We start from the raw sequence: 116,404 nt of genomic DNA, 5'->3' as shown, positions 1-116,404 counted from the left end.
TAGAAATGAAACATAGAAATGACGGCAGAAGAAGACCAACCGGTCCATCCAGTCTGCCCAGCAAGCCTTACACTTATTTTTCTCATACTTAACTGTTTCTCTTGGCTCTTAGTAACCTTATGTTCTAATTCCCTTTTCACCCCCACTATTAATGTAGAGAGCAGTGATGGAGCTGCTTCCAAGTGAAATATTAAGTTTGATTAGTTGGGTAAGCGGCAGCATAGCTCTCTGCCATGAAGCAGAGGGCAATGCTGGAAATGTGTGAAGTATCAGTTTTTCTTTTCCCCTGTCATTGAAGCAGGGAGTCATGCCGGACATGCACCGAAAGTGAAGCATGCCTTGAAAGTCACATTAACTATCATCAAATATTGAAAAGCCTAATAATTGGTAATACCTACCTATAGCCCATGAACCCATCCCTGTTTTTTTCTTTTTTTTTTTTTAATTGGGAGATGGATGCCCTTCATCCTTCTACTCTGTGAAGGTGGACACCTACCACTGGCCACTGGCATCCCGCTCCGTGAATGCCTCTGTGGCTACTGCCGCTCCATGCAGTGTTTTACTACCTGCTCTTTATATGCGTCCTCTAGAACTGATGGATCCCATCCCTGTTTTTTTTTTTCTTATTTATTTAATTGGGAGATGACAGCCCTCCATCCTTCCGCTCCGTGAAGGTGGACACCTACCACTGGCCACTGGCATCCCGCTCCGTGAATGCCTCTGTGGCTACTGCCGCTCCGTGCAGTATTTTACTACCTGCTCTTTATATGGACACCTACCACTGGCATCCCGCTCCGTGAATGCCTCTGTGGCTACTGCCGCTCCGTGCAGTATTTTACTACCTGCTCTTTATATGTGTCCTCTAGACCTGATGGATCCCATCCCTGTTTTGTTTTTTGTTTTTTTTTTTATTTAATTGGGAGATGACAACCCTACATCCTTCCGCTCCATGAAGGTGGACACCTACCACTGGCCACTGGCATCCCGCTCCGTGAATGCCTCTGTGGCTACTGCCGCTCCGTGCAGTATTTTACTATCTGCTCTTTATATGCGTCCTCTAGACCTGATGGATCCACAATGTTTATCCCATGCCCCTTTGAAGTGCTTCACAGTTTTGGACTTCACCACTTCCTCCGGAAGGGCATTCCAGGCATCCACCACTCTCTCCGTGGTTTTGTGAGGCGTGATTATGTTTCTGTTTTTCCATTGTTGCACTGCAGAATATAATCGCGCCTGTTGTGGTTACCAGAGCATGTTTGTGAGCGAGAGAGAACGAGTGAGCCAATGAACATATGTTTGAGCATGAGGACTGTTTAAGCCAGTGGGCCTGTGTGTGACTGTAAAAGAGAGCAATTGAGCCAGTGAGCATGTGTGTGAGCAAGAACGAGTCACTGAACATGTGTGTGAGCATGTATATGAGTCAACATGAAAGAGCCAGTGAGCATATATGTGAACAAGAGCGTGAGTGTGTGACACAGCGAGCATGTCTGTGAGAGAGAGAATGTGAGCCAGTGAGCATGTGCGAGAAAGCGCGTGTGGTCTAGGGAGCATATGTGTGAGAGAGAATATAAGGGAGTTTGTGTGAGAATGAACATGTGTGTTAGACAGAGAAGAAAGTTGTGCATATCTCTCACCCTTTACTAAACCATGACAATCTCAGGGTGACTGGAATCTAAAATTCCCAGGTACGGAGAGGAGGGGATTTATTTTAGCTTTAATTTTAACTATTTGATGTTTGTTTGCTGTGTCTGCTAGTTTGAAATATTTTATTGACGTTTGGGAAATTAAAAAAAAAAAAAGATGTGCTTGTAATCATTGGATGTTCTTTTCATCAGCTGTTTTGAAATATTGATTCTTTTTATGAGTTTGGTTTTACTATTACGATTGATGCTTTATATTTCTTGATGTTATTGTTTGATGTTTAGTGAGGAGTGATATTTGTTTTTCCACTCCATACAGAGTCTGGCTTGTTGCGGTTTCAAGTTCAGTTTTTGTCTGCATGTTTCTATTTATACTTTATCATCATTTTGTATTTGGTGAGGGTCTGTCTGTGTCCTACATGTGTGACTGAGGTGAGGTATTCTGCTAGCATGTAAGGAGTGACTGGGTGTGTGCAAATGGTTTTTTTTTGTGTGCGCAACAATTTTTAAGCGCCAACATGGTTGTTCCATTTCTGTATATAGCACAAAGTAAAACTGATGTGAGTGATCATGTAAAACCTGTGAGCAATGCTCTAAAATGTATGAGCAATCGCTCACACACTCAGCTTAGAGGGAACTATGGTGTGTAGTTTCTGTGCAGGGATCTATAATAGCCTGGCTCGTTCTGTTTTCCTAATAGCAGGTGTACTGGTCTTTTAGGGTCTCTTTGTAATATTTGCAGTGTTGTCTTTTCATAGGTTAGGGTTATTACTGTTTTGAGTGCTGGCAGTTAGTGCTGTTTTCATGTGGGTGGTTTACTATATTGTGATTCAGTTTACTCAGAGCTTTCTGGAGGCTGAGCCCACACCCCACACCCAACACCCGTTACAATAAGCTGTAATTACCATATGACTGCAGGTGGCTTTTTTGCAGAGTTTTCTGGTTGGTGTCATAGTAGTGCATTTAATAATATACATTTTGTACGTGATATTTTTACCTTAGAAGACTTTTACTTTGAATGTTCTTTTTCATGTAAAATGCGTTATAAATGAATCTTACACCAGCCCTGGCTCCACAAGAGAAAGCAGGATTTCTATCTGGAGCTGGGTAAGTGGCTCTCCCTCATCTCGGCCAGAGCTTAATTTTTTTTTCTTTTTTATAAGCCCAGGGAAAAGTGTGGATCACTTTTGGTCCCCTATCCTGTGGCAGACTCAAGCCGGGGGAACCATAAAAGCAGCAGGCTGTGTAGCCTGCAGTCCATGGGGGGGGTGGTGGGAGGGAGGCGGAGAAGTGGAGGCGAGCTGCAGGCACAGGAAAGGAGAGAGGGAGCCAAGAATAATTACCTGTGCCGTTTGGGGGAGGCTTCTGGCTGAGGTGACTGGACTGAGCTGTGAGAGGAGCAGTTAAGCTGTGGAACCAGCAAGGCTGAGAGTGGGACTGGGAAAGGGAGGAGGCTGCTGGCAGCAAGCAAGCACGTTACGCTCTGATGCGGTAGTGCTAGGGTGGGGGCAGGCAGTGTGTGAGCACATAAGCAGCAGTACAACAGTAGCATGTCAGAGTGTGGGTCTGTGTCACACAGAGAGCGACACATACCTGTGTCAGAGGGAGAGTGCGTGTGTGGGTGTCTCTCTCTGACGTACACATGTACACTATCGCTCTGTGTGTCCGTGAGAAAGTGTCTGAGAAAGAGGGTGTGTGTCAGTGTATATAAAGTTTCTGCAATCTATAAATCTGTTTGTGTCACTGAGCATGTGTGTGCGTCTGACACTGGCTGGCAGTGTAGCTGTCTCATTACTTTCACTAGTTCAAGAGCTGCTTGGGTGCCCAGACCAGGATATTTGTGTGTGTGTTAACTGATTTGAATGGATGGAACGGGGTCTACAACCTTTGTTTACTCTCTGCTGTTCTAGATTATGCTCGATTTCTTAGCTATTTAGGAAAAATGTGAAATTTATTTTAGAGATATTTAGGCTTAATTCTGCCAGATTCTAGAGCTGTTGACACACGTGCTGCAGAGCAAGTGCAGGAAGGAATCAGATAACCCCGTGCGCCGGTTTTGAAAAAAAAACAAAACAACCCTGGGGCTGATATTTTCCTGCAATCCGTCCCTGCCTCCTCCTCCCTCTTCAGGACACTCACTGCGTCCATAACCCACTGGCACTGCCCTTCTCTGAGAACAGCCCAGCCAGTTCACACACAGGCTTGACTAGCAGAACAGAGAACGTCCCGACTCCCAGCAGTGCAGCAAAAAAAAAAAAACAAAAACAAAAAAAAAACAAATTGCGGAGCATAAACCACAGCCCCCTCCTGCTGCTGTCAGTCTCTCAGAAGGGAATAATAAAGTTAATCCAGCTCCTGCTTTTTTTTTTTTTTATTTTGCTGGCTGTGATTTTTTCTTTCTCCTCCCAGCTGCCAGAGCTCGGCCCTAATGTTATCAAATTCTCTGGGGGTGGGGGAGAGAGGCGAGACTCAACCAGCAGAGCCTGTTCTGAGGAGTGGAGAGCTGTAGTAAGGGGGTAGAGGGTAGGACCAGCCAGCATGGCACTCTAGCCAGAGGAGGCTCTCACTGTCTTGTACGTTCCTGTCCCACTCTAGCCAGAAGAGGTCTAACTCGCTTGTACATTCCTGATCCACTCTAGCCAACTGAAGTCTCACTGGCTTGTACGTTCCTCCCCCACTCTAGCCAGCGGAAGTCTCACTCTCTTGTACATTCCTGATCCACTCTAGCCAACTGAAGTCTCACTGGCTTGTACGTTCCTCCCCCACTCTAGCCAGCGGAAGTCTCACTCTCTTGTACATTCCTGATCCACTCTAGCCAACTGAAGTCTCACTGGCTTGTACGTTCCTCCCCCACTCTAGCCAGCGGAAGTCTCACTCTCTTGTACATTCCTGATCCACTCTAGCCAACTGAAGTCTCACTGGCTTGTACGTTCCTGCCCCACTCTAGCCAGAGGAAGTCTCACTCTCTTGTACATTCCTGATCCTCTCTAGCCAACGGAGATCTCACTGTCTTGTGCGTTCCTGCCCCATTCTAGCCAGAAGAGGTCTCACTCGCTTGTTCATTCCTGACCCACTCTAGCCAACGGAGGTCTAACTCTCTTATACTTTCCTGTCCCTGTCTCTCTTTCTTACTTTCTAGCCCCACTCTAGCCAGAGGAGGTCTCATTCTCTTGCACTCTCTTGAGGCGCTCTGGCCAGAGGAGGTCTTACTTTCTGGTGCTTTTCTGTTTCCAGAAGTGCTCAGTAATTAGGGAGCCCGATGGAAGTTTTAGAGCTGGATGATATTGCTGGATTTTTGGTTAAATGAGCTCCCGGACTCATTCACAGCTCTAAAATCTCTATCGGGCTCACAAAGTTGCTAGATCTAGCTACAAAATATCTAAATGAGCAACTCTGGATAAGCATTGAGCCACCCAGCAGGTACCTGTCTCTGTATCTGGGAACACTCAGGATCTCAGGGAATTTACATCATTTGCAGGGTCTCCGGGGAAACACTAGAAATCTCAGGGTCTCTCTGTATACAGCTCATCCACGCCCCTTCCTCAATAAGCTTGCAGAAAACAGGAGAAGCTGGGTGAGTCTGAAGCAGATACTGCAAGCAACCTGTGAGCGGGGTTGCAAAACACACAAAACTGGAGTTGTGATTCCAGGACTTGGGGCTCACTCTGCTAAGGGTAGAGTGAGGATGCATAAGTCATGGAGCTGTAACTTATGGGGATGGGAACAAAGAGGAAGGGGAATATGCTGGGGTCATCTCTGAAGGGGGACCAGGTGATGGGCTGTTCAACTTGGAGAAGAGACCCCTGAGGTGGGATATGATAGAGGTCTTTAAAATCATGAGAGGTCTAGAACGGGTAGATGTGAATCGGTTATTTACTCTTTCGGATAATAGAAAGACTAGGGGGCATTCCATGAAGTTAGCGTGTGGCACATTTAAAACTAATCGGAGAAAGTTCTTTTTACTCAATGCACAATTAAACTCTGGAATTTGTTGCCAGAGGATGCGGTTAGTGCAGTTAGTATAGCTGTGTTTAAAAAAGGATTGGATAAGATCTTGGAGGAGAAGTCCCTTACCTGCTATTAATTAAGTTGACTTAGAGAATAGCCACTGCTATTACTAGCAATGGTAACATGGAATAGACTTAGTTTTTGGGTACTTGCCAGGTTCTTATGGCCTGGATTGGCCACTGTTGGAAACAGGATGCTGGGCTTGATGGACCCTTGGTCTGACCCAGTATGGCACGTTCTTAACTTTGTCAAATGTCTTTTGAAAATCCAAATACACTACATCTACTGGTGGGCATGATGGGATGGTCAATGGTCTCTGGGTCCCATACCTCCACCCAGCGGGTACCTGTCTCTGGCTTCTCTATCCCTGGCACTGAGCCACTCAGCGGGTACCTGTCTCTGGCTTCTCTATCCCTGGCACTGAGCCACTCAGCGGGTACCTGTCTCTGGCTTCTCTATCCCTGGCACTGAGCCACTCAGCAAATACTTGTCTCTGGGTCCCATACCTATCTGGCACTAAGCCACCTAGAAGGTACCTGTCTCTTGGTCCTGTTCGCCCCTGGCACTGAGCCACCCAGCAGGTACCTGTCTCTGGATCTCACAGTCCCTGGCATTGTGCCATCCAGCAGTTTCCTGACTCTAGACTTCCTCCGCTACCCTGAGTTTGATCTTATCTGAGAAGTTACCATGTGTACACGCCTTTCACTGCTGGTGCCCATAGGAAGAGCCCCTGGGGCTACCACCACTCTGTCTCTGTCCTGGGGATCTTTGGCACGGTTCTGTCACCCCGTGACCTTACTCTGTAATGCACATCTCATCCTGATGTCTGGCACAGCCTCAGTAGGTGGCACATTACCCGGGACAGGGATGTAAAGGTGAGAGGAACACCTGATGGACTTATAAATGCTTCTTTGTTATATTTGTGCTTAATAATAAGAAGTGCAGAAATATATTTCTAATGCTATTTACTCATCATTTCTATAGTACAGCTGGATGTACGCAGCACTGAACAGATACATAAGAGGCAATCCCTGCTCCGTGGAGTTTACAAGCTAGTGAGAGACACACAATAGTCAAATGATTTGTAATAATCACATAAGCATTAACGTAAAAATCCGTTCAATCTGAGAGGGTCATGGTCGGGAAGAGTCGGGTTTGCGCATTTAATAGCAATCCCCGAGGTGGATCTTTAAATTGGATTCAAAGACGGGCAGAGATGGCGCAAGCTGCAGCAATGCAGGAAGGTCGTTCCAGGCACAGGGTGCCCCCCCCCCCCCCCCCGACAGGAGGCAAAGGAGGAGAAGGGCTCAGACGGGAGCAGCTTGCCTGACAAACGGAGATCATGAGGAAGGAGGGGAGGGGGAGGGGAGGCAGAGGGAGCTGCGTTTGTGAGGAGTAACGGCAGCAGACAGGGAGCTAAGGTAGATCGGTGAGAAGGAGGGGTAACCTGGTGGGATAAACACTGGAGCGGAATTTCGTTCTGGTTGTATTTTATTTATTTTTAGATTTGTATGAAATACAGATCACATCGGTTTACATTGAAACAGAACATAAATTTTTGCCTAGAGGCATTACATAGAACAAGGTTAAGGAACTTGGAACAGGGTAAACTAGATCAAAATTAACATTGTAATGTAAACGTATTGGCTAACAAGTCTCATTTAGCAGAATAAACAAAAAGAAACATAAAAGGAAAACAGTAGATGTCACATGAGACCTGCAGCAAGAGATTGGATAGATTGTAGTAAGGAAAGAGGGCTAAGGGGCAGACCTGCCTCCTTTCCTTCAGTGGAGAGAGCAGGGACATAAGAAGGTCTCCGAAAGTGGCCACTCCGGGTGCCTAAGCAGCACATTCCTCGCACGGGTTAAGGGGAAGCTAAAAGGGAGATGCAATTCACACTGCAGCCACTGGATGGCAGCAAGGTTCTTCTACAGGCCCCGACGTCTTGTTTAACATAAATAAGTGCGCTCCACTGTCAGTCCCTTCCCCCACAATAATACACAGAGACGTTATATGGTATCAAATTTGGCCGCTGTTTATTATATACATATAACCCGAGCCTACAACTAACACATTTAACCTTAACATAATTGACCCTCTCCCCCTTTCTCCCTCTCCCCTTTTTCCTCCACCACCTTGTACCCCCAGTGGTGAAGATCGGCCCCTCCCCCACCCTGCCTACTCTGCCTCAAACCAGCGAGAGCAAACTCTAACCGGGAACAGAGGGAGCTGCGCTTGTGAGGAGTAACGGCAGCAGACAGGGAGCTAAGGTAGATCGGTGAAAAGGAGGGGTAACCTGGTGGGATAAACACTGGAGCGGAATTTCCTTCTGGTTGTAGTAAGGAAAGAGGGCTAAGGGGCACACCTGCCTCCTTTCCTTCAGTGGAGAGAGCAGGGGCATAAGAAGGTCTCCGAAAGTGGCCACTCCGGGTCACCTGGAAGTATCCAGCAGATGAGCTGAGCTGGGCCACTGCATCTATGAGCTTGTAGTAGTAACGTGGCTGGAGAAGGGCAGGTATTTCATGAAATGTGAAAAGGCTGTGCCTAAGCACATTCCTCGCATGGGTTAAGAAGCTAAAAGGGAGATGCACGTCACACTGCAGCCACTAGATGGCAGCAAGGTTCTTCTACAGGCCCCGACTTCTTGTTTAACATAAATAAGTGCGCTCCACTGTCAGTCCCTTCCCCCACAATAATACACAGAGACGTTATATGGTATCAAATTTGGCCGCTGTTTATTATATACATATAACCCGAGCCTACAACTAACACATTTAACCTTAACATAATTGACCCCCTCCCCCTTTCTCCCTCTCCCCTTTTTCCTCCACCACCTTGTACCCCCAGTGGTGAAGATCAGCCCCTCCCCCACCCTGCCTACTCCACCTCAAACCAGCGAGAGCAAGCTCTAACCGGGAACAGAGGGAGCTGCGCTTGTGAGGAGTAACGGCAGCAGACAGGGAGCTAAGGTAGATCGGTGAGAAGGAGGGGTAACCTGGTGGGATAAACACTGGAGCGGAATTTCCTTCTGGTTGTAGTAAGGAAAGAGGGCTAAGGGGCACACCTGCCTCCTTTCCTTCAGTGGAGAGAGCGGGGGCATAAGAAGGTCTCCGAAAGTGGGCACTCCGGGTCACCTGGAAGTATCCAGCAGATGAGCTGAGCTGGGCCACTGCATCTATGAGCTTGTAGTAGTAACGTGGCTGGAGAAGGGCAGGTATTTCATGAAATGTGAAAAGGCTGTGCCTAAGCACATTCCTCGCATGGGTTAAGAAGCTAAAAGTGAGATGCAATTCACACTGCAGCCATTAGATGGCAGCAACGTTCTAAAGGCACCAACTTCTTGTTTAACATAAATAAGTGTGCTGCACTGTCAGTCCCTTCCCCCACAGAGAAGTTATATGCTATCAAATTCGGCTGCTGTTTATTATATTCGTATAACCCGAGCCCTTACAACTAACACATTTAACCTTAACATAATTGACCCCTCCCCCTTTCTCCCCCTCCCCTTTTTCCTCCACCACCTTGTACCCCCAGTGGTGAAGATCAGCCCCTCCCCCACCCTGCCTACTCTGCCTCAAACCAGCAAGAGCAAACTCTAACCGGGAACTTTAGCCCCTCCGTTCGCCGGCCATCCTGTGTAGCAGCCCCCCCCCCCCAGCTACACGAGGCATTCCTCTCCCCCTCCCCCTCCCCAACCATCAACCCCACAGCATTCCAATATAACATGAGCTCGGGTTCACCGCCACTAACAAGCCGACCTATGTCAACTTGTTCCCCCACTGCGGCCTTCTACCACTTCAATATTTTCTTTTCCAACCCTTCTTGCAGGGAGTTATTAAATAAGTCCATTCCCACCTCGGAGAGATGGACCCCCCATCCCCGCCTCTCCTGCCCACGACCACTGATGCCTGACCCAGAATCCCCCTTCCCACCCCATCCACATCCCCAGCTGCCTGTTCAATTTCTTGACCCCGGACTGCCAAATTGTTTCGTCCTTGTTTTTGAGATGGACTGTAACGTCCGGCCACCCTGGCCATACTTGCGGCCATCTGATCATTATTTGAGAGAAGTCTTTTTTCATGCAGATGAGCAACTCCCTGCATGATTTGGCACCAATGTCTTTGCCCCCTAAGTGGATGAGCAAGATATGAGGAGGACCCCCACATGTCTATTCTCTCCTGCACGAAGGGTAGCAGATCATCCCAACCCATACCCTGTTTACTGAAGAACGACGGCCAACACCAACCCAACCGCTCAAGGTCTAGGAATTCCCCGGATGGGCGCTTCGGCGCTCTTCTCTGTGCCCGGTGAAGATACGAATGGCCCACCATCCAGGCACATCCTGACGTACGCAACAACCCCAGGTGCTCTGAAACGCACAAACAAGTGTTAGAAATCCGTCTGCCTCTCCCCCCTCCCTACCCTCTTGTCCCAACCCTCCCCCTCTTTAATAACACACGTATGTCCGGAATGCGTTGGACTTCCACCTTCCCGTGCGTTTTATCCTGGCCTCAGGCATGCCTGCCTCCGCTGCAGATGTCACCCCCCCCCCAATCCGAAACGAATGGGAACAGTAATTCCCCGCATTCTTGTCTTCGGCTGTAATAGCCATTTTAAAACCCTGCCAAAACAGAACCTAGTCAACGGCGAACCATCCTCGTGCACTAAAAAAGGGCTGGGGGCGGACATGAGACGGGGGGAGGGGAAGTGACAGGGCTGGGGGTGTACATGAGATGGGGTGAGGGGAAGTGACAGGGCTGGGGGTGTACATGAGACGGGGGGAGGGGAAGTGACAGGGCTGGGGGTGGACATGAGGTATTTGGGGAGTGGCACAGCTGAGGTGTTCATAGCATCCTTCCTTTTATCTCGTTGATAGCCCACAGCAGGAAGCACAGAAGATATTCAAAGCCAATCACCCCATAGACTCGGAGGTGACGAAAGCGAAGGTAGGGGCAGGGAGGTCACCCCCACACACTTCCCATCGACTTGCTTCCTGAGCCTCTTCATTCACTTTACCTCTCTAGCATGTTACATTTACCCAGTCAATATTGGGGTAATTGAAATCTCCCATTATTACTGCACTGCCAAATTGGTTAGCTTCCCTGATTTCTCTTAGCATTTTGTCTGTCTCATAATTTTGGCTAGGTGGATGGTAGTATACTCCTATCACTATACTCTTACCCAACACACACGGGATTTCTACCCATATAGATTCTACTGAGCATTTATTCTCTTGTATGATCTTTATCCTGTTGGACTCTATAGCCTCCCGGACATAAAGTGCCACATCCCCACCAAGTTGATCCTCCCTATCATTGCAATATAATTTGTACCCTGATATAGCACTGGCCCATTGGTTATCCTCCTTCCACCAAGTCTCTGTGATGCCAATTATGTCAATCTCATTATTTGCTGCTATACACTCTAAAACAAGAGAAGGACTCTTGGACAAAGACCGCATTTTATTTTATTTATTTAAAATCTTTTCTATACCATCGCTAAGTTATATACCATCGCAACGGTTTACATGTAGGCACATATTTAATGTAAGTAAAAGTGTACTATAGTACATTCTAACAGGTGCCGTCAAAGGTTTGGTTACAATATATCATTAGACAAAATAATTTTTAGAGAAGTGGGTCATGACCGAGTGTACTGAAGGTACTTTTACGGGTAAATTTATCATACATAGTGTTATCAATATGCTAGTTGTGATGTGAGGTTCATAGACTACTCTACTGTATTGTCATAAGTACTGTGTGTCGGTGTTTATCTGCTTATTCCTGAATAATTTCTATTCTCCTGTCGCCTTGTTAAATGCTTGTTTAAAAAGCCATGTTTTTATATTTTTCTTAAATGTCTTGAGATCACTTTGTAGCCTGATCTCTGGAGGCATTGTGTTCCAAATTGTGGGTCCTGCTAATGATAAGGCCCTTTCCCTCACTTGGGTTAGTCTTGCTGTTTTAACTGAAGGGATGGTTAGGAGTGCTTTATTTGCTGATCAAAGATTTCTGTGTGGGACGTGTACCCGTAATGCTGTGTTTAGCCAGTCTGATTTCTCATCATGAATTAGTTTATGGATGGTACATAGGGTTTTGTATTTAATTCTGTGTTCAATCGGTAACCAATGTAGTTCTGCTAGGGTTTCGGTTTTATGGTCCCTCCTTCTTTTTCCGGTTAGTATTCTAGCTGCTGTGTTCTGAAGTATTTGAAGTGGTCTTAACGTAGTATTTGGTAGTCCTACCATAGTTTCCTTCGGTGTTACAAGAAAACCCAACTGGCGCCTGACAGCTCCCCAGAAAGGATCTGCGGTCCACTGTCCAGAAGGACAGAATGAATCTGCAGAAGTGCACCTATCTTTGGCTGATAGGCACAATGGGCAGAGAAACCCAAGCAACGCTTGGAAAGAATAATCAGCAACAAAGGCAGGGTCTGTGACAGACCCTACGAGCCAAAGCACCAGACATAGCTGACCACGCAGGACAGCATCAAGAGATTCAGGGATTGCCTTTCATCCTCTGAAAGGGATTGCTAGCCAAACCCCTGAGCAAGGAGTTAAGTTAGGCCTGAAGCTCACCCACACTGCACCCTGTCAAGGGCAGGGCTATCCATCCTGTCTACAGGATAGTTCAGGTGAGCAGGAAGGCACTTTGGGCAACCCAGTGAAGTGAGAAAAGCTAAAAGCAGTAATAGCCAGAACTTGGCAAAAAGATAGGGGAAAAGTAGTGTATCTTTCCCTGCAGATATACACTAAGATATACCACAAATGCCCACGTTTTTCCTCCCTTCTCCTCAACCTTTCAACTGGAAGTCGGAAGGAGCGAAGAACACCAGGAGGCAGACTGCAGGGGTAAGAACAAGTCGCTAGGGTGTATATCTCAACCCCAAGTGAATAGCACACTGCCGATTCCAGTAGGGAGTTACCCCCTCTGCCTGCTTGGAACAGCTGAAACTGAGAGCGAATGCCCCAGGGAAGAAACGCAGAGACAGGAAGCTGGGGTGCCACACGTGCAAACCCCTGGAGAACAGGATTTCTTCACCGGCCTGGAAGCCATAAGGGTACCAGGGCAGGGGCAGTGAGACCTCAGAACAGACTGCCCACGGACCTGGCTTAGGTATTAATACCTCTGCCATGATTACATATACTTCCTCCAAGAAAGCACGCGGGCCAGTAAATGGAACAACCGTTGCATGAACCAGCACTTCCCTGTCCGCAGACAGGCTTGCAAGCCATTGCAACCAAACAGTAGCATCTCTGTTGCGGGGTTCCTCATCCCCAATTCCCTCAGGCATGGATAAGGTGATAGGTTGAAAGGCACACTTGCCAAGTAGATGGACTAAACCCTTCCTCACTGAGGTAAGGTGCTGCGTCAAGAATGACTGGCAATAGTGGTCCTCCACGAAAAATGCCCATTGAGCTCAGCAGGTATCAAAGGTGACTCCTGGATGGGAGAAACCCCTAATCTTTACCGGGGAGCTATCCCGAAGGGGAGACTCCTAGTATGATAGGAAGACCGAATCTGGAATGGCTCCCTCATGAACTAGACCTGCTGTGCCTTAGGATGACCTAAGGGGAGCGCTACTGTCCAACTGGCTCTCGGATTCTGCGAGGAACTGAGAGCAACTGCCAGTCAGAAGCAGTGGCATCCCTTCTCCAGGAGACGGAGAACACGGGCCACCCACTGTAGGGGTGGACAACCATGCATCCGGGGATGGGGAGGCACCCATAAGGGTCACTCTGGAAATCCAGTCGTATCTCCCCTTCCTGAAGGGACAGGAAAGCAACAGGAATCGGGGCCTCACGATCCCAAAAAAACTTTCAACTCTCCAGGTGAGAGTTGGGTTCCAGTCTCTGACCACTGAGGGTCATCAGCGATCAAACCTGCCACTTGCAGCCACCCTTAGACAGGGGTAGGCCACCACGGTGATCAACGCAGGGATAAGTGCAAGGTGATGCATATAGGGAAAAATAACCCATGCTATAGTTACACAATGTTGGGTTCCATATTAGGTGCTACAACCCAAGAAAGAGATCTAAGTGTCATAGTGGATAACACATTGAAATCGTCGGTGCAGTGTGCTGCAGCAGTCAAAAAAGCAAACAGAATGTTGGGAATTATTAGGAAGGGAATGGTTAATAAGACGGAAAATGTCATAATGCCTCTGTATCGCTCCATGGTGAGACCGCACCTTGAATACTGTGCACAATTCTGGTCACCGCATCTCAAAAAAGATATAATTGCGATGGAGAAGGTACAGAGAAGGGCAACCAAAATGGTAAGGGGATGGAACAGCTCCCCTATGAGGAAAGACTAAAGAGGTTAGGGCTGTTCAGCTTGGAGAAGAGTCGGCTGAGGGGAGGATATGATAGAGGTGTTTAAGATCATGAGAGGTCTAGAACGGGTAGATGTGAATCGGTTATTTACTCTTTCAGATAATAGAAAGACTAGGGGGCACTCCATGAAGTTAGCATGGGGCACATTTAAAACTAATCGGAGAAAGTTCTTTTTTACTCAACGCACAATTAAACTCTGGAATTTGTTGGCAGAGAATGTGGTTAGTGCAGTTAGTATAGCTGTGTTTAAAAAAGGATTGGATAAGTTCTTGGAGGAGAAGTCCATTACCTGCTATTAAGTTCACTTAGAGAATAGCCACTGCCATTAGCAATGGTTACATGGGATAGACTTAGTTTTTGGGTACTTGCCAGGTTCTTATGGCCTGGATTGGCCACTGTTGGAAACAGGATGCTGGGCTTGATGGTCCCTTGGTCTGACCCAGTATGGCACGTTCTTATGTTCTAATGGCCACTGCTGCCATCCCCCAATGCCTGCCGGTCAATCAAGGCTGCAGTTCAGTGATAGACCTGGAAGAGGCAAAGCCCCAGGGCTCCCCCACGAAGGGGATTCCTAGCATGAGAGTAGTCTGAATTTCTTACACTTGCATCTTCTTGCTGAATCTGCTGCTCGTGTTGGATTCTTTATGGTTGCTTTTTGTAATTCAGTGCAGGAACTGGAGGGCTGTAGATCGCAGGTTGTGCAGTGAACTCCACAGCCAGCAGGAGACTGTATTAGTGTTTGAGATGATTGAGTCAGTCTTCAGCTGTATATTCCGTTCCATCAACCTTTATGTGATCTCGGGTCACGTTTTGTGTATTCAGTTGTATTAGTTAGGCCTGGCTTTTGAGGCAACTTGTTGTTCAGACTTTTTTTGTGTATCCCATTCAGTGTCTTTGGATATACAGTTGTGCTCATAAGTTCACTTACCCCTAGCAGAATTTGTAAGATGTGTAGCATTTTAGGAAAACAGTTGTCTATTATTTTGAATGCGTTTCAAATTAAACTATTTTGTGCATCACAGAATCGCACGATCATTAAACAAACCATAGCACTAAAGGAAAGAATAAACTGGCCATGTGCAGAAGTTGCATACCCTTAGTTCTTACTATCGTGTCTTGCCCCTTTTTGCATCAAAGACGGCTTGCGGTCTTTTGTGATAGTTATGAATGAGGCTCTTTATTTTCTCACGGGGTAAAGCTGCCCTTTCCTCTTAGCAAAAAGCCTCCAGACCCTGTGAACTCTTTGGTTGTCTAGCATGCACTGCGTGTTTGAGTTCTCCCCAAAATGGGCTGCATGGTAGAGTTGCCAGGGAAAAAAAAAAAAGGCCAGTGCTGCCTCAACGCCATAAAACGGCCCGCTTACAATACGCCAAACAGCACCCAGAGAAGCCTCAACACTTCTGCGCCAGCTCACTGATGTTGAGGGCTGGGGCCTGCGATGGCCAGTCCAGAACCTTCGCCATCTTCTGCTGCAGCCGCTGCAGGGTCGACGTGACCCTTGTCCTGTTGGAAAGTCCAAGTGGGCCCCAGGCACAGCTTCCTGGCCGATGAATGCAAGTTCTCCTCCAATATTTTCCGATAAGATGCTGCAGTCATCCTGCTGTCAATGTTGACTAAATTCTTCGTGCCGCTGTAGCTCACCCCCTCCCAAACAGCAGCGATCCACCTGCATGCGTCATGGCAGGGATGGTGTTGACTCCTCTCCAAACATAGCGTGAATGATTGTAACCAGAAAGCTCAATTTTGGTCTGTTCATTCCAAATTATTTTGTTCCAGACGTTGTGAGGCTTCGCTAGGTGTATTGTAAGCAGGCCGTTTTGTGATGTTGGTGCAGCAATGGCTTTTTTTTCTGGCAACTCTACTATGCAGCCCATTTTTGTCCAAGTATCTCCTCATTGTGCAGGCTGAAACACCCACACCACTTTGTTTCAGAGCAGCCTGTGTTTCAATACAACTTGCTTGTGGGTTTTTCTTTGCATCCCAACAATTTTACTGGCAATTGTGTCCGAAATCTTTATTTATGTATTTATTTATTTAGCGTTTTTATTATACCGGCATTCATGACAGGTATCACATCGTGCCGGTTTACAATAAACAGGGTGTGAGCTATACAGAGAACTAAAACTCATAACACGTGCATGGTTAGAAAAATGCAGTTACATTAAAACAGGGAAGTGCAAAACTGGGAGTTAAGGGGAGAGAAGAAGAAGGAGATTAACTGAAAGCAAATTATTTACAATGATGCCAAGTTAATTACAGTGAAGTGGAGTATATGTAATGAAGGAGATTGTTAATAAGGAGTTTGTAATGTCTGATAGTAGATGGCTGGAAGGTAAGGATCAGTTGAGGTCTGGATAGGCTTTTTTGAAAAGCCATGTTTTCAGCCTTTTCCTGAACGATGGTAGGCAGGGTTCCTGTCGCAGGTCAGATGGGATGGAGTTCCATAGAGGAGGTCCTGCTGTTGAAAATGCTCTGTCTTTGCGTGATTTGTGTTGAAAGGTTTTGGCGTGAGGAACATGGAGTGCTTCTTTATAAGACTCTCTGATGGGTCTGGAGGAGGTATGCTTTTTGAAAGGAATTTGTAAGTTGAGTGGAGCGTGGTGATGGATGACTTTGTAAATGGTGGCGATGGACTTGTACATGATTCTGTAGTGTATTGGCAGCCAATGAAGTTCTTTGAGAATTGGGGATATTACCAAGCCAGACCAAATCTTTTTTTGGTCTGGCTTGGTAATAACTGAACCCATCATTTTCCACGTCTTGATCTGAGTTTGAACAGTACTGATCGACGTTTTCAAATCTTTGCAGATCCTTTTATATCCGTTCCCTGATTTATAAAGTTGAACTACTTTTGCTCACAGATCCTTTGACAGTTCTTTTGCTTTCCCCATGCTTCAGTAATCAGCAAAGTCAATGCAGCCCTGGATGAAATGCACAAGAGTTTCTCAAGAGCTAAGAAACTCATTGATTTACACAGACACTAATTACAATCAAACAAGGCACAGGTTTGGACACCTACCCTTCATTGCCATCTCAACATATGTGTGTCAACTTGAGTGTATATTATCAGCCCAAACATTCAAGGGTATGTATACTTTTAAACAGGATCATTTTATTATTTCCTTTATTGCTATGCTTTCTTGAATGATTGTGCTATTCTGTGATGCATGAAATCGTTTGTGTACAATTCTAGTCGCCGCATCTCAAAAAAGATATAATTGCGATGGAGAAGGTACAGAGGGCGACCAAAATGATAAGGGGAATGGAACAGCTCCCCTATGAGGAAAGGCTGAAGAGGTTAGGACTTTTCAGCTTGGAGAAGAGACGGCTGAGGGGGGATATGATAGAGGTGTTTAAAATAATGAGAGGTCTAGAACGGGTAGATGTGAATTGGTTATTTACTCTTTCAGATAATAGAAAGACTAGGGGGCACTCCATGAAGTTAGCATGTGGCACATTTAAAACTAATCGGAGAAAGTTCTTTTTCACTCAACGCCCAATTAAACTCTGGAATTTGTTGGCAGAGGATGTGGTTAGTGCAGGTAGTAAAGCTGTGTTTAAAAAAGGATTGGATAAGTTCTTGGAGGAGAAGTCCATTACCTGCTATTAATTAAGTTGACTTAGATAATAACCACTGCTATTAGTAGCAACCGTGACATGGAATAGACTTAGTGTTTGGGTACTTGCCAGGTTCTTATGGCCTGGATTGGCCTCTGTTGGAAACAGGATGCTGGGCTTGATGGACCCTTGGTCTGACCCAGTATGCACATCACATGGGTTTACAGAGAACTAATTATAAACAAAAAGGTATCAGAAAATAGAAGTTACACCTCAAAAAAAAAGTTTAATTTGAAACACATTCAAAACAACAGACGTGTTTTGTCTGATCACTCATGTTTTCTGAAAAGGTGACATATCTTACAAATTCTGCCAGGGGTATGTAAACGTATGAGCACAACTGTGTATTCCATTGACTGGTAATTTTGTCTGGCTTTTTGTCTTCAGCCGTCATGCAGGGCAGCCTGGATGGGCTGTGTTACTATATTTCTTCACAGTCTGAGTATGAAATATTCCTGCATCTTTATAATTAATATTTCAGCACCAAATATCACTCCTCCTCCTTCTCTTGCACACTCTTGGAGCTCTCTGGCCAGAGGAGGTCTCTCTCTCTCTGGTGCTTTTCTGCTTCCAGATGTGCTCAGTAATTAGGCAGCCTGATGCGAGTTGTAGGCGGGCTTGTCTCATTCCCAGCTCTAACATCTCCATCGGGCACACGCTCTCCTAACACACGCCCCGCTGCACCTCTCCGAGGCTCCTGATGTAGCATTTAAATGGACTGTGGTAAAGAGGCAGTAGGGGAAAATTGTGCGCTGCGAGTGCCCAGGAGAGGTCAGTGGGCTAGGAAACTGGCCACTCGATTTTACGAGCGCTCTTTGCCAAACCTGTGCACAGCCAGGGCTTAGGAAAATGGACGCTCGTTCATTGGAATTTACCCGTGCCGCGTGCTATTAGCTATGTGGGTTTTGGACGCACTAAGCCCCGTCTTTCATCAGGGGATGGTGACGCGTGGCCAAAACATGCGTGAGCCGCTGCACACAGTATCGCATCGCCAGATGTAGCTACACAATCTCTAAATGGGCACCAACACTCCCTCTTGTAGTCAAGGAAAGCCCTCCACCCCCTGAGCTGATAAGAGGCTCTGCTCTCCCCTCTGTCCCTGACTCTGCTGTAAAACAAATAGGAAGTTCTTTGGGCCACCAGTCTGCTGTTAGTGGGTGATCTGCTTTCCCCCCTTATACTGCTCTAACCCTGACTCTGCTGTAAAACAAAGGAAGTTCTGTACAATGAAAGGATTTGAACCCACAACCTCCTGATCTTACTTAAAGCCCTCTAGCCATTGGGCTACCAGTCTGCTGTTAGTGGGTGATCTGCTTTCCCCCCTTATACTGCTCTAACCCTGACTCTGCTGTAAAACAAAGGAAGTTCTGTACAATGAAAGGATTTGAACCCACAACCTCCTGATCTTACTTAAAGCCCTCTAGCCATTGGGCTACCAGTCTGCTGGTAATGAGGGATCTGCTTCCCCCCCTTATACTGCTCTAACCCTGACTCTGCTGTAAAAGAAGGAAGCTCTGTCCAATGAAAGGATGTGGAGCTCTTCTAAGGGGGCTGTGTGTGTTTTTTCAGTAACTTTATGGTGGGGAGGATAAAGCTGGCGGGCTTAGGATGGAGGATTTTGTAATTTGCTCTGTTCCATGGTTATGCCTCAGCATGTGCAGTGTTCATGAGTTGTGTTTTAATTTGCCTCTTGAGGTGCTCCTTTGCGCCTGGGGGACAGCATTGAACCCCCACACTTGCACCTAGTGCACTGCAGGGTCTCCTCCCCCAGCGCCACCCCTGCAGCTTTCTCTCCCCTGTCTGTAACGCAGAGAAACAACTACAATTAAAGGATGTGAATTCACGATCTCCTATACTCTCTCTCTCATAAACTGGAGGTTGGCTGAGAGTAATCTCTACTGCATACTTCTTGTATGCAGTAGAGATTACAATTCCCTTGGTATAAGGACTATTTCTATCAAGGCTCTTCTATAGTGCTGCCCCCATCATAACAACACTCATGGAAATAATAAAAGCAGGAAACGTCAGTGGCGAGCTAACAGGGAGACAGAAAAAGTTTAGAGCTGATTATTTAACTAGGAGCGGAAAATTAAAGCTGCTCCCCTGCTGTGCACACATCCTATTACTTGTGCATGGGAATGACAGGTCCGTGCTGCTCGCAGTACTGCAAATAGCCACAAGTGGGCAGTACTGAGCACGACTGCTGTTAAGACCACGACTGGAAGGCAATGGTGCCCCCTTGTGGCCAATGTTGGGAATCACCGGCATTGCTTTTACCTGGGATTCAGGTCCAGCGCAGGATCAGATGGCGAGGAGAGTAAGGGATAAGGGGGCAGAATCCTTACCTGTAGCTCTCTCTGCAGAGTAAGGAGCAGTCAGGCTGAAGGCAGAGTGAGGGGAAATTATTCCTGCAGGGGGTGGATCTCACGCTGGGCTCTCGCCTTTGACTCCTGCAAGAGGACTTGGGACCTGGGGCGTCTCCTGTAGCTGAGATTTTAATACTTCTGCACTTTTCTACCTTGAATTAAAAATTAGCCTCAGTGGGGGGCTGGACAGAGGGAAAAACCTGATGGACTGATAAATATTTTTTCTTGTATTATTTGTGCTTAATGACAAACAGCGCAGAAAGGGGGAATATAAGAGGTGCCTATCAGAGTCAGACAAAAGGGTACCATCAAGCACAGGAGCTTGTCTCTGCTACAACAAAAGAACAGCCGGAGTTGAACGTACAGTGCAAGAGCTGGTAGGTATTATGTGCCGCGCTGCTCTCTGCCACCAGCAGAATGTCCTGCCAGCCCCAGGGACCCTTCCCAATAGACACACAGGCACCCTACCTGTGGAATCACATTGTGCTTTATTCTTGTCTGCATTAGTGAACGGGAACTGTACAACATGAGAAGGGGCTGCCTTAGAAAAGCAGGAAATGAAACAGGGGCAGAAGTATCAAACACCCACCCCCAGTACCTAAAAGGAATCCCCACTTCTTTCAATATTAACCCCAATGAGGCCATGGGTAACCTCCATGACCCAGCAGAACAGCTAAAAAGATCTGAACTTTACATATTTACAAAGAGCTCCACTACCCCACAAACACAGGCACCCGCCCTGCAGGTGGTTCTAGCTACATCTGGAGGGGAAGATGCCCGCCCTGCAGATGTTGCCAGGCACAGCTGAAGGGGCAAGAAATGATGAAGGTTTCTGAGTTTTGTTTTTTTTTTTAACTGAGCCCCGTCTGCATTCGATGCTCAGAGGCTCCCCCTGAAGCCAGGAAAGGGGGTCGGCGAGCACCTCGCTGCAGACCCCAGCTGAAAGGGACTGGCGCGGTCCCAGCAGCCTCGCCCGGGGGCCCCGTCCAGCTTCCTTGCCCCTTTAGTCTCTCCCTTTGCCTTGGTGACCCAGACGCCGTGGCATCTGCCGATCCATCCCCCCACCCATGCCCCCGGCCCCTGGGTACAGGGCACGGGGGCCGCCGTGTGAATGCCCGCTCCTGTCCGCAGGCGGCCCTCAGGGCAGAGGCTGCCCCCGAGGCTCCCCTGCCCGGAACCCAAGCAGCACGCTGTCAAACTGGTAGGTCAGCTTCTTCTTCACCTTCCGGATCTCGCCGGTCTTGCCGTAATTGCGCAGGGCTCGCGCCAGCTTCTGGTAAGTCATGCGCTTCCGGTTGCCCTTCTGTTGGCCCCAGCGGTGAGCGAGCTGCTCCTTGTACTTGGAGGAGAACTGGAAGGTGCCGCAATCCCGATCCACCCACCAGATGCAGTCCCGCATGTCCCCGCGCTGCAACAACTCCAGCAGAAAGCGATACAGCCGCACCTTCTTCCGTACACCTGCAGGGGGCAGAGCGGCAGTCACCCAGAGAGCACCAGGAGGGGGCAGAGGAGGGGAGGGAGGGGAGGAGAGCAGCAGTGAGAGAGCACCAGGCAAGGGGAGGGGGAGGAGAGAAGCAGTGAGAGAGCACCAGGCAGGGGACACAAGGGGAGGGGGAGGAGAGCAGCAGTGAGAGAGCACCAGGCAAGGGGAGGGGGAGGAGAGAAGCAGTGAGAGAGCACCAGGCAGGGGGCACAAGGGGAGGGGGAGGAGAGCAGCAGTGAGAGAGCACCAGGCAAGGGGAGGGGGAGGAGAGAAGCAGTGAGAGAGCACCAGGCAGGGGGCACAAGGGGAGGGGGAGGAGAGAAGCAGTGAGAAAGCACCAGGCAAGGGGAGGGGGAGGAGAGAAGCAGTGAGAGAGCACCAGGCAGGGGACACAAGGGGAGGGGGAGGAGAGCAGCAGTGAGAGAGCACCAGGCAAGGGGAGGGGGAGGAGAGAAGCAGTGAGAGAGCACCAGGCAGGGGGCACAAGGGGAGGGGGAGGAGAGAAGCAGTGAGAGAGCACCAGGCAAGGGGAGGGGGAGGAGAGAAGCAGTGAGAGAGCACCAGGCAGGGGGCACAAGGGGAGGGGGAGGAGAGAAGCAGTGAGAGAGCACCAGGCAGGGGCCACAAGGGGAGGGGGAGGAGAGAAGCAGTGAGAGAGCACCAGGCAGGGGGCACAAGGGGAGGGGGAGGAGAGAAGCAGTGAGAGAGCACCAGGCAGGGGGCACAAGGGGAGGGGGAGGAGAGCAGCAGTGAGAGAGCACCAGGCAGGGGGCACAAGGGGAGGTGGAGGAGAGAAGCAGTGAGAGAGCACCAGGCAGGGGGCACAAGGGGAGGTGGAGGAGAGAAGCAGTGAGAGAGCACCAGGCAGGGGGCACAAGGGGAGGGGGAGGAGAGCAGCAGTGAGAGAGCAGCAGGCAGGGGGCACAAGGGGAGGAAGAGGAGAGAAGCAGTGAGAGAGCACCAGGCAGGGGGCACAAGGGGAGGGGGGAGGAGAGCAGCAGTGAGAGAGCACCAGGCAGGGGGCACAAGGGGAGGGGGAGGAGAGCAGCAGTGAGAGAGCAGCAGGTAAGGGGAGGGGGAGGAGAGAAGCAGTGAGAGAGCACCAGGCAGGGGGCACAAGGGGAGGGGGAGGAGAGAAGCAGTGAGAGAGCACCAGGCAGGGGGCACAAGGGGAGGGGGAGGAGAGCAGCAGTGAGAGAGCAGCAGGCAGGGGGCACAAGGGGAGGGGGAGGAGAGCAGCAGTGAGAGAGCACCAGGCAGGGGGCACAAGGGGAGGGGGAGGAGAGAAGCAGTGAGAGAGCACCAGGCAGGGGGCACAAGGGGAGGGGGAGGAGAGCAGCAGTGAGAGAGCAGCAGGTAAGGGGCACAGAGAGAGGAAAACAGAATAAACTGTGTTTCCTCTCCTGATAACCCTGGGACCCTTTACTCTACAGGCCTGGTTCGTAAGGTTGCAGATAAGTCCAGTCTGCCCAGAGATGGTTCCTCCACGGGGCTTTTACCTGACTCGCAGCTCCCAGACTCCGCCGCAGGAAAGTTCTCGTCCGATTCGGTGTCAGACACCTCCAGCGCAGGGCTCTCCAGGTTCAGGTACTCCTCCTCCGAGGAGAGAGAGGGGCTGGAGAGGCTGCCCCCGGGAGCCACATACTGCGGGTATGGACCATACAGCTGAAAACAAGAGCAATGGGCATCAGCAGCCTGGCACAGGAGCGAAGCAAGGACGCAGCTTCCTAAGCCGTCCTCACGGATGCACCCGGGCCTTGCCCGCTGCCTGAGGGATGGTGCACAAAGGGAGCATCACCAGGAAGGGTCAGACCCGCAACAGAGAAGCATAGAACAGGTTCAGCTTTCACAGGCCCAGGGTGTGCGCCCTCACCTGGGCAGCGAGCTCCTCATCTGGCGGAGGGTACAGTGGCTGCGCTGGCACGCCGCTTTCCTGGCTCTGCAGGTGGTCCTGGGGGAACGAGGAGTAGGCACTCTGCAGGTAGGACACCTGCACGTTCTGCAGGGGCGTGAGCTGGCTGCTGTCGTAGCCCTCGTAGCCGGGCTCCTGCGGTGCCAGCCAGGTCCAGAGAATGTCTGCAAAGGAAGGAGGAAACATTGGGAACGAGTGGCCGTACCAGGAGCCATGGCATGACTGGTCAGCACCATCCTGTGGCCCATCAGCGCCTCCCCCTGGCCAGTCAGTGCCAGCGCTCCGGGACTCCCTCTGCGGAGGTCTGAGAGGGTTTCCTGTGAGTGCCAGTCCATGGATCTCTAGCAGGGGGGGGGGAGGCCTTACAGAGACAGCACAGAATACAAAGTAGCAGTAACCACAGAGGTGTATGGCAAAGGCCCAGTGCCAGAGCTGGGCAGGCAGAGGGAGACACACACTCCTTTGTGCCTGAGCAGGTCAGAGTCCAACAGTGCAAGAAGCTTTTGCAAATTCAGAGCCCGCTGCTTTTCATGTGTCAGTGCCTGCTCCAATGGATCATCCGAGAAGGAGGGGGGGAGGGGTGTGATAGCAACAACCCTACCCATGAAAAGATAGTGCTGCAAATATCACACTGGGCCCTAGAACCCCAATACACTCCTACTGTAAATTGAACCAGCCGGACTATGACAGATCCCTCCTTATAAACTACATGTCAGCAGCCTCCCTCACTTCGCTCACACTCTCAGGACACGGGCAGACCCTCAGCCAACACAGAATAAGAATGAGAAAGGCGCAGACAGAAACTGAGCAGGAAACCCCCAGAAGCCCAACTCTGCCTGCAGTGCAGCACCGGGGAAAGAGAAGCAGAAATGCATTTCCTCCTGCGCTGAGAAAAGAGAGAGAAAATCCAGGACTTCCCAGCCAGGAAGGAGCAGGAAAAACTGCGTCTGATCCTGGGGGGAAAGAGGAGAAACAGCAGCCAGAGCCGCAGGATCCGTGGGGTCAGAACCAGGATCTGAGCAGGGGCGATCCCGAACCGGCACCAGAACCCAGGAGCCATCCCTCTTACTGTCCTGTCTGCACGGTGTCATTCATTCTTTCCTTTTCTCATTTTCTGTATCACTTTGGCCACACAGGAACAAACTCTCAGGCCAATGTGTGTGCCTTTCTCAATAAGAAGGCAACACATCGGCAGTGTAACTGTGATTGTTGCACTAGAAAGTGATAGGGGGGGGGGAGATGGCTCAGCTAGAGGAGAGACCCTCCTACTGGCACAGAGGAGGTGGAGAGGTGGGGTAGAGATAGGGCCGGTTTAACTATTAAGCATATCGGGCAGTTGCCTAGGGTGGCAGCTTCTGAGGGGTGGCAAAGAGCAGCATTAGTGAAAGCAAACCAACCGATCCTGACAGCCACATCAAGTCAGAGAGCCCTCAGCGCTTTCAATCGCTCTGTCTTCACGCATACCTGTGTCCAATTTTTACAGTCATGCCAAGTCCGGCTTTGCGCCACTGCTTGCTTTCTTTTTGTGTTTTAGGCTTTACGATTTTCCAAGGAGTTTGCCTCACTTTCTGCTCTCCTCTAGGGGAGGAGGAAGGACAGGGCAATGAAGAGGTCCCTCCGGAAAGGGAGCACCTGCTGTTACTAAGTCTCTTCTTTCTGCTTCAATCCCCCTGTAAATTTGCATTTTGCCGCCCTCCATCCCTGTACTGAGCTCAGAGGCTTCCCGGGAGATCTGGTACATGGAGGACGGTCTCCCACCCGCTGGTCTCTATTGCAGTAGCCTTGTGAAGGCCCTACACTGCTTGGGGCTACTGAAAACCCTAGCCACCCCCCCCAGAGAGGTGCGAGACATCAGGAGAGAGGCGATACAAGGGAGAGAAGCCACAGGGGACAGCAAGGAGCCACAAGAGACAGGGCAGAGGGGAGCCATGGGGGACGGAGGGGAGAGAGCCAGAATATGGCCCCAAGGGAGGGAGGCTGCAGGGAAGAGAGGGAGAAGCAAGCTAGCGGGGGCCTGATAAATAGGACATAAAGGGAGAGGAAGGAGGAAGGGGACATGAGGGAGAGAGAAGGCTGTGAGGTTGGGGAGTAAGAGACAGATGGATCGCTGGGGGCTGAGATAGCAGAAATGGAGGGCGGAGGATGGTGGGATGGAGGAATAAGATGGGGATGGAAGGGTGAGGGTTGAGGAACAGATGAAGGAGATCTGCAAAGTGATCAGTGGAAGAAGCAGAGAGCATGGGGAGAATGGGAGGTGCTGGAGAAAACAGGAAAGGACTTCGGAGAAGCCAGGAGATGAAAGCAGGAGAGAGAGAGAGCAGAGCGTTGTAGGAAAAAAAAGACAAAAAGTAAAAAAGATGTTATTTTCAAGTTCAATATTTGACTGTGTGACTTTGGGAAGTATTTTTTATCCGACGCCAGCAGGTTTTCCTCTCATTAGTGGGGGGGGGGGGGGGGGGGGGGGGGGAAGGGGGGTTAATACTAATATTTCCTTCTCGCCACTGCACTCTCTACCTTTCTCTCCCTGAAGCCCATAATCCAAACTTGGGCTCTGCATGAAGCAGGTGGCAAGCTGCAAGGGGTGGCAAGATCTCCTTCCACTGCCAGATAACAAAGGTAGAGAACAAAACATGTTATTTTTCATTTACCGATTGGAATAGTTTAGCTTTGGAAATGGGCATCTCCTCTGACTTTATTTATTGCTCAGTGCAGGAGGAAATGCATTTCTGCTTCTCTTTCTCCGGGGCTGCACTGCAGGCAGAGTTGGGCTTCTGGGAGTTTCCAGCTCAGTTTCTGTCTGCACCTTTCTCATTCTTATTCTGTGTTGGCTGAGGGTCTGTCCGTGTCCTGCATGTGTGCATGAGGTGAGGGAGGCTGCTAGTGTGGAGGTTCTGGGCAGGGATCTGTCACAGTCCAGCTGGTTCTGTTTCCCTATAGGAGGTGTATTGGGGTTCTAGGGCCTGGTGCTGCCTTTTCCTAGGTAGGGTTGTTACTGGGTGAGTGCTGGCAGTTAGTGCTGTTATGGTGGGGCAGGTTTGCTGTGCAGGTGCTGAGGGTGTATTTTGCAGGGTTTTGTGTTGGGTCACAGAGTGTCTGGTAGTGGAGGGAGTTTGTGTTGCTGGGTGAGTGCAGGCAGTTAGTGCTGTTATGGTGGGGCAGGTTTGCTGTGCAGGTGCTGAGGGTGTATTTTGCAGGGTTTTGTGTTGGGTCACAGAGTATCTGGTAGTGGAGAGAGTTTGTGTTGCTGGGTGAGTGCAGGCAGTTAGTGCTGTTATGGTGAGGCAGGTTTGCTGTGCAGGTGCTGAGGGTGTATTTTGCAGGGTTTTGTGTTGGGTCACAGAGTATCTGGTAGTGGAGAGAGTTTGTGTTGCTGGGTGAGTGCAGGCAGTTAGTGCTGTTATGGTGGGGCAGGTTTGCTGTGCAGGTGCTGAGGGTGTATTTTGCAGGGTTTTGTGTTGGGTCACAGAGTGTGTGTAGTGGAGAGAGTTTGTGTTGCTGGGTGAGTGCAGGCAGTTAGTGCTGTTATGGTGGGGCAGGTTTGCTGTGCAGGTGCTGAGGGTGTATTTTGCAGGGTTTTGTGTTGGGTCACAGAGTGTCTGTAGTGGAGAGAGTTTGTGTTGCTGGGTGAGTGCAGGCAGTTAGTGCTGTTATGGTGGGGCAGGTTTGCTGTGCAGGTGCTGAGGGTGTATTTTGCAGGGTTTTGTGTTGGGTCACAGAGTGTCTGTAGTGGAGAGAGTTTGTGTTGCTGGGTGAGTGCTGGCAGTTAGTGCTGTTATGGTGGGGCAGGTTTGCTGTGCAGGTGCTGAGGGTGTATTTTGCAGGGTTTTGTGTTGGGTCACAGAGTGTCTGGTAGTGGAGAGAGTTTGTGTTGCTGGGTGAGTGCAGGCAGTTAGTGCTGCTATGGTGGGGCAGGTTTGCTGTGCAGGTGCTGAGGGTGTATTTTGCAGGGTTTTGTGTTGGGTCACAGAGTGTCTGGTAGTGGAGAGAGTTTGTGTTGCTGGGTGAGTGCTGGCAGTTAGTGCTGTTATGGTGGGGCAGGTTTGCTGTGCAGGTGCTGAGGGTGTATTTTGCAGGGTTTTGTGTTGGGTCACAGAGTGTCTGGTAGTGGAGGGAGTTTGTGTTGCTGGGTGAGTGCAGGCAGTTAGTGCTGTTATGGTGGGGCAGGTTTGCTGTGCAGGTGCTGAGGGTTGTATTTTGCAGGGTTTTGTGTTGGGTCACAGAGTATCTGGTAGTGGAGAGAGTTTGTGTTGCTGGGTGAGTGCAGGCAGTTAGTGCTGTTATGGTGAGGCAGGTTTGCTGTGCAGGTGCTGAGGGTGTATTTTGCAGGGTTTTGTGTTGGGTCACAGAGTATCTGGTAGTGGAGAGAGTTTGTGTTGCTGGGTGAGTGCAGGCAGTTAGTGCTGTTATGGTGGGGCAGGTTTGCTGTGCAGGTGCTGAGGGTGTATTTTGCAGGGTTTTGTGTTGGGTCACAGAGTGTGTGTAGTGGAGAGAGTTTGTGTTGCTGGGTGAGTGCAGGCAGTTAGTGCTGTTATGGTGGGGCAGGTTTGCTGTGCAGGTGCTGAGGGTGTATTTTGCAGGGTTTTGTGTTGGGTCACAGAGTGTCTGTAGTGGAGAGAGTTTGTGTTGCTGGGTGAGTGCAGGCAGTTAGTGCTGTTATGGTGGGGCAGGTTTGCTGTGCAGGTGCTGAGGGTGTATTTTGCAGGGTTTTGTGTTGGGTCACAGAGTGTCTGTAGTGGAGAGAGTTTGTGTTGCTGGGTGAGTGCTGGCAGTTAGTGCTGTTATGGTGGGGCAGGTTTGCTGTGCAGGTGCTGAGGGTGTATTTTGCAGGGTTTTGTGTTGGGTCACAGAGTGTCTGGTAGTGGAGAGAGTTTGTGTTGCTGGGTGAGTGCAGGCAGTTAGTGCTGCTATGGTGGGGCAGGTTTGCTGTGCAGGTGCTGAGGGTGTATTTTGCAGGGTTTTGTGTTGGGTCACAGAGTGTCTGGTAGTGGAGAGAGTTTGTGTTGCTGGGTGAGTGCTGGCAGTTAGTGCTGTTATGGTGGGGCAGGTTTGCTGTGCAGGTGCTGAGGGTGTATTTTGCAGGGTTTTGTGTTGGGTCACAGAGTGTCTGGTAGTGGAGAGAGTTTGTGTTGCTGGGTGAGTGCAGGCAGTTAGTGCTGTTATGGTGGGGCAGGTTTGCTGTGCAGGTGCTGAGGGTGTATTTTGCAGGGGTTTGTGTTGGGTGACAGAGTATCTGTAGTGGAGAGAGTTTGTGTTGGGTGAGTGCAGGCAGTTAGTGCTGTTATGGTGGGGCAGGTTTGCTGTGCAGGTGCTGAGGGTGTATTTTGCAGGGTTTTGTGTTGGGTCACAGAGTATCTGGTAGTGGAGAGAGTTTGTGTTGCTGGGTGAGTGCAGGCAGTTAGTGCTGTTATGGTGAGGCAGGTTTGCTGTGCAGGTGCTGAGGGTGTATTTTGCAGGGTTTTGTGTTGGGTCACAGAGTGTCTGTAGTGGAGAGAGTTTGTGTTGCTGGGTGAGTGCTGGCAGTTAATGCTGTTATGGTGGGGCAGGTTTGCTGTGCAGGTGCTGAGGGTGTATTTTGCAGGGTTTTGTGTTGGGTCACAGAGTGTCTGTAGTGGAGAGAGTTTGTGTTGCTGGGTGAGTGCAGGCAGTTAGTGCTGTTATGGTGGGGCAGGTTTGCTGTGCAGGTACTGAGGGTGTTTTGCAGGGTTTTGTGTTGGGTCACAGAGTGTCTGGTAGTGGAGAGAGTTTGTGTTGCTGGGTGAGTGCAGGCAGTTAGTGCTGTTATGGTGGGGCAGGTTTGCTGTGCAGGTGCTGAGGGTGTATTTTGCAGGGTTTTGTGTTGGGTCACAGAGTGTCTGGTAGTGGAGAGAGTTTGTGTTGCTGGGTGAGTGCTGGCAGTTAGTGCTGTTATGGTGGGGCAGGTTTGCTGTGCAGGTGCTGAGGGTGTATTTTGCAGGGTTTTGTGTTGGGTCACAGAGTGTCTGGTAGTGGAGAGAGTTTGTGTTGCTGGGTGAGTGCAGGCAGTTAGTGCTGTTATGGTGGGGCAGGTTTGCTGTGCAGGTGCTGAGGGTGTATTTTGCAGGGGTTTGTGTTGGGTCACAGAGTGGCTGGGAGAGGAGGGAGTTTGTGTCCCTGTTACAGAGAAGACATCACACTGTGCATAGTATTTGTTGCATGATGAGCAGGAAGGGGAAACATCCCAGTTCAGCCATTTCAGAGACTGCCTTCAGCCTATGCACTTACACATTCATGAAGGGGTTGGTTTTTTTTTTTTTTTTTTGTAATCTACTCTGAAAACTGAAAGATGACCCTCTTATCATGAGGTGCTCATGATGGTGGAGTTTGATTTTCAAAATGTCAGCGGGGGACCTGAAAGGTTGCCTAGGGAGCTCGTTCCCTGGCCCCTGGAGAGAGCGCCTCTCCTCTCTGCAGGGGGGGGGGGGGGGGTGAGCCCCTCCAGTCCTACCTGCTTCCAGGTTGCTGATGTGGGAGTTCATGCTGCCAGGGTGTCTGATGAAGGAGTCCAGGTCATAGATGCCGTTATCTGAGCACTGTGGAGAGAAACAGCGTGAGCCCCAGCCTCTTGTCAGCAAGCACTCCCCCCCCCCCCCACCATCTCCCCCGCTTAGGAGTGTGGCCCCCCCACAGGGCTGAGGTCCCCGCGGTCTGTGCAAGCCCGCAGGGGAGGGAGAGACCTGCTCTGGCTGCAGCCCTTCATCCCAAACCCAGCAGTGAAAGGGCAGAGCTCATCCTCCCGGGGAGAAACCGGAGGGAGGGCGAGCCGGCCCTGGAGAAGGCAGAGGAAGTGTTGCAAGGCATCATGAGACTTACCGAGGAGTTTCCATGAATGCTGCCTTCGCACCTAGAGGCAGAGAAGAGAGAAACCTTAGGGTCTGCGGGACCCCGCTCTCTACCCCCTCCCCCCTCCCTCGCGGCGGAGGACTCAGTCATGTGCAGACGTGGGAGGCTCCTGCGCCCCTTCCTCCCCAGGGACTCGGTTTGCATATGAGTGAAAGGGGGAGCAGGCGCCTGACCTCGGCAGCATGGAGGAGGCCTCCTACAACAGGGGGAGAGCCCTGATACTAAGACGGGAGGGGGGGGGGGGGTATTGGGTGCACAGGGCAGCTCTGGAGTGGGGGAGCCAGGAGGGGGGGGGGGCACGGACCTGTAACAGGGGAGAGCCTATAACACGGGGCAAGACAGCCCAAGGCAGGCACCGACATCAGCTCGGCCCGAAAAGTGCAAGCCCTGAGTGGGCTCTGCAGGCAGGGTCATGCCCCCCCCACCCCCCCTGCGGGCACGGACGAAGGAGCTGCACCCATCCTGCTTTACCACCACCTGCTGGCATGGCCATGGCCGGGTGCTGAGGGGGACAGCCAGTAACCTCGGATCCCGTGGCACCTGTCACCCGGCTGCTCCCTTTGGCTTCCAACTTACTCCTAAACTGGGCACGGGCACGGGCATCACCCCCCCCCCCCCCCCCCCCCCCCCCCCGAGACACCTGCTCACTGATCTAACCTATCCAAGCTGCCCTTAGGAAGGGCACTAGGGTTTGGGGAAGGGGGGAGAGCGTGGGCAAACCCCATAAGAAAAGATCTGACCCTCCTGGGCACCTCTGACCCTGCTGCCTCTCATGCCCCCATCCCGCTCTCCGAGAGCCTGGCACGGGTGGGGAGAGAGGACCAGGGAGGGAGCACTTACTGCAGAGAATCCAGGCTCAGCATGGCTTGGACGGGTCCCGGACGAGCTCTGGGCTGCTCGGAAGTTTTCTCTAGCCCCGGTGCAGGAAGGCATCACTTCTTATACCAACCCCTGAAGAGGGGGGGGGGGGGGGGGGGGGGGAGTGACCCAGTGATATCAGAACAGAAATCCCCGCACAGAGAGGGGGGTGGAGCGTGCCCTTGCACAACACAGGACAGCCGGGCAAGGGAGAGAGCTGTAAAAAAAAAAAAAGGGGTCGGGCGAGAAGAGAACACCGGCAGCCCTGCGCTCCCATGGGCACCCAGCCAGGGTGGGCGCAGACACAAGTGGACGAGCTGGCCCCTTCCCACCGACCCAAGCTGCCTCCCTCCCCCACAGAAGGACACATTGGCTTCCAAGCTTCCTAAAGCAGGTGGAAACTCCCAGGCTAAGAGCCGGATTTGGGGCAAAGGTCGGGAGACAGAATAAGATGCACATTCAGAATAAATAAATAAATAAATAAATGAATACATAGCGAGAGTCCCTGCAACTCGCTGCCTTGGCTAAGGAAGTAGCCAGCAGCTTCCCAGTGGCCTTGTGAGGGTGGTCCCAAGGGCAAGGAACGGTCCCACTTGGCCACCGCAGGCTCCCCTGGGGTTCAGACCTGCTCCTCGCGGCTCCCTCTGCTGGCAGGGGAGAGAAACGCAGGTGTCTGGACCGGTCTGGCAGACGCTGCCCCCCTTGTCCTGGCCAGAAACGCCAGCCGCTGCCTTTTTGCATCCGACCCGGGCACATTTAACATCTGATATCTCACGACAGCCAAAGATGGATGGATCCTGGTACCCCCCAAAAAAAGGGGACAGCTTTTGAGAAGAGTTGTGTGGGCTTAGGGGGTGGACGGGCGGAGAGACCCACTCAGCGCCAGAGGGCGACAAAGAGCACCAGCAAAAGCGAGAGCGAGTATGAGAGACGACCAGCAGAAGGGAATGGCCAGAGGTGATCCACACCGCCTGTCTGTCCGGCCCCCCCCCCATGAATTCCGTGGCTGGATTTGGCTCCATCACCCTTTCCGTGCAGAAATCCTGCCCTGCTGCTACTTCCAAGGCTGCCCCTGGGCTCGGCTCGAGCAGTCTGGTGCTTTTTCGGGGGGGGGGGGGGGGGGTTTCCTGAAAAAGCTGGGCTGCTTCTGCATTGCTTTACCTCTTTGAGGTATTGGACATAGCTGACTCCCTCCGTTAGCTCTTCTCGCAGCTCCTGTGGCCCTTTCGGGGGGGAATTGGCTACCATATGCCAGGAGAGGGGTCGCCAACCCCCCCCCCTGCAGATTTATTTTAATAATCTTCACCGATTAAAACAAATCGGTGGACGCCGTGTACAAACCTCTTACAGGTAATTCCACCTCAAACGCATTCCTAATCAAATGAAGAAGATCTTAAAAGATGATTCATGGACTCCATCTCAGTAAAATAATTGCAAACATTGTGCCCACAGCTCTCACTCCTCGCTCCTACTCCATCCATAACAGCCACATCCAGAGTTAAGAGATTGAGACATAAACCCGGGTTTTCAGCTTTCTGCTAAACCTTTTTTTTTTTTTAGGTCGATTTCCTCCCTTAATTCAAGGGGGGAGATCATTTCAGGGTTTTTTTTTTTTTTTGTTTTTTTTCATCAATCTTAACTTGTAGGAATCATTTCACTGGAGGTACTCGTAGCAAACATCTCCCCTTTGGTCCTCAGGATCTTCTTAACTCCAGCCCTTTCAATCGGTTCTTCCAATTTACGGAACCAGCTCCGTGCAAAGCCTTAAAATGCTAGCATCCAGGCATTTACATTGGCAGCCAATGGAGCTGCATCATCACCTCCGACCTGAGCAGCCCAAGGTTTCGCTCCTGGTCAGTGCACCTCAGTGTCTCACACTGGACCACTCAAGCTTTCCCTTCATCACTCTTCAGAGGTGGCCACTCTACTACAATTCTTCGTATCAACTGCAGCGAGACAAAGCTTCCCTGCTGATCCCTCCATAATCTCCCTTATGAAAACACCGAACAAGACCGAGCCCTGAGGTATCGCCTTAATCACCCCTTTCACGGGACTGAATCCAAGTCTGCCACTCTGTTTATAACTCAGTCAAGCACCTTGGGGCATTACCCCAGGCTGCTCAGCGTATTTCGGAGTCTCTTGTTTGGGACTCAAATTCAAGGACACCATAAGAGCATAAGACTTGCCATACTGGGTCAGATCAAAGGTCCATCAAGCCCAGTATCCTGTTGTCAACAGTGGCCAACTCAGGTCACAAGTACCTGGCAGGATCCCAAAAAGTCGATAAGATTTCATGCTGCTTTATCCAAGGGATAAGAAGTGGATTTCTGCAACTCTATTTTAATAATGGTTTATGGACTTTTCCTCCAGGAACTTGTCCAAACCGTTTTTAAACCCAGCTATACTAACAGCTTTTACCACATCTTCTGCCAACAAATTATGCACTGAAAAAAAAAAATGTTTCTATTTGGTTTAAATCATCATCTAATAACTTCATTGAATGTTCCCTAGTCTTTGTACTTTTTTAAAAGAATAAACAACCAATATGCGTTTATCCACCTTCGATCTAATTCACGGATCAGCCAATCAAAGAAATCAATCAGATTCATCTGACACAGATCTTCCATGCTGCTCCGGATCCTGCTGCCCTCTTCTTACACTCCATTATCCTTTCCTTCGTTACTTTTCCCCACCATAGAGGTCAGGCTAACCAGCCTGGAATTTCTAATTTCCTCTCTGGTACCACTTTTAGGAGGAGGGATAACATCCTCCATGCTCCGCTCCTGTCTCCAACAGTCGATTAAACAGATCCTTCAGAGGACCCACCAGAACCTCTCTGAGCTCCTTTCATATCCTGAGATGTAAACCATCCGGCCCCGGGGTTTGGCCACTTTCAGTTTTACTAGTTCTATTCAAACCTGCCCTCTACGCAGAGCGATGTCTACCCCTCTACCATACGTATACCTGCCCACTAACGGCATTCCTTCAATAATCCTTTCTTTGGTGAATAAAGATCAAAAGTATCTGTTAACATTCCCACTTTTCCTCATCACCCTCCTCATATTTCTCCTCTTTGTGCTGACATACCTAAAGAAAATCTTGTCACCCCACGTTACCGCCGTATCAGTCTTTTCTTCTATTTGCACTACCATCCCTGCATCCTTCAGCTTTTCCAAATATTCTTCTCTGTGTTCCTCTTTCTAAGATCTTCATGCTTTTCGAAAACTAATCTTTATCCCTTACTTTTTCAGTCACTTCTTTGGAAAACCATGCCAGTCTCGTTCTTCTCTCACTTTTGTTTCCTTTCTACCATGATTTCTTGGTCCTTCACAAAACATTTCCCACCCTAAAAGCTCCGCCTGAAGTTCTGGACGCCGGTGTTTTTTTTGACTGTGCTCTGCCTTGGCTTACAGTTAGGGTCCGTAGAGTTCTAGCATACAGATGCACACATAAGTGTAACCTTTACAGAGGTTAAAGCAGTGTGACCTAAGGCTGCCAGCATTTTACTGAACAGTACTAAAGCACAATGCACCCAAAAGAAAGGGGAGGGATATGTGACTCTCTGTGTCTGTTTGTGGAGCTGGATCCACCACTAGTCTTACCTGGGGAAAAAGCCCCCGAGGTGGAGTGGATGGCCCCCCCTCCCCCCCATCCAAGACAACACTGGCTGGGTGACGCTGCTGAGTGAGAGCAAAATCTCAGGCAGCTAAATGCACAGAGTGCATGCTGTGAACGACACCCTTAAAAACACTGGAGACAGCTTCCCAGTACACGAAAACATACACACAGCACCAGATCAGACCTAAGGGAGTCTGCATCCCCAAGACATATACGGCTCTAGTGCAGACTGGAGGGAGTGTGCATCCCTCCCCACACAGAAATACATAGCTGCCTGTATTAACAGTGCAGACAAGAGGGAGGGGGGTCTGCACGCCTCCCCTGTGACACAATACAGTCGGCACCTCCCACTCACCTCAGAGACACGCAGCATCCTGTGTCCAAAGCGCCAGTGCAGGTGTCAGCGGGTCGGCACCCTCTCGCCCCCTCACAGAGACACGCAGCGTCTTGCATTACCACCACCAGTGCAGGTGTCAGCGGGTCGGCACCCTCTCGCCTCCTCACAGAGACACGCAGCGTCTTGCATTACCACCACCAGTGCAGGTGTCAGCGGGTCGGCACCCTCTCGCCCCCTCACAGAGACACGCAGCGTCTTGCATTACCACCACCAGTGCAGGTGTCAGCGGGTCGGCACCCTCTCGCCCCTTCACAGAGACATGCAGCGTCTTGCATTACCACCACCAGTGCAGATGTCAGCGGGTCAGCACCCTCTCGCCCCCTCAGAGTTATGCGTCTTGCATTACCACCAGTGCAGATGTGAGCAGGTCAGCACCCTCTCACCCCCCTCACAGAGACACGCAGCATCCTGCGTAAACAGCACCAGTGAAGGAGTGAGCGGGTCAGCACCCTCTCGCCCCTTCACAGAGACACGCAGCGTCTTGCATTACCACCACCAGTGCAGATGTCAGCAGGTCAGCACCCTCTCGCCCCCTCAGAGATATGCATCTTGCATTACCACCAGTGCAGATGTGAGCAGGTCAGCACCCTCTCACCCCCCTCACAGAGACACGCAGCATCCTGCGTAAACAGCACCAGTGAAGGAGTGAGCGGGTCAGCACCCTCTCACCCCCCTCACAGAGACACACAGCGTCCTGCGTAAACAGCACCAGTGAAGGAGTGAGCAGGTCAGCACCCTCTCACCCCCCTCACAGAGACACACAGCGTCCTGCATTAACAGCACCAGTGCAGGCGTGAGCGGGTCAGCACCCTCTCACCCCCCTCACAGACACACAGCGTCCTGCATTAACACCACCAGTGCAGGCATGAGGGAGTCAGCACCCTCTCACCCCCCTCACAGAGACACACAACGTCCTGCATTAACACCACGAGTGCAGGTGTGAGCGGGTCAGCACCCTCTCACCCCCCTCACAGAGACACACAGCGTCCTGCATTAACACCACGAGTGCAGGTGTGAGCGGGTCAGCACCCTCTCACCCCCCTCACAGAGACACACAGCGTCCTGTGTAAACAGCACCAGTGCAGGTGTGAGCGGGTCAGCACCCTCTCACCCCCCTCACAGAGACACACAGCGTCCTGCGTTAACAGCACCAGTGCAGGTTTGAGCGGGTCAGCACCCTCTCACCCCCCTCACAGAGACACACAGCGTCCTGCGTAAACAGCACCAGTGCAGGTGTGAGCCGGTCAGCACCCTCTCACCCCCCTCACAGAGACACACAGCGTCCTGCATTAACAGCACCAGTGCAGGTGTGAGCGGGTCAGCACCCTCTCACCCCCCTCACAGAGACACACAGCGTCCTGCGTAAACAGCACCAGTGCAGGTGTGAGCGGGTCAGCACCCTCTCACCCCCTCACAGAGACACACAGCGTCCTGCGTAAACAGCACCAGTGCAGGTGTGAGCCGGTCAGCACCCTCTCACCCCCCTCACAGAGACACACAGCGTCCTGCATTAACAGCACCAGTGCAGGTGTGAGCGGGTCAGCACCCTCTCACCCCCCTCACAGAGACACACAGCGTCCTGCGTAAACAGCACCAGTGCAGGTGTGAGTGGGTCAGCACCCTCTCACCCCCCTCACAGCGTCCTGCATTAACAGCACCAGTGCAGGTGTGAGCAGGTCAGCACCCTCTCACAGAGACACACAGCATCCTGCGTAAACAGCACCAGTGCAGGTGTGAGCAGGTCAGCACCCTCTCACCCCCCTCACAGAGACACACAGCGTCCTGCGTAAACAGCACCAGTGCAGGTGTGAGCGGGTCAGCACCCTCTCACCCCCCTCACAGCGTCCTGCATTAACAGCACCAGTGCAGGTGTGAGCAGGTCAGCACCCTCTCACCCCCTCACAGAGACACACAGCGTCCTGCATTAACAGCACCAGTACAGGTGTGAGCGGGTCAGCACCCTCTCACCCCCCTCACAGAGACACACAGCGTCCTGCGTAAACAGCACCAGTGAAGGAGTGAGCAGGTCAGCACCCTCTCACCCCCCTCACAGAGACACACAGCGTCCTGCGTAAACAGCACCAGTGAAGGAGTGAGCAGGTCAGCACCCTCTCACCCCCCTCACAGACACACAGCGTCCTGCGTAAACAGCACCAGTGCAGGTGTGAGCAGGTCAGCACCCTCTCACCCCCCTCACAGAGACACACAGCGTCCTGCATTAACAGCACCAGTGCAGGCGTGAGGTCAGCACCCTCTCGCCCCCCTCACAGACACACACAGCGTCCTGCATTAACAGCACCAGTGCAAGTGTGAGCGGGTCAGCACCCTCTCGCCCCCCTCACAGAGACACACAGCGTCCTGCATTAACAGCACCAGTGCAGGTGTGAGCGGGTCAGCACCCTCTCACCCCCCTCACAGAGACACACAGCGTCCTGCGTAAACAGCACCAGTGAAGGAGTGAGCAGGTCAGCACCCTCTCGCCCCCCTCACAGAGACACACAGCGTCCTGCATTAACAGCACCAGTGCAGGTGTGAGCGGGTCAGCACCCTCTCACCCCCCTCACAGACACACAGCGTCCTGCGTTAACAGCACCAGTGCAGGTGTGAGCGGGTCAGCACCCTCTCACCCCCCTCACAGACACACAGCATCCTGCATTAACAGCACCAGTGCAGGCATGAGGGAGTCAGCACCCTCTCACCCCCCTCACAGAGACACACAGCGTCCTGCATTAACAGCACCAGTGCAGGCGTGAGCAGGTCAGCACCCTCTCACCCCCCTCACAGACACACAGCGTCCTGCGTAAACAGCACCAGTGCAGGTGTGAGCGGGTCAGCACCCTCTCACCCCCCTCACAGAGACACACAGCGTCCTGCATTAACAGCACCAGTGCAGGTGTGAGCGGGTCAGCACCCTCTCACCCCCCTCACAGAGACACACAGCATCCTGCATTAACAGCACCAGTGCAGGCGTGAGGGAGTCAGCACCCTCTCGCCCCCCTCACAGAGACACACAGCGTCCTGCATTAACAGCACCAGTGCAGGCGTGAGCAGGTCAGCACCCTCTCACCCCCCTCACAGACACACAGCATCCTGCATTAACAGCACCAGTGCAGGCATGAGGGAGTCAGCACCCTCTCGCCCCCCTCACAGAGACACACAGCGTCCTGCATTAACAGCACCAGTGCAGGCGTGAGCAGGTCAGCACCCTCTCACCCCCCTCACAGAGACACACAGCGTCCTGCATTAACACCACGAGTGCAGGTGTGAGCGGGTCAGCACCCTCTCACCCCCCTCACAGAGACACACAGCGTCCTGCATTAACAGCACCAGTGCAGGCGTGAGCAGGTCAGCACCCTCTCACCCCCCTCACAGACACACAGCATCCTGCATTAACAGCACCAGTGCAGGCATGAGGGAGTCAGCACTACCCCACAGAGTTGCACACAGCTCAGGCCTGTCAGCTGGGCCCAGGATACCATCTGTGAGGAAACAGCAAGATCTTATCAGTTGCTCCTTACTCAGTGATGCAAAGCCCAATCTACCACACAGCCCAGACCTTGGGATAAGTCAGAAACACTCGCAACACCTCGGATAATGTACAAAACCTTTATTACAGATACAGAATATTACAAAAGTCGCTGAGTGGAGGCAGAATACCAGCCACACCGAGGGGGAAGGGAATGATAAAAAAAAAAGTATAAAATGTTAACTGAAGCCACACTTAATTCCTGCACCTTAGGAGCAGACACTTGAAGAAAGGACGCTGAGGCTTTCACAGCTATGACTGCTTCCAGTGCACATGCACCTCGAGTGCTATCTCCAGCACATACTCCCTACCAGTGTACACACCCCCTCCCAGAGCTGTCCAGCACCGTCACCATCTTACACACACACACACACTCTCCCAGCGCACACTACCAGTGTATACACGTACACCCCCACCACTGTACACACTCATGCTCCCAATGCTGTATGCACACTGAAGCTCCCACCAGTGTACGCACACATTCCCCAAAACTCTGTGCAGCACACTCCAACCAGTGCGCACACACATTCTCACAGCACATACTCACCACCTTATATAAACACACTCCCACCAGTGTACACACACACACAAGCTCCCACCAGTGTACACATACATACATTCCCACCAGTATACACACATTACCCAAAGCTGTGTCCAGCACACTCCAACCAGTGCACACACACACACACACACACATTCCCAGCAGTGTATACACACATTACCCAAAGCTCTGTGCAGTACACTCCAACCAGTGTACACACACACACACATTCTCACAGCTGTCCAGCACATACTCACCACCTTATATACACACACTCCTACCAGTATATACAAACACAAGCTCCCACCAGTGTACACACACACAAGCTCCCACCAGTGTATATGCACACTCCAACCAGTGTACACACACACACTCCCAGCGCTCTGCCCAGTACACATTCCTACCAATATATACAAATACACTCCCACCAGTGTACACACACACACACACATTACCACCAGTGTATACACACTCCCCAGAGCTGTCCAGCACACACTCCCATCAATGTACACACAAACACACTTCCACCAGTGTATACATTCCCCAGAGCGCTGTCCAGCCACATCCACCAGTGTACAACACACACACATATTTCCACCAGTGTATACACACTCCCACCAGTGTACAAACAAACACACACATTCCCACCAGTGTATACACACTCCCACCAGTGTATACACATTCCCCAGAGCGCTGTCCAGCCACACCCACCAGTGTACAACACACACACACTCCCACCAGTGTATACACACATATTTCCACGAGTGTATACACACTCCCCAGAGCCATCCAGCACACACTGCCACCAGTGTCCACACACACACACACACTCAGAGCTCTGTCCATCACACACTCCCACCAGTGCTCTGGTCAGCACAGACTGGCCCTCCCTTCATCAGCATGTCATAGCTCCTGCTGACTGACCCCCTGCACTCACCCCAAATGATTACGACTTTGGTGTGGTTTAGGAATGGTTGCTCCATGGCTGTCCTTGTTAACATACAAAGAGTCAGGCACTGCTGGCAGTGAGCGCAGCAGAGGAGGTGAGGTGTGGCGTGGCGTGTAAACGGTTCTCGCGGAGCCAACCTGCAGCACATATAGGGCTCGTGAAGCACCAAGGCATGGCACATGCACAGGGCACCCAAGGTGCAGAAGCATGGAACATCACAGGGCACAGGAATTCCTGCTCCCCTGCCTCTGCACAAGCCGCCACCATGACAGGATCACCACGCCGGCGCGCCAAAGCGTTGCATTAGCTGTTCCTGGTCCTCCAGGTCCTTCTGCACCTTCTTACGCATGTAGAAGATGGGACAGTCCCGGCTGGCGGAGAAAAGGAGAAGAGACCCAGGGGTCAGGGCAGACACACAAGGGAGTGGGGCTACACAGACGCATGCAGAATTGCAGATCACAGGAGCTTGTTCCAGAAAATGCCCTGTGGCTACAGAAGCTGAGCCTGTGGCCTCCTGAGGGGCATGAGTCGCGCAGACTTACAGCTCCCCCGCAGGACCCAGCAGTCTCCAGCACCTGGACCTGGTTTACTCCTGGAATCACATCCAACAGTCATTACCTGCCCCCCCCCCCCCCCCCCCCCCCCCCCCCCAAGGCGGGGGAATCCAAACACAGGTTTATGAACGTTGTAAAGTGCCGGGCCGAGAATGAGATAACCACCACCACCGGCAATCCGGCCGCCATAAAGCACTCAGGGCTGTCAGCGGGTCTCTGCGCTCCCATGGACTTTAGCACACGGCACATCCTTTCCCAGGACCTGTCCATATACACCACCTGTCAGCTCCCTCCCTTCCTGAGGTGTGCGGCACCGTGGGAGCTCCAGAGCAGACCCCCCTCCCCCTCCCCCACACCTGTCTGCCTCCCAGCAGAAGCGATAAGGCAGGACTCTGGGTGCTGCCGCCAGGGAGAGCTGTGCAGCAGACTCAGTCCAGCTTCCATGGCTTACACATAGAGCCAAACTATCAGGACAAGCACAGCACAGCCAGCAGCAGTGCAAGCTTCACACACACACACACACTGCTCTGACACAAAACAGGCAGCAGCAGTGCATGCTTCACACACACACACACACTGGTCTGACACAAAACAGGCAGCAGCAGTGCATGCTTCACACACACACACACTGCTCTGACACAAAACAGGCAGCAGCAGTGCATGCTTCACACACACACACACACACACACACACACACTGCTCTGACACAAAACAGGCAGCAGCAGTGCATGCTTCACACACACACACTGCTCTGACACAAAACAGGCAGCAGCAGTGCATGCTTCACACACACACACACACTGCTCTGACACAAAACAGGCAGCAGCAGTGCATGCTTCACACACACACACACACACACACTGCTCTGACACAAAACAGGCAGCAGCAGTACATGCTTCACACACACACACACACTGGTCTGACACAAAACAGGCAGCAGCAGTGCATGCTTCACACACACACACACACACTGCTCTGACACAAAACAGGCAGCAGCAGTGCATGCTTCACACACACACACACACACACACACACACACACTGCTCTGACACAAAACAGGCAGCAGCAGTGCATGCTTCACACACACACACTGCTCTGACACAAAACAGGCAGCAGCAGTGCATGCTTCACACACACACACACACTGCTCTGACACAAAACAGGCAGCAGCAGTGCATGCTTCACACACACACACACACACTGGCCTGACACAAAACAGGCAGCAGCAGTGCATGCTTCACACACACACACACACACACTGCTCTGACACAAAACAGGCAGCAGCAGTGCATGCTTCACACACACACACACACACACTGCTCTGACACAAAACAGGCAGCAGCAGTGCATGCTTCACACACACACACACACACTGGTCTGACACAAAACAGGCAGCAGCAGTGCATGCTTCACACACACACACACACACTGCTCTGACACAAAACAGGCAGCAGCAGTGCATGCTTCACACACACACACACACACACACACTGCTCTGACACAAAACAGGCAGCAGCAGTGCATGCTTCACACACACACACTGCTCTGACACAAAACAGGCAGCAGCAGTGCATGCTTCACACACACACACACACACACACACACTGCTCTGACACAAAACAGGCAGCAGCAGTGCATGCTGCATGCTTCACACACACACACACACACACACACACACTGCTCTGACACAAAACAGGCAGCAGCAGTGCATGCTTCACACACACACACACACACACTGCTCTGACACAAAACAGGCAGCAGCAGTGCATGCTTCACACACACACACACACACTGGTCTGACACAAAACAGGCAGCAGCAGTGCATGCTTCACACACACACACACACACTGCTCTGACACAAAACAGGCAGCAGCAGTGCATGCTTCACACACACACACACACACACACACACTGCTCTGACACAAAACAGGCAGCAGCAGTGCATGCTTCACACACACACACTGCTCTGACACAAAACAGGCAGCAGCAGTGCATGCTTCACACACACACACACACACACACACACACACACTGCTCTGACACAAAACAGGCAGCAGCAGTGCATGCTGCATGCTTCACACACACACACACACACACACACACACTGCTCTGACACAAAACAGGCAGCAGCAGTGCATGCTTCACACACACACACACACACACACACTGCTCTGACACAAAACAGGCAGCAGCAGTACATGCTTCACACACACTGCTCTGACACAAAACAGGCAGCAGCAGTGCATGCTGCATGCTTCACACACACACACACACACACACTGCTGACACAAAACAGGCAGCAGCAGTGCATGCTTCACACACACACACACACACACTGCTCTGACACAAAACAGGCAGCAGCAGTGCATGCTTCACACACACACACACTGCTCTGACACAAAACAGGCAGCAGCAGTGCATGCTTCACACACACACACACACTGCTCTGACACAAAACAGGCAGCAGCAGTGCATGCTTCACACACACACACTGCTCTGACACAAAACAGGCAGCAGCAGTGCATGCTTCACACACACACACACACACACACTGCTCTGACACAAAACAGGCAGCAGCAGTGCATGCTGCATGCTTCACACACACACACACACACACTGCTGACACAAAACAGGCAGCAGCAGTGCATGCTTCACACACACACACACACACACACTGCTCTGACACAAAACAGGCAGCAGCAGTACATGCTTCACACACACTGCTCTGACACAAAACAGGCAGCAGCAGTGCATGCTTCACTCACTCACACACACACACACACACACACACTGCTCTGACACAAAACAGGCAGCAGTGCATGCTTCACACACACTGCTCTGACACAAAACAGGCAGCAGCAGTGCATGCTTCACTCACACACACACACACACTGCTCTGACACAAAACAGGCAGCAGCAGTGCATGCTTCACACACACTGCTCTGACACAAAACAGGCAGCAGCAGTGCATGCTTCACTCACACACACACACACACACTGCTCTGACACAAAACAGGCAGCAGTGCATGCTTCACACACACACTACCGTGACAGGCAGCAGCACTGGCAGAAGATGCTGCCCTCACATACCCCACGTCTCGTCGCAGAGTACCTGGTACAGAGAACATCTTCATGTAAGCTGCCCTGGCAACGCTGACACTGCGTCCAGAGACGTGAGAATTTTTCTTCCAGTGAGCCCAGGTGCGAAATCTGAGAGGGAAAAAGAAACCAGAGGATCACAGGCAGTCTCGCCCAGCAGCTCTCCTGCCATGGTCTCCCTCCCCCAGAGAGGGCAGCAAAGGAGCCAAAGGGTCTCACCTCTTTCTGATACAGCTCCGACTCCTTCTGCTTGCAGTAATTACACAGGGCACCTATTAATGACACAGAGAAGCGTCATTAGGTGATGTGGCAGGGAGGGCCTCTATCACAGCAATGAATTTCAGGGAGTCAGGGGCTGGGAGGACCCTCTATGTTAGGGGTCGGTGTATGGGTGGCAGGCCTAACATTAGGCGTCTGTGTGTACAGAGAGGGAGGTCCCATTTCAGGGGCGAGGTAGCATTGCCAGGGTGCGTGCGTGTTTTGGGGAAAGAGCGGGTGCGGTCATTCCCACGTTGCCATCGCTGCGCGAGCCTCCTCAGTTACTTCACAAGCCGAACTTTCACTCGGTTCCAACCCTGGGCATATACACAGTATATAAAAATCCTTTTAAATAAGTACATACATACATACATTATGCAAAAGGTGGGGGACTGTGGGGCTGATCTGTTCCGCTGCCCACGGAGAACACCCACTACAAGTAAAGCGACTTCACTTACTTCGTGAACAAGCAGGAAGAATCACAGCCACACAAAGTGGGGACTCCAAAGCAGAGGTTTGCTTGGAATTAATTTGTTTGCCGACTAAAAAGGTTTCCCCGCCCAAATGAGAGGATGAAGCTCCTATACAAATATGTTTTTAAGAACTGCCTGGAGAGTTACTATCACCGCGAGAATCACACTCGAGGCAATAACGCTTGGTGAAGGTGTGCATGCATGATCACGTGGCCTCTTTGCACGTGTCCTGAATCCCAGTTGAGTGACTAAACGCTATCGAAGCAGCGGCTGCTTGCGCCTGAGGAGCTCTCACTCTCTGGAAGTCGAATTTCAAGCCTTTGTAAAGCAGAAAGAAGTACCTTGAAAAAACTAATGTGATAAGATCTGTTTCTTGATCGGAAGGCTTTGTCTGGTGATGTCGTATGAGGAGATCTATCTGCCCTGTTGCCCAAAACTGAAAAAGGGACTGTAATGTGTTGGGGTGGAGAGACCATTTGTGAGGTTGAAGGCGATGACTCAAGGAGCCCACTAAAATATTTCCCTTTCTGGGGAGAAAAATAGCAGTTAGTTGTATTTTCCTAAATATCAACCAATCCGTATCTTGAGAGCGTCTTTGCATAGCTTTGAAGACCCTGTTCCTCTTTGTTTATGTTGAACATTGCTACCTGACTGTCTGAATTTGACTCACCAATTCTGTCAAAGCTCAAAGACCTTGAAGATGGCTCTCACTTCCAAGAGACTGATGTGAAGGTTCGCTTCTTGAGAGGTCCTGGTTCCTTGTGAATTGGATTGAGATGGACTCCCCAACCATGAGGAGAGGCATCTGTGGAGGATGAAAGTTTTGACCACCACTGTAAGGAGTCAATAAGAAGCTTGGAGAGAAATATCTTATGCAACATTGGTTGCCTAAGCTTGTTCCAACAGCTTTGGAGGTGCCATTGAGCCTGTCTCATGTTTAGACATGCAAAAAGCATGCCATGTACAATAGCTGCCATGTGACCTAAAGCCTCAAGAAGGAACTGCAGAAACTAATTGTCACTTGGATTCAGACAAACTATTCTTACCAGGGTGTTCAATTTTGGACTGGAAGAAAGGATTTTCCTTCCTTGGCGTTCAAATGTACGCCTATGAATGCCATCTGATGAACTGGGGATTAAGTGTGACTTCTTGTAATTCACTGTGAACCCATATTTTGTGCTTGGATTCTTTGTAGGATTTGCTCAATATTAAACAATCATCTAAGTAAGGAAAGAGTAGAACATTGCTCCTTCTGAGATGGGCAGCTACAGCACTTGGTAAAACCTCTGGGAGCCGCTGGTAGTCCAAATAGAAGAACCTGGAACCGAAAATGATGACCTTCCAGGAAGAACCATAGGTTCTCAACTTGTGGATAGTTGTGTGTGTGTGTGTATGTATGTATGCATCCTTGAGTTCTAAGGTTGTAAGCCAATGTCCTACCTCCAAGTTGAGGAAGGATAGCATTCAGGTAATTTATCTTGAACCCTTCCCTTTTGAAATGTGTATTTCGATTTCTGAGATCCAATATGGGGTGAAGATCTGGGTTTTTTTGGCATAAAGAAGTATCTTGAATAGAATCATTTTCTCTTCTCTGACTGTGGTACAGGCTCTATTGCACGAACTAATAAAGCATGTATTTCCTCTTTGAGAATCTTGAATTGATCTCAAGAAGGATGAGGATGTGGAAGCGTTAGAGGTAGAAGAGATTGAGATGATAACCATCGTGGATCATCTTGAGTACCCAATGGTCAGAAGCAATGAGTGACCACTAGAGAAGAAAAAAATGAAGCCTTACTCCCCCACAGAAAGGCTTTGAAAGAGCTGAAAATGACTGCGAAACGGCTAACCAAATCTTGGGTTCGGTTTCCAAGGCAAATGCTGAGAGTTTCTGTTGAGGCCATCTGAGATATGGATTGTTGTTGCTGTGGGAGTGCACATGGTCTATAGTACGAGTAGGGATGATATCTCCCCAGAGAATAACAACATTGTGTTCCGTATGGCTGTTGCCGTTTATCTCTTTTGGATGGACTGGTCTGTAGTAGCTGCCGTCAAGGTTTACAGATTGGGTACATGGTCCTTACGAGATCCGCTGCTTCTTTTAACTTTGTCATCAGAACATGGGACATCTGCCAGTTTGTCACAGATGTGTTCTCTGAGACCCGACACTTTCAGCCAAGTAAGTCTTCTAGCAGAAGATCTAGAGGATGTATCAAATGCAGCAAAGGCGTTTAATGCATTCTTCAACTTCACTAAGAAGAGGAGTTAATGTGTTCTGGTCTTGCAGCTCAAGACTGTGAGGCATCTTTTATATTTTGCAAGATGTTAGACATGTATTGCACCATTTTTAACTGATGATCTGCAATACTTGATTGCAAGGTTGCTGAAAGGAACAGTATTTTACCAGAGGCATCCACTACTTTAGAGCCTCCCCCTTAAGGAGTACTAGAGAAAGTTTTAGATTTTTTTTAGCCCTTTTTGTAGCTGACTCTACGACCAAATAATCATGTGGGAGCTGGACCTTGGTGTGCCCTGGGCATTGTTGCATTTCATATTTCAAGACTATATATTCTTGGCCACTGGAGAATTAGAAAGAGGAGTTCTTCAGATTTTGTTTGCAGAACTTACAGAGATTTATGGATAGATAAAAGCCTTTGCCTGTTTAGGTGGCTGAATGACTTTCAAAATGCCCTGAAACTCCTCCAGTGGTTGTTTCCAGCTTAAAGAGAACAGATTCAGACATCTTTTGAAAAAATGTTAATAGGCAGTTTATACATTTTTAATAAAGGTGGAATGGATTCTTCTAGGAGAGCAACCCAGCAGACTCCTCAAAAGAATGAAGAGAGTATGAACCAAGAGAGCAAAGAGAACCTTCATCAGAAGGATACTTTAGTTAAGATTTCCCCTTTTTAAAGTCTGGTTGAGACTGTGGAATCTTTTGATCCTTTGCAAGAGAGCTTCTGAAAAGGTAGCTGGCGCAGGAGTGGATGGCGCCTTCTTCATGGAAGACTGTCTGAAACCTGTCCGGAATTTGAGAGGCTACGTGTTTATGGAAGACAAATCCGATTTCGGAACTAGAACAGGAGGAGGAATTCTACAAACAGAATTTAAATTGGTGTGGCCATGCCATGACGCGCTTCAGCGCGGAGGGTAAAGAAGTAGATGGCATCGATGGTGATGGCACCTGTCTTTCGGCACTGAGGCTTGACGGCGCCATCTTGTCTTTCTGCGTTGATGTTTCAATGTGGAACTTCTTGACCCACGGCACGGATACAGAATTGCCTCTTTTCCCTCTTACATACAGCACAACGTTGGGAGAATCTTCACTCTCAACCCCTCCCAGACTCTGACCCTTTTCGTATTGGTCTCCTATAATAAGATGCTTCTTTTTCTGAGGAGGATGGTTGATATTTCAATTTTATGTCTCAGCAAGCGCGAGTCCGCGGAGATATTCTGCCACATGACCTGCAGTTTGAAGACTCATGCATTAAGTACAGGTATTGAAGGCAAAGAGCAGGAAGGTCTAGCCTTCCCATCTTATGTCACTTGAGTGGTCTCTTACCCGCTCTAGACAATCTTTCGAAAATGGTGGAAATGAAGAGAAAAACGTTTTTTTTTTTAAATGGAGATGCGAAGGAAAAATGGAAAAGAAAAATGAAGAAATAAAATAGGAAACCTGAAAAATCACACCAATAGCCAGGAGAGCAAGAACCTGATCATACGCACAATTTATGTTAAGTTCTCTTTTCCCCCTGTAGCCTCAACATACTGTGTTTAAGTTCTTTCGTTCTTTGTAAAAGCAAATTGTTGCTGCTGTTTATGTTATAATGTAAACCGATGTGATGTATCTAACGAACGTCGGTATAGAAAAACCTTAAATAAATAAATAAATAAATATATATGCTCGAGCAAATGAAATAGGCGGAGGAGATTCATGCAGCAACTTGATGCCTGCACATGCTCAGAAAGACTACATTAGGCCATGGTGCTGTTGGATAATGTCATCTACTTGTGTGGCTGAATTTGTAGCTGCTTGTCCAATCCTTCCTGCTCATAACTGGGATAAGCAGTGGCTTTCCCAAGTCTACGTGGCTAATAGTGGTTTATCAACTTTTCCTCCAGAAACTTGTCCAATCCCTTTTTAAACCCCGCTATGCTAACTGCTTACTCCACATCCTCTGGTAACAAATTCCACAGTTTAATTGTGCGCTGTGTGAAAAAATACTTTGTCTGATTTGTGCTACCTATTAGCTTCATGGAGTGCCCCATAGCTATCTGAAAGAGAAAGGAGAAATTTGTATTAACCTGTTAATGTATTTTCCTTTAATCCTGCTTCACCAGTCCAGACAAATGGGTTATTCCCTCTTGCCAATAGATGGAGACAGAGAACACCACCTTTTTCTGTGACATCATCACATGTGGTACAGCTCAAAAGAGCCAGTATTCCTATGACAAATCACTGACCATATTATAAACAAAAAACAATTTAAAAAACCCAAAACCACGCCAATCTTTCACAAAGGATCATCATGAACCAAACCTCTTTTCCACAAACTCAAGAGTAAAAAAGACAGGAACTTTATAATGAACCAGGGAAACTAGGGTTCAAGTCCCACTGCTGCTCCTTGTGACCTTGGGCAAGTCACTTCGCCCTCCGTCGCCTCAGGTAGAAACTTAGATTGTAAGCCCTCTGGGGATAGGGAAAATACCTACAGTACCTGAATGTAATCTGTTTTGAAGTGCCGAAAAGTGGAATATAAATTACAAAAAACTAAAAAGATAAAACAAAAACAAGATTTCAAAAAGGAATCTTAGACTTTCCTGAAAGAACAACCCTTTTGACTGAAAACTGTGCTTAGCAGAGACCTGAAAATGGTATCCCTCACCTCCAACAAAGGCCCAGCTTCCTGGGAAGGTCCTGGACTGGTACAGCAGGATTAGAGAAATAGAAATGAATGGGTTAGTAAAAGTTTCCCCTTCCTTGTCATCCTACTACAAGACAAACGGGGGGGTACTAAAGCCCAACTAATGTGGGATGCAGGGCCACCTGGAGGACACCAGCTAAATAGGCTGTGTCTTCCTTAGCTAGAACATTCAATCGATAATGCTTAGAGAAAGAATGCAGAGATGAGTAAGCTGCTTTGCAATTGTTGTCTGGAGATACAGCCATTGCCTCCACCCAGGAGAGACTGCGCTCTAGTTGACTGAGCCCGAAGAACCTCTGGAACCAGAAGACCCCCGAGTTGCCACCTCACCCTTGGCACAGCCCACCAAATAAAAACAGCCTGTGCAACCTAGGAAACTAGCAAGTCCCCTGCAAGTATCTAATGAGGTCTCGACAGCCATCCAAGAATTCCAAAGATCTGTTACTCACTTGACACTCTTCTCTGGAGAAGGATGGCAAGCAAATGGTTTGATTCAGACAAAACAAAAATGAGAGCACTTTGGGTACGAAAAGAGGGCACCGACTGAACAGACACAAAGTCCACTAAGAAAACTGAAGCTCAGATAGCCACCAGGAAAACCGCCTATGGGACAACTCCTTGATGGAAGCCTACTTCAGAGGCTCGAAAGAAGAGGCTATTAGAGCCCCTAGAACCAAGTTGTGGTCCCACTGGGAAACCACAGGATGAAACAGCGGGCCTAACCTCTTCACACCTCGCAGGAACTGAGCAACATCCAGGTAGGAGGCAACCAAGCCCCACAGCAGAAGAAAGCCACTGCCTGGACTTTCAGGGAATTTAAAGCCAAACGTGTATCCAAACTCTGCTGAAGGAAGGCGAAAATGAAAAAGATATTCGCCCGTCAGGGAGAAACCGACCATTCTCTACAGCATGATTCAAAGGAGCGCCAGACGTGAACACAAGTGAAAAAGGTAGAACTCTTACAAGAGGGCGGAAATAAATAAGGCGTAACCCTTCCTATGCAGTCACCACCTCTCAAGAGCCAAGTCGTAAGAGAGAGCAGAGACAAGTCTTCCATAATATCTGGACCTTGAAACAGGAGCCCTCCAGCTCTGGAGTATCTGAGAGGCTGATTAATCTTCAATCTTATTGGAGTCACATACTGAAGTCTCTTTGGCCAATCTGGAGTCACTAGGCCAGGGAAGAAACACATTAACTTGTCCTGTGGTCATGGCTGAACCAGGGCATCTATGCCTTCAGAGCTGAATTCCCTGCAACGACCGAATAAAACGGCAAACCTTGGAATTCTTGCGAGTCACCATCAGATCCACGAGAGAAGTGCCCTAGTGGTCTACTACCTTCTGAAATGCCTCTTGACTGAGCACCCATTCGCGTGGATCCAGGAGATTTCTGTTGAGGAAATCAACGTGTTCATTTTTTTGCCCTACAATATGTGCCGCTAACAACTGTAGAAGATTATCTTCCACCCACTGAATTAGAAGGCTGGTCTCTTCAGATCCCCCTGGGTTCTTGAGCGCCTCCCGGTATGTTCATGTATGCTACTGCCGCTGCATTGTTAGAGAGCACTCAGATTGCTTGCCCCTTCCCCAAAGGAAGAACTGCAGAACAGCTAGCCTTATGGCCCTTGTTGCCAACCTGCTGATGGACCAGGAGGCCTCCTCCTGAGTCCAGCAACCTTGAGTTGTCAGATTAATACAGTGTGCTCCCCATCCCAACAAACTCACATCCGCGGAGATGAGAATTTCAAGACGTTATGGGGGGTTGACCACCAAGACAGAGTCTTTCACACTTGGAATAGTAGGGGAAGGCAGCAATCGTAAGCCTGAGACTGAGGCAACCAACGAGAGAGCTCTGGCCCATGGAATTAGATCCAAGATGACAGCCAAACAGCCTAGTAGTTGAAGATAACCCCAAGCTCTGGGACCCTGCTGCCCAGAGAACTTCTGTACTTGCCAGACAATCTTGGCCACCCACCCTGAGGTCACATACACTCAGGCCTGTCTTTGCATCAAATTGAGCTCCCAGATACTCCAGTGACTGCGAGGGAAGTATGCTCTTTGCAAAATTGATCACCTAGTCCAAGTTTTCCAAAATTTGTATCGCTCTGTTGGACGCCCTGATACATTCTTGACAGAACGTGGTCACGATCAGCCAACCATCCAGAAAAGGATGCACCGAAATCCCCTCTTTTCTCAAAAGGCCACGACAGCCACCATGACTTTGGTGAAAGTCCTTGTAGCCATGGCCAATCCAAAGGGAATCACCCTGAACTGAAAATCCTGCTCCAGAAGCATAGAAATTTCTGATCATCTTGCCAGATGGGAATGTGAAAGTAAGCTTCTGATAGCTCCAAAGATAAGAGGAACTCGCCATCCTGTCCTGCTACCAACATCAAGCGCAGAGTCTCCATTCTGAAACGGGAGACATGAAGACTGCTGTTTACATCCTTTAAATTGAGAATAAATCAGTGGCATCCATCTTTCTTTGGGACCAAAAAATAAATGGAACCACCACCCTGACCCTGCACTTCACAAGGAATGGAAATCACAGTCTTCAACAACTAAAGAGTTGCCTGGACAGCTAACGTTTTGGCAGAAAATGAGCAAGGAGAGACCACGAACGTATCTTTTCATCTTTTGCATGAGGCGCACCAACCTCCAAATTTGTAAAGGCTGGAAGCTCCACTGACTGACTTAAGTGGAACGCTGAAACTATCTTCGGCAGAAAAGAATGGAATTGTCCTAAGAGAGACCCCGGAATCCGCAAAAAGGGCTCTCTACATGACAGGGCTTGAAGTTCAGACACCCTCCTGGCTGAACAAATCGCCACCAAAAAACTACCTTCAAAGTCAGCTCTTTTATGGTGGCCCTCTTTAGAGGCCCAAATGGCACCTCACGCATGCCCTTGAGGATAAAATTAAGGCTCCAAGAAGTATCCACTTCCTCCAGGTCAGCCTGCTCCTGTGGAACCGCTATCCCTAACTCCGCCAGGACCGGTGGGATCAGGGGCCCGAGCTCCACTCTCTGAAACAGGCGAACCACCTTGGGATCGTCGCCTTCCATCGCCGGGCCCTTCCTCGCATCCTCTTCCGGATCCTGCGGTAAGCAAGAAGGATCAGCGTCAGGAGAACCATCCCCAGATGGCAATCTCCGATCAGACTCCTCTGAGGAACCATCTTCGGCTGCCCCCTGATCCAGAAGGACCAAAGACCCTACAAATCTTAGTGGCCCCCGAAAATCTGGACTTTTTCCTGTGGGGAGGTTCTGCCATCCTCCGCTTAGGTAAAGGGCTGCTCTGTGGCCTTGCGGGCCAAAAAGGCTTTGTACAGCAACAGCACAATCTCAGTTGAAGAAGGGAAGATACCCTCAGAATCCTCTGCAAGAGGATCAGGCTCATCCCCCCCCAGGCCTCCTCAGAGCTGAACTCGGCTGCAAAAAGCTCAGGTGGGAGATGCCCCCCCAGCCTTCTCCTTAGCAGCGAGTGTTTCCACAATGGCCGCCGTTCCCGCGTTCAGCAAGGACGGATCGTCGGCCCCCCACAGTCATGCTGCCGCCACAGTCCCTCCCGATGTGCCCTCTCCGCCAGAGAGGCAACGGGAACAGCGGCCGGAACGAGAAAGGCGTGTGGAGCTGTCTCCACACACGGTGCATCGGCACCCCCTTCGGCATGGCCAGGACCCGGCTTCGACCACGTGGCAGACGCCTGGGGGGAAGGAAGGCAGGCAGTGGGAGAGCCGTAAACAAAATACGCACCGCTGAAGCTGTCTCCCTTTACCACCGGCGACAAGGAGATTCAAAGCAAATCAAACGTGCCTGCCGCCCTTGATTTTCTTTTCTTTTTTTTTAACTTTATAAAAGATACAAAAAGAACAATCTTATCTGAAGTGCAGCAGAGGCTTCTCCCAATCCTCCTGGAGGTGAGAGAACTGGACCAGCAGCTTTCACCTCAGGCGAGATCCAGTGAGCAATCAAGGGACCCCAACCCCTGCCCGTCCACCTCTACAACCAGAAGGGATGGTCCCACCAGGACCCGACAACCTCTTGGGAGAGAAAACTCCGCTCAGTCAAACCTCTTCTTCTAATTTCACTTATTGATTTATTTTCGGGTACAGAACTGCAGGTTTTGCACCTCCTCCATCTGCTGGAGACAGAAAAATACTGAGGAGCTGCAGGTGGCGCACCGGGTTAAGAGGCGGTGCCTGAGAAACTTTCTCTGTCTCCATCTGCTGGAAGGGAGGCAAAACCCAGGAGGAGTCTGGACTGATCCGGGTACGTACGGGGAACAGGAACTATTACTCACCTTGAGATACCTTAACAACCCCACCGCACATCCAGCACATGAAGTTCCTTTGCTGCTGGTTCCAGAGGGCTCTCCGAGGGATCATGGGAACCGGATCCCCAGCTAATCACAACCTCCTCAATGTCCAGGGACGAGCCAGCTCCAAGGGTCACCAACCCCCTGCTCGTCCACCTCAAACCAAGATTGGATGGCCCCTAACCAGGGACCTAACAACCCCCTAGGGAGGAAGCTCCTGAAAGAAATCCATCTTCCTCTTCTCTTTTTATTTTTTTAACTCCAGACTGCAGGTTTTGCACCATCTACCATCTGCTGGAGACAGAGAAATACTGAGGGACTGCAGGAGGCGCATCGGGTTAAGTAGCAGGGTCAGTAAAGCTTTTCCTGTCTCCAGAGGCAGGGAGGCAAAACCCAGGAGTCAGGACTGATCTGTTTCCTGTTCGTACCCCAGCCGCTCAGGATTTTATAGACCTCTCTCACGTCCCCTTTCAGCCTTCTCTTCTCCAGGCTGAAGAGCTTCAACCTGTTTGGTCTTTTATCATTTGTTGTTGCCTTCCCCTTCATCTGTTTTAGCTCCACTCTGTCTTTCTTGAGCTGAGGAGACCAGAAGTGCACCCGCTGCTCAAGGGGTGGTCGCACCATGGATTGATACAGAGACAAATATATTGTAAAAGCACCAGTCCCAGTACAGATCCCCGGGGCACCCAACTCGACATCAGGGGTTCAAGCGCTGGTCTCTCTGAGTGTGGCTGCCATTTCCCGGCTCCTTGCAACATTTCTGATTAAAAGCTGGAGTAAGTTCCTCCTTTCTCCTTCTCCTGCTTTTACTCAGCTGCGGGCAGAGAGGAAGGAGACAGCTGTCTGAGTTGTGTAAGAGAAGAAAACCCTGGTAACAGCAGGAGGGGAGAATCTGAGCCACCTCCGCATTAACGCTTTCTCTGACAGAGCAAGCCCTGGGGTTGTTGGCAAAGTCGGGGATGAGACCTGAAGACCAGGATCTCACAGAGCTGCCGTCACATCATGATGCCGGACCCCCCTCTCCCCCCACTCACCGTTGTCACTCAGAACAGCTTTGCAGTTGATGCAGGTGCTGCGTTTTTTAGCAAATGCCATGAGACCGCCCACCTTGGAGGTCAACACAGTCTTACAGCGCGTGTGCTCCCCCTCTGCAAAAAAAAACAACCCAAGATCTCTATGAGTATGTGGTATGGGGGAGGATGGAAAGTAAAGAGAGGATCCAAGACACCCATCAGTATGAGAAGGGGAACCAGGACACCCATGTGAGGCAAGGAACGGGGGAACCAGGACAGGACACCCATCAGGGTGAGAAGGGGAACCAGGACACCCATCAGAATGAGGAGGAGAACCAGGACACCCATGTGAGGCAAGGAACAGGGGAACCAGGACACCCATCAGTATGAGAAGGGGAACCAGGACACCCATGTGAGGCAAGGAACAGGGGAACCAGGACACCCATCAGCGTGAGGTGAGGAACCAGGACACCCATCAGTATGAGAAGGGGAACCAGGACACCCATGTGAGGCAAGGAACAGGGGAACCAGGACACACATCAGTGTGAGGAGAGGAACCAGGACACCCATCAGCGTGAGGTGAGGAACCAGGACACCCATGTGAGGCAAGGAACGGGGGAACCAGGACACCCATCAGCGTGAGGTGAGGAACCAGGACACCCATCAGAATGAGGAGGAGAACCAGGACACCCATGTGAGGCAAGGAACAGGGGAACCAGGACACACATCAGTGTGAGGAGAGGAACCAGGACACCCATCAGCGTGAGGTGAGGAACCAGGACACCCATGTGAGGCAAGGAACGGGGGAACCAGGACACCCATCAGCGTGAGAAGGGGAACCAAGACACCCATGTGAGACAAGGAACAGGGGAACCAGGACACCCATCAGTGTGAGGAGAGGAACCAGGACACCCATCAGCGTGAGGTGAGGAACCAGGACACCCATGTGAGGCAAGGAACGGGGGAACCAGGACACCCATCAGTATGAGAAGGGGAACCAGGACACCCATCAGTATGAGAAGGGGAACCAGGACACCCATGTGAGGCAAGGAACAGGGGAACCAGGACACCCATCAGCGTGAGGTGAGGAACCAGGACACCCATGTGAGGCAAGGAACGGGGGAACCAGGACAGGACACCCATCAGGGTGAGAAGGGGAACCAGGACACCCATGTGAGGCAAGGAACAGGGGAACCAGGACACCCATCAGCGTGAGGTGAGGAACCAGGACACCCATCAGAATGAGGAGGAGAACCAGGACACCCATGTGAGGCAAGGAACAGGGGAACCAGGACACCCATCGGTATGAGAAGGGGAACCAGGACACCCATGTGAGGCAAGGAACAGGGGAACCAGGACACCCATCGGTATGAGAAGGGGAACCAGGACACCCATGTGAGGCAAGGAACAGGGGAACCAGGACACACATCAGTGTGAGGAGAGGAACCAGGACACCCATCAGCGTGAGGTGAGGAACCAGGACACCCATGTGAGGCAAGGAACGGGGGAACCAGGACAGGACACCCATCAGGGTGAGAAGGGGAACCAGGACACCCATCAGAATGAGGAGGAGAACCAGGACACCCATGTGAGGCAAGGAACAGGGGAACCAGGACACCCATCGGTATGAGAAGGGGAACCAGGACACCCATGTGAGGCAAGGAACAGGGGAACCAGGACACACATCAGTGTGAGGAGAGGAACCAGGACACCCATCAGCGTGAGGTGAGGAACCAGGACACCCATGTGAGGCAAGGAACAGGGGAACCAGGACACCCATCAGTATGAGAAGGAGAACCAGGACACCCATCAGAATGAGGAGGAGAACCAGGACACCCATGTGAGGCAAGGAACAGGGGAACCAGGACACCCATCAGTGTGAAAAGGGGAACCAGGACACCCATGTGAGGCAAGGAACAGGGGAACCAGGACACCCATCGGTATGAGAAGGGGAACCAGGACACCCATCAGTATGAGAAGGGGAACCAGGACACCCATGTGAGGCAAGGAACGGGGGAACCAGGACACCCATCAGTATGAGAAGGGGAACCAGGACACCCATCAGTATGAGAAGGGGAACCAGGACACCCATGTGAGGCAAGGAACGGGGGAACCAGGACACCCATCAGTATGAGAAGGGGAACCAGGACACCCATCAGTATGAGAAGGGGAACCAGGACACCCATGTGAGGCAAGGAACAGGGGAACCAGGACACCCATCAGTGTGAAAAGGGGAACCAGGACACCCATTAGCGTGAGAAGGGGAACCAGGACACCCATCAGTGTGAAAAGGGGAACCAGGACACCCATCAGTGTGAGAAGGGGAATCAGGACTCATCTGTATAAGGCGGAGAATTAAGACACCCATCAGCATAAGGAGGGGAACAAGGACACCTAACAGCGTGAGACGAAGAAGAGGGGATCCAGGATATCCATCAGCATGAAGAAAAGGAACAGGAGCAACCTGAAAGCAGAGGTACAGGTTTAGGGAGGAGTGGGAGATTATCTGAGGGGTGCACTCACTCAGCAGAATAGTTTCTGCTTTGGCATCTCCTAGGATTGGCTCAAAGATTCGAAGGAGGGGTTTTGCCAGCTGCTGCTCCAGGTAATACTGTGTGTCGATGGGGATGTTATTCTCCAGGACATAGATGGGATCCTGAGAAGACAGAAATCACAGTCACAAATTTCAGAACAGCCACTGCCCTGCTCCTTTCTGACCAGTATAGGGCCTGTAACAGTAGCACGCAGCGGGCGATCAACAACGGGTCCTAGCAGAGCCCTTCCAGCACCAGCTGCCCTGATCATGGGGTGACATGCCCATATTAAAAGCCTGGCACCTCGGACGGAACAGAAACCTCACTGGTGCCTTCTACACAGAATGGTTGTAGTAGCCCAGCGAGCGGGCCCCACCGGTTTATCTGGAAGAGAAATCACGCTCACTGGACTGCTGTTCTCTGGGTCACCTTGGAGCCTGAGATTGCTGCCATTTATGGGTTATATTTTATGACTACTTGCTCTGCCCCCCACCAGCACAACAGGAGCTGTGCTACAGCACAGGACAGGACCTCACCAGTGCAGCAAAGGGTTAAACTGGCAGCATCTTTCAGGTGATAACACACAGTGTATATGCACACACTCTACACGCAGATTCTGTGCGTGCACAAATGTCTCTGCATACAGACAGAGAGTAGGCTGTGTTGGGGAGGGCGTTGTGGAGCACTTCTGGATGTGCTTGGCTGATTTCAGTGACAGGATTCTGTGGCCGGGAGCACCTGCAGCCGCGGCCGCAGCAGGATACTTAGATCAGAGAAGCCAAAACCACGGAGATTGTTATTTTTGTAGCTTGTGTGCAGGAGCAATGCAATGGCAAGGCCCGCAGAGACCTCTTCCCCTTCACTCACTCTCTCTGCACTATGTGCGCCTCCCCAAAAGCAAAAAAGAAACTGCAGGTAATTTGTCATATACTATAGCCACCCTATCCCACTTACACTATACAGACACTATACCCACCCACACTATATTCACCCTATACCACTGACCCATGCACACTATATCTGCCCTATTCCACTTATCCATACTATAGCCATCCTCTCATACTTACTCTATACCCAACCTATCCCACTCACCCACACTATGCCCACCCTATCCCACTCACCCCGACACACTATATCCACCGTATCCCATTCACCCACTCTATATCCACCCTATCCCACTTATCGACACAGACTATACCTACCCTATCCTACTTTAGGAGCCTAAAAGGTGGGTGGTAAGAGGGGCAGCGTTAGGGCAGGGAAACAAAGTTAGGTGCTTAGTACTGTTTTACAGAACTAGGAATCTAATTGCAAATGAACAGCAGGCCTAAATGTAGGAGCCTAACTTTTAGGATCCTGAATATTATATGGGATAAACACTGTGGATCCCTTAAGGCTAAAGGATGTGAATGAAGAAAAGAGAGCATGGGGGTAACTTGATGGTGGGGTGGTGATTAGACCACCTTCATCAATAAGCCTTTGTACTGCTGATGCAGCTCCATCATTGCTCTCTGCTTCAACGGCAGGGGGAAAAGGGGAATTAGATTCAGACAGTAACCAACAAGGACGCTGAATTGCAGAGTCTGGGAAAACAAATAAGCATGGGAGTAATTTGCTGATATGGCAGTTACTACCCTTAACCAATAAGCCTTGATGCTGTTGATGCAACTCCATCATTGCTCTCTGCTTCAACGGCAAGAGGTAACGGGGAATTGGACTCAAACAGCAACCAACAAGGGCCCTGACTTTGACAGTCTGGGAAACTGATAATTATAAAGGTGGCTTGTACGGCCAGTAGTTGCTACCTTAAGCTTGCTGGGCAGACTGGATGGACCATTTGGTCCTTTTCTGCCGCCATTTCTATGATTGAAAACTTAGGCTCCTAAATTCAGCTGAAAATAGGCACCTGAACCCAATTTAGGAGCCTACATTTTGGAGCTGAGCTTGTTTTGAATATCAGCCTCAAGAGGTTGTCATCAAGGTTGAAACAGGATGTAGAGTAGACAACAAAGGGCCCGGCAGGTGAAATGGATAGCAAGAATATAAAGATGGGTACCAGATGCACAGATACTGTAATAAGGCAAGCGCTGTGTGCCAAGTGGACAAGGTTCTGCCCTGACTATAGGAAAACTGGTTCTTCCCTGGAATACCACAGAATAGTCCAGACTCCTGGGTTTCGCCTCCCTGCCAGCAGATGGAGACAGAGAAAGTTTTCCTGACACTGCTACTTAACCTAGAGTGCCACCTGCCGTCCCTCAGTATGACCTGTACTCAAGTCAAGATGAGAACTACCTATAACAATAACTGAGACCCTCAACCCTCCTCAACGAGCAGAAGGGAGGCAGAGCCTCTACAGAAAACTTGTCCCAACAACATTAAGCAGAAGATCATGTAACCAAACTGCCATCATGAGCAGTCTTTACTGCATGGGTGGGGTTCTGGACTGATCTGGGGTATTCCAGGAATGAAAATTAGTAGGTAAGAAGCAATTTTCCTTTCCTGTTCATACCCAGATCAGTCCAGACTCCTGGGATGTACCCAAGTTCCCCTATACTAGGCAGGAACATAAATACCCCGCTTGCAATAAACTCTCTCCAAATCCCACCAAATCCGGAACTCAGACATCCTATCGGTAATGCCTGGAAAAACTGTTTAACGATTTCCAAGTAGCCGCCCGACATATTTACTGTGAAGAAACCAGCTGGCACTCAGCCCATGAAGTTGCCTACACTCAAGTCGAGTGAGCCTCACACCCTCCGGCACCAGACGGCCTTTACAAATATACACCAAGCTAATGGCGTCTTTCGGTCATCTCGCAATAGTAGCCTTTGATGCCCTGCACCCCTTTCTTGTTCCATTCCAAAGCACAAAAATATGATCCGACCTCCGGAAACTATTAGTCACCTAGAGATACCTTAACAACCCCGCCGCACATCCAGCACATGAAGTCCCTTCATGTGCGGCACAGACAAATCCAAATTCGGAAAGGCGGGAAGTTCCCCTGTTTGACTAAGATGAAAGGCTGAAACCACCTTCGGCAGAAATGAGAGCCCCATTCGCAAGGACTCCCCATTCTCTGTAAATTGAAGAAAGGGATCTCTACAAGACAACGCCCGAAGCTCTGAAATGCTTCAGGCCGAACAAATTGCCATCAAACAAATCACTTTCAGGGCTAAATTCTTTAGAGTCGTCCGCTGCAATGACTCGAACCGAGCCTCACACAACACCCTCCTCACCAAATTAAGATTCCACGAGGGACACACCTTCCGCATTGCGGGCCGCAAGGGTTTTGCCCCTCGAAGAAAAACAAATCACAGCCAGATGAGAGGCCAGGGACATTCCCTGCACCTTGCCCTGAAAACAGCCTAAAGCCGCCACCTGTACCCGGAGGAAATTATAAGCTAGACTCCTCACTAGACCTTTTAGTAATGAGGTCAAGGGATAGGAAATTGAAGCCTGAGTAGGCCCTACACCCTGTTCAACTCACCAAGCCTAAAAAATCCTCCACACCCTAACATAAGCCAAGGATGTGGACAGCTGTCCGGCCTGCAGTAAGGTGGCAATGACATCTTCGGAATATCCCTTCTATCTCAAGCGGTTTCTCTCAAAAATGAAGCCGCAATACAGAAGCAATCCGCCTGATCCGTAAATAGGGGACCCCGAGGCAACCATTTCGGAAGGTGACAGAACCTTAATGGACCGTCCATCACCAAGTTTACTAGGTCCATGAACCACGGCCAACATAGCCATTCCGGAGCCACGAGAATCACTTCGCCCGAGTGTCTCTCTATGCATTATAGCACGCTGCTCAGCAACAGCCATGGGGGAAAGACATAAAGAAGAAACCCCAGTGGCCATGGTAGCAGCAGAGCGTCTACTCCTTCTGCTCCATGTCCTCACCTATCGTACCTCCTTGGCGTTTTGTCTTGAAACCATCAAGTCCAACCAAAGTGTTCACCACCTGGCCCAATCGAGAAGCATCGCTTCCTCTAACAGCTTCCATTCTCCAGGGTCCAACTTTTGCCTGCTGTGAAAATCCTCCTGCATGTTGCTCACCCTGGCTATGTGAGACGCTACCAGAACTGCCAGGTGCTGCTTCGCCCAGTAAACCAACAACTGAACCTCCTGAGAAACTCTCTCTTTTGGTCTCTCCCTGTCGGTTGATATAAGCCACTGTTGTTACCTTTTGTCTGACAGAACTCGCACTGCCTGACTTTGTAACCATGGCAGAAAGGAAAGCAAGGCTAAGCGCACCGCTCTCATCTCCAACCAACTGATAGACCACAATGCCTCTTCCTTTTGACCACTGACCCTACGTGATCTGGCCCTGACATATCACTCCCCGACCGGAGAGGCTAGTGTTGGCGGTCCCTGCACAAATGCCCAGGGAACTAGATCTAATGTCAATGCCATAGACCCCAGGACCTGCAACTAATTCCAAACTCTGAACACCTTGAGTCACAAAAGGCAGCAAACCTGATTCTGCAGCTTCACCATCCTGTCCTCCGTGAGAAAACCTTGTCAATCCTGGCATCAAATCGAGCCCCAAGGTATTCCAAGGATTGGGATGGCATTAGATGGCTCTTCACTAGGTTCACCACCCAGCCCACAGCCCTCAACCTCTCTAGGACCTGCTGTACCGCCAGCTGACAGAGGTCCACTGATTTTGTCCGAATGAGCCAGTTTTCCAGATATGGGTACCAGCACTTCTTCCTTCCGAAGGGCTACTGCCACCACCACCATCACTTTGGTGAACGTATGGGGAGCTGTCGTCAAATCGAAAGGAAAGGCGCAAAAGTCAAAATGGTCTCCCAGAAACATAAACTGCAGGAACCTCTGGTGCTCTTGTCCGCTTGGGATATGCAAGGTCTAGTGACTCCAGGAACTCTCCCTCGCAATCTGCTGCTATGACCGAACGTGTCTCCATAATAATCCGTGGTACTTTGAGGGCTGCACTGACCTTCTTTAAATCTCAAATCCGACTAATGTCCCTTCCTTTTTTGGGACCATTGTGAAGGCCCCCGGTTCCTTGACCAGGAGTATCTCGGGTTGGCTTTCGCCCACTTTGAAAGGACTGGGTTCTGCTGAAAGGCCTCTGTTCTGCTGACATTATCTGTCCCAGATACTTCACCAGCTGTACTAATCCTCCCTAAACATGACTTTGAATGGGAGGGCTCCTAGCTGAGACTTTGATCAAACATCTGCAGACTAGTTTGTTAACCAGAGAAGCCGCCTGGGCGAAATTGCTGACATCATAACTCTGGAGGATGTCCTAATCAAGTCATACAAGGTATCCACCACATAGACACTACTGCTTCCAAGCGCTCTGTCTGCTTCATGGAGGACAATGACTCCTTCCAGGTCAGATTCCTCCTGGGAAACCTTGATCCCAAGTTCCTTAAGGACATAAGGAATTAAGAGCCAAACCTCCTCCTTATGAAAGAGGTGCACCACCTTAGGGTCATCCCCTTCAGCTACCCGGACCTCTTCCAGACCTTCATCGGGATCTGCCCCATACTGCATTGCTTCTGCACCTGGAGCCTGCTCATCACCTTCAGAATCCTCTGACTCATCCATGCTTCTCTTAGGAATCTCTGGTTGAGGGGAGCGACCCAAACTGCGCCGAAGGCCTGTGGATTGCTTCCTCTTTGCCAGCCTGGGCTTCTTCTCCAGCCAAGAATCCTTGGTGGACCAAGACTGGGGCCGAGAACAAACATCTCCTGATGCCTTTTTTGCATAACTAAAACAAAATCCGCAGAAAAGACCTGCGAATCCTCTGAATCTGGCTCCAGAGGATCTTCTTAAATGCCAGAGCCTCCCTGCACTCCCTGGGGCCAGGTATTGCCGACGATAGCTAAGGTGGGGATTCCTCTGCCTCCCCCGCTGATGCTGCAAGGGATTCCAAAATGGCCACTGTTCTCATGCTGACGGAGAAAGTCTCAGCACTAGACACAGACACCCGCGGGGCTCGTTTAGTCTTTGGTCTAGCGCTGGGCTCCCCTGAAGTGCTTTCCCCACCAGAGATGCACTCCGCACACAAACCGCCCTGAGAGAGCCGAGACTGCGAGTCTCCACAAGAGTGGCACTGATTGCTACACCATGCCCACGTGGTCCAATCGGCACGCTGCTGCAATCTCCCGGTTACCTGAGCCTCAGAACAAACTTGCTGGGTGAACAGCTCCGCCTCAGCGAACGAGCTCCTACCGGCCGGGCACCGCGATGCCCTGCGAGGCAGCACTTTCCCTTTGAACTTTATTTTTAAACAAAATTTTACTGCTGCCACTAGCCTTGGTACAGCAAAGGAAAAGTAATACTTCCCTGCGCAGCCAGGCCACCAAATGCAGAGATGTCAGCGGACCAACGCGGTCTCGTGGGGGATGAAGGATCTGGACTACCAGATATACACTCCCATGGGATCTAGGACCGAGCCACCACAAGGGTCACCAACCCCCCTGCTCGTCCACTTCAAACCAGGGGAGATGGCCCCACCAGGCAACTCCCTGGGAGGAATTGTTGATTTATCATTGTCTTACTGAGGGACAGTAGGTGGCACAATGGGTTATGTACAGTGTCAGTGAAACTTTTCTCTGTCTCCATCTACTGGTAGGGAGGCAAAACCCAGGACACTCGACTGATCTGGGGTATGAACAGGAAGTTCTGGCATTCAGGCAGCAGAGGGAAGAGTCTCTGCCTTGCAATGTAGGGAAAGGCGTGGTCGAATAGCCAAGCCTCTGGGTTTGTTTTTCAAAAGGTGAGGTAGGAGGTCTCAAGCTGTAGGAGTAGCGCTGTCTTGTTCCATACTTTTGGGGCACAGCAAGTGAATGCACGAAATCTCGTACAAGCTAATCTGGCCAAAGCCAGTGCAGATAGGAAGACCACCTGGGAGGATCAGAGCTCCCTCGTGGGATCGCAGAAGAACAGAACTTGGGAGAGATGATCAGGGGCCTGTTTATTCACACTCAAAGGCAAAGCAGAGAGTTTTGAATTTCATCCTATTTTTAACCAGTAGCCAATGTAACCGACACAAAATTAGTCCTGTATGGTATCTGCCCCAATGAGAACTACCTTCTCTTACACACTGCTATGCTGGGTTGTCCATGCTATCCTGACTGGTGTAAGATTCTGCAGTGTCCTGCAGTCCCTGGCAGCAATAGGCTTTCATTTATGTCAGCCAGGACTAAAGGAGGAATCCAAAATGAAACTTGGTCTAAAGAAAATGTTAAAACTGTGATGTCCTACGAGTGGTTAATATTGTGAAATGTTACTGGTTATGGAGCCAGTGCCCTGGGCTACCAGTATTTCCTCAAAAACAACCTGGAGGAAGCTGGCTGGAAACTCGCCAGAACTTTATAGTCTTGACCAGGAAGTACAGTAAGGCAGTCTGTAGGAGAGATCCTGTCCCACACAGCTTCATGTGGACAGACTGTCAGCAAACCTCTCTGGCCACTGGCTACTTAAGTCAAGCTTGCTTAGGTAGTGATAACTGTATAAATGCCTGCTGCTTTTCTTGCTTACTGTTTACAAGTTGAATCTTTAAATGGTCATGGTACCTTGTTTTTCTTAATAAATGTCTTAATTTGTTAGCTCTGTGTCTGTGATTGCTCAATGTCCCGCAGAGATGAGTTGATGGAAGATCCCAATAGTGTTTCTTTGTGCTTGGTCTGGGGAGTAATTTCTGGGAACTGTATGAGCCCCTTAGTCTTGTAGGTGTTGTGGCATCCCTATAAACCACCAGACTGCGGGGCAGTGTACTTGTCCAGTGGCAAGTGGGAACCCAGTTGATGGCCAGAAGGTTGTCAGTGTAGAGGTACCTAGTGCTCAATTGCAAGGAGGGCCTGACAACGCCAGTTTAAGGCTACAGCAATCAAAGCATCTGCATTGCTTCTGCCCACATCACTGTTTTTACATAGAAAGAATGGCTACTTGCTGCTTCTTCCACCCTGCCGGGCTTATAAAAAGCTGCTCGTTTTGCATCTCCACAGCAGTTGACACTAAAGGGGGATAGGAGTGCCTGAGCGCTGAGACAGGAGCAACCAGGTGAGGGATGTATTTACAAATGTCTTTGCCACAAAATGTGTGTATTTGTGTGTAGTGGGGGAAGAGGGGAGGGGGCAGAGAGAGTGGCCTTCAAATCCTATACTCTAATTTTCAATATCATCAACAACATTTACCCATGCTTATTAGGAGTGACACTTCAACAGTCCCCACCACAAAGAGCCCTAAGATCACAAAACAAAGGACGTCTAACAGTGCCTTCTACTCAGAACACACACCTAACGCAAATAACAGACCGAATGTTGTCCACAGTGGGCTCCAAGTTGTGGAACTCTCTCTCCCAGAGTCTTTACGTCCGATAACAGAAAGAAGCAGTTTCAAGCGAGAACTGAAAACTTGGCTCTTTAGAAATGCATATGATTTAATGTAAAATACCACTATGCCGATTCTCAACGGCAATGCCAGAGACAATAGCAGCGGAGAGAACAAGTAATAATTGAAGTAAAGTGCAATGTTAGCAGAATCAAAATTGGTATGTACTACTGTGTTGACCTACAAAATAAAAATGAATATGAACTAGATTATATAGTTGCCATTGCGATATTGTAGAACATGTATGTATATGAACTAGATTATGTATTTGCTATGGTGTTAACCTGGAATGTGAATGTTGACCCACAGTGTGGGATTGTTGTCCAAGAATATGAATTCTGATCAACCGCTGTGATCTTCTTTTGGAACGACGGTATATAAAACGCTTAAAATACATAAATAAATACATATACTTACATTTTACATTGCACACTACGCCCACACAACTTCTCTCACACAAGATACTCACCCACGTCCAAGCACAATGTACACATACTCTCTCACACAAAGCAAGCCTCACTGGCTCTACACATTTACCGTCTGGTGCACACAGGTAGCCGCACTGCGTGTTGAGAGAGTCTGCAGTCACGGCTCTCACTGGTGAGAGTAACTTTCTCTGAACTTAGAAATAGCAGAAGTGAGAGCTGGTGCCTGGCCTCATTCTCCTCTGCCATCCAACAGCTGTAGGTCCCCCTCACCAAATGCCCCATGCCCTGCCCCGCTGAGAGCTGGTAAGGCACCACTTCTCTCCCCATCTCACTTATTCCCCATGGGGCTGTAAAAGATTCAGAGGAACCCATCATTCCTCCCTTTCCCATGGAAAAACCCATTCCCCTCCCACCACCCCAAGAGGACACAGGAAGAGCCTGTCACTCTCTCCCAGAGCACAGGGCAAGAAGGAGCAGCAGCAGCAGCAAGCCGTAGGCCCCGGGCCAGCAGGGGACAGGGCCCAGGTTTCTACTTTGGCTCTCTCTTCTCTGATGCTGCCTGGGCAAAAGGCAGACAATGGGCACATGGGACTGAAGCAGAGGTGGGAGGGAGCAGATCTCCCTGCCATCGTACTCTCCCTGCTGCGCTACTTCCACAGGAGCACCCAGCACGGGCTCAGCTCATGCACGCACTCTGGCTCTCTCCAACCTCAGCCAACAGTGCCATGTCCTCCCCCCAGCCCTCAAGATCCAATGCCTTGCCCCGCCATTGCTTGCACCCCAGAGGCGATCTCCATGACTTTCAGTCCCAATCCCAGCAGGCCTCCGGATTCAACTCTCTTACCCCCAATTCCGCTTTCCCCCATCCCCATAACTCCCTTGCCCAAAGTCCTCGCAGCCTGTACACTTCCCATGTGTGGTCCCTGCCCTGCCACGATGTGAGCAGAAGGTAGACAGCATGGGGGGGGGGGGGGGGCAGGGGGGCGGAGTCAGCCCTGACCATGTTCACAGGCCCCTTCAGGCTCCAGCGTGGGAGGCAGGGCCTGTAAGCACGAGAGGGGGGGCTAACTGGCTTCTCCTCACAGCACAGCCAGAGCAGGGCTGCTGCCAGCGGCAGGGAGGGGATCAGACATTAGAGGGGGCGGTGGGAAGGAACTGGAAGCCCACTGGGAGGAGGAACATAACTATTTTCTAGAGCTTCCTGCGCAAGGCCTGTTACAGCTGAGCCCCTGGATGTCCTTCAGCGCTGTCCTGTTTCTTGCAGGCCCGTTCAGATCTCATTTAGGGATTTGTATTATCCCCTTCCACCTCCTCCCTTCCCGAAGATCCAGATACAAAAGGAGAGGAGTTGAAGCCCCCGCCTGCCCCTGTCCTGCTGCCCGGATACTTCAGAATGGCGCTGGCTGCCCTGAGGATAAAGGAAGAGCCACGCTTCTCACCTCTGACTTCATGTAAGCCGCCACACCCTTGGCTGCGCCAATGATGACGTAGGGAACTCGGTCCCCCAGATTGGGGGCACTCCCCGGGTCTCGCTTTCGCATCCTGCAAATGGAAGGAAAGAGAAACAGGTCACGTGAGCGAGACCGTCAAAGCGACGAGGAGACTGCCAGCGACCCTCCCCCCCCCCCCCCAGCTCCACCCAACGAAGGCTGGGGGGGGAGGGGGGGAGCGCTCTGGGAACCTGCGGAGGCCACCCGATTCCAGCGCGGGCCTCTCCTCAGCGATGCCAGTGTGCGCGAGGCTGCGTGCCAGGGCCCGTAAGCCTGGGACAAAGAGCTGGCTCCCCCCCCTGAGCTCCCAATCCCACGCATCACCAGCTCGGTAACAGACAGACTGACTAGAGCAGGACACAGCAGAGCCCACCCCGGGCAGTGTCAGGCAGTTACAAGGGGATCACCAAGGGCTTGCTGCATGCCAGGGCGAGACAGGGCAGGGTCAGCTCCCAACAAAGGTAAAGAATTGGATCCCCCCCCCGTGAAATCTGTGATGTCACACCAAAACCCTCTGATGTCATATTCCTCTCCCACACGAGGTAGCTGGGACTGGAAATTAAAGCTGAACCACAGGCACCGCCGCTCACAACTGCGATACCAGCAGTTTCGGGTTTTTTTTTCCTGACTGTGGGCACTTCAGGACAGTGCTCAACTGTTACGCAAGCCGCTGTCTCTTCCCCCCCTGGAGGGTGAGCAGAGCACCAGGCCGCCTGGGACCCCCAGGGTGCCATGAGAAAGCAGCTCCAGAGCTGCGCAAGGGCCCCTCCCGACCGCAGGCAGCAACGGCAAGTGGAAAAAAAAAAAAAAAAAGTGCTGTGGGGGGGGGGGGGGGGGGGGGGGAGAGGAAGTGCATCTGCAGCACCCCATGCTGTCTCACAGGCACAGCTGCTTCTGCTGGGTGGGCCAGAGCTATTTCTGGCCTTCCCCTCGGTCACAGCTCGCTGGCTGCAGGCCGCTGCGAGGGCCCGGACCGCGTGCTAGCAGACTTCCACAGCCTACACAAGAGCGTCAATGATCCCCCTCCGAAAATAATCCTCCCCCAAAGGGAAATCCCGGCGTAGGAGAGGGCTTCAATACCGCCCTCCGAAAATACGACCATCGCAACCCGTGAAAGGGGCTTCAGCGCTCCCCCCCTTCCCAAAACGCCGCCTCAGCCTATGAAAGGGGCTTCAGTGCCCCCCCCTTCCCAAAACGCCGCCTCACCCGTAAAAGGGGCTTCAGCGCCCCCCCTTCCCAAAACACCGCCTCACCCGTAAAAGGAGCTTCAGCGCCCCCCCCTCCCAAAACACCGCATCAGCCTATGACAGGGGCTTCAGCGCTCCCCCTCCCAAAACATTGCCTCACCCGTAAAAGGGGCTTCAGTGCCCCCCCCTTCCCAAAACACCACCTCACCCGTAAAAGGGGCTTCAGCGCCCCCCTCCCAAAACGCCCGCCTCACCCGTAAAAGGGGCTTCAGCGCCCCCCCCCCAAAACATTGCCTCACCCGTAAAAGGGGCTTCAGTGCCCCCCCTCCCAAAACACCACCTCAGCCTATGAAAGGGGCTTCAGCGCCCCCCCCCCCCCCCCCCCCCCCAAAACACCATCTCACCTGTAATAGGGCTTCAGTACCCTCTCTCAAAATACCAGCCTACAGAAGGGCTTCAGTGTGCTCCTATCCCATCTGTACCTGAAAGGGCTTCAGTGCACCCCTCCTCTTCCCAAAATACCATGTCAGCCTGTAGAAGGGTTTTAACTTACCCCCCCCCCCCCCCCGCCCCGGGACACACGGTGCGCCAAGCCCCACCTCCCTGTACACACGGCACGCTGGGCCCGGTCTCCCCTCTCATCTGCCGCATAGGGCCCCCAGCCTCTACCTTTCGGCTAGCTCCACGTGCGCCTGCTTCCCCGCATACTCGTCTGCCATCCTGGTCAGCTCCTTTGTAATCACCAACTGCGAGATGTCAATGCGGTTACAGAGCAGGTCCGATATCACATCCTTGGCGTGCTCCACGGCACCCAGGGGATCTCTAAAAGGTACCAAAATTGCCAGCAAATCATAAACAAGCAAGGTGGCTAGGAGGCAGAGGCTGGACACACCGTTATTTCATGGTCAGAGCTGTTGGTTACGACACACTTGCTTATTATCACTACCCATTACACAATGTATCACTTGCTTGCTTAAGGCCCCAGGACATTGTCTTCTGTTTAGTGACTCCAGTCATTTCTGTGCTCATTCTGTTGAAGTTTTATGGTAATTTCTCTGTCACGCATGCCTGCTCCTCGTGCTGGGCTACAGAAAGCGTCTGGGAGAAGGCTCCATCACACTTTCCACTGTGACAGGCGTACGACACTCAAAATGTACTCACCGGAGGAAGGAACAGATGGAGGAGGGCATGACAAGTTCAATAAGGTACAGGAAGGCAAAATAGTCCACAGAGAACGAAAATTAAACAGAATTTGTGAAGTGGCAGGGAGGAAGGCATAAAAGAAACGTCAGAAAATATTTCTTTACGGCGAGGGTGGTGGTGGATGCCACTGAATTATCTCCCTCCACTGCAAACTGTTCACAATTCAGCTCCATGACTTATCTACGTTTGATGCCACCATGAACATGTAACCCATCCCCTTCCAAATAAAAATGTAAGCTTCTTATACTCGCCTCATCACCTCTCCTCTCTCATTACCCCATTCACTCCCTTCCACCCAATCTTCAATCATTGCACATGTTTTTATCTGTACCGTCCTCCTCCTCCTCTCCGGATCTTGACTCCACACCATATGCCTGGAATAGCCTACCTGAACGCCTGCACCAGGTTCCCCCACTTTCCAGATTCAAATCCAGCCTAAGAAATAGGAAAACTGGCTCTTACCTGCTAATCTTCGTTCCTGGAATACCACAGATCAGTCCAGACAAGTGGGTTTATGCATCCCTACCAGCAGATGGAGACAGAGAACAAAACCTTTGAGGCACTGCTACATAACCTAGAGTCCCAGCTGCAGTCCCTCAGTATTCACCTGTACTCAAGCCAAACTAGAGTGAAAACATCAACTACCCATTGTCTTCCCACTGCAAAAGTTAACAAAGGGTCGGAGCCCCATACCAAATCCAAAGGAACCAATCAACACTGGCCTCCTATAGGCTCTTCAAGTATATGCACTGAAAACTTTATCAAGACTAATTAGTTGTAATCCACACGGTCTTTCGCAACTCCTGGGTGGGTCTCTGGACTGATCTGTGGTACTTCAGGAACGAAAATTAGCAAGTAAGAACTTATTTTCCCCAGATCAGTCCAGACAAGTGGGATGTACCAAAGAACCTCTACACTGGGTGGGAACCCGAAAGACCCACTCTCCACACACTATTTCCAGCGCAAACATCCAAACGATAATACCAGGAAAAAGTGCGCAGCGAAGACCATGTTGCCGCCCTACAGATCTCCTGAGGCAACACAAGTTGACACTCAGCCCAAGAGGCTGCCTGCGCCCTCGTGGAATGCGCCCGCAAGCCCTCTGGAATCTTCTGGCCCTTACAAATGTAAGCCGAAATAATCACTTCCTTTAACCACCACGCAATAGTGCCTTTGAAACTCTGCTTCCCGTATTTGGACTTCCAAACAGCACAAACAGATGATCCAACTGCCAAAAACTGTTGGGAGACTTTCAAGTATCGTCACAGCATTCTCTGAACATCTAACAAGTGCAAATCTCTCTCCTCTGGAGATGCCCTTGACCCACTCAGAAAGGCAGGAAGCTCCACCATCTAGCTTGGGCCAAAATGAGGGCACTGTACGCAACGAAACACCATCATCCGAAATGTGCAAAAACGGTTCTCTGTAGACAAGGCCTGTAGTTGCGAGATCCGTCTAGCTTTCAAGGTGAGGTCCTTCAGCGAAGCCCATCACAACGGTTCAAACGGAGGCCCACAAAGCACCAAATTCAAACTCCACGCCGGACACAATCTGCGAACCAGCAGTCGCGAGTGCTTGACCCCCTTCGGAAACCAAATCACATCCAGATGCGAGGCCAATGACCTCCCTCGCCACTTCCCTGTCAGACATCCCAAAGCTGCTACTTGCACGCAAAGGGAATTATATGCCAGACCTCTAGACAAGCCCTGCTGTTGAGGAATATCTACTCTCAGTGGAACTAAGCCCTGTTCCCTACACCAAGCCTCAAACACTTCCCACACTCTGACATACGCCAGAGACGTGGAAGACTTCCTGGCCTGAAGCAAAGTAGCAATTACAGGCATCGAGTATCGTTTTGATCTCAAATGTCGTCTTTCAAAAGCCAAGCCGCAAGACAAAAATGATCCACCTAATCTGAGAAGACGGGTCCTTGCCTTAATAAGTCGTGCAGATGAGCCAACCTGATGGGCCTGACCACGGCGAGATCTGCACACCACGGCACTGCAGCCACTCTGATGCCACCAATATCACCCTGCCGGAATGTCACTCTATGCACCGCAACACCCAGCCTACGAGAGGCCAGGGTGGAAAGACATACACCAGAATCTTTGCAGGCCCCTACCTTTCGTCTGCAACTGAAGAATCGTGACACTTTGGCATTGCTTCACAACGCCATCAGATCCACCTGGCCCAAATGAGGTCCCAGGCCTCCTCTGACAGCTCCCATTCTCCTGGGTCCAATTGTTGCCTGTTGAGGAAATCTGCCTGTACATTGTCCACTCTGGCCGCATGCAAGGCTGCCAGCCCCTCCAGATATTGCTCCACCCAGACAAAAAGCTCCCGAGTTTCGAGAGCCACACCCTGACTCTTCATCCCACCTTGTCGACTGATATACGCCATCATTGTCACATTGTTCGAGAAAATGCTCACCATTCTTCCCTCCACCAGAGGAAGGAAACTTACTAATGCTCGATGAACTGCCCTCATTTCTAAACAATTGATAGACCAGGATGCTTCTGCTGATGTCCACAGTCTTTGGGCCATCTGCATCTGACAAACTGCCCTTCTCCAAATTGGGGCGATACAGCCACCATGAGAGACTGGACCTGGAGGGCTCCTGAAGCAGCAAAGGTCAATGAAATTCCTCTGACAACAGACTCCACTGGGACAAGAGCGCCCTCTGGAAGGGACACATGTGAGCAAATGCCCATGGGACCAAGTCCAGCATAGACGGCATAGACCCCAGCACCTGCAGGTAAACCCAAGCACTGGGAATCTGCATTTGCAGAAATCAAACTACCTGCGACTGCAATCTCAAGATTCTCTCTGCGGTCAGAAACACCTTGCCCAGCCTGCTTTCGAATCTCACTCCTAAGTATTCTAAATTCTGGATGGGGACTAAGAGACTTTTTGTTAGGTTCACTACCCAGCCTAGGGACCGCAACATCTCCATCACCCTCTGAACCAACAGACGACATTATCCCTCTGACTTTGCTTGGATCAGCCAGTCGTCCAGATAAGGCTGAACCAGGATCCCTTCCCTTCAAAGGAACACCACCACGACTACTATCACCTTTGTAAAGGTTTTCGGTGCCGTTGCCAACCCAAAAGCAAGGTCCTGAAACTGGAAATACTGCCCCAGCACCATGAACTGCAGAATTTTTTATAATCTGCAAGTATGGGGACATGTAGGTAGACCTCCGTCAAGTCCAATAAAGCTAGAAACTCTCCTTGATGGACTGCCGCTATCACCATTCGCAAAGTCTCCATGCGGAACCGCAGTACCCGCAATGACTTTCTGTAAATCAAGGATAGGACAAAAAAGTCCCCTCCTTTTTGGGGACCATGAAGTAAATAGAGTACCACCCTCGACCCTGCTCCCGACAGCACCAGAATGATCATACCCCAATGTTTGCAGACGAAGCAATGTATCCCGAACTGCCTCTTACTTGCCGTGTGACGCACAATGGGACACCACGAAAGCTTCCCTAATGGGACGAGAAAATTCTAAGGCGTAGCCGTTTCTTATCTCATCTAGCACCCATCGATCCAAGGTGATTATAGTCCACTCCTCATAAAATTGCGTGAGCCGTCCTCCGACCTCTTCCTCGAAAGAGTGGACCAACCTGGCTTCATTATGCAGATTTACTGCTTGCAGTGCCCTGGCCGGAACTATCTCTAGGTGGCCTGCGGAAACCCCAAAAAAGACTACTGTCGTCCAGATCCTGGCTTTTGCAAAGTCACTGAGGAACCCTTATTGGGACGAAAATGTCTCCTATCCCGTAAACGAGAGTGGACTGGAAAAGTCCTTTTACTGCTCTTCTTATCTTCCGGCAGCTTACTCCCCTTCGACTCCCCAAAAGATTCATCAGCTGCTCTAAATCCTCCCCAAAAAGAAGTTTCCCCTTAAAGGGAAGATTACAGAGCTGGGACTTGGGCCAAACATCTGCTGATCAATTCTGCAACCAAAGAAGCCGTTGTGCGGACATCACAGAGACCATAGTCCTGGCCAAAGTCTGGATCAAATCATACAAAGCACCTGCCACATACGTGATTCCGTCTCCAACTGGGCCGCCTGCTGCACAATGCCAGACGAGTCTGAATTCTTCTCCTGAGTCTTCTGAAACCAGCATAAATGCGCTCTCTGCATCAGACTACCAAAGATTGCCGCTCAGAGACTTAAGGCCGAAAAATCAAACATCCTCTTGAGGTGAATTTTTAGCTTCCGGACCTGAGCATCCTTCAGAGCTGTCAACCCTGCTACCGGGATGGTCGACTTCCTGGTGACTGCCTAAACCGTTGCATTCACTTTAGACAATACCAAAAGCTGTAAAGTGACCTCCATCAAAGGATGTAACTTCGCCATAGCTCTGGTGACCTTAAGTCCAGCTTCCGGGGCATCCCACTCCCAGATCACCAACTTCTTGATCTTTTTGGGCAATAGAAAAGCCTTTGGCAGACCTCTTAGGCCATCCAGCACCAGATACACCCCCCTCATTATCTGAATCATCTTAATACCCAGCTCCTTCAGGATGAGGGGAATAAGAGGTCTCAACTCTTCTTTGCGAAATAGGTGAATCACCCTTCTGCAATCAGGACCTCCTCTGGATCTGTCCTGGCCCCTTCCATTGTACCATCTGCTGGAAGATCCCCAAGGCCATTTGCAGGATCCCTTTCTATGGGATCATCCCCTGGGTCATCCAGCTCCTCCTCGGACTCCAATCCTTCCTCAAAGGATGATGAATTAGTTCCCTATGGCCGGGGACCCTTTCACTCTTTTAGACCCCTGCTGTACGCCAAGACTTTGGGTTCGCTTGCCTTTTGCACCTTTCCTGTCCAGAAAAGTCTTATGCTTTAGCATAACAAACTCCGTGGAAAATTCTTCCATCTCACTGACCTGTCTTCTGGAACGTCCTCATCTGGCATCGAGTCATCTCCCTGTCAGTCCACCCCCGCTACCTCTGCCGGAGACTGCAGGTAATCTCTAAGCTCCCGCAGTGCCGTGGGCTCTTTACCACGTGCAGCCATCCGTGCAGCCTATTGTGCAGTCTAATAGAATCAGCAAAATCCCCCGCCGGAGGATCCCTGATAGCCCCTCTGAATGGGTAAATCTCCTGCCATTTGCCGGTCCTGAGGAGGATCTCTCCCCTCCCATGGCGCACCGGCTGCAAAGAGCAGCTGAGTTAAGCCGCATGCGGTCCAAGCTGCAGGCCTGCACAATTTACCACACCCCGAAGCAGGTGCGTGCTCAGCCCCTGGTGCCATTAAGGCCAACCACACGGTGGGTAGAAAAAAAAAAAAAATTGCTGCATTTCAACAGACCACTGACCGAGCGAGTGAACCTCCCACTCTGCTCCCTGGGCAGACTAACATTCGCAGCGCTTCTCCCACCATGCCTTGCAAGTCACTATATTTTTTTAAGACACAGTTATACCAGCACAAGCTACCCAAGAGAAGAAATCTGTACTTCCCTGTTGCAGGCTGCTACTGGCTGCCTGCTGACCGAAGACCTGGGGAAGAAGAGCTCAGGAGGCCAGAGGGAACCAGGACCTCTGCTTGTCAGGCCCCTGGATGGTGCGGGCTAAAGCAGCACAGGGATCACTAACCCCCCCGCTTGCCCGTCCTGACCTGAGGGATGGTCCATGAAGCTGCCTACACCTCAGGGAGCGCCTCTTCTGATCTTATTTCTGAATCTAAGTCTAAACTTTTTTTTTTTTTTTTTTTAACAGACTGCAGGTTTGCACCTCTACCATCTGCTGGCGACAGAGAAATCCTGAGGGACTGCAGGTGGCGCTCTCGGATATGTAGCAGTGCCTCAAAGGTTTGTTCTCTGCCTCCATCTGCTGGTAGGGATGCATAAACCCCACTGGTCTGGACTATCTGGGGTATGAACAGGAACACCTCTTTGAGGCCGCTTTTAAAACCTGAGCCTTAATTTTTCCTCCTGCACACGGCCTTCTTGACTTTAACCATGTTCTACGTACCAATGTTACTAGAAGCTCTTGTAAGGCAAGGAAGGGACAATAACTTGTACAGAAGGCTCTCTATCTCTGCCAAGTCATCTTGGGTTAAAGGCTATGTGCCTCCTTCTTAAAAGAGAAGAGCCTGGAGTGAGTTTCTGTGACTCTCCTCCAATCCTGCACGTCACTCAGCTCCTACCTTTCTTACAGACATTGTCAATGGCAAAGAGGCCGGATTCCTGCAGCTTTAACCAATTAGATACAATATTTTGGGAAAAGAGTCCAAGCCACCCTACAGGAAAACTGGTTCTTACCTGCTAATGTGTCTTCCTGGGTTTTGCCTCCCTGCTAGCAAAAGGAGACAGAAGAAAAGTTTTCCTGACACTGCTACTTAACCTAGAGTGCCACCTGCAGTCCCTCAGTATGACCTGTACCCAAGCCAAGATGAGAAATAACGATAACAATAACCGAGACCCCCCTCAATGAGCAGAAGGGAGGCAGAGCCTCAATCGAAACCCTGTTCCAACAACACTAAGTAGAATCTTGTTTTGTTTAATGTTTTGTTTTGATGGCTTTCCGAATAACGGTATATAAAACTCTTCAAATAAATAAATAAATAAACAAACAAGTCCTCATTTACATACTGCCATGAACGGGCAGGGTTCTGGACTGATCCGGGGTATTCCAGGCACGAACATTAGCAGGTAAGAACCAATTTTCCTTTCCTCTTCGTACCCCAGATCAGTCCAGACTCCTGGGATGTAGCCAAGGAGTCTTTGCTAGGGGGAAGAAACACTGTATTTTGGAGACTTGAGGTGAAGCTTCTAGTCCTGCACATCTTTCAGCACGGCGGACCCTGTCACCGGAATGGAGATTTTCTTGGTCACCCCCGAAACTGAAGCATCTACCTTCGGAAGCATTAAAAGCTTGAGTATCCATCCGGTAAGAGGTACAACCCCACCACGGTCTCAAGAGTGTTGCACTGCCTGATGACCAGCTGCTTTACCAATTTGTGGAAGGGAAAGACCTTAGCTGGACTTCTCAAGCCAACCATGACAGGGTACACCCCTTCCTGGTCTGACTCCACCTGAGGAAGTTTGATGCCTAGCTACTTAAGCACATGTGGAATCAAGGGCCACAATTCTTCCCTGCAAAACCACTGGACTCCTTAGAGTCGTCCCCTTCGGTCACCAGCACCTCCTCCAGATCCTGATTCAAAACGCCTTGAGGGTACTCCGTCCTCGGAGACCCATCTGGTGGCACATCATTACTTTCGGCATCCTGGCGTCCTCAGACTCCTCCATGGAGCCAAGCTGAGCACCCTCCGGATGTTGGGCGATGTCTTTCTGCAGAACTTGAGTCACCTTGCAGCTGACCCTAGGTACGAGTGCGCTTCTCCCCTGCTGCCTTTCTAACCAGACAGGCTCTGTGGAGAAGTAACACAAAATCCAAGGAAAAGGCCTTTATTATCCTCCAACTCCTTCCAAGCTTCCAGCCTCTCCGCAGGATTCTGCACGGCAGGCGATAAGGGAGGAGGGAAATCCCTTGCCTCTTCGGGAGCCTCCGGTACCACCGCGACTACACTCAAGATGGCCACCGTTCCCACACTCATGGGGAAAAGGATCTGTGGCAACTCTTGATGACCTCATAGGCCTTTTAAGCGCTGAAACGGAGTCTGCACGCTTATGTGCCAAAGACGGAACCTGCCCCAGCCGAGGTGCCTTCTCCCCTAGAGATGCAGATTGTGCACAAATTCATGCGGAGAAGACAAGCGCAGGTGTCCCCACACGAATGGCAGGTACTGCCGTCATCCTTGACCGGCACCATGTGCGTCCCATACTTGCTGCCTCCTCGCTGCTCGCCATGGCAGTCTCATCAACACTGGGACCCCCAGCTACCGCCAGCTCTCACCTGTGGCTGAAGCTGAGAAACCCTTTCCAAGCCCTTTTCCAGTTTTATACCCCCCTACTTGTCGTAACCCCTCTCTTTAAGTCTGCAAAATTTGATAACCATAACCTTGAAACTATGGAGCATATGTAAAACAAAGGCATATAATCAAGATAGGTAAAACTGGAAGGAGCAAGCAGGGGAGAGTAATAACCAGTAAAAATGGAATAAGTATATTATTGTTATGCTGTTTCTACTCTTGTTCGCCTACCCCTTTTTCTGTTAATTATACTGCTCATGTTTTTACAATTGTAAAGCACTGTTGCTAATTCTCAAGTTATCTGTAAACCTGATGTTACTAAACAAACATCGGTATAAAAAAAACCCTTTAAATAAATAAATAAATAAATGAATGAATAAATAGGCTCCTATGTAAAACAATCATGGGGTTTTTTTCCTAATAGATAAATACTAAAGTACTTTCCTGAATGCGGCAGAGCAGCTGCTGGTTCCAGAGGGCTCTCCAGGGAATGGAGGAAACCGGACCACCAGCTAATCGAAACCCCCTCAGTGTCCAGGCACGAGCCAGCTCCAAGGGTCACCAACCCCCTGCTCATCCACCTCAACCTGGGAGGAGGATCCCCACCAGGGACCTAACAACCTCTGAGGAGGAAGCTCCTGAAAGAAATCCATCTTCTTCTTCTCTTTTTTTTTTTTTTCTAACTCCAGACTGCAGGTTTTGCACCATCTACCATCTGCTGGAGACAGAGAAATACTGAGGGGACTGCAGGTGGCACACGAGGTTATGTAGCAGTGCCTCAAAGTTTTGTTCTCTGCCTTTATCTGCTGGTAGGGAGGCATAAACCCAGTGGTCTAGACTGATCTGGGTATGTTCAGGAACAATGCCAGGAATAAACAGCAGAAGTAATGACAACCAAAGCTTAAAATAACGTTTGAATCATAGACACAGAGCATGGTGGTAAAACGCAGGTGAGGGGGTAACGGGGCAGTTGTGGAGGGTGGTGGTGGTGGCAGCAGGGTAGGAGGAAGGGAAGAGCAATGTAAACCGTTGTGATCTTCACTTGGAATGACAGTATATAAAATAACTAACTAAAATAAATAAATAAATAAATTCATGTCGTCATCAACCCGAAGTGGAAGAAAACCAGAGATAGTCTCTCTCCATCCAGGCAGACTGGGCGGGCCAAGCGACCTTCATCTGCTGTCACTATGTTACAATGGGCTTGGGTTCAATATGGACTCCTCTTCCCTCATTCCGTGGGCACAGCAGTGGCATCGGGACATCTAGTACTTCACAATGAGCACAGGGGAAGTTCAGGGCCCCCTTCCATCCAGGGGTATCGAAAAACCAGTGTGAGGTCAGGAAGCTCACCCCCTGCATGCCACGGGGGTGAGGCTTGTGGAAGGGGCATCCCCCGGATGAGAATCAGATGGGACAGAGACATGCTAGATATAGTGGCTTCCTAACGAAAGCCAGCCATCCCCTCCCTGAGCCGCACTACCTGTCAATGAGAATCTTCTGTAGGCAGGTGTTGATGAGGTTGGCCACCAGGGGGCAGTTGTCTCTGCGCACAGTCTCGATGCCCTTGCAGTCCATCTTGTCATGCGTGTGGGAACTGGAGGAGAAGTACAAGCCGGCATAGCGCTTCTTACTAATCAGCAGATACGGGAAGTACACCTGCAGGGAAAGGCCAAAGCACTACGAGAATCAGGAGATAAAAGAAATACACCTGCAGGGACAGAGCAGAGCACTTTACATTAACCTAGAGGTAAGGGATATTCACCTGCAGGGGCAGGGCCGAGCGCTTTACAATAACCCAGTGGTAAGGGATGCTCACCTGCATCAAGAGCACTGATAGGTAGGTGTCTGCCACCTCCAGGTCATCACCTTCAACCACGAGCAACTGAACATATTCACGTGCTGACCCAGAGGAAAAGGAACATCTGTCCCCACACTGACCTTCTCAAACTCCAGCTTGATGGGGGGCGTGAAGTGACTGGACACCCACGCTGCAGCCTCCCGTCCAATCTCCATGGCTTCTGCCACCGACTGCACCCCTAGCTTGCACATCACGGAGTCGGTGTCACCGTAAATTACCTGGAGAGTGCCCAGGAAAGACAGAGAGAGGGTGACAGGACTCTGCATATCTGAGAGAGCGCAGGGGCCACCAAGAACAAGTTATGGCCTTCTCCGAGAGAGCTGGGGACCGGCTAGCACAGAGGATGGATATTGTTGCTTAGTGTGCAACCTGCAGGACTGACCCATGGGAGCGTCACCCAGCCCCATTCCTTGGCATCAGATCTCAACTCATTGGCAAGGGTATAACCTGCAGGACTGACCCATGGGAGCGTCACCCAGCCCCATTCCTTGGCATCAGATCTCAACTCATTGGCAAGGGTATAACCTGCAGGACTGACCCATGGAGCTTCACCCTGACTCTTTACCTTGGCATCGGCTTTGAATCCGTTGGCGAGGGTGTATTTGGACTCCACTAGCTGCTTGGTCTTCTCAATCATTTGCCGTCCGAACCCTGTAACACTCTAGAAGATAAGCCAGAGAAGGCTGTCAGTTTACAGGGAATGGACTGGTTATGCCACGTAACCGGACTGCAGACGGTGACCAGTAAAGAGACTCTGTACGCTGCTTGGTCTTTAAAACAGGGCAGCATGCGTGGCAGAGAAGTAACTTTCAAAGCCCGTACTGGTCCCCAGTTCCATCTCCTTCCTTCCAGGCCCTGCCAGTTCCAGCAGAGCTGGACACGGGCTTGAGAACAAGAAATAGCCAGTGAGGCTGGTTACCAAACACCATGCCACTGGAAGCAGAGGGGCAGCCGTTCCAGTTAGCAGCTGACTGACGGAAAGATATCCGAGATGGGGGCGAGGGAAGAAAAAAGAGAGAGAGGGAAAGGCATGGAAGAGACAGACAAAAATGACAGGGCCTGAGTCAGAGAAGAGGGAAGAGACAATAAGGAGAAATGACTACTTACCTGAAAATACCCTCTCTCTCACTTTTTTTTTTTTTTTTTTTAAATTAAATGAAACTTTAAGCGGCCTCACTATCGTCCCTGCTCCCAGCACTGTCCAGCTCAATTCAGCAAAATTAAGAAAGGGAGAGGGAAAGGCCAAAGCAAAACCAGTAAAGTGAGCCAGGGAAAAGCCACTGCGGTGGTGGCCTCGTGACGGGGAGGGATCTGGACCTCCAGATTTGCACCCCATGGCTAACACGGGACTGGGTGTACAAAAGGGTCACCGACCCTCAGCCTGTCTGCCTCAATCAAACAGAGTAGGGATCCCTCACTAGGAACCCCGACCCAAAGGAAGGCCCAAAGGAATAAAAAGTTAGAAAACAAATACTGGGCAGACTAAGAAACTGCAAGTTTTTTCACCAGCCACCATCTGCTGGAGACAGAGAAATACTGAGGAACTGCAGGTGGCACCGGTGTATATGCAGCAGTGTCAGTTTTACTTTCTCTGTCGCCATCTGCTGGCACGGATGAATAAACTCAGGGGTCTGGACTGATCCGGGTACGTACAGGGAATTACTACTTACCTGAAAATTCCCTCTCTTCTAAGGAAGGCAGGCCAATCCACACCAGTGGACTATGCACTCCTACTAGCGGATGGAGACGGAGTAAAGCTGACTTGCTGACATCACTGACCTATAGCTCTGCCCAGATATCAGTCCGCCATTATCTCTAGAAAAGCCAAACTGTGGACAAACTGATTATACTTGAACATGACCATTAACAGTCAACCACTCCTGCTTCCAACCAACTGGGAAATAATCCTCCTTCAGCACCCTGGACAAGGAGGAATATTAAAATGTGAGCTATGAGTAAGGTATCTAGCTCAGGGACAGTTGAGTTTGCTGCAAGGACTCCAGGTAGCTCCTCGTTTGAAGAAATGCCTCGGATTCTTTACTCGGGAGGAACACGTCAGCATCCCGCAGCTAATGATCAGAAAAGGACTGGGGCCACTGCAGGGAATTCACTAATAATATATCACTGAGGGCATTGCAACATAAAACGCCACCACAGCTTTACATTCAGCTGGGAAAGGCCTTCAAGGCCCACGGAGCCAAGCTAGTTCCTCTCCGGAAATCTCCACTTTCTGCAGCCAGGTTATCCAGCGCCTTCACAAGCTAACAGCTCACCCCAAAAATCTTTTCTGCTTTGCATATTTGCAAACTTTCACTCTAGCTAATTTAATCAAGCCTTACTCATCCGGAACAGTTTGCTTATGGCCAAAATAACACCTCTTGAGCCTTCCACCAGACAAGACTTTGTGGCAGGTGCAAAGAGAGACAGGGAAGCAGGAAAGGCAGTACAGAGACCCCCCCCCCCCCCCACAGTTACTGCACTCTCCCAGGAGATGGGGGGGCAAGGGCAGTGCTTGTAACTGCAAGAGGCTGCCCCTCCCCCGAGTGAGCAGAAAAGCTTTCCCCGCCCCCGCCTAAATGGTGGATCACTCTGTCATGGGGATGCCGCCCCTCAAATCTCCAGTTGATGGGCTTCTTGGAGCAACAGGTTGCAGGAAGGGAGACCAACGTCCTGACCTCACCTGCAGCGGTGACACCGCATTTGCCGGCCCACCTGTGGGCTGGTGGAAAGGATATCGCTGCAGCGGGCTCGGACGCTTGTGCCACTGTGGGCTGGAAGGAGGCTGCCCCACAAGCCCACCCTTGCAGGGGGAGTGCGGGAGGAGGACAGGAAGCAGCAAAGCAGGGCAAGGAAATAACCAGATACATTGATTGCGGAGGAGAAAGAGAGAGGCAATAAACAGATACATGCTGAGAGGAGGGGGCGGGGACAGGACTGGGCTACAGAGCATAACCTGAGCCCACATGGCAGATTTCAGGAAAAAACAAGAAAGTCCTGGAAGAGGAACTAGATGAAAAAGCCCCTGCACCTTCCATCCTCCTTTCGTTAACAAGTCCCTTTTTCAAATCAGAATAAAGAAGCTGCAGGAGGGAGCTGGAACCGAGTCAAGCCCACACCCTGCAGGCCCTCAACCCCTGGGTCCCCTCTCACCCAGAGGAAGGGCTGCACTGCAGATCACTGCACACAATACCTGCCTTTCATCCAGGTGCTGCCAAGCCAGATCAGGAGGGGAAAACCGCAGAGCAGAGAGGCACACGCGAGCGGGCAGGGATCCAGGAAGAGGGGAGGGAGGAGAGAGGACACAGCCACCAGACCGGGCAAAGAGGGAGGCGAGAATAAGCAGTGTGAAACGGGGAGAGGGCAGGAAAGTAATAGGGCAGAGGTGGAGGGTGCTATGGAGACCAGAAGGGGAGCCAGAGAGAGGAGGAGGTTGTCCCTGCAGATTAGCAGAGACCACACTTTCTGCAGCTCCTCTGGCCCCTAGACTCGCCTACACCTAAACTTAGCCCCCTGCAGGTCTGGGGTAGAAGAGGAAACCTCCTGCAAACAATGCGAGGCAGTGAGGCAGGGCAGCAGGACCCTTTCCTGCCCCTCCCCCCCCTCAGATCCCACCATTCACCTGCACTTCTGCCGTGCACAGCCTCACCTGAGAGATCTCCAGGCAGGGCAGCTTGCCCACCTGGGCACCTGTGAAGCCGTATACGGAGTTGGCACTGACTTTCAGAGCCAGCTGACGCCCGTCTAGCACCTTCTGATTAAAGGGGTCTTGCTCCTTCTTCAGTTCCTCTTTTGCCCTAGTGAGGAAGAGGGGGAGCAAAATCAGGGAACAGAGAAAAGGAGCCTTCAGACCCCCCACGGCCATCAAGGTCAGCCCCCTCCCTGTCCATAGCCTCCAGGGTTGGACGACCACTCATTGTGGAATCACAGCCCCTCCCTTCTCCGCAGTCTCACCTCTTTCGAGCAATGAGCAGGTTCTCCAAGATTTCGGGGAGCAGTCCCTTCCTCACAGAGCTCTTAACAAAGTGGTCTCCAGTAGGAGTTTTGATGAAGTCGTTTGGTGAGAGACTAAAAGCAAAAGTAAGGAGACAGCACAAGTAAAATAGCCCAACAAACGGGGAGTGCGACCAGAGGATGTACTGTCATGATGTACTGTCATTAGTGCCGAGTATGAAACGAGGAAGGGAGAGGCCAGAGGCAGTACTCACTCACTAGTGCTGAGCATGAAATGGAGAGGGGAGAGGTCAGAGGCAGTACTCACTCACTAGTGCTGAGCATGAAATGGAGAGGAGAGAGGTCAGAGGCAGTACTCACTCACTAGTGCTGAGCATGAAATGGAGAGGGGAGAGGTCAGAGGCAGTACTCACTCACTAGTGCCGAGCATGAAACGAGGAAGGGAGAGGCCAGAGGCAGTACTCACTCACTAGTGCTGAGCATGAAATGGAGAGGAGAGAGGTCAGAGGCAGTACTCACTCACTAGTGCTGAGCATGAAATGGAGAGGGGAGAGGTCAGAGGCAGTACTCACTCACTAGTGCCGAGCATGAAACGAGGAAGGGAGAGGCCAGAGGCAGTACTCACTCACTAGTGCTGAGCATGAAATGGAGAGGAGAAGGTCAGAGGCAGTACTCACTCACTAGTGCTGAGCATGAAATGGAGAGGAGAGAGGTCAGAGGCAGTACTCACTCACTAGTGCTGAGCATGAAATGGAGAGGAGAGAGGTCAGAGGCAGTACTCACTCACTAGTGCCGAGCATGAAACGAGGAAGGGAGAGGCCAGAGGCAGTACTCACTCACTAGTGCTGAGCATGAAATGAAGAGGAGAGAGGTCAGAGGCAGTACTCACTCACCAGTGTTGAGCATGAAACGGGGAGGGGAGAGGCCAGAGGCAGTACTCACTCACTAGTGCCGAGCATGAAATGGAGAGGAGAGAGGTCAGAGGCAGTACTCACTCACTAGTGCCAAGCATGAAATGGAGAGGAGAGAGGTCAGAGGCAGTACTCACTCACTAGTGCCGAGCATGAAATGGAGAGGAGACAGGCTAGAGGCAGTACTCACTCACTAGTGCCGAGCATGAAATGGAGAGGAGAGAGGTCAGAGGCAGTACTCACTCACTAGTGCCGAGCATGAAATGGAGAGGAGAGAGGCCAGAGGCGGTACTCACTCACTAGTGCTGAGTATGAAACGGGGAGGGGAGAGGCCAGAGGCAGTACTCACTCACTAGTGCCGAGCATGAAATGGAGAGGAGAGAGGCTAGAGGCAGTACTCACTCACTAGTGCTGAGCATGAAATGGGGAGGGGAGAGGCCAGAGGCAGTACTCACTCACTAGTGCTGAGCATGAAATGGAGAGGAGAGAGGTCAGAGGCAGTACTCACTCACTAGTGCTGAGCATGAAATGGAGAGGAGAGAGGTCAGAGGCAGTACTCACTCACTAGTGCTGAGCATGAAATGAAGAGGAGAGAGGTCAGAGGCAGTACTCACTCATTAGTGCTGAGCATGAAATGGGGAGGGGAGAGGCCAGAGGCGGTACTCACTCACTAGTGCTGAGTATGAAACGGGGAGGGGAGAGGCCAGAGGCAGTACTCACTCATTAGTAGCGAGCATGAAACGGGGAGGGGAGAGGCCAGAGGCAGTACTCACTCACCTGTACTTCTCGATAGAGCCTGTTTGTAGCAGGGTGGTATAGCAGAGGTTATGGGCCATCATGATGGAGGGGTACAGTGAGGAGAAATCAAGGGTAGCAATGGGAACATCATAGTACCTGGAGAGAGATAGCGTTACATCACACAGGAGCTCGTGGGCGAGTACACATGCTGGTGATTACATAACATGAGGGAAATTTTGATACTGCCTTGGTTCCTGCACTCCTTGAGTTTTCCAGCATGCTCGTACTTGCACACTGTGTACCTGTACAGAAGCAGGTGCAAATATTCATATGGAGATTTCAAAATGATCTCCGCAAATAATTTCACCTCTTCAACCCAACTCCATCTTTTTTTTTTTCCAAAACTTATTTAAACGTTTGATTTTAGCATACAGCACAATAACTTGCTTGATAAGAAATCCAAGCCTACATATTACGAAAGAAAAACTAGAAGAAAAGACAAAAAGCACAAGGTAAGACTGTGGTTTTGTTTTTGATTAGTAATTCCTGCCATCCTTTCTATATGAATTTTCTTAGACCTTATAAACACTGCACCTAGGTCTATTAACTCCTGGCACAGTTCCAGAAACTTTCTTCTACGAACTTGAGTACTCTTAGAAACAAGTGGAAAAAAAGCCACACTCCACCCCTTTTCTTATGTAGAGAAAGCAAGTTTGCTTACTGTAAACAGTGTTTTCCATAGATAGCAGGATGAATTAGCCATTACATATGGATAATGTCATCCGGTGGCACTGAATGGACTCATTTCTCCAAGATAGTAGAGCTTTGAGCATGTGCGGGAGTTCCTGTGCGGACGTTGCCTCATGAGCCTCCTCAGTCTATATCTTGGCTAAATCTAGTTATATAGTTGATTCTCCAAAGAGAAGGGTAGGTATTCCATGGTTAATTCATCCTACCTCCAGAAAATACCATTTAGGGTAAGAAAACTTACCTTTACTGTTGATAAGCAGACTGAATCAGCTATTAGCTACCACTTCCACATGTAAAAATGTTATTACTAATGTAAATACCTATACCTAATGTTATTCTCTCCCTTTCCTTCTCTCCTCCCAGTTCTTTTACCTTGTTATTTGTAACTGCTTCCTTCTACACAAATAGGTTATTGAATTGTTCACTGTACACCCCTGTTATATGTAAACCGGCATGATGTGTTTGCAACATGAATGCCGGTATATAAAAATTTTAAATAAATAAATAAATAAATATTACATGTGGGGAGTCCTTAGCTGAGGTTTGCCGTGGAGCATTTACTTAGTAGACAACCTGGTCCCCATCGTAGAGCGTGAACTATAGAGAAAACAGTTAGGCAAAACTTCCAGTCCAAATTTACTCTCAGTCCTTGAGAGGTTGTCTACACAGCAATGGGACAGATGACCATGTTGCAGCTTTGCAGATGTCTTCGAGAGGGACTTCTCAAAAAATGAGCCATGGAAGAGTCCATGGATCTGACTCACTTGATAAGCTTTGACAGAGTCTGTGACCGTAAACCTGCTAAGGTGTAGCAGTATTGAATACATTCTGCTATCCAGTTGGACAATGTATGCTTGGCGACTAGTATGCCTAATCTGTTAGGGTTTTAGGACATGAACAATTGAGAAGATCGACAATGTGGCTGAGTTAGTTTCTTATAATAAGCCAAAGCTCTTTGCAGCCACAGGTAAAAAGGGCTTTCTCTCCTTCATGGGCATGAGGTCTTGGAAAGAAGGTAAGTTATACAATATATAGATTGATATGAAAAGCCGAAATGACCTTCGGCAGGAACTTCAGGTGAGTACAGAGGACCACCCTGGTTGTGGAAGAACTGCTTGTACGGTGGACAGTGAAAGACTGTTTGGAGTATGCTCTTTTAGATGATGTGATTGCTACCAGAAACAGTATTTCCATGTCAAGAATTTAAGCAAAACTGACTCTAATGTTTCAAAAGGAAGCTGCATGAGCTGAGAAAGGACAACATTCAAGTCCCATGGAACTGGTGGTTTCTGTACTGGAGATTTGATATGCCATAGCCCCTTCATGAATTTAGATATCAGTGGGTAAACAGAAATTGGCTTACTGTCCACCAGAACATGATATGCTGCTACAGTACTGAGATGTACACACAATGAAGATATGACGAGACCTGAATTAGAAAGGTGGAGTAAGTACGTTATCAAATCTTCATGTTCATGGGTTCAAAGTGTTCTGTTGACACCACTTGGAATATCTATTCCATTTGAAGACATATCCATCGACTAGTAAAAGCTTTCTGAACAAGACTAGTATGTCTACCATTTCTCTGGGTAGATTGAGATCCACAATTATTGAGTGCTCAACATCCAAGCCAGTGGGTTGAAGGCTGGAAGGTTGAGGTGATAAAGTGTTCCTTCATCTTGAGTTAATAATGTAGGGTCCGTGCCAGATATATGGGAAGATTGCTGGAGAGATGAACTAGATATGCAAACTATATCTGTCTGAGCCATGCTGGAGCTATGAGGATCAGACAAGCACAATCCTGGAGAAGCTTCTGCACTGTTCCGGCAATCAACAGTATATGTGGAAAAGTGTACATGAGGCTTGTTCCCTAGTCGAGTAGAAAAGCGTCCTGAGCTAGCCTGAGATCACTAGGTAGAACTGAGTAAAATTAGTTTCCTGTTTCATTCTGAGGTGAATAGATCCACTCATGGAAGACCCCATAAGTTGAATAGTTTGTCTGCTACTGATTGCTGTAGCAATCAATTGTGTGGACAAACTATTCTGCTGAGGTGATCTGCTAGTGTGTTGGAGATCCCTGGCAAATAGGTGGCTTGTAGGACAGCTCAATTCTTGGCTGCCCAAATCCAAATTTTCAGCACTTCTTGGCAGAGGGGCCATGACCCCACGCCTCTCTGTTTGTTCACATAAAACATGAAGACTTGGTTGTTGGTCTGAAGCAAGATGTGTCTTCCCTAAAGAAGATGAGCAAATGCTGACAGAGTGTATCTTATTGCTTTTAGCTCTAGTAGGTTGACCTGAAACTGACTTTCCTTGAGAGACCAGGATCCTGTGCAAGTGCCGCAGCTTTTGGTGGAGATGTCTGTTGTCAATGTTATTTGATAAGGGAGCACTCGAAGAGGGGCTTCTTCTGTCAGAACTGGGGGCAGTAACCAGCACTACAACTCCCATTTCATGTCAACTGTGACCTGTACCACAGTCAATAGTGGTTGAGTTATCTGATCCCATTAATAATATAAACTAAATTGAAGTTAAAGTATAAGGAAGCGGGTCAGCGGAACTACATGAATGACTGCCACCATATATCCTAAGATCACCAGCAGTGATCCGGCTGTTGAGTGTGGAGAGGACAGTAGCTTATGATGAGTGATTTCATGATGTATGCTTTTTCTGAAGGCAAGAATGCTCTCTCTTGCATCAAGTCTATCCATGACCTGATGAACTTGAGCCTCTGAGTTGGGACCAAATTCAATTTCTCAAAATTGAGTAGGGGAAGCCCAGTCATTGCAACAAACATCATCTTTTGTAGGGAATGGAGCACTTCTTCCCGAGAACTTGCCATGACTAGCCACTTGTCCAGTTACAGAAAAACTTGGATTCCTTGACAATGCAGATGTGAGGCATTTTATAAAGACTCTCAGGGCTGCCAATAGGCCAAATGGAAGTACCCTGTATTGGTATTGGAAAGAATCCACCTGGAATCAAAAGTAGCACTAATGGGAAGGATGGATGGGTATGTGAGCATATATACCCTTTAGGTCCAGGGTTCACAACCATTCGTCCTTTTGTATATATGGGAGAATCATGCTGAGGGAATTCATTTTGAATTTATCTCAGAGTAGATGTTTGTTCAAATGTCTCAAGTCCAGAATAGGCCTCAATCCTCCTGACTTCTTGAGGATGAGAAAATATCAGAGTAAAAGCCCTGTCCGTTCTGGGACACAGCGATTGGCTCTATGTTGAAGAAGTGATTGGACTTCTAGGTGAAGCAGATGAGAGAGATCTGGACTGAGATGCATAAAATGTGGGAGGGATGGTAGCTGAGAGAAACAACTGGTAACCAAACTTCACAATTTTGAGGACTCAGAGATTCTTGGTTATCTGATGCCAAATTTCTGTGGATACTTCCCCCTCCCTGCTCACCCACCGGAACAGAGGGACAAGGATTGTTTGGAGGGATCAAAAACTGGGTCCAAGGTTTGGGTTGGGTCTGCTGCATGGTTTTCGGTTGATGCCATTCCCAATGTTGAGGTCTGGCTGGAAGTGGCTGCTGACACTGGGCCAGAAGATGCAGCAGATGGTTCTGCTGAAAAGATTGGAAAGGTCATCCATGGAAGTACCATCGATTGTACGTGAAGGAGGAGCATCTCAAAGTAGATGCTATTTGGGAGCTGTCGAGAGAAATTGCACTGCTATGTTCTGATCTTTAATCTGAGCGACTGTCTCTTTGAGCTTTTCACCAAACAGGTTGTCACCTAAACAAGGTAGGCCAACTTCTTGTAAGATGTTCGCGCTAAGCCATGCTATAAGTCGAGCCCCAACTGAAGCCGAGGAAGTACATGAAATGGAGTCGAATGACTCATACACAGATCTGAGAAGTTGACGGATGCCCTCTTCCGCATCTAAAAGTGGTTGGGGATAATAAGTATCACCTTCTACAGGTTGTAGAAAATACTTTAGCTTCTGTATGCAGTTGTGAATTGTACCATTTAAAATTGGTGGATAGTGATGCAAGCAGAAAGCAGGGAACTTTGAAAGACTTTCTTGCCGAAACTGACAAGTAGTCTATGATCTTTTCCAGGAGGCAGGTTTGAGTGAATTCTTTTTTTGTAAATAACATTTTTATTCATACTGAGCAAACCAAGTACAAAACACTGTTAGACAGGTACAAAAAAGCACACTCATCTTATACATCCATCATCATACCATATATTTTTATTTATTTACGATTTTTATATACCGATGTTCATCATATTGTACAGCTTACAGAATTATATAAATTCCATGCAGTACCCACCGACCATCCAATTACAGTAGAAAATTTTCTAGTAATACAATGATATATCCCATTTATTCCCAAGTACCCCCCCCCCACCCGGATCGAGAAGGAAAATATTATATTCCACATATTCCTTTGCAAGAGAGTTTCACATAGCAAGATTAACAGGGGTATATTGTAAAATCACAACAAAGTTCCCAGCATTAACAACCAACAGCTAGAACTGAAAGGAATTCCCAAGGAAACATGATCTGACAGAAGGCCCCATTAGGTTTCTACGACTAAGCGTGGTTTATACTCTGCCATTGCCAATAGCACTGCCAAGATTCCTCGAATCTATGCAGTTTATCCTTCTTCAATGCAGTCAGTTTTTCCATATAATAAATCCACTTCAGGCGGATAAGTACATTGTCAAAGGTGGGAGCCTTAACGTTCTTCCACGCCTTTGCTATTGTTCCTCTCACTGCATGGATTACAGCCCTGATAAAACAATATTGCTGCGTTGAAACATTATCAATGGAGCTGTTTAAAAGCATAATCCCAGGGGATAGAGTCAGGGGGATTTTTAATAAATCTTTCAACCAACCTTCCACCTGTATCCAGAGTGGCTGTAAAGCCGGGCATGACCACCACATATGTACAAAATCTCCTATCAGGCCACATTTCCTCCAGCACATACTGCTAACGTTAGGAAACATCTTGTTCAACCTTACCGGCGTTGTGAACCACCGGAATAACACTTTATAACTATTTTCCAACAGAGAGGAAGAGACAGAACTAAGGCGTGTCTGCAGGAAGCAAAGATCCCAATCTTCCTCAGTGAACACTAACGCCAGATCTCGTTCCCAGGCGAGCATGTATTTAGCTTTATATCCACTAACCTTATTTAGCAATACATAAAATTTCAAAATCACCTCTTTCTTCGTGTGGGCATTGTCACAGATGCCTTTGAATAGTGATTTCCCCATGCATAAATCCTCCTGTACTTTCTTAGTGGGCAGGAAATGTCTCAGCTGCAAGTAGGCAAAGTAGTCCAAATGTGATAAATTAAACTTGACTTTAAGCACATCAAAATGGGTTATGGCCTGCCCTTGCCATACCTATCCAATTGTAGATAACCCCTTCTCTGTCCACTGCCGAAACGGTTTGCCCTCTCTCCCCACTGGAAAGGCTTCACATTGCAATTGCTGCTGAGAAAGTGTATCGCTGTTTGCCCACAATATGGGGGCGCCATGTTCTCCAAACCATCAAAGTGCATGCCATGCCTGGGGATATCTCGGCAAAATTATAGACTATTTTACCTGCCGTCCAGAATCCATCCCAGCATGCCTTCTTCTATTCCTACCCATTGTTTGCGTTTTATCCTATTATGAAATTCGACAACTGCCTTCAATTGGGATGCTACATAATATTTGGTAATATTAGGGACTCCCAGACCTCCATTTATTTTTGGTTGAAATAATACAGATCTTGAGAGACGCGGTGGCCTTCTTTTCCATATAAAAAGAAAAGATCTTCCACTGGAGGGTTTTAAGATATCCCACCGGCACCCTACAAGGCAGCGTTTGGAAGAGATACCCAACTTTTGGTTTGAGTGAATTCTGGTCTTTTTTGTCCTTTTCTTGGCAGACTTGACCACTAGCGACTGGTGTGGTACTTGGACAAAACCAAATCCTGGAGATTTCTGAACTCTGTATTTAAGGTCAAGTTTCCTTGCCGTAGGAATGCCCAAAACAGGAGTTTTCCACATTCTCATTTGCAAAATGTTGAGGATATCGTGGATTGGAAGGGGTTCTGGTTCTGATGATGTGTCTAGAATTTGTAGTAGACCGAGCAATTCTGTGCAGGGGTCTTTGTCTTTAAGGACATGAACACCAAGCATCATTCCCATCTTTTCCACAAACTTAAGAGTATGTGAAGTCCTCCAGGGGCGAGGTGTGTCAGAAAGTATACCTATAGAGTTTTCTTCTGAATCTAGTAGCAGAGGTTCACTTATCCAGAACTCTGAATATGAAGAGGGTGAACCTGGAGGTTCTTCTATGATTGGCTAGACTCCACTGCTATAGAATGTGATGATGAAGAACCCCAAATTATGGGTTCTGATGATGTGTTCAGACTGATAGAGTCTGGCACTCCAATCTGAGGAATTGTTCTAGTAATGGTGGAGAGGAGAGCTGGATTGTCAGAGGCAAAGAAATTTCTCACCAAACCTGTAATCTGGTCAAGTGACTGATGTGTCCCATTGACATCGTGTGGGTGGTGGAACATCCTCTTCAGAGACTAGGATAGGTTACTACATCTGAATAGGCAGTTTATTGGAGGCAAGTGTAACTATGAGACATACTGGATCTAGCATTTCTAATTGAAGACCCTCCAATAGCATCCTTGTCAGAGTGAGGGTTCTTGTTATTGAAGGAGACAGAGGTAGCATGATCCTACAATGGCTACATATAGTTCTGTTGGTACAGCAGTCTGATGGGGGTGGTAGTGGGCCTGATGTGTTGATAGCTTTGATGAACGCTTTGGAACAACATGGCTTTGACTGCTTCGACAGATCTTTAATGAGTTGCGTTGAGGAAGTCGGTGCAGATCGAAGATGTTGCCTTGATGCACTCTGCATCGTGGGGTCATTTCCCAGAGGACCGAATGCCCCATCCAGTTGGTGTGTGGTGGATTCAAGATGCATCAATGAAGCACGGGCCCACAGGTCCTCAGGCTTCGGTGCATCATGTGTCAAGTGCATCGGTTCGCCGTGTGCTTCGATGTGTTGTGCATGCCAACACACCTTGCGCCAATGCTGCCGAAAATGGATGCTTCAACAGTACAGACGCCAATGCGTCATGCTTAGAGTACACGCGCTTCTTTGAAACAGGGTCTGAGAGCTCCGACTGATGTCACCTTTTCTTCGATGCAAGTGGCTGACGCTACTCGACCCCCTGTGATTTTGGCCTGAGCCGATTCGGGGGGTGGGGTCTTGGAGGTGGTTCCCGCTCAACTCTTTTCCTGGCAAGAATTGGCTCTTTCCTGGCTGCACTGCAGGAAGAGGTTCTGCTGCGACTCAGAAGAGATTTACGCAGCTCCTTAATTCGAAACGCCCTGGAACGCTAGGAGCACAGAGCATCCAACCACAGGTGTAGCAATTTGCTTGGTCATGCTCTGGCCCAAGGCACAATTAGCAGAGCTCATGGGCATCCGTGATGGACAATATGTTTTATCGATTTTATGAACGCATATCTGTAAATCGCATAGAAATGTTGACATGCGGTACATCAAGTTTAAATAAATAAACATTCTTGCCACAGATGCACTTTTTAAATTCACTCACCACTGGTTTTTATTTCTGCCCCAACATGATAAGGAGGCAAGGCCTCTGGAAAAAATGTTTCTGCTGTTGTGGAGGCTGCAGGGGCAACGAGGCAACTATAAAAGAATATACTGAGGTAGAAATATTGAATTTTCAAGTTTCGAGAGAAAGTGATGAGAAGAGACAGAGTATATGTCCGTGCTTGTGGTCGGACAAAAAAAGACAAGTGAGGAGGCTCATGCGGAAACTCCCTCACATGTTCAATACAGCTCAAAGCTCTGCTAGCTAGGAGATGAGCCCATTCAATGCCGCCAGATGACGTCACCCACACGTCATGGCTTATGTAGCCTGCTTATCGACGGAAAAAAGGTGTATGCACTATGTAATAGAGGAGGTGCTGGATATGGGGGGAGGGGGAGGGGAAGGGGGCAATGGTTAAATGTGTTTTCACCTGTGTGAAATATTTCACCCCATTATCGGTAGCCTCATGCCATGGACTAATTGCTTCGTCGGTACTCGCAACGCAGACCTCTCCCTGTCCCCTCTGCTCCTGTGACATGACACACGCCCCCCCCCCCCCCCCCCCATCCCATTCAGGCCTTAGAGACAGGAAACGTTCCTCACCCTTTCAGAGGTTCAATGACGGTGGCACCTGTGTAATCCTCTCCTCCTTCCGACTTCACCACTGGCATGACCAGGTCCTGCTTCATGGCCTGCAAGAAACAAAATAATGTTACAGGGGGCCCCCTCCCCCTCTTTCTAGGATTGCTTCAGGGGGATCATCCCTCAGGCTCCTCACAAGAGGCTCATCCCTCACTCTCCGCTCCATCTCAAGCCGCAAGTCAAAAGCGAGCAGCCGGATCCAAAAATATTGGGCCCTGGCAGGGAAGATTTGGCAAATGGCCAAACCTCAGCAGCCCGTCTAAGGCGTTACCCAGATATTTCTCCATCCGCCGAAACACCTTGCCCACCAGTGGCCATGGAGGCAAGACATAAAAGAAGAATTCCTCAAGGCCATGGCAGAACCAGACCATTGATTTCTTCTGCACTGTGCGCCTGACAGCGAGGAGAAAATCCGCCTGAGCGTTGTCCACCCCGGCGATGGGAGATGCTGCTAGCCACTCCCAAGTGCTGCTCCGCCCAGAGAAATCAATTCCAGGGCTTCTCGAGCCACCCGCCTGATTCTTAGCGCCAACCTGACGCTTCAAGTCCCCCCTATCCGGGGCAAATCATCCCCCGTCCTGCCCGATGCTGGTAACAGCAGGAGACAGTCGCAGTGGGGAGCCCCTGTCGTCCCCCCCGCTGAAGTCGCCTTGCTCCTGTTGCCGATCTAACAGGAGCAGTAGCAGGAATAGCCGACCCCCCCGAAGTGCCTTCACCTCCAGTTAAGCATCCGGAGCACAGGGCCCGCTCGACGGAGCCATGAGGGTGATCCCCCGCAAGTGCGGCAAGCCTTGTCGTGTACCATAACCACATAGTGGAGGCCGTGCGCCACTACTGCCCTCACCCGCGGTAAGCCATAGGACAGCCCTGCAAGGACCTGCCACTCACTCACTAAAGGTTGCTGCCCAACTGACTGCGAGCCCGGCTGCTTCGAGGCACTTGCGTTTTGAAGCAGTTTATGAAAAAACTTTATAAACCCAGCAGCAACCCAGCCCCATAGGAAATAGAAGGTATACGTCCCTGCTGCTCCGGACTGAAAATGCAGAGGTATTGGTGGGATCCAAGGATGCCTTGGGGAGGAGGGGGATGAGGGATCTGGACCACCAGATGTCCACCTCACGGATTCTAGGATCGAGCTACAAAAAGGTCACCAACCCCCTGCTCATCCACCTCTTAGCAGGGAGGATGGCGCCACCAGGACCTCACAACCTTCTGGGAGGATCCAGCTATAGTCTATCCTTAATGTTCTCTGGTTTTGTTTGTTTTTCTTCAGACTGCAGGTTTTACAGCAGAGGCTGGAGACAGAGAAATACTGAGGGACTGCAGGTGGCGCACTGGGTTATGTACAGCGTCAGTGAAACTTTCTCTGTCTCCACCTGCTGGCAGGGAGGCAAAACCCGGGAGTCTGGACTGATCTGGGTATGAACAGGAAAGGGGGATCATTCCTTATGCCGCTCTCTCTCTAAGGTTTATGCAGGGGGATCATTTTTCAGGCCCCTCTCTCTCTAGAGATGCTGCAGGGGGATCATCCCTCAGGCCCCTCTCTCCAGGGATTGCTGCAGAGGGATCATCCCTCAGGCCCCTCTCTCCAGGGATTGCTGCAGAGGGATCAACCCTCTGGCCTCCCACTCCAGTAAGGATTTTAGCTGTTGCTTGCTCACCTGCCTCAAGAGCTGGGACACCACCTTGATCTGCTGGCCTCGAGCAAGCAGGTAACTGAGGGGGACCCCGGTCACACGGGCCATCTCCATGTAGTTAATGACACACATGAGTTTCTCCAGCAGGCGCAGGGGGAGATAAGCATCTTTCAAGCAGTACACAGCTAGCCGCCGCCGGGTCTGCTCGTTACCATTCTGTAAGCCACCAAAAGGAAGAAGTCAATTCCAGCTTTCCATTCCATTCCTGATACCCTCACCCACATCTCTTCTACCTCCCCAACCTGTCTCACACTCCCGTACCTAGCCTACCCTCCCCATCCTGTTTCACACTCCTATACCTATCCCACCTCCCCATCCTGTCTTACACCTCTACACCAAACCCAGCTCACCATCCTGATCTTATCCTACCTTGTCATCCTATTTCACACTCCCATATCTATCCTACCACTCCATCCTGTCTCCCAATCCCACACCTATCCTACTCCTTGCAATCTTGTCTCACACCTCTACACATCCTACCACTCTTTCCTGTCTCACACTCCCATATATATCCTACCACTCCTCCATCCTCACACTCCTGGCCCTATCCTACCCCCCCAACCTGTCTTACACCCCATCTATCCTAACTCCCCCATCCTATTTCACACCTTTGCACCTATCTTATCGCCCTACATCTATCCTACCTCTCCATCCTGTTTCAAACTCCTGGACCTATCCTACCTCCCCCATCCTATCGCCCACCTCTGCACTTAGCCTACATCTTCACCTCTCTGCACCTACCCTTCCTAGCCGTCTTGTCTCACGTCTCTGCACCTACCTTACTTACCCATCCTGTCTCACAACCCTACACTTATCCTATCTCCCTATCCTGTCTCACAAACCCACACCTCTCCCACCCTCATACCAATCCTACCTCTCTGTCTTCCCCATCTCACTGTCCCAATCCTCATTTGCCTTCCCTGTTGTCGTATTTCCCAAGATTATCCTGCCTCCCCCTTCTATCCTCTACCTCCCAGGGTTTCCCACCTCTCTCCCTCACCACACCAGGAACGCACCTGCAAGTCAGTGATGATGGAGTGCTGTACATCCTCCTTCTGCTCCTGCAGGAAGTGGTAACTCACCGCATTCAAGGTGTATGAACGCAATTTATAATCCCGCAGCAGCACCTGGGCAACACAGGAAGACAGGCGATGGGTGGCTGGGACCACGGGAAGGAAGTAGATGGGAACAGAGAGAGGAGGAGGAAGGAAATAAGGCCTCAAGGGAGTCGGGAACAGAGAGGAGAGAATGAGATGGGTAGAAAGAAGGAGGGAGAAGGGGCGAGACACGGAGAGACACAGGTGGACAGAGAGGGGGGAGACACAGGTGGATAGAGAGGGGGTTTGAGACACAGAGACACAGGTGGACAGAGAGGGGGGTGTGAGACACAGGTGGACAGAGAGGGGGTGTGAGACACAGAGACACAGGTGGACAGAGAGGGGGGTGTGAGACACAGGTGGACATAGGAGAAGGAAGGAAGCAACGCATAAAGGGTGATAGGTAGAGAAAGACCAATCCAGTCTGTCCACACTGCTAAGGAGATATCCCAGCTGCTGGCCATAGAGGCTGACCACTTGTCAATCATTCCACATCCGAATCATCTCTGGCTAGTTTCCCATCCCAGACAGAGGAGCTTACAAGCTCCCACACTCAATCCAACACCCAGGCTCTCCCACCCCTCCAGGTCTTTACCAGCAGCCCTCCTTCCTTCCTTCCCTCAGCTCCCAAAGCTAGAGACGCTGATGCACCTCTCTCCCTGCAGCTTTGCTGGCTGGCACCCATCCCCTAACCACTGGATAATATGTGGTCAGTACTCCGGAATGAATGAATCACTGTCTGCGAGACGTCTCGATCATGAGGGACTGTGCCTAGCCCCCCCCCCCCCTACTCCCCACTCATGAGGCACGGGCCGGGTACCTGCAGCAGATCGAATTGGATGCGTCCCTCTGTGTTAATGACCTTGTTTTCCCGCCGGCCCATCTGCTTGGACTGGAAGGAAGAGTCCCGAACCACTGACCTCATCGATCGGATCCGGCCCAGGAACGGGAACGTGGAAACCTGTCGGGCCAAACAAACAGGTCCACGTGAACACAATGCAGACCCGTCTTCCCTTGCCTTTTGGGGAAGGGGCGGAGAGTGGCTGGAGGTGGCGGGAGAAGCTGTTACCTTTAGCGTTTGGGCCCGGTTTATCAGATAGGGGATATCAAAGTTCTGGATGTTGTAACCGGTCAGGATGTCAGGGTCCGTGACACGGACAAATTCTGCCCAGGCCTGGAAAAAGAAAAAGGATTCATCCGAGCCGTCAGCACAGACCACCGGATGGGCGGGATCCTCGGCCACCCGTGTCTTCCCTTCCCTTCCCCTCCCCACAACCCCGGGGGGACCGACCTTCAGCAGCTCATCCTCCCGCTGGAAACACAGGACCTGGGAACCCACAATGCTGGCACAAGAGCGCAGGGTGAAGACGTTACGAACGAAGGGGTCGCGGCCCCCCTGACGCAGCACCATGTTAGCGATCTGTATCACGGGATCCTTGTCGGGCTCCGGGAAGATTCCTGAGAGAAAGGACGACAGAGAGGGGGGGGGGGGGAGAAAAGAGTGAAGGAGACCCAGAGGCAGGAGAATGGAAGAGGAGACAGAGCGGGGGGGGGGGGGGAACTCCTCACCTTTCCGGCCGGCGCACTCAATATCAAAACTCAGGACACGCAGGGGAGCAATCCTCTGCCACTCCCCCTCCGCGGCGTGACTGATAAAATCCGTCCAACTCACGTCCACCTCCAGCTGGGAGAGGGAGACCTGTGGGGGAGAGAGAAAAGAGAGCCAACTCGCAGAATGTCCAGCCCCTCGCAGAGCAGGAAGAGAGGGGGGCCCCGCCCCTGCGTGACAGGTCCGCTTCACGTCAAGCGGGAAGGCGTCGGGATGCAGGCCCCGCTCCTCCTGTCAGACGATGCCCCAAGACATTCATGGAATTTCTCCTTCCCAAGGCTTTCCCCGACTGTCTCCCCCTACACTCACCTCACATGGCGCTTTACCCTATTGCTCACCTTCTCCGACTCTCTCCATACGCCAGCTCCTCCACCCTCACATCCCAGGGCTCTCCCCAGGCTACCTCCCCTACGCTCACCCTCTTGCGCTTCTCTCCCATTCTGTGTTACCTATATTTGCCTTCCCAAACTTTCTCCCATCTCCCCCTCCCACAATCACTTTCCAGGGGTCTCCTTTCTCATTAGGATCGGACTTCTCAGTGATCTCTATTGCCTGCTGGTGGAGACAGGAAGCTGGGCTCCATAGACCTCGGCCTGATCCAGCACAGTACCTTAATGCTCTTCTTCTACCTTCCCCAAACTCACTGTCCCGGTGCTGTCCCTTCCCCATGGTCTTCCTCACCTCCACCTTCCCCAGTCACATTCTCAGGGCTTTCCTTCTTCCGCAGGCTGCACTCTCAGCTTCTCAAGAGGCCGCCCTCACCCCTATATCCCTCCCACAGTCACGGTCTCAGGTGTCCGTTAACCCCCCCACTCACCTTCCCGGGGATCTCCTTGCTTGAGTCTCCGTTGGAGAGCTCCTTTCTCAGACGATATTTACCAGCAGGAAGCTCGATCCAGTTACAGCCGACAACATCTGTATCCACCATAAATCTGTAAAATTACCAAGATCATCATCGAAGGGGTACAGAGGGGAGACACAGGAAGAAAAACCAAGAGAAAGAGATTCTTTCTGGGGCTTTGCCATGAGATGCGTTATGGGATGGCACCGCCCTCTCGCTCCTGGGGTTGTGCAGGGTTCCTGTGTCTTTCCCCTCCTGGAATACCTGCACACAGACTGCTGTCCTCCACTTCTGCCGGGTATCCAGACAAAGATCCAAGCCCTCCCTCTGAGCAGGGTCCTGCAACGCAAATCCCTACCATATCCCTTGGTACAATCCCTGGACACAAATCCCAACCCTCCCCATGGATGGCATCCCGGGCATGGACCTCCAGCGAGACCTGATTTCGAAGTCGATGTTGGTCTCATAGGCCTGGTAGCAGTGCAAAGGCAGCGGACCGCAGCGCAGACCCTGCTCCAAAAGACGCTTGGCCGGTGCCAGGAGGCGTGGCAAGGCCATGGTGATCTTCAGGAACGGCAGGACCTTCTTTCCGTGGTAACCATAGATACCTGTGTAGAGGCAGAGATGGATAGGAGGAGTGCTGCTGACACAGGTCCCCAGCTAGTCACGTCCTAGGACAGTAAACTACATTTCCCATAAGCACAGGAGGCAGAAAGAGGGGTGGAACCTACAAGGAAACGCGAGGTTGTATCCAGCACTTGCTCCCTTCAAAGCAGGGTGCCAAGGATAGCATACACTCTCTCAAGCTGATCTCCACGGCCAGCCCTCCCTCCCTCTCATGCTGATCTCTGTGGCCAGCCCTCCCTCCCTCCCATGCTGATCTCTGTGGCCAGCCCTCCCTCCCTCTCTCTCACTGATCTCTGTGGCGGCCCTCCCTCCCTCTCTCTCACTGATCTCTGTGGCGGCCCTCCTTCCCTCTCTCTCACTGATCTCTGTGGCCAGCCCTCCCTCCCTCCCATGCTGATCTCTGTGGCCAGCCCTCCTTCCCTCTCTCTCACTGATCTCTGTGGCGGCCCTCCTTCCCTCTCTCTCACTGATCTCTGTGGCGGCCCTCCTTCCCTCTCTCTCAAGCTGATCTCCACGGCCAGCCCTCCCTCCCTCTCATGCTGATCTCTGTGGCCAACCCTCCCTCCCTCTCATGCTGATCTCTGTGGCCAGCCCTCCCTCCCTCTCTCTCACTGATCTCTGTGGCGGCCCTCCTTCCCTCTCTCTCACTGATCTCTGTGGCCAACCCTCCCTCCCTCTCATGCTGATCTCTGTGGCCAGCCCTCCCTCCCTCTCTCTGATCTCTGTGGCGGCCCTCCTTTCCTCTCTCTCACTGATCTCCGTGGCCAACCCTCCCTCCCTCTCATGCTGATCTCTGTGACCAGCCCTCCCTCCCTCTCTCTCACTGATCTCTGTGGCCAACCCTCCCTCCCTCTCATGCTGATCTCTGTGGCCAGCCCTCCCTCCCTCTCTCTGATCTCTGTGGCGGCCCTCCTTCCCTCTCTCTCACTGATCTCCGTGGCCAACCCTCCCTCCCTCTCATGCTGATCTCTGTGACCAGCCCTCCCTCCCTCCCTCTCTCTGATCTCTGTGGCGGCCCTCCTTTCCTCTCTCTCACTGATCTCCGTGGCCAACCCTCCCTCCCTCTCATGCTGATCTCTGTGACCAGCCCTCCCTCCCTCTCTCTCACTGATCTCTGTGGCCAACCCTCCCTCCCTCTCATGCTGATCTCTGTGGCCAGCCCTCCCTCCCTCTCTCTGATCTCTGTGGCGGCCCTCCTTCCCTCTCTCTCACTGATCTCCGTGGCCAACCCTCCCTCCCTCTCATGCTGATCTCTGTGACCAGCCCTCCCTCCCTCTCATGCTGATCTCTGTGACCAGCCCTCCCTCCCTCTCTCTCACTGATCTCCGTGGCCAACCCTCCCTCCCTCTCATGCTGATCTCTGTGGCCAGCCCTCCCTCCCTCTCTCTGATCTCTGTGGCGGCCCTCCTTCCCTCTCTCTCACTGATCTCCGTGGCCAACCCTCCCTCCCTCTCATGCTGATCTCTGTGACCAGCCCTCCCTCCCTCTCTCTCACTGATCTCTGTGGCGGCCCTCCTTCCCTCTCTCTCACTGATCTCCGTAGCCAACCCTCCCTCCCTCTCATGCTGATCTCTGTGACCAGCCCTCCCTCCCTCTCTCTCACTGATCTCCGTGGCCAACCCTCCCTCCCTCTCATGCTGATCTCTGTGGCCAGCCCTCCCTCTCTCTCACTGATCTCCGTGGCCAACCCTCCCTCCCTCTCATGCTGATCTCTGTGGCCAGCCCTCCCTCCCTCTCTCTCACTGATCTCTGTGGCGGCCCTCCTTCCCTCTCTCTCACTGATCTCCGTGGCCAACCCTCCCTCCCTCTCATGCTGATCTCTGTGGCCAGCCCTCCTTCCCTCTCTCTCACTGATCTCCGTGGCCAACCCTCCCTCCCTCTCATGCTGATCTCTGTGGCGGCCCTCCCTCTCTCAAGTCTCTCTCGTGGTCAGCACTCACTCTCTTTCATGCAGATCTCCGTGGCTAGGACAGCCTGGGATATGTTGTCCTTGTTAGACCTCATGTCTCGGATCACCGCACTGTTCAGCTCTTTCTGGAAGCTGCTCAAGTGTTCTGGCTTGAACCCTAGGGTGAAGAGAAGAGAGGGGTCCACCCAGAAGCCAAAACGGATTATGCATCCCAAACTCCACCAAGCATGAAAGGCATCCCCGCCCCAAGGTAAGAACATAAGAAAATGCCATACTGGGTCAGACCAAGGGTCCATCAAGCCCAGCATCCTGTTTCCAACAGTGGCCAATCCAGGCCATAAGAACCTGGCAAGTACCCAAAAACTAAGTCTATTCCATGTTACCATTGCTAATGGCAGTGGCTATTCTCTAAGTGAACTTAATAGCAGGTAATGGACTTCTCCTCCAAGAACTTATCCAATCCTTTTTTAAACACAGCTATACTAACTGCACGAACCACATTCTCTGGCAACAAATTCCAGAGTTTAATTGTGCGTTGAGTAAAAAAGAACTTTCTCCGATTAGTTTTAAATGTGCCCCATGCTAACTTCATGGAGTGTCCCCTAGTCCTTCTACTATCCGAAAGAGTAAATAACCGATTCACATCTACCCGTTCTAGACCTCTCATGATTTTAAACACCTCTATCATATCCCCCCTCAATCGTCTCTTCTCCAAGCTGAAAAGTCCTAACCTCTTTAGTCTTTCCTCATAGGGGAGTTGTTCCATTCCCCTTATCATTTTGGTAGCCCTTCTCTGTACCTTCTCCATCGCAATTATATCTTTTTTGAGATGCGGCGACCAGAATTGTACACAGTATTCAAGGTGCGGTCTCACCATGGAGCGATACAGAGGCATTATGACAAACCACCTCCCCCTCCCCCCCCCCCCCCCCCCCCCCCCACTCCACAGAAATTGATTCCCCCGTTCTCTCTCAACACCCCAGGGGTTGAAAGTACCACTATTCCCCCCCCCCCCCCCATCACAGATCCAGACAAAACCTCTCTTCCCCTTCCTCTTCAGGGGCCATTCACCCTCTCTTCCCAGGGATCAGACTAAACTCTACATCTTCTTCCAGGGGCCTGAGATGCGGATCCTAATTCCCCCCCCTCTCCAGGAGTCACACATGTTGTCATCATCCCAATCCATAGACCAAAACACACTAAACCGTCACCCTCGCCAGGGCCCATCGCTACCCCCCTTCCTCCCCAGACACTGAACCCGCCACGCCTGCTTCCCCCCCCCCCCCCCCCCCACCTCTCTCTCACCAGGCTGGGCAGGAACGTAGAAGTAGGGAGCGAAGCCATGCACGTGACAGCAGACACTGGTCTCCTCCATGGTGATTCCAAACATTCGGATAACGGGGACAGGACCTTGCATGGCTCCAGGCATTCCACCGACGTGAGACCCTGCAGAGAGAGCAGGAAAGGATCCCTTCATCGTTAAGAGCTCGGTAACATAACACATGCAACCCGAACACCGCCCCGGGGACAGGAGGCCTCTGTGACCCATGCACACAGCCCTAACACCATCCGTTCAACAGTGACAGCTGCACCTAGGCCCTTAACACCGTCCCCTGATAGAAGAGAAGCTGAAAGAATAGCCTAGGACAGTGGTTCCCAACCTGGGGTCCTCCAGAAGGGATGCGAGAAAAGTTTCGCTGGGGAGTAAAGGAGCAGGCTGCTGCTACCTGTGATTAATTGAGCTGCTGACCCAGGCCAGGAACGTGAGAGTGGGTCCCTACTGCTGCTCGGGAAACTTAAACCCCCCCCCCCCCTTGCTACAGACCAGGAGGAGCAGCATCAGAGAGGGACCGTCTGCATCCAGTAGGAGCGGTGTGTCAGGACCAGACCACGTAGGGTCAGTGGTCGAAGGAGGAGGCATTGCGGCCTATTCCGTTCTGCCACTGTTCCAAGATTGGGCAGTGCGAATTCTATCGGACAATGCAACAACGGTGGCTTACATCAAACAGGAAGGGCCCAAAAGTCAGATGGCTTCTCGGGAGGCCCAGTGGTCGGTTCACTGAGCGGTTCCCGCGATACCTTGGTTAATCCCCGGCACTCCCACGAAGACATCTGCTCCCGAGTAGTGGGGGAAATGAGGAGGGAACCAGCCCACTGGCTACCCACTCCCCCCCATCCAATTAGGGTCCCCGACCACTCAACCTGGGGGATGGGCCTTCCCAGACCCTAACACCCCAGGAAGTCCAATTCCAACTGCAAAGCTCATTTGAAAATTGCTCTCCCCTTCACAGAGGGTAAAAAGGCCTGTGCTGTGAATAGCATGCAGCATTTTTACCTGCAAGGGAAAAAAAAAAGGAGCAGTGCTAGGCTGGGAGAAGGAAAATGCAGGCAGAGATTTCAGTTTGAAATCCTCCAGCATGCATGGACTTTGCTTTCAAGCAGATGAAACGGATGCCGGAACAAAAGTACCTGCTTTTCCCCCCCATCGGCCCGGGTTTTCAAAAGAAAACTCTGCGGGCAATGGCCCTTGGAAAACGTGATTGCAGGTCTGTGGGTACCAGTGCTGGCTTCTGCCAACCTAAAACCGTTTTTTTGCTCTTGCTTCCTTTTCCCCATTGCAGCTGGACTGGGTGGTGGTGGTGGCCGCCACCGGTTACCTCAGCCTTCAATTGTGAGGGCAATTTTTAAATAACTTAGCAAACTGCCCACTCATTCGGTTTAGATTAGTAAGCATTATCTGATATGAAGTTGTATCCCTTGTGGATGATTCTGGAGTGCACATCATTATTACTTTTATTATGGCAAAGTTAGAGAGACGTCTGCGGAGGGTCCACAACATTTTATGAGACTGAAAAGGTGTCCACGCTCCCTGACAGACAGAACCAGGATATCCTAGCACCGGTCCACGTGCCCCCCCAACTCCTAAAACAGAACCACGGAGATCCTAGAACTGCCCCCCTCTCTCCCCAAAAAATGTTTCATGTGAGGTCCAAAATACCAAATGACTTGTGACTGCCCTCCCCCTCAACTCCTGGAAGCATGTACAACCACCCTGCCCCTAAAATCTACCCTAACAGCTGCCTGCCCCCACCCCATACCTCAACGGCCCTCTCAGAAGCCCCTGCCCTGGGAAGGGTATCGGACCCTAAGACACGGCTGCCTCACCTGCAGGCCCCGCCTGAACATTCCACAGCCTCCCCACCCACTGCTTCTCCATGCACGGCAGCAGCCACTTCCTCCTTCGAGGGGGACAAGGGAGCTGGCACCAGGCCAGTCCCCACAGAATGGGCTGCCTTGTTCCAGGATTAATGATTAGTGCAGCTAAGAGCTGCGGGCACTATCTGTTCATTCCCTGCCCTCTCCAGCCCTGGGGGATTTTGGGCTGTGTTAGGCGTGGGGCAAGTCTCGTTCTGAAGAGTAATAAACATAACACTTCTGTGCAGGGCCGGACTGAAGATTACAGCACCGACAGGCCAGAGGATTTGGTCGATGGGGGGGAGGGAGGACTCCTCAGAGATAAGCAGTGAGGGCAGGTGGGGACCCCAGTTATTCAGGCGCCTTCAGAATTTGGCCTACATCTGCGGCATGGCTTTCAAAATTTGTCACCACGCCTTTACGGCCGGCGACCGTGGACGGTTTTTTCCTGGCAACGTCACTGGGCCTCACGCCAGCAGCAGCAGCCCGGTCAGAAAGCATACGCGGGGCCCGGCTCCTGGCAGGCCCTGGCATCGCTGGCACTCACCCACATAATGGTCCAGCTCCAGCTGCTGGAAGCACAGTGAACTTGTCTCAGGATCGATCGCCGGAGGGGCTGGTCTTGGCCACTTGGGATTCAGCACAGGAGAGAAGAGCTTCCCTGCGGGTAGAGGACGGAATGTGAAGGACGAGCCCTGGGGGAAACTGTGTCCCTGCGGCCGGACACAAACGAATGCCACGCATGCAGACCACACCCCGATACCAAAAAAAAGGGGTGCACTTACCAACAGGCGGTATCTCCTGAGCTGACTGCGCGGCCTTCCGCTCCGTGGCCATCTCGCTCTCCAACTCGTCCAGGAAAGCCAGCTCTTCCTCGAAGTGCGAGGGCCCATCGTCATCCCAGTCCCCCTGGGACTGCTTTGCCTGGGGTGCTGGGGGCCGCCCAGCGCCGCTCAGAAGCTTCTTCCTCTTGGCCTCCATCGAGTCCCTCTGCAAACATGCAAACCCCCAGCTCTGAGCCTGCTGAACACGCGCACCTCCAGCTTTTATTCAAGCAAAAAAAAAAAACTGCCAGCGGGTCAGCGTTACCATGCACTGCAGGCAGACGACCACAGCTCAGCTAAATGCATTTTACAATCTGCTAAAACGTACAGGGAGAAACAACTCTCATGGGTTCATCGGGGCCGAGCAATGTCTTTTACAGGTTAAAAAGGGCTGCAAAAGACATTTCTTACAGTATAACACCACCATCCTGAGCAATCAAGTCAGCTTTTAAACTAGGGGAAGGCCGAAATTTGCTCAGCAGCACATGGTTCAGAGGGGGGTATCTGTGAAGGATACTAATGAAGCATTAGAGTTAAGGCATGCTAACAGAGAGGCTCCAATAACAAGAAAAGTAGTCCATGTGCCTATAAGTAAAGAATCACCTGAGCTAAAAGATTCCAATTTATCCCTATCAATTAAAAAGCAGAATGAAAATACAAACAAAAACCAAACTTTGAAATGTCTGTATGCTAATGCCAGAAGTCTAAGAAGTAAGATGGGAGAATTAGAGTGTATAGCAGTGAATGATGACATAGACTTAATTGGCATCTCAGAGACCTTGTGGAAGGAGGACAACCAATGGGACAGTGCTATACCGGGGTACAAATTATATCACAATGACAGAGAGGAACACCCGGGAGGCAGTGTGGCCCTTTATGTCTGGGATGGCATAGAGTCTAACAGGATAAACATCCTGCATGAGACTAAATGCACAATTGAATCTTTATGGGTAGAAATCCCTTGTGTGTCAGGGAAGAGTATAGTGATAGGAGTATACTACCGTCCACCTGGCCAAGATGGTGAGATGGACAGTAAAATTTGAATTACTGACTGGAAGGGGGACAATAAGCAAATCCACGGCTCTCGTGCTAAACTTTCAAAAGGGAAACTTTGATAAAATGAGAAAAATAGAAAAAAACTGAAAGGAGCAGCTACAAAGGTTAATAGTGTACAACAGGTGTGGACATTGTTAAAATAATACCATCCTAAAAGCACAGACCAGATGTATTCCACACATTAAGAAAGGTGGAAGGAAGGCCAAACAATTGCTAGTATAGTTAAAAAGTGAGGTGAAAAAGGCTATTTTAATCACAAGATCTTCCTTCAAAAATTGGAAGGATGCATCAGAGGAAAATAGGATACAGCATAAGCATTAGCAAGTTAAATGTAAAGCATTGGTAACACATAAGAACATGCCATACTGGGTCAGACCAAGGGTCCATCAAGCCCAGCATCCTGTTTCCAACAGTGGCCAATCCAGGCCATACGAACCTGGCAAGTACCCAAAAACTAAGTCTATTCCATGTTACCGTTGCTAGTAATAGCAGTGGCTATTTTCTAAGTCAACTTAATTAATAGAAGGTAATGGACTTCTCATCCAAGAACTTATCCAATCCTTTTTTAAACACAGCTATACTAACTGCACTAACCACATCCTCTGGCAACAAATTCCAGAGTTTAATTGTGCATTGAGTAAAAAAGAACTTTCTCCGATTAGTTTTAAATGTGTCACATGCTAACTTCATGGAGTGCCCCCTAGTCCTTCTGTTATCCGAAAGAGTAAATAACCGATTCACATATACCCGTTCTAGACCTCTCATGATTTTAAACACCTCTATCATATCCCCCCCTCAGCAGTCTCTTCTCCAAGCTGCAGACAGACTAAGAGAGAATTTATTATTTATTTAACATTTTTATATACCGAGGTTCTGGTAACAATGTTACTAATCACTTCGGTTTACATATAACATTGAAATGACTTAACACGTGTGTCTTACAGAGAACAAGGAAATGGGGAACTGGGAAATAATTGAATTACATAACACATTTTGAAATACATCATTTTAAATAACAGAAATCTAACATACTAGAGATATGTAAGATATGTAATTTAAAAATTTGAAAAGAAGTTGACCATAGAGGCAAAAACTCATAATATAAACATTTTTAAATATATCTGAAGCAGGAAGCCTCCGAGGGAGTCAGTTGGACTGTTAGATGATCGACAGGTTAAAGGGGCATTTAGGGAAGATAAAGCCATCATGGAAAGACTAAATGAATTCTTTGCTTCGGTGTTTACTGAGAAGGAAGTTGGGGAGATACCCATTCTGGAAACGGTTTTCAAGGGTGACTATTTAGATGAACTGACCCAAATCACTGTGAACCTGGAAGATGTGGTAGGCCAGATTGACAAACTGAAAGAGTAGCAAATCACCTGGACCAGATGTTACACACCCCAGGGTTCTGAAAGAACTCAACATGAAATTTCAGACCTATTACTAGTAATTTGTAATCTATCATTAAAATCATCCATTGTACCGGAAGATTGGAAGGTGGCCAATGTAATCCCAATATTTAAAAAGGGATCCAGGGGTGATCCGGGTAACTATAGACCAGTGAGCCTGACTTCAGTGCCAGGAAAAATCGTGGAAACTATTATAAAGAATAAAATCACAGAATATATAGATAGACCTAGTTTAATGGAACACAGCCAACATGGATTTACCCAAGGGAAGTCTTGCCTCACAAATCTCCTACATTTTTTTTGAAGGGGTCAATAAACATGGATAAAGATGAACTGGTAGATGTGGTGTATTTGGATTTTCATAAGGCGTTTGACAAAGTCCCGCATGAGAGGCTTCTAAGAAAACTAAAAAGTCATGGGATAGAAGGCGATCTCCTTTTGTGGATTGCAAGTTGGTTAAAAGACAGAAAACAGACAGTAAGATTAAATGGTCAGTTTTCTTAGTGGAGAAAGGTAAACAGTGAAGTGCCTGAGAGATCTGTACTTGGACCAGTGCTTTTCAATATATATATAAATGATCTGGAAAGGAATATGACGAGTGAGGTAATCAAATTTGCGGATACACAAAAATGTACAGAGTAGTTAAATCACAAGCGGATTATGATACATTACAGGAGGACCTTGCAAGACTGTAAGATTGGGCATCCAAATGGCAGATGAAATATAATGTGGACAAGTGCAAGGTGATGCATATAGGGAAAAATAACCCTTGCTGTAGCTACACAATGTTAGGTTCCATTTTAGGAGCTACCACCCAGAAAAAAGATCTGGGCATCATAGTTGATATTACATTGAAATCGTTGGCTCAGTGTGCTGTGGCGGTCAAAAAAACAAACAGAATGTTAGGAAGGGAATGTCAAATAAAATGGTGGATGTCATAATGCCTCTGTATCGCTCAATGGTTAGATCGCGCCACGCAGGCGCAGCAGATTAAAAACTTTAACTCGAGACTACACTATGTCCGCTAGAGCACAGTCGGTGATGTCACCCAGAACAGCATGACTAATTTAGCCTGCTTATCGATGGAAAAAAAATTATTTTTCACTCAATGCACAATTAAGCTCTGGAATTCGTTTGCCAGAGGATGTGGCTAAGGCAACTAGTGTAGCTGGGTTTAAAAAAGGTTTGGATAAATTCCTGGAGAAGTCCTTTAACTGCTACTAATCAATAGGGAATAGCCACTGCTTGTTGCCAGCATTAGTAGCATGGGATCTATTTAATGTTTGGGTACTTGGCAGGTTCTTATGGCCTGGATTGGCCACTGTTGGAGACAGGATACTGGGCTTGATGGACCCTTGGTCTGACCCAGTATGGCATATCTTATGTTCTTATGAGATCAACTACCCAGACCACATGCAAAGCATCTCTTACACCATAAGAAATAATTCCCACAGCTCTTATTAATTATAAAATATAAAACATCACACAGAATAAACATGATACAATTTTGAGCAACTGGTGGAATTCAGCATCACAACCTATTCTGTCCACTGACCTCCCAGTGTATGTGACACTGGTGTCACACACACAAACAGTGCAGAGGGATACAGGTCATCCACACAGAGGGTGCAAAGGGATAGAGGTCAAGCACAGACAAGGGTGAGGAAGACAGAATTCATGCACACTGGGTGTGCGAGACCCATATCCTCCCACAGTCTGCATAACCCAAACTGTGCATATGTATGAGCTGTATCCCCCACATACCCTCAGCACATGCGATTTGCATCCTCCTTACACTTCTAGCCCAATTACCCTGCATGTGTCTAACCCATTTCCCCCTCACCCTCCATGAGATTCTTATCCCCATCACCCTGTATTATGCGGCCCGTATCCCTCTCGCCTATGTCTAGAGGATTGAAATGAAGAAAAGGGGCAACCTATTGCTAACTTTTAGATGCAACATTTCTGCTCGGAGCAGCAGTTATTACCACAAGCAACTTGCTGGGCAGACTGGGTGGACCATTTGGATCTTTATCTGCTGTCATTTACTATGTTATCCCCATCAGCCTGCATTATGTGACACATATCCCCCTCATCTTAAACATAGAAATGACAGCAGAAAAGGACCAAATGATCCACCCAGTCTGCCCAACAAGCTTATGGCAGTATCTGCTGCACTGTACAGGTTACCCTCATGCTTATCAGTTTCCCAGACGTAAAAGTCAGGGCCCTCAGATGCTGGCCAAATCCAATTTTCGCTAACCCCTGCCGTGGAAGCAGAGAGCAATGATGGAGCAGCATCAAAAGTAGCAGGCTTAGTGATTAAGGGTAGTAAAAGACGCATCAGCAAGTTACCCCCATGTTTATTTGTTCCCCAAACCGTAAACGTCGGGGCCCTCATTGGTTGCTGTCTGAATCCAATTCCCCTTTTCCCGTGTCTGTGACCCCCATCCCCCTCACCATGTAATATGTGACCATATCTCCACCCACACTATGTGTCTGTGACCTCCATATTCCCCCTCACCCAGCACTGTGTGACCCGTACCCTCCTCACCCTGTGACTGTAACCCCCGTCTCCTCTCACCCTGTGTGTGACCCCACTTCCTAACCCTGCATTTTGTAATCCCCATCCTCCCTCACCCTCTGCGTGTGTATGAAACTGGCATGCCCCCACTGCTCACAGAGCTGCTGTTATTTCCGAGCGATATCGGGTATTACACGCTCCCACAGCCCTGCTGTACTTACTTCCAGACTCCTTCCACTCTCCCGCCAAAGAGCGCGACCCACTTCCCGTCAGTTTTCCCGCCCCGCCCCCGTTTCCACGGCGACACCACGCGATTGGCTGTCCAAGGGCCGGGCCTTGTCTCCGCCCAATCCGCGGAGAGGGGGCCTCACGCAGCGCCACCTTGAGAGTGTCTCAGGGCCGCAGGCGACCGTTTCCTTGCCTCTCTGCCCATGAGCGGCGGCCTTTTTTTTTTTTTTTTTTTTTTAACGTCTCTTCCCCCTGCTCTGCGCAGGTGCGGCGACAGTTTTCATACGGCCGGTCCTGCTTTGCGCAGGCGCAATGGTGGGCGCGGGCTTTTCGTGGTGACCGGACCGTATGACCAATAAGATTCCCCTTCCTCGCATTCTGAGTCCCCATAAAGCAAGTGTGGAGGATGTTTAGGATATAGGAGGTGCGGTACTGCAGTGGGCAGAAATCCTGGACAGAGACTGCATGGGTCTAGGGGGCTTCATCTGCCCTCATGGTCTGTGTTTCGGCTCAGCTCTCTCTCAAGTAAGGGACTTAAGTTTTTATCAGTTTGGACACCTAACAATCAAGGCCCATATTAGTAAATTGATTAATTCAGGTTACAATAAGTTGATGCTACTGAGCCGATTGAAAGCATTACTAACCATAACTGACTTTAGAACAGTACTACTAACACTATTATTATTCTCAAACCTCAAGCAAGCCATATAAAACCTCTTCAACTACTACAAAGTATCTGGAGCAAGTAAATACGACCACATCACCCCAACTCTGATGGCACTGCATTGGCTCCCAATACAATCAAGAATATATTATAAAGTTCTAACAATCATCTTCAACAGCATTAACTCAGACAAAAGTGATCTACTTGGAATAACATTTAAACTTCACAATCCTCCCAAAACTCTCATCACAAAACAAAGGGCTCCTAACAATCCCAACTATAAGAAATTCTCATCTGACGCAAACCAGAGACAGAGTTATATTAGTTGCCAGCCTGAAACTCTGGAATTCACTGCCTGAGAACCTAAGAATAACAACTGACAAAAAGAAATTTAAAAGTGAATTGAAAACATGGTTGTACAAAAATGCCTACAACATTTATTTATTTATTTATTTAATGTCTCTTTTATACCGACATCCGTTGACACATCGCATCGGTTTACAAAAAACGAAAACTTTTGGGCGGAGCCCTTACATATAACCAATAGAGTACATTAAACAGGGGGGTGAAAACTAGATATAAAATATAAATCAATATGAGTAAACCAACTATATACACAGATAAGCGAGTTCAAAGTACAAAACATAACATAAACCTTCAGTATACTATAACTATTATAAAGAAAAAAATGACATGACCTATGCTCTTCCTTCGAAATCCCATCTGTTCCTAACATGCTTATATAATATATATATGTTTGAATAATATGTATTTTTTGTGTCTGACCTCTGTCTATTGGATTATAATCTTGTATGTCTAAAGTATGTTAGATGATCTATTATTTTGAATGTTTGTTTGAACCGTTGTGATCTAGTGATTATCACATGGAACGACGGTATATAAAACTACTAAATAAATCAATCAATATTTCAGCCCCTCTCCAATTTCTTTCCACATGCTGCTTGCAGTGTCTGCTCCAGCTTTACCCACTTCTGTTCGCTTCAGGCTTTCTGAGGCAGGTTAGCGGCTGAGCTATATACAGAGAGGTCCTGAGATTTCTAGTGATTCCCCTGAGATCCTGCAACATGCAAATTCCCTGAGTTTCAGGGTGAAATCCTGCGAGTTCCCAGGTATGCACATGCGCTATGCCTACAACTGTATGCCGACACCCACTGTTTGAAGGCAAGATGCTCTGCTGAGCCTGTGACTCTTGATACAGAGAACGTCAAGACATGAGACGCAGTGCCGGCTTCTGGATAGGCCAAGCTGGTCGGTTGACTGGGGTGCCCTGAAATGAGGGGCATTGCCAACGGAAGGGCAAGTGCCTCCACAGCCTCTCCCCATCTCCTCCCAATGCCAGTGTATGCACAGAAAAAAAGCTGGCATTGCATGGACCACATGGGCCAGGAGGAGGAGCCCATGTTGTGAAGGCAGGAAGGGGAGACACACCTATACCCCTGGGCAGAAGAATGAGGAGCCACCAACATTGCACAGGCTGGTCCCTGCCAGCAGGAGGGGTGCCATGGAGCTTGAGCTGAATCGTCCTTCAGGCTCAGCAGATGAACCAGTGGGAGTGCTGGAGATGGAGGAGAAAGAGACAGGGAGTGAGATTGTGTGAAAGAGCGAGTGCGTATAAATCGGGCAAGGAGAAAGCACCCCTACTCACCCCTTGCCAATCTAGAGGGTGTAGAGAAAGCTTGCATGCACCCACCTAGTAATCCATGCTAAGGATCGGGGTGAAGATTAGTTGTGAGAGGCACCCTCAATGCTTTTCCAGAAAGGTGTGCCTGATGCTTCCCTTCCTGTGGGCAGCAGGGCTGTGGAAGCAGCTCTGGAAGTGACTTCATTACCCTCGAAGGGCTTGGCGCTGCCTTTTGCACATGAATCCACCTTACCCAACAAGGAACGTTTTCTGAGGTGGATGCAGGAAGCTGTTGCAAATGCAAAGTCCTTGACAAATGGCACCAGGACCGCAGAGGAAGGGAGAGCAACAGAGGGGAATGGAGAATAAGAAGAGGCTCTGGAACTCTCGAAAGAGACAAGGCTCTCTTAATCTTTGGCTCTTTTCAGCTAGGCTGCTTTCTGCTACTTATTAGTTTTACTTCATTTTTGGGTGAGGTTTTTTTCCACTTGGAATTAGCCTCTCAGATGAGCTATTTTTGGGGAACGGACAGGATTTGCTTACTAGTTGTGAAGTTTTACTCTGTTGTCACATTTAGGTTTGCTGTTTGGCCTGTTTTGAACTGATATTGAATGTGCATGTTTGTATTTTTATCTATTTAGGTATCTGTGATAGCTTCTTGTGATCCAATATGTATGTCTGAAGTCTATGTACTGGAGCTACCTATAACAGTCTCCTTTCTGAACCCAGGATGTGGCTTTTATTGTGCACTGAGGGTGTCACTTGGGGTTATTTTTTTTTATGCTAAATCGGAATTTGAGTACAATATAAGTGCCAGCTCTGCTCCCGCTGGAACGCCTCCCCCCCCCCGTCATGGAAAGCTGTGTTACATTCACACTTTTACGCGCACTGGTCCCCATTCAGTTTTATTACAGCTGTGTGCATGCCGCCATACTGTGCTAATAAATAGAGGGGGGGGGGGGGGGGGGGGAGGCAGAAGTGAGTGGGAGCTGAAAAGGAAGAAGGAAAGGGGAAACAGAGAAAGGGGCAGGGGGACACCTAACAAGCAACCAGAGTACCCAATTTACAAGTGCAGCACACAGTTTGAGAGCGTGCTGAGCCTGACCACACTATAAAGGCATCCCATACTCATATGCAAGTAGTACACACTTTACAAGCGGGGGCCATTTCTGTAGCACACTTGACTTTGTTTAGGGTTCATAACAATCCTCAGTAGCCTCTTGAAGATCAAACAACACAGTTTTTTGGTGCCTCTATTGACAATTTTTTCTCTAAAATACTCTTAACTTTTGCGAACCCCCTCATCAATGGCGGCCGCACGAAATCTATTGGTGGCCATATTTGAGAAATGTTAAGTCCTGTTTCTATTTAATTCACAGCTACTAACATAAGTACCATGCTAAGTCAGACCAATGGTCCATCGAGCCCCGAATCCTGTCTCAAGCCTTGATGGACTGGACAGTCCAGATCACTTGGTAGTACCTGGCAGATGCTAATGGGGAGATCCATTCCCTGCTACTCTCTCCCAGGTGATCCCCATGCCTGCCTGGCTAATAATTGTTCTTGGACCTGACTTCCATAAACTTATCCCAATCTATTTATATCCAGCTATACTATTAACCGTGACTACATTCACCAATTGTATTGTCTTGTAGTCTCTATCCCCCTCTGCAGAATTGCCCACACACAGACTTAGAGTCTCAGCTTCACACTACAGTTTTCAGTAATTATGCCGTCCTTATTCTTGATGTGACCCCAGGCACACTCTTTAGGACCCTGTATCCAGGGCTATTGCCAGTGCTGGATTTAAGATTCTGGCACTGATAGGCAGAGGACCAGGGGTGAAGGGTTTTGCCTCTGGAAAGAGAGCCAACAGAATATGTCCTAGTTTTTAGGCACTTTCGGAATTTGGCATCCTAGGCATTAGCCTGTGTTGCCTGTGCCTATTTCTGGCCCTGGCCCTTACAAGGGATAGACAAGAAGGGGGTCCCTGGATGCCAGGGGGTGGGAGGGGCACCATCTCACCCTTTTCGGTCAGGTCATGAGCCTGAACAGGAATGGGGAGGTGACCACCAAAAGCAACCTTTGCCCAGAGTGCCTTTCTGTTCTCCGACCGTCCTGCCTGTACACTTTCGCAGTGTCTCTGTTAATGAGCGGCCACTGCTGATTTTTTTGGGAAGGCTTCTCTGGCTCGATCCTGGGGGAACTCTTTACCTTCTTCACTTTGAGTGCTTTGCCATGGGCTTGCCTCCTCAAGGCCAGGACACAGGCCAGGAAAGGAGGCTTCAGCAGCCCCGTCTTCCTCTCTTGTTGCTGGCTGAGGTGTCATTAGCTTAGGCTCCAGCAGTATTAAACTCATTATCTCACCACAAACATGTATTTCTCTTTTTCATTCCTAAACAATAGAATATTATCAGAGCCACTCGTTTATAGCAGCCGTGTAAGACATTTTATAGGGACAGACCTGGGGACTTTTCATTCTGGGTTTTCCCCTCTATAAACCTGTTCTAGTGTGTGTATGCATCTGCAGGGTCAGAGGGAAAAGAAAATATGGGGGAGGGGGAAGAGTGGGAGAGCAAACTTTGTGACTTCAGCCTGTTCTTTGGGTTTTAAAGTAATCCAGTGCAGCCTGGCCCTGATTGTCCTGCAGAACGATGTGGGATGTACAGCAGATTGCCATAACTGGAAAATAAATTATGCGGCATTGTAAATATCTGCAAGAACTTTTTCACAACACCCCCCACTCCTCAGCACTTCCAAGCTATAGCCACATCCCTACAGGACTG

General features: G+C 50.1%; 2 protein-coding genes across 3 annotated transcripts; both read right to left on the bottom strand.

Moving 5' to 3' along the window:
* Positions 1-20,437: 20,437 nt before the first annotated feature.
* Positions 20,438-31,162, bottom strand: LOC115080891 (transcription factor Spi-B-like). Its single transcript, XM_029585352.1, has 6 exons — positions 31,062-31,162; positions 30,192-30,222; positions 29,827-29,911; positions 23,325-23,527; positions 22,951-23,116; positions 20,438-21,426 (listed from the first exon to the last, which is right to left on the bottom strand). The coding sequence occupies exons 1-6, from the start codon at positions 31,082-31,084 to the stop codon at positions 21,107-21,109; spliced, it is 828 nt and encodes a 275-aa protein (XP_029441212.1). The 5' UTR covers positions 31,085-31,162; the 3' UTR covers positions 20,438-21,106.
* A 7,524-nt stretch (positions 31,163-38,686) lies between these two features.
* POLD1 (DNA polymerase delta 1, catalytic subunit) lies at positions 38,687-111,497 on the bottom strand. 2 transcript variants are annotated; one of them, XM_029585026.1, is made up of 27 exons: positions 111,306-111,497; positions 106,057-106,261; positions 105,819-105,932; positions 103,382-103,522; positions 102,108-102,233; positions 99,980-100,148; positions 99,517-99,631; positions 98,660-98,789; positions 98,382-98,548; positions 98,160-98,264; positions 97,911-98,051; positions 97,010-97,120; positions 95,958-96,149; positions 94,258-94,346; positions 85,340-85,456; positions 83,652-83,765; positions 83,347-83,494; positions 80,266-80,361; positions 79,781-79,918; positions 79,323-79,498; positions 69,419-69,571; positions 67,512-67,614; positions 57,267-57,399; positions 54,765-54,878; positions 43,983-44,035; positions 43,777-43,874; positions 38,687-40,481 (listed from the first exon to the last, which is right to left on the bottom strand). In XM_029585026.1, the coding sequence occupies exons 2-27, from the start codon at positions 106,250-106,252 to the stop codon at positions 40,385-40,387; spliced, it is 3,336 nt and encodes a 1,111-aa protein (XP_029440886.1). In that variant the 5' UTR covers positions 106,253-106,261; positions 111,306-111,497; the 3' UTR covers positions 38,687-40,384. The 2 variants fall into 2 exon arrangements, with proteins under 2 accessions (XP_029440886.1, XP_029440887.1); XM_029585027.1 differs by lacking the exon at positions 111,306-111,497 and adding an exon at positions 111,242-111,265.
* Between the last annotated feature and the right edge of the window lie 4,907 nt (positions 111,498-116,404).

The sequence above is a fragment of the Rhinatrema bivittatum genome, chromosome 19 (assembly GCF_901001135.1).
Source record: "Rhinatrema bivittatum chromosome 19, aRhiBiv1.1, whole genome shotgun sequence".
Lineage (NCBI taxonomy): Eukaryota > Metazoa > Chordata > Amphibia > Gymnophiona > Rhinatrematidae > Rhinatrema > Rhinatrema bivittatum.
This window is presented reverse-complemented; position numbering and strand designations above follow the sequence as displayed.

Excerpts from the sequence above, each read along its gene's own strand:
- POLD1 (XM_029585026.1), bottom strand. The coding sequence starts at position 106,252 with ATGGAGGCCAAGAGGAAGAAGCTTCTGAGCGGCGCTGGGCGGCCCCCA. Across the intron at positions 99,632-99,979 it reads AACATCGACTTCGAAATCAG|ATTTATGGTGGATACAGATG; the intron begins GTCTCGCTGGAG and ends GTAATTTTACAG. Across the intron at positions 43,875-43,982 it reads CGGAGCTGTATCAGAAAGAG|ATTTCGCACCTGGGCTCACT; the intron begins GTGAGACCCTTT and ends TTTCCCTCTCAG.
- LOC115080891 (XM_029585352.1), bottom strand. The coding sequence starts at position 31,084 with ATGCTGAGCCTGGATTCTCTGCA. Across the intron at positions 23,117-23,324 it reads ATGAGGAGCTCGCTGCCCAG|CTGTATGGTCCATACCCGCA; the intron begins GTGAGGGCGCAC and ends TCTTGTTTTCAG. Across the intron at positions 21,427-22,950 it reads GTCTGGGAGCTGCGAGTCAG|GTGTACGGAAGAAGGTGCGG; the intron begins GTAAAAGCCCCG and ends TGCCCCCTGCAG.